This window comes from Chrysemys picta, chromosome 4 (genome assembly GCF_011386835.1).
Source record: "Chrysemys picta bellii isolate R12L10 chromosome 4, ASM1138683v2, whole genome shotgun sequence".
In the NCBI taxonomy this organism is placed as follows: Eukaryota; Metazoa; Chordata; order Testudines; family Emydidae; genus Chrysemys; species Chrysemys picta.
The window spans coordinates 99,725,557-99,869,735 of NC_088794.1; the positions used below are offsets into that span (position 1 = coordinate 99,725,557).

Genomic DNA, 144,179 nt, shown 5'->3' on the forward strand with positions numbered 1-144,179 from the left:
TCGTTACCTAATATGATTTCTCTTTTCGCCATCTAGAGAGACATCCTTTTAAGGCTAGTCATGACATTGGCTGTAGAAGTAGATGTTCTTTGGTATCAGCATTTGGGCAGGGTTTGGCTAACTTAAATGGTTTCAATGGACTCCTCTTGGCTCACCTTGTTTACCTGCATCATTGTCAAAGATTTTGATGCATAGATAACTAATCCTAATGAAGATGTATTTATAGGACTTGTGTTTCTTGGGGTTTGTTAATTTAATTTTTGGGTGTATTTTTAGCAATTTTTGACTTTTGTGTTGATTTAAAAAAAAATTTTTTTTTTCAGGGTTTCTTTGTATATACTGTAATGAGTAATACATAAGAACGGCCATACTGGGTCAGACCAAAGGTTCATCTAGCCCAGTATCCTGTCTTCTGACAGTGGTCAATGCCAGGTGCCCCAGAGGGAATGAACAGGTAATCATTAAGTGATCCATTCCCTGTCACTCATTCCCAGCTTCTGGTAAACAGAGGATAGGGACACCATCCCTACCCATCCTGGCTAATAGCCATTGATGGATCTATCCTTCATGAATTTATCTAGTTCTTTTTTGAACCCTATTATAGTCTTGGCCTTCACAACATGCTCTGGCAGAGTTCCACAGGTTGACTGTGTGTTATGTGAAGAAATACTTCCTTTTGTTTGTTTTAATCCTGCTGCCTATTAATTTCATTTGGTGACTCCTAGTTCTTGTGTTATGAGGAGTAAATAAACTTCCTTATTTACTTTCTCCACACCAGTCATGATTTTATAGACCTCAATCATATCCCCCCTTAGTCATTTTTTCTCCAAGCTGAAAAGTCCCAGTCTTATTAATCTCTCTTCATACGGAATGCGGTCCATACCCCTAATCATTTTTGTTGCCCTTTTCTGAACTTTTCCCCATTCCAATATATTTTCTGAGTGGGAGTGACCACATCTGCACGCAGTATTCAATATGTGGGTGTATTATGGATTTATATAGAGGCAATGTGATATTTTCTCTTATTATCTATCCCTTTCCTAATGCCCAACATTCTGTTCGCTTTTTTGACTGCCGCTGCACATTGAGTGGACATTTTCAGAGAATTATCCACAATGACTCCAAGATCTATTTTACACATTCATTACGGTAGCATATCTTTATAATATTCTCTGGTGCATTTTGTCATAGTACTATTTTAAATAGCACTACGGCAAATATACTAGAGGAACCATAGTGTGCACAAGCAAGGTCTACACAGACCAATTAATTCACACTTTAGAAATCAGGCTCAGACTACTGCGTCTGCATTACTGCTCCATGTAGACAAGCTCTTAGATACAAATATTGTAACTATTTCTAGTGTTTATCGGTTAAAACCAAAAATCAGATGCCCCATGTATTTATCATGATAAGCGAAGAATAAAGGATTTTTTTCCAGCTCTAAGTGCACTACTTTTAATTAAATCTGCATGTTTTCCCTCAAAGTCATGCTATATCCTGAAATAGCTCTCTGTGTGAGATTGTCAAGTCAGATAGGTTTAGTATGGATTTTCCCAAGGTATGTGTTTAAACCTTTACTTCTATTAACAAAAATTTTTTTTAAGGGGGTCAAACTCAGCAGTAGCTTTTACTTAAGATTTGTCTGTTTTCATGCTGTGCTGGTTTTCGTAAGTTTTGAAAGCGAGTTACCTACATATGGATAGGGCTCACACTGGATATCCACACATCAAATGCGGAAACAAATTTTTAATCTAGAAACCTGCAATCCATTTTTGTGGATTGGATGTGGATACAAATTTTGTATCCGCTCAGGGCTCTACATGTGGATTTTGCTTCCGCATCCCTGTTGACATTTCGGTTCACCTTTCCTTGCTCTCTAGGCATTTCAGTTGGTATTTACATTGCTGTCTGTTTTTTTGTCATTGCCAAACACAAGAAAATCCACCATGGCCTTCCAGATCCCTAAGAATGGGCATGATGCATATGTGAAATAGTTCCTGTACATTGTTTATTTGAAACTGATATCTTACTTAAAATATATGTTCCCAATAATTCATTGGGCTGATATGATTCTTTAAGGAATGGAGTTTGGCAACAGCTACTGTTCGCAACTTTCACTGACAGACAGCAAACCGCTGAGATGGATGACGATTTCAGCTACTTTGGAAATTTGGAAACATTCCCTGCTCACACCATTAAGTTCTTAGATCAAGGCATAAAGATTAAAGCTACCAGTCAGATTTTCAAGGTAGTGTTTCTATTTTCTTTGTACATAAATATAAACATAGTTCTTAGTCTTTCATACTACTCCAACTTCAAATTTGTTTTTTCCAGAGTGAATCTAATTTGTTTTGTTACACACACCTTTTATTTGATTTCAGGATTTTTTAAAATTTATTTTCAATACAACATATAGTAAGGTCTCTTGCTGACATGAATGTCTGTCTACACACTGTTAAAAGTACATCATACTCTGTACAGTAATTGCAAAGCAATTAAGACCAGCTGGAAAGTTTTGCACTCTTGTCCTCTCAGACTTCTAGCTGCAAGCTACAGAGTATGTTATGTGTTGCCTTCAGTTCTAGATTTAACCTTTTGATACCCCAGAACCTGAGTTTACTCATAACGCTAAAAGCAACCACATCTAGCCTTTTGTTTTGTTCTTTTAGAAGGGCAGGATGTGCAAAGGTATTTGTTATCTATGAGTTTACAGTGGGAATGGTAGAGATGGATTTCTTGAGGCAGACAGTAGGCACCACCTACATTTTTAATTCTTATAGACCCTGATGGAACACTACGTCAAATGTCCTTTGGTTCTTATGCATTTCAACTTGGAATTTCCCCCAGGGTACTCTTCCCCCAACCCCAAGGTTGTAGAAAACCACAAACTTACTAGTCTCTCTGTTAGTTTGCCTACTTCCCTTTTATGGCAACATCTACCTTTTCCATCTATTAGCTGCCCCAGGAAGTCAGCTATGCTCAGTCCTTTTGACCATAACTAGACCAACTATCCTCAGGTATTTGTTAGATGAGTGGCTGTATTCACACACGGGAATAATTTGAAGAAGCATGCAGCAAAGCCCCTCTAGAGATTACTTTATCATGTGTAACAAATGTGAAAGCATTTGCAAGAGCTAGAGGCACATGGAATTCAATTTAGAACAGTCTGTACTAAATTCTGACAACTGACCTTTCAAATCATATCCAACGTTGATGCTTTCTATAGGTCCATCTTCCACTGAATTTCTTCTTTGTTGAACAGATTTTTGTCCTTCATATACTTGCTAATTTAATTTTTTTCTATCCTATTCAATTTTTCCTTCTGTAGCGAGCGTTCATTGTTCTAATATGTTTGTGAAAAATCTAAAAAGTAAAATCCAAACATAAGGTTTTAATGAAAGTGGTTAATTGTCTTGACTGGTTCAACAGAAGTTCAAACAAACAAACCTGATATAAACAGCAAACCTAAAACCAGTCAGCTCCATAGTATGACTGCAGGTACGATTCATGTTGTACTATTTATGTACACGGAGTAATCTGGAACAGGCAAGTATTTGATTAAGGCATAATAGTAACACCTTTAAAACTGATAGAGTAAAGAATGCAAGAGCTTCAAAGTAATACTTTGGTAACTTTTCAAGTGTATTAGAGATTTGATTACACTTTAATTAGTAAATATTAATGCTATATGTATTCTCCTCTCCAGCAACAATACTTAACTTCTTATGTACTGTTTGTTCTGAACAGCCCCAAAAGACAATAGAAAAAACATGTCAGCAGTTTAATTTCATGATAGTTTTAATCAGGTAATTGCAGAAAAACATTGAAACTGTTGTATGATATTATCTGATGTCAACTTACAAGTGTATGATGTAACAAAACAGTTACAAACTTATATATGCATATTTACATTATATACTCAAAAGTAACAAGCTATATTCTTATACATAGAAGAAATACATCTATGACATGAGTTAAACTAAATCATACATCATTTAATAGAAAGAAATAGCTGTTAAGATTTTAATGGAAATAATATACAAGTGAGGCACTTTTTGAGGTCGTTAGGTGGAAAGCAAATGGCACTACGCAAAAGAAGAGGCAGTCTTCACAAATGAAAATCTATGTACAGATTATACTGTAGCTTCAAATACAACTGTTTCTCCACTAGGTAATGCTTTAGAAATCTCAAAACTAACAACAACGTTTGCAATTTAAGAAGCTTTAAGAAAAAAATGCTTACGTTTATCAGTGCACCAAAGCATATGGAAGTTTTAACCACTTGGCTGCTGACTAACAGTACCATAAGGCTTTCTCCCCCCCTCTGGTAACCCTTATCTTGATATTTTATTTCTTTAATGAATACGTATGCATCACGGTACTGTCCACATACAGTGGTGTAAATTCTGTGAAAATGTAAACTCCAATTTAAAAATTGTGCATTATTTACATGGGGGTTTTCAACATTATCCTCTAAGTACACATGGAAAGATCATCCAAAAGAGAACAAATCAGAAATGGGAGTGCTACATTTCAACATGCAAAAATCTATGCATTCTTTGAAATAGTTTATCCAGAGCATAACTCATGCACTAAGCATCCCTTACTTTGCTCTGGACACTTGTGAATTTTATGCAACCATTTACTGTGCTGTTCTACAAACAATTACTTATCAGAGGTTTCTCAGTATTTTGTTTTAATCTTGCTTAGAAGATTATAGGCACCCTACCTCACAACTGTTGGACTGATGGTGTGCTTGTTTAAAAAAAGTTACCCAAAGAATTAAATTCCTCTATCTACGTAAGTGTTTGTACCACCATCTTGTAACTAGTAAAAATCCCAAACAAAGGCAAAAAAAACCCGACCCAGTTATTCTTGGATGTCCACTGGTAGAACACTTTTTTCAGTAATGATTTTAGCCATTATCTTGATTTTAGTGACACAATTTTATATTTTAGGCCCGTCTCATATAATCTATGGTCCACTTTGCAAATTTGTACTCTAGCAAACACTATTTTATTTTTAAAGTCAGCTGTAATGGAAACTTTTAAAAGGCATAAGATCTCAGGAATCAGAGTAAGGGTTCTTATTCCCACTTCCAGTTTAGGATAGTTTTTACTAAATTCATACCTCAAACAATGTACTGTTGTATTTAGCTGGCAATTTGTACGGGAATATAGCTACAATACATGATTGGGCTATGTAATCACGCTTGCCTTTAGTTTTTCCAGTAGGTGGTGCCAAAGTGCTACAGTTGACCTCTTTCCCCAGGAGACTAAATGCTTTCTTTTCATAACTGTAGAGTTCACCATGCCAGGAAAGTGAATCTTCTATGGCGGTTTCTTAAAACTTAGGTCTCCCATATGGCAGCACAGAGCTCTGTTACAAAGTCACATGACTAAAATTTGACTTCCGACTTTTCAGAAAAAAAAATTGTATTAAGTTTCCCTCTTCCCTTTCAAAAACTTGAGAAAAGATTTCAGAAGGAAAGGTAAATGTCACTTAACAGTGCCACAGACAAGGGGTGGGATGCAAGGGACAGTCTCTGAATGGTTTTGCAAAGTGTCTATTTTTGGATACTCAGAAAGTGCCTCCAAAAGTGAATAAGAACCCAAACAGTACAGAGAGGCATACATCTCTGTGCTCTACTACTTCCAACCCATGTGTCAGTGTAATTCTTTTAATTAGTCTTAAATTGGGTGAACTGCTAGAAAGACCCATGGTGAAAAAAGATGATAATGGCATTAAGGTTTGTTTTTTTTTTAAATGGATTGAATTTTTTAAAAGAGTAAAGGAAAGGATGGGGACAAAATTTTAGCAGCAAAGTGGTTAAATGCAAATTGAAAATATTACTGCACACATTCAGTAAAATTATTAAAGCATATATGTTGCATATAAAATACAGTACAGGACCAGGAGTTGCACTATGTTGAATAGTGCTCAGAGGAAATTGTTAAACTCATTTTTTCCTGAAGTATATACACAATACAATTCTACAGTATTTTCCTATACAGCCAGCAAGTTCTTTTCTTAGGTTGTTCATACCTCGCTCAATCTTGTTAAAAACCTAGCACTTACAAATATTATTTTTTATTCACAAGGAAAACATTCCCATTTCACTAATGAATAGTTTAAGTAACAGTCTATTCTAGGCAACCAAGTTTATCTGAAAACACGTAAAGCATGAAAATCATCCAGAGTAGCAGCTTTCAAATATATAAACAGTAAAAACGATACTTAAGACTGCTGCTACAGTGTCATATTCTTGGATTTAGTTTATCCAATCAATTTTTAGTACAAAACTAGAAGCTCTTTCATAACTTCTACAGTTATCAATATATTTGTCTTCTTTTCAATGTGAAATAATACTTCAAGATGCTCTATGTACACAATGCTGTCAATTTGAGCTGTCATATAAATATAAATGTTTTCTTTAAAAAAGTATTTTACAGACAGATAGTGTTATATACATTTGTTCAGAATTTGATTCCTGGACTACAGAAGAGAACTAACAAAAGCTTTAATATATGTAAGAAAGAAAAGGTACATACACCCACACTGGGAAAAATGCATAGAAAATTAAGGTTATTTAAAAAAAAAAAATCAACTATGCAACTTTTTATAGGAAAGGTGTACAAAGGACATTCCCCTTCCCACTCCAACCCTATTGGGATATCTTCCTAAATGAATGAAGGCCTTTACTTCTGTTAGAATTTTAACATGACATTAATTAAACATTATGAGTGAATGTATTTTGTTATGCCATGTAATAAGAGTCATAACAACTTGTTTAAAAATTCTCTAACAGTTAACCTGTTAGAATACTTGACCAACTGTTCTGTAAATTAAACATTTAGTAATATAATACCATGGCCAATTTTATATACCTTTTGTGTGTGTGCACACAGACACAGACAGACAGACACACACACACTCACTCTCAAAAAAAGTTTACTCCAATTTTTCAGGGGCTGTAAGTTGTTAATTTATTTTTAAACACAGAATAATTTTATTCTTGCCGGTTTAAATAAAAAGATGCTACAATTCAAAATAATGAAAACAATTTCAATTTTTGTTAATTATTAATCTTTCAGTTTAATCGTCGTACATGATAAACAGTTGAACATATAATCTTAGTTTAACAGAAGGATAAATGGAGAACACTGATGACATACCATTACAACTGCCTTATTGGACCTTTTGCTTTGCTGAACATTTGTAAATGCGATAAAATATTTTTTGGAAGACACCCCAAAAGAAAACAACTTGCTGGTTGAGTAACAGAAAACAACTTCTTTTGCTATAATTGTTGAAACCAAAGTAATTTATATAGAAAAATAAATGTGTTCTTATTAGAACATTTTAGACACTTACATCTGTGCTTAACAAAAAAATATTGGTCACTCAAGACTATAATAATTAATATTTTAAAGGTTTTTAGAGATTACCAGAATGCATGGATACAACTCAATACAAACTGTAGCTGACGGGAAATAGGACTGAAAATACCAATTTGTCCATCTGGAATAGAAATGCTACTAAATAAACTAATTAAATATTTAAAATACTATTATGGAATGTGATTGTAGATATGATTCATACCTACTATATAACTGGAAGGGGGAAGGAAAGTTTAATATGTAATAATTCGTACCTTACACATTTAGTTAAATATAAACATTTGTTATTTATATATAAAGTTGCTTCCAAAAATCTATTAATAAGTGATTTAGTTGCACTTAAATCAGTTTCATTTCTCATTTGCCAAGTATTAACTTTTCTTAGTCTTAAATCAACTGTCATTAGTGCACTTTTAATTTCCTCTCAAATAATTTGTAATTCTTTTAAGAGCCCCATCACCTAAACCATGAATGTACAAAATGGCAAAAGTTAATCCCTTTTAGTATAACTGTAGTTTATATACTCATTTTATAGCCAATAATAAGAAAAGGCTTCCTTTTCCAAACTCCTTCGTAACTTGCAACGAAACACCATGCACTGAAAGGAAATAGTTAAGCATGGCTACTAGCATTTGTAAAATGCTAAGGTCTGACAAGTCTTGCTGCTTCTTCCACATCAGGCTTCTCTTACACGAGAAGATTTCCTTCTGCTTGCCAAAGGCTTCCACAAATCCAAGATAGATGCTTCCTGGAAACAAAGATTTTCAGCTCTATTTGGCACTAGACTGTTCATCCAGCAGCTTTATGCTTTCCTCCACAGCACCCACACACCTCACCACAGTGATGGCATGCTCTCAAGGGGAGGTAGCAGCACATACATGGGGCAATGAATGACAAAGCTATCAGGGCTAACCATCGTAAGCAGAACTTGTCATCACTAGTGTCACATGAGCAGGGGTCAGAGAAATCTCCTTCAGAGTCTGACATGCAGTGATATAGCATGCTCTCTGCACAAAGCATGCAACTAACTTGGTATATGCATCTTTTAATAGGATCTGGAGCATCCTGACATTTCCCCCTGCCATTCTCTTCATGATTAAATCTCTCCTGGCAGTATATACAGCGAGAACGCTCACCATCCTCTTTCCTTCTTTTTGACTTTTTAAATTTTAACGAGGAAGGCTGTGTTTTAAATACCACAGAACTCTTCGGGTCTTTTAGTGAATTCAGCTTAGTCCCATCCACACATGGATATAGATAGTCCGATTTTTTATTGTCGGACTTAGAAAACTGTATATTGGAGTCCGCCTCATCCCTCTCCAGATCATTTTTCCACATGTCAGGATGTCTGTAGTCTGCATAACGACGTATTAAAATATCACGAGGATTTATTCTAACAATTTCCTCTTCATCCTGAAAGCTGACGTGTCTGATTGATTTCAATGGGACCTGAAATGGTAAATGGAAGCATCTTGTTAAATTACGTACAGGGACACAGTTAAGTTAGTACTTCAGTTACCATACAAATCAGGTCTCAGAACTTTTCCCCATTGCCAGGAGATAGTGCTTTCAGTTTATATATGATCTAGCACAATCTGCATAACAGACTTTTACAAGGGGTAAACTCAACTTACCTTGTGAAGCAGATGATCAAATAACATACAGGTTGCAATACAAAAGCCACCACCATCCATTCTTGAATAATTTCAAAATACTTTCTAATGGAGTTGTCTTTGCTTACTGAAGCAGTACTTCAGAAGAAATGCATTAATGCTTATGGTGGGAGCTCACAGCCAGTTACCACAAAAAGGGTTTAGAACACAGCTGGCATCTAATGGAAATTTTGCTAAACCAAGATTGACATAACTTTTTCATAGTTCTATAAAGATTGGCTGGTGATGAGAGCCATCTTTCACTATTAATGAAAATAAGTTTGCTATAAAGTTTTCGCTTATGAGCAACGATTAAAAGCAAACAATCCTTTCCCATCGCTGCCAACAGCAAACAAGTCCCTCAGTTATAGGGGAGGTTAACCTCTGCCGAAATACTTGAGATTCATGAAGATTTAGTTGGCTCCATGGAATAAAGTTCAGAACCAGCCAACCTTGCAAATGGTAAACACACTAATATTGTAGAGCAAGATAGAGAGGGGAATCTTTGAAAAGCTGCGGAGCACAGTCCTCAATAAAAATATAGCAACAGAAATCTAAGGTACTGTAGTGGTGCTGGGTCTTTAATGGCAAGCATATATACCTGACTTCAGCTCAGAATGGAGGGTGGGATAGCAACGAATGCTGGGAAAGGCAGCACTATATAAAATTGTATAGTTCTGTCTGCAGTGCCTCATGGGAGCAGTTTGTGCTTTATGCTTTCCACAATGGCTCTAAGAAACACTAGACATGAGGAAAAACCTGGAGTGGGGCTCTCCATTAAGGCAGCTAGGGCAGCAGAAAGGACAAGCTGTGGGAAGGACCTGTTAAGAGGCTTAGAGACAAGCAGAAAAGAAGGCAAGGGGACTTTGGGGAGGATTATGTTGTTCAAGGTCTGAAGGTATTATACAGAAGGACCTCCATGGAAGAGTGAAGTAAATGAAGGGAAAGGCCTGTGGCAACACAGTAATGGTGTAGGCTTGAGGCCTGGCATTGGCACCTGCTGTTCAGGTGCGTCAAACTGGGGATTCCTCTACAGCAACATAGACTTCAGAGGAGGTGCAAGAAATCCCACAGTAGACATATGTGATAACTGCTCCCCAGGGAGCATGAAGTTTTATATTCTTTATGAAGTCTTTTAGCATCTACTATAATAGTTCTATTCTTGTTAGCCCTACAAAATATCCAATCTTTCTTTGAATCTTGCTAAATTCCTGACTTCTACAACATCCTGTGCAGGGTGGATTGATTTAAATGAAAGCAATTTAAATCACTGATGGTAATCATGATTAAATCAGGAAGCAGGAAACCTTCATTTAAATAATTGATTTTAATCTTGCTCTGCATTTGCACTTTAGGCATTTTCCTAAAGAAAAGCTGAATCTCATTTGTTTGTAACCATGCTGAACTGCAACTAAATAAAGCCTTTACATTAAATTTGGTCCTTTTTGCTAACCAGAAAGATACAGTATGTCTATACACATTTCTTTAAACAATTATATAGATTAACATATATTTTTTCAGATTCTTAATTTTTATATTTTAAAAAATGGATGCCTTTTTGTAAAATGGATATATGATCCATTTTTTATTTACTAGATTAGTTTATTTGTGATTTGTGTTAAGCTCTATTTGGATGGAAATTAGAATTCAATGGGCAAAACCAGCTTTTTTTATTAGTTCAATTAAACGACCTTAAATCAGACATGCCAAACCCACGGAAAAAAACTGCAGAAATTGGGCTTGGTTTTGGCTTAATTGGTGTGAGAGTTGCTTGTTGGCTAGTTTTTGGCTAGTAGCTTGTTTGGTTTGTAGATTCTTTTTTTTTTTTTTGATTGGCTCCCGGCGGGGAGGGGGGGGGCGCGACAGGGGGACGACAAGCAAGGGAGAAAGTCGGGTGCACAGCAGACCCACCACAGCCCCAGACTGCACGCCGGGGGGATCTAGTCACATAGAGTGTTGGGGTTCTTAGGGACTGGCTTGTTTTGAAATGGGATTAGCTTGATTTTTGGCTTATTGTGAAAGTTAGGGTGCTTATTTACCACGTGAAAGTTGGCAACTATGCTTAAGTGTGCTGGAGACTTTCCAGGACTTTCCATGATCTCCGTGACTTCTGCAGTGGCTGGTGCTGGCTCAGGGACTGCCAGGCAGCCCCTGGGCCAGCAGCAGCAGTTTGGGTGTGTAGGAGGGGGTTCAGGGCTAGGGGGTTGGGGTGAGGGGTGGAGCTTACCTCGCGGTGGGGGGCTCCCCCCCAGCATGTCTCTGTAGCTCCTAGGCGGAGGGGCCAGGGGGCTCCACGCATTGCCCGCAGGCCCCGCCCATGCAGCTCCCATTGGCTGTGGTTCCCAGCCAATGGGAGCTGTGGTGCCGGCGCTTGTGGCAGGAGCAGAGCGTGGAGCCCTCCTACCCTTCTCCTCCCAAGGAGTTGCAGGGACACACAGAGTCAGGTAGGGAGCCTGCCAGCCCCGCCAACCCTCCCCCTCAGCACCAGCAGGGGTCCTGGGCCATGCGCCACTGCCAGCCCCTCCCTCCCAGCACCAGCAGGGGTCCCAGGCCACCCACCCAGAACATCTGTGGTCCCCCTGGACCATCCCCCTTCAGAGCATCTGCAGCCCCCTACCCAAGTTTTAGTTAGGGGTATATAGTAAAAGTCATGGACAGGTCACAGGCCATGAATTTTTGTTTATTGCCCGTGACCGGTCCATGACGTTTACTAAAAATACCTCTGACTCAAATGTAGCCTTATTTATAACTAACTGATTTATTAAACAAAAGGACATATCTGTAGTTAGTGAACTGAACCGACTGCTTCTGGTCACTATGAACTTCAGATTTTAAAACTAGTAGATCTCATCCTCTCACATCTAGTTTTTATTGCAACACTGGAAGAGGAAAACAAGCTTCCTTGCTTTTTCAAATTCCAATTGGTTTCTTAACAGTCCGAAAGAAATAGTTATAGAACTGAAATAGTTCAATAAACTGAAATGAAGAAAATATTCTCTCTGCCCTTGCAGAAAAGCCTACTGCTGTCAAAAGCTGGTTTAGCACTTCAATAAACTAGTTCCAGGTGCTTAACCAGTAACTTTCACCCATTCGGTGGTTTGAAAAAGTATTTCCTTTTATCAGTTTTGAGTCTGCTACCTTTCAGTTTCGTTGGATGCCCCTTGTGTTTGTATATTAGACATGGAGAACAGGAGTTCCTCATCTAATTTCTCAATACCATTCATTACTGATGTATACTTTTATCATGTCCCCTCTTATTTGTTTGATCTCTAAAGTAAACAATCCCAATATTTACAGTCTATGTGAGAATTTTTCCATGCCCCATATAATCTTGTTGCTAGTTTCTGAACTCCCTCTAATTCTGCAATATCCTTTCTGAAACTGGGGTGACCAATACCGAACACAATATTGCAGAGGTCACCTCATCTCAGAAAGGATACTGAAAGAAACTGGGACTGTTTACCATAAAGAAAAGACAAATAAGACAATAAAAGCATACACAATAATGAATGGAACTGAATAAGCAGCTAGAGAACTTCTATTTGCCCTATCTTGTAATACAAGGAGTAGGGAACATTAAATGAAACTCCATTGAAAGGAAATACTAAGGAGCTTACAATCAAAGTATAAGAGGAGACAACAGCTGGATGCAGACAAGCAATAGCGAGGCAATTATGTTCAGTATAAATTAGCAGCAGTCACAGCACATCACATGCATAGCCTTTATTGAGTGCTTTATTGATATCAAAACACAGGTGAGTTTTAAGGAGAGATATGAAGGAGGATAGCATAGAGGTTCTGCACGTACATATTGCAGAAATTTCCCATAAAATAAGAGGCAGCTGAGAAAAAGCATAAGTCTCGGTTCATCCATAAAATGGGAATACTAATACTTAACTTCCTCACGGGATGCTGCAAGGATGAATTCACTTAGGTTAAGCGAGGAACTCTGGTACTATGCTGGGGGGTTATAGAAGAACCCAGACCAAGAGAATGGAAACTCTTCAACTTTCAAGTCAGTTTTTTTCTCACTCTGCTCTCAGGTGCATGATTTGTGAACCTTCTAACAGAAAAGGCTGAGGGGGTTGAGCCCCCTAATTTAGCAGATCCACATGATACCATAGGTAGGGGCCATCTGTGAGGACACCATGGTCGCTGTACTATCATTTAGACCGTACAGAAGCTGTTCTACCAGAGATACCCAGCCCTTCGGACTGACATTCCCTGGAGCCTCTCAGAGTGTGGGTTTCCAAAATGCAGAGGAATTCAGTTGAGTTGCTCAGTGAGTTTAGGGGTGGAATATGTCATGAAGAATATTTGTTCCCTTGGCCCTAATCCATAGAAAATTTGAGGCTGGGCTTCCATTTGGTCTAGGAGAAAATGCATGAACAGAGGACTTATGGCAGGCAACCAATACTACTACTTTTTTCATGCTTCCTCTGGGCCTGAATTAAGGGGTTAGGGCTCCCTTCTGCTCATGGAAGCAGAGATATCCCTAAAGATTAGGGAAGTTTCTGAACAGAAGTCTGAACAGAAGTAGTTATGGTTTTAGCACTTGAAGTGGATAATCAGTTATTTTTTTAAATAGTTACTGCATATTTGTCATAAATCTGTTCATTCTTTCCTTAGAAGTCCTTCACTCACACAAAATGCAGAAAATGCATTCTAATTAAACAGAAATAAGTCCTTCCTTAAAAAACTGGTTAACTAATAATAACTAAGGACAAGATTAGGGTTAATAGTCCTGAAATTTGACCTTTTTTCCTTCCCCCTTTATGTTTGTAAAGCTCGTTATTTTTATTTATTCATTCATACACATGGATACTGTATCCACTTCTCCTTCCCCAAATCACCCCCCAATCTACCACCTGCTCAAATGGGGGGGGGGGGGGAAGAGCGCGCGCACACACACACACACACACACACACACACACACACACACACACAGAGAACATGAAAAAATGGGTGTTACCATACCAATTCTAATGAGACTAATCAATTAAGGTGGGCTATTAGCAGGAGGAAAAAAAAACGTTTGTAGTGATAATCAGGATGGCCCATTTCAAACAGTTGACAAGAAGGTGTGAGTAACAGTAGGGGAAAAATTAGCATGGGGAAATAGTTTTTACTTTGTGTAATGACCCATCCACTCCCAGTCTTTATTCAAGTCTAATTTAATGGTGTCCAGTTTGCAAATTAATTCCAGTTCTGCAGTTTCTCGTTGGAGTCTGTTTTTGAAGTTTTGTTGTTGAAGAATTCGACTTTTAGGTCTGTAATTGAGTGACCAGGGAGGTTGAAGTGTTCTCCGACTGGTTTTTGAATGTTATAATTCTTAATGTCTGATTTCTGTCCATTTATTCTTTTGCCTAGAGACTGTCCGTTTTGGCCAATGTACGTGGCAGAGGGACTCTGTCCACATATCTATTCAAGGGACTCCATCATAGGACCTAATCACATCAGCCACACCATCAGAGGCTCATTCACCTGCACATCTACCAATGTGATATCTGCCATCATGTGCCAGCAATGCCCCTCTGCCTCTGAGGTGCCACAAGTACTCCTCGTTCTCAGAACCTCATGAATCCTTTGCCTATTTCTCCAGATACGACTGTCTTTCAAATCAAAGAAGAATGTTTATTTTACTACTTCTGGGTAATTAGCACTAGCTGATACAAGTTTGTGAAAGGGGATCTTATCTTTCTTTGGAAGAATACCTAATGTATTAGAGGGCTCCCTCCTTATGCTTTTTCCAGAGGCAGAAGTATATTCTAATAAAATGCACTGAACTATTATTTGAACTTCCACATTTTCAGCATATGTTATGAACATACTCTCTAGAGTTTTCTTAGTAAAAAGTTCCCAAAAACTTCTTGGCATATAGTCCTCTATAATAAATTTGTTACCCAAGTCAATAAAAATGTCTACTACTTCTATGCTGTCTATCAAAAACCTTGATGCTTTGACACTTAAGAAGCAGCAAAATGCACACATCATATTGGAAGACTAAGGTCAGTATTTTCCTTAGTCTTAATATTGTATGTAACACTATCTTTTGGAAAGTGTATTTTAACATTTGAAGCAGTAAAGCACACATTTCCTGTGTCAGTGGCCTTTTCGTTTTGTAACTTTTAATACTATTAATGTACAATTTATATATTGTTTTCCTGTTGTACCAAACATTATATCCTGGTCTCTGACGATGCTATAAATGAAGTTTCTCTAATAATATTAATTAGAAAAATACTCTATGCAATACACCCCAAGTATACATTTATTTATAATTTCTAACCAACACAGTTTTTCCATACTTGCCAAAAATGTTGTTTTTCTGAGGACTAAGACCATGGCAAATCAAAAGTTTCAAAAAATAAATGGCTTATTAAAACACAGAAATATGTAATAAAGACTTGAAAAAAAAATTCAGAATGTGAAATAATGGCTTTTCACCTAATCTGGTTAACTCAAGGATGACTAAACAATTTTACAAAACTTAACTTTCAAAACATCCTTTGTGAGGTAAAAATCCTACCACATTTCAGAAAGTAATTCAGTGCAGTATCTAAATATAGGGGTTTATAATTCAAATGTCATCCCAGCCATACCTATGTAGTGTTGGATTAAATGACGAATATAGAATTACATGGTAAGTGAAACAAGAAATGTTTCTATGGTTGGAAGCAGGATTGGCAATTTCCTGGGAAAAAATTAGGTTAGGACAGGGCACTGGCAAATACCAGTTGAAACTGGGAAAAATAAAAATTATTAGAATATACTAATGAAAATTACTAAAAAAATATCTAGCAATTTAAATAGTTTTGCAGTATATATAATATTTTAAATTGAAATGAGTCATAACATGTATAACTTCCTTGAGAAAATACTGAAATATATACACATTCTGATGTTCAGTATCATATTAAATATATTAGTTTACACCTATTGCAGTTTTACTTTTTATTTGTACAATTTTAAATCAATCTCTGAATCTACTGCTTATGTAACCACAATGTGAATATGTAATTAAAATGAAGTGTAATGGGATGTGCATTAACAAAACAGTTTTTAAAATAGAAAATGCCTTGAACTGGAACTAACTAGTCTTTCCTGGGGTGGTAACAACTACAATTTCACATGGTAAAAATCACATCTGGTAAATACCATGCCATCCCCAGTTGGAAATCTCTTACCTGGTTGGGATGGCTGGGAAAGTAGGCTCTTCTAAAGTTCAATTCCTCAAACGTCGAGGGCCTTATATTTGGACTTTTATAAGGTTCGCTGGTTACTACGGTTTCATGTTGGAAACGGTGATCTTTTAATGAACTGGAAGTATCGTCTTGAATTGCCTAAAATAAAAAGAATTCAACTTTATTCTGTTCTTGATATAGATTTAACATTTACATAAAAATCTCTAGGAATATCAAACCATAAAATCTTCAAACTCTCCAATATATACATATATATTTTATAAGATACATGTTAGAAGGAAACATTCACAAGGTCTCAAATAACATTTTTTTTAAAATGGTTTCAGTATCGACAAAGTCAGTCTGCCCAACAGAATGAAATTCCCTGTCCAGAGAACGCATACAGCATAGGCAGCAGCAATACAAGCCTCTCTACCCCACCCATGAACTTCAAATCTGACATGGAAGAACCACTTCTAGGAGGGAGTGTTTAGTCCAGTCTCCAATACTATTTGTTCTAGAAATGTCCACAAAGGTGTTAATTATTGCTGATTTTGACAGTAGCTTATACTGTGTGTTTGCAAAATTGTATTGCTCTCACTACAAATTGTGTAGAAACAAAAACTCAGACATACTGCTGGAGGAAAAAGTTCTGAAAGTAATGATGCGTAAACAGAATTACTGTTTGGGTATCAAGTTTAGAAAGCAAGTTTGTTTAACAGATTGGCTTGCTATAAAGGAAAATAAATGAACAAAAAGTGAATTTCAAGATAGATACTGGAGCTGAGTGCCACATAGTCACAGCAAGCATACACAAAACTACTACTGACTATCCAATATTGAAACTAAGTTTACATGAAACAACTGGGCACAAGGTTAAGACCCTGTGGCAAATGTATATTAAGATATCTTTAGGATAAATCCCACTCATAGCTTCAGACTGTGGAACAGGAAGTGTGCTTTGGTTGAACAGTGGTCTGTTTGTGCAGACGATCAATCTACTGGACAGAATGGAGATAATCTTAAAGAATCTGAGGTGTTTAATGAGTTGGGATATATTGAGGACAGGATGTAGTGAATGAGAATGAGGCAGATCCCAGTTAGCTGCCCCTTCCCCCCCCAAACAACCACCCCATATGCCATATAAAGTTCTGTTAGCACTGACAGATATAATTAAAAGCTAGAATTGACTGGGTGATAAAATCTGATGTTACTGAAAAAGGTCAAACTTCAACTTTGAGTTAATGGTGGTCACTGTAATAAAACCAAACAAGCTAAAGATTTGTAGAGAGCCGAAATATTTGAATAAGCCAATTCAACACAAACTACTGCATAGGACCAGATGAGATAGTGATGTTTAGACTTCAAAATAGAAGAGTATTTTCCATTTTGGATGCAAACCAAGGGCTTTGGTATGTCCAAAAGATACAGCAAGTGCAAGACTCTTGACTTTTAACTTTCCTTTTGGTAAATTAAAAAAAGTTCTGAAAGTAATGATGGGGAAGGGATAGCTCAGTGGTTTGAGCATTGGCCTGCTAAACCCAGGGTTGTGAGTTCAATCCTTGAGGGGGCCACTTGGGGATCTGGGGCAAAATCAGTACTTGGTCCTGCTAGTGAAGGCAGGGGGCTGGACTCGATGACCTTTCAAGGTCCCTTCCAGTTTTAGGAGATGGGATATCTCCATTATTTATTTATTTATTTATAAATATATGTTTAAATAATTTCTTCTTTAAATTAGCTCTGCATCTGAAGTAGAGAAAAGCATCACATTCTGGATCTTTGAAGATCTGGATGAGATGGAAGGAGAGGTTACTTACCTTACAGTAACTTGAATTTGAGATGTTTTGCCCCTATGGGTGCTCCACTGTAGGATGCATGCATGCTTGTGCCCTCTCGACTGGAGAATACAAAGCAATGTCCATTGGCACTGTCACGGGGAACATCACTCACTGTCGGCCTGGCGCTGCCTCGTGGTACTCTGGGGATTATCTCGAGGCCGATGCCCGTCTGTGGTTTGCACACCGTCACTCTGTCTCTGCTATCGACTTGCTGCCCCTCTCGCAGCCTCAGGAACTACAACATCCTCTTTGTGGCTCAGCCCTCCGGCCGTGTCATTGTCTGTGTTCCCCCCTTCTGGGGGAGTGTAACTTCTCAATAGTCGGGCAGTCCCCTCACTCACTGCCTCGGTGCCACTTGCTTAGTGGCTGATAGGGGAACCCAGGCCTGCCCTCTTCTCTGGGTGCTAGCCCAGGGACCCTCAGTTCAGCAGTCTGGGCCTTCTCTCTCTGAGCTCACTGGTCTATCCCTGAGCTGCTTTCAACTACTGGTTCCCCTTCTCTTCCTGGGCCTACCAGTTTCCCAAAGCCTCCTCCCAGGGATTGACTGCCTTTTCCCAGCTGCCTCTTCTCCATTCAGCTCCTGGGCTTTATAGACCCCACAAATTCCTGGCCAGCTGAAGTTCTTTAATCAGCTGCCATATGGGTTAAGTGTACCATCTGGCCTGCATTAAACCCTGCAGGGTGAGTGTGGGGTAGTCATCCCACCACAGGCCCATATTTGCACAAAGTAGCATCTTGTGCCTCCAAACCAGGGGATATAAGGAGACAAGGACCCACTGCCACTCATTTCCTTCTCAGCTGTTGAGAGCCTCCACAGCTGAGGAGAAGGAGGAGGACAGGAGGCGGAGCATCCATAGGGACAAAACATTTCAAAGAACTCAAGTTACTATATGGTAGGTATCTTCTCTTTTGAGTATATGTCCCTATGGGTGCTCCACTGTATAAGAATCCCAAGCAGTAACTTAACAAGGAGGTAGGTGCTGATGAGGCACATTCAAGACCGTTCAGAAGATTGCATCATCAAAGGTAGTAGCATCCCTGAAAACAGGAATGATGGTGTAATGCTTGGCAAAGGTATGGATGGAAGACCAAGTCACAGTCCTACAAATTTCTGGTATGGAAACATCCTTCAATAGAGCTATATATGTGGACTGAGATCTAGTGGAACGTATTACCACTCTGTGAGAGTACTGCATCCCAGCAGATTCATAGCAGGTAAAAAGATGCATCCTGAAACCCACTTTGCCAGTCTGTGTGTGGGGAAATAGGTAATCCCTTCATTCTCTCAGAAAATGATAAGGAGAGGTCCAGAAGGTCTTAGTCCCATCACGGTAGAAGGCAATGGCCCTTCTGACATGTAGTGTATGTAGGCTGGTCTCATCTGTGGAGGTATGAGGTTTTGGGTAGAATACTGGGAGTCAAATCTTCTGATTAACGTGATATTCTGAAGAGACCTTTGGGAGGAAGTGAGAATGATGGCATAGTATCACCTTTTCTTCATAAAAGATGGTATATGGTGGGCCGACCTTAAGGGCACCAAGTTCTCCCATTTGTCTAGCTGAAGCAATGGCAATGAGGAATGAAGTCTTGAGGGAGAGAGAACAGGTAGCTACTGGTTCAAAGGTAGGTTTCCTTAGGACAATAGGAAACAAATCGAAGTCGCAACTGGGAGAAACAGTCTGTACAGGGGGAAACAAGAGGGTTAAGACCCTTGAGGAATCTAGCTGTAGTAGGGTGGGTAAAGACTGAAAAGTCTTTGATGGGTGAGTGGAAGGCTGTAATAGTGGCCAAATGTACTCTGACAGGTTTTCAAATCCAACAGGTAGACAGGAGTTTGGAGACCAGGCCCTCTAAGGCTTGGGAAGATTAAAGAAAACACCAGGAGTGGAGCACTTCCATTTTTGAAGGTAGTCTAGCTCCATAATAGAGAACCATCTAGGAACCATGTTGTCAGGTTCAAAAAGGAGGATTGGAGTCGATCAGGGCGCCGAGTCCTGCAACAGGAGATCCTTCCTGAGATGAAGTTGGTGAGATGTTGGCACAGAGAGGTGTAACAGGCTTGAGTACCATACTTATCTTGCTCAGGAAAGTGCTATGAAGATAACCTTCACTCTTTTCTGATGCAGTTTGGAGTCAGGTCTTGAGGATTAAAGGTAGAGGTGGATAACATATGGTAGGGGATGGCGTAATGTATCGTGAATGTGGGTACCGAAGACCATATCGCGGCCCTGTAGATGTCCTGGATAGGGACGTGCGCCAGGAAGGCAGCCGAAGACGCCTAAGCCCTAGTCAAATGAGCGTTTACTATCGGTGGAGGCATAGCCTGTGCCAACTCGTAAGAAGTACAGATGCAGGTAGTGATCCAATTCAAAATCCTCTGAGAAGACACCGGAAAGCCCTTCATCCCGTCAACTATCATGATAAAGAGCTGGGTTGATCTGCGGAAGGGCTTGGTGTGCTCCAGGTAGAACGCCAGGGTGCGCCTGACATCTACAGTGTGCAGCCGCTTCTCCTCATTTGTCATGAGAGGCTTTGGACAGAACACCGGGAGGAAGATATCTTGGTTGACATGGAAGTGCGACACCACAGTTGGCAGGAAAACCGCATGGGGCTGCAGTCAGACCTTGGAAGACGTGATTAGATTTCTCTCTTTTTCCCCCCATTTCTTTATGGCTTGTGGACTCCTCTGTGCTAACCCAAGATGCTTTTGTTTTGCTTCTAACCTTTAAGCTGGACCTCAAGAAAGCTGTCCTTGGTGCTTAATTCTTATAGTTGCTCTCTCGGTCTCTTTTTTTTAATCTAGCAACAGCCTGAGTTTTCAGATGTGTTTTCTTTTTTCTTTAAATACCTTTTTTAAGAACAGAATTGGATTTTTGTGTCCTAAGAGGTTTGTGCACATGTTTAATTAGCTGGTGGCAACAGCTTATTTCCTTTCTTTCTCAGCTCTTCCCCAGAAGGGGGGTGAAAGGGCTCAAGGGTACCCACAGGAAGGAATTCCCAAGTGCGCCTTCCTGGGTTCTCAAAGGGGTTTTGCACTTGGGTGGTGGCAACATCTACCCATCCAAGGTCAGAGAAAAGCTGTAACCTTAGGAGTTTAATACAAGAGTGCAGTGGCCAGTATTAATTTTTAGAATCCTTGTGGGCCCCCACCTTCTGCACTCCAAGTACCAGAGTGGGGAATTAGCCTTGACAGAGGCCAAGGAGACCATGGGGAACTTCAACTTCTTGAGGTACTTGTTGAGGCGCCGCAGGTCAGGGATGGGTCGTGGACCCCCCCCCCCTCCGGCTTTTGGGATAAAAAAATAGGACAAGTAAAACCCTTTCCCCCTCAAGTGCAGAGGGACTTCCTCCACAGCTTCCACCCGCAGTAGGCCTTGCACCTCCTGAGTGAGCAGATGCTTGTGAGAAGGGTCCCTGAAGAGGGACGGGGGTGAAGGGGGGGGGGAGAATAGAAAAAAACTGGAGAGTATATCCCCCCTGCTACTGTGCTGAGGACCCACTGGTCTGGTGTTATAGAGACCCAGACAAGGAGAAAGGGGGACAAACAGAAAGTAACAGGGGAGCAGGATCCAGGACACAGGCTGGAAGGGTGTCCTCAGGCGCATCCTCAAAATGCCTGCTTGTTACCTGGTTGGTTACGGGTGGAGCTCAGGTGAGCTGAGGGTGCCGGCTGATGGCCTTGCCAGCGCTTACAGCCCTTGCGGAAGGGCACTGACCGAGGTTTGCTTCCGAACCTGTGGAGCTGTTGCGGCTTAAACCGCTTCCTCGCCGGCCCCAGCATGTAAAGGCACAGGAAGTGCAAGGTAGTCCTAGAGTCTTTCAGGCCATGTAATTTACTGTCTGTTTGCTCCAAAAACAATGCCAAGACATCGAATGGGAGAACCTGGATGGATTGCTGAACCTCCATCAATAGGCCCGACAACTGCAACCAGGACGACCGCCTCATAGAGATGACCAAAGCCATGGTCTGGGTCGTAGAGTCTACTGCACCTGAGGCCGCTTGGAGGGCTTCCCTGGCCACAGCTCTGCCCTCATCGAGACTAGCCAGAAATTTTTTCCTGGGGTCCTCTGGCAACAAATCCATAAATTTGGCCATGGACTGCCAAATATTAAAACCATAACGGCCAAGTAAGGCCTGATGGTTGGCTCCTCTCAGTTAGAGGCTGGATGTAGAATACATTTTTCTAACAAAGAGATCGAGCCTCTTTGCCTCCTTGTTCTTAGGCGTCCAAACTGTTGGTCCTGCCTATCATGCTCATTGGCTGCCAACACAACCAATGAGCTTGGGGCAGGGTGGGTATAAAGATACTCATACCCTTTAGTGGGGACATAGTATTTTCTTTCTGCCCGCTTGGAGATGGGGGGCAGAAAGGAGGGTGTCTGCCACAGGGCCTTAGTAATTTTTACCACTGCCTCGTGCACTGGCAATGCCACCTTGGAAGTGGCTGCTGCACTTAGCACATCGAACAGGGAGTCTGAGGGCTCCGCCAGTTCCTCAGCTTCCAGCCCCAGGTTTGAGGCGACCCTCTTCAAAATTTCCTGGTGGGCCCTTGCATCATCCTGGGAAACCAAGTGAGAGGGCCTTGCTACTGCCTCATCATGCAAAGATGAAGAGGAGGCAGGTACAGATGGGTCTGTCAGCTCCGCCACTTCTGCTAAGGGAGCTTGGCCGAGGCTGGACGGCCTTGGGGAGCCTGCTCCGACTCCGCGTCCGAGTCAGGGGGTGGGCGAGAGACTGTCACTGACCATCTTTCAGATGCCCCTGAGACTGACCTATGCCTTGTGATGGGTGGGGAAAATCCCCACGGGTTCCATGCTGCCACTGGTGGCCCGCAGGGGAATGCCAATGGTGGGTGGCCTTGGCCTGCGAGCACGGTCTCCTCCTTGCTTTCCGAGCCCGAGGAGGGAGAAACTTGTCTGGGGGACCGGGATGGTACCGAGGCCACCTGTCTACCCCGATTCTGTCAGCCCTGGCTGTGGACTTCCATTGAGGACCTGTATGGGGATGATGGCTCTTGGTGCCAAGACCCCAATGACCGGTGTCAGCGTTCGGTGGATCGGTGATGGTAACCTGGCGATCGATGCATCAGTTAGAGAGTGGTGCCGCTCTGTAGATTGGGAAAGGGAGCAAGAAGACCGACGTGTCACGAGACTGTCAATGTGCTCACGGTGAACTGTACTGGTGGATCTGGCGACCAGGCTCCGGCGTCTCGACCCTCCAGAATGGTGCTGTGAGCTGTGAGAGCAGCTCGGGTGCTCCCGGCACCGGTGTTCTGGGCTTTGATCTGCACCAGATCGCTGGCAATTGACGCCTAAAACCCAAGGAACAGTGCCTAGAGTCCAGGGACCGATGCCGGGGACTCTGGCAGGCCAGCTGACCCGCATCCGGGGACTGGTGGCACTGTTCAGGCAAGTGCTGACAGGGCACCCACTGTGGTGAGGAGCAGTGCCACACTGATGGAGACCACTGGAAGGGTCCCAAGGCAGGTTTACCTCTTGAATGGGGAGCCTCACCGGCTGGCGTGGGTGGTACCGGGAGGGACAGTATGTCCTGAGGATACAGCAGCACCAGGTGCTGAGTGCCTCTGCCACTTCCTGGGATGGGGTTGGGTCTTGACAGCTCAGAGCCTGGCCACCATCCAGAGGGGAAGAGCTGCCCCATGCAGGTTTTTGCTCTCCTCTGGCTCTCTCCTTCCTTTTACGGGACATAGGAGAATGCCCCCTCCCGGCCTTAGTTTGCTTTTTAGCTGGTACAGGGATGAGGAATGGCGCCAGTTGGAGGTTGGTGCCGGCGGTGCGTTCCGCACTGAGGCTGCAGTACTTGGAGCAGAGTCTGATCTTGTTGGCTCTGAGGCCGGTGCAAGGGCCGACTCCATAAGGAGCGTTCGGAGATGAACATCCAGCTCCTTTTTAGTCTGTGGGCTGAAGCTCTTGCAAATGCAACACTTGTCGCTCATGTGGGTTTTTCCTAAACACTTCAGGCAGCTTTTATGGGGATCACTGACTGGCATGGTTTTTTTGCCACAGTCATAAGGTTTGAAGCCCAGGGACCAGGACATGCCCCGTCCCTAGGCTGAATCCCACATGGGACTAACTATTTCTAACTTAACACTAAGGGAACTATTAAACTATACAACTTTGAACAACTATATACAACAAATTCACTACTAGATATAGTACAGATGGGAAAGCTTGTGAAGCAAGGAGACGGTCCAGCACAGTCACTGGCAGCAAAAAGGAACTGAGGGGGGTGGAGCCGGTGGTGCCCCTTATACCAGCGCATACGCGGGCCACTCCAGAGGGAACCAGAGCCGGTCTCCTATGGATACCACTGAGGGAAAAACTTCTGGCACCAGTGCATGTGGTGAGCACACATACCTATAATGGAATGGATATGAGCAAGCACTGAAAGAAGAACGAGAAAGATATAAAATTAACATGGAACACATTCAATGGATTAAAAGCTGGCTAATTGCTAGGGCTCAAATGTAACCGTAAATGGGGAATCATGATTGCACAGGTGTGTTTCTAGTGGAGTCCTCTGGGGATTGGTTCTTGGCCCTATGCTATTTAGTATTTTTAAGTAATGACCTGGAAGAAAACATAAAATCATCACTGAAAGTTTGCAGATGACACAAAAATTGGGAGAGTGGTAAATAATGAAGAGGTCAGGTCACTAGTACAGAGAGCTCTGGATTGCTTGGTGAGCTGTACTCAAGCAAATATGTATTTGACCAAATGTAAATGTATACATGTATGTCAATGTACATATTTAGGAACAAAGAACGTAGGCCATACTCAGAGGATACGGGACTCTATCCTGGAAAGCAGTGACTCTGAAAAAGATTTTGGGATGGAGATGGATAATCAGCTGAACATGAGCTCCCAATGCAGTGCTATGGAATAAAGGGCTAATGCAATCTTTGGATGCATAAATGGGGGAATCTTGAGTAGGAAGGTTATTTTACCTCTATACTTGGTACTGGTGCAACCAGTTCTGGCATATTGTGTTTAGTTCTGATGTCCACAATTCAAGAAGAATTATAAACAGGAGAGCATTCACAGAAGAGCGAGACGAATGATTAAAGGATTAGAAAACATGCCTTATAGCAATAGATTCAAGGAGCTCAATCTATTTATCTTAACAAAGAGAAGGTTAAGAGTTGACTTGATTACACTTTAAGTATCTACATGGGAATATTTAATAATGGGACTTCAATCTAGAGGAGAAAGATATAACATGAGTCGATGACTAGAAGCTGAAGCTAGACAAATTCAGACTGGAAATAAGGCATAAATGTTTTATAGTGAGAGTAATTAACTCTCAGAACAATTTTCCAAGGGTAATGTTGGATTCTCCAATGAAAATTTTTAAATCAAGATTGGATGTTTTTCTAAAAGATATGCTGTAGGAATTATTGTGACGAAGTTCAATGGCCTGTGTTATACAGGAGGTAAGATTAGATGATCACAATGATCCCTTCTGGCTTTGGAATCTATGGACCCATGCTCCGGCACACACACACACAAAAAAAAGGTAAAAAACCCCTAAATGCTGGATTTAATGTGCAAATTTCTGAGCGCTAAATTGTCAAAGAAAGGTACCTAAGTTGTATCTACAAAATTTGCATATATTCAGCCATGTAACAGAAGTATGCATCTATTTGTGTATGCATTAGCATAGTTTGCAGGCATATCTTAGAGTAAGTCTACATTGCAGTTGGAAGTACACCTCTACCCCGATAGAATGCTGTTCTCGGGAGCCAAAAAAATCTTACCGCGTTATAGGTGAAACCGCATTATATTGAACTTGCTTTGATCTGCCGGCGTGCACAGCCCCGCCCCCCGGAGCACTGCTTTACCGCGTTATATCTGAATTCGTGTTATATCGGGTCGCGTTATATTGGGGTAGAGGTGTATAAAATTTCCTGCTCAGGTAAAATGTACACATGCTAGCTTTGAGCTAAAGTGCTAAAAAATAGTGACATACAAACAGTTGCTATAGTATGTTTTGTGTGGAGTTCCTTCCTATCATCTGTCCATATTTGCTTGAGCCCAGCTTACCAGGCGATACAGATCTTTCTGAATTAGTGACCTGACCTCTTCATTATTTACCCACTCTCCCCAATTCAGGGCAGGGTGGAGATGAGAAGAAAGAAATGTACTAGAAATTCATAAGGTAATAACTGAGGAAGGAAAACTGTAGAAAGGTTGACATTTTGCCTAATGACACGGACAGTGTGTCCTTTTAATTATCTTCACAGTTTTTTTCCTATTCAAAATATCAGAAATGATTAGATTTAAACAAAGCCGCTTACTTTATATGGGTGCAAAATAGTTAAATGAACCAATAAACTTTTTTAGTGAACTCATAATTCAGAAATATCCAAAGCAATTTTATTAAATTTGAAAAAAGCTTCACTTTGGACAGAGGATATATATGCCAAGTTTTAGTCCAATGTGAATTTTTATGGCATAGTTATGAACATTTAAGAAACAGCATTTATAATGGAAATGCTGACACAACTTGAAGAAGAGGTCCTAGAAACAAACTCCAGTTATACTGAAAACATTCTTTAAATAAGAACCAAGCATGTAAAATCTTCCTTAAGAACGAAATTTGTTACATTAAATATAATAAATATATATATTACACAAACACACATGCACACATCCTCCTCTTCTACTGTCCACAGCAATTACACACCGCCCACATTCAATATCCTTTTACCAGTCTGCAAAGTTCAGCACAAGCATAGGTTATAGTCAGTATTATCTGTAAAGTAATCTACGCCAGTTTTTAATGCACAACGGAAATCTGGTTTACTCCCAGCTGCTGGTATAATAATTACTGTCCTATGGTTGCTATGAGATACTAACATTTTTTTCCCCAAGACTACTAAAACATTTCTGTGCTCACAGGCAAAAGGATGCTGGGAAAAGCAATAAAATGAATCCAGCTGTAGCTCTCCAGCGGAATTCAAAGCCAGATGACAGCTGTAGAGAAAATGAAAACCAGAAAGAGCTTCTCTCTTCTTCAAAGCTTCTCTCCTCACTTTTCCCTTCTCCCAGTTTGCCAGAGCTAAGCCTTGGAGAGAATTCAGCATTGTTTTGCAAACATTGTTAAAGATGTTCTGTTTTCAGTATTTTGAATGATTATTCAGAAGGAAGGATAAAAGACCACATTTCCCTTACTTGTACTTTGCTTCCATGAGGCCTGAAATTTTGCTGCTTGATTCTAACCAACAGGTGAAGGTTTTAAGTAATTTTTTTTTTATTTGAGTAAGTGAAACAGATCTCAATAAATTTAAAGTAAGCACCTTCTGTTTTGGTTTATCTTAAAGTGATGGAGCAATTTTCAGATTTCGCAGTAAAGCCTTCACTACAAACAATCACATGCATTTTTTGGCCTAGATTCTGAAAGTGTTGTCCAGATTAGTTTGAATATTTTTAAACAGTTTAAGAAAAATAAATAAGACATATGACATATATTGCTTCTCCTAAGTCTGCTTTGCCTAATCACAATGGAACATGATTTTTGGTGTCAAATCTGGTATACAAATTCATAAACCATAACAGGAAGTGGTCTACCTTTGAAAAAGTAAATAGGGAGAGATTAAATAGCTAATAATTTGTATTAATCAGAAAAAAATAGTAATTCCGCTTCCTTGTTTAGTATGCACTATCCCGCACACAGAATTGCTATATTAAATTTCAATAAGGAATACAGATGACTGTCACATTTACTGCTTGGAGTTAAACCTAATTAATATGCTATTTGCACCGCATACAAATAATTAGTGTAGGAATTTCTTGACCCCGTAATACATGAAACAAATGAAATTACAAACATCACAGTATCTCTGCTGAATTAGATTGCAGTTACTTGCATGAGGCCATAATGCTATAAATTATTTTGGTAAGATGAAGCCTAAACTTACTTCATTTGAACACAAAAACCTGGACACTCATTAAACATTACCTTTACAAAAAGGAGAGCATGACCAACTCACATCCTATCTGCTGCAGTAAGACCATTTTAGACAATGTGTGAATCACAGGCCTTTTTGCCACTTCGGCTAAAAACCTGAAGCACTTAATCCTGATAACAACAATCAAGCACTTCCTTGGAGTCAAAGAATATGACAAGTTTTCTTTTTTTAGCCATCAAGTTTAAATTTTCATAGAATCATAGAATATCAGAGTTGGAAGGGACCTCAAGAGGTCATCTAGTCCAACCCCCTGCTCAAAGCAGGACCAATTCCCAGCTAAATCATCCCAGCCAGGGCTTTGTCAAGCCGGGCCTTAAAAACCTCCAAGGAAGGAGACTCCACCACCTCCCTAGGTAACGCATTCCAGTGTTTCACCACCCTCCTAGTGAAATAGTTTTTCCTGATATCCAACCTGGACTTCCCCCACCGCAACTTGAGACCATTGCTCCTTGTTCTGTCATCTGCCACCACTGAGAACAACCGAGCTCCATCCTCTTTGGAACCCCCCTTCAGGTAGTTGAAGGCTGCTATCAAATCCCCCCTCATTCTTCTCTTCTGGAGACTAAACAATCCCAGTTCTCTCAGCCTCTCCTCATAAGTCATATGCTCCAGACCCCTAATCATTTTTGTTGCCCTCCGCTAGACTCTTTCCAATTTTTCCACATCCTTCTTGTAGTGTGGGGCCCAAAACTGGACACAGTCTTCCAGATGAGGCCTCACCAATGTCGAATAAAGGGGAACGATCACGTTCCTCGATCTGCTGGCAATGCCCCTACTTATACAGCCCAAAATGCCGTTAGCCTTCTTGGCAACAAGAGCACACTGTTGACTCATATCCAGCTTCTCGTCCACTGTGACCCCTAGGTCCTTTTCAGCAGAACTGCTACCTAGCCATTCGGTCCCTAGTCTGTAGCAGTGCATGGGATTCTTCCGTCCTAAGTGCAGGACTCTGCACTTGTCCTTGTTGAACCTCATCAGGTTTTTTTCTGCCCAATCCTCTAATTTGTCTAGGTCCCTCTGTATCCGATCCCTACCCTCTAGTGTATCTACCACGCCTCCTAGTTTAGTGTCATCTGCAAACTTGCTGAGAGTGCAGTCCACACCATCCTCCAGATCATTAATAAAGATATTAAACAAAACCGGCCCCAGGACCGACCCTTGGGGCACTCCACTTGAAACCGGCTGCCAACTAGACATGGAGCCATTGATCACTACCCGTTGAGCCCGACGATCTAGCCAGCTTTCTATCCACCTTACAGTCCATTCATCCAGCCCATACTTCTTTAACTTGCTGGCAAGAATACTGTGGGAGACAGTATCAAAAGCTTTGCTAAAGTCAAGAAATAACACATCCACTGCTTTCCCCTCATCCACAGAGCCAGTTATCTCATCATAGAAGGCAATTAGGTTAGTCAGGCACGACTTCCCCTTCGTGAATCCATGCTGGCTGTTCCTGATCACTTTCCTTTCCTCTAAATGTTTCATAATTGATTCCTTGAGGACCTGCTCCATAATTTTTCCAGGGACTGAGGTGAGGCTGACTGGCCTGTAGTTCCCCGGATCCTCCTTCTTCCCTTTTTTAAAGATGGGCACTACATTAGCCTTTTTCCAGTCATCTGGGACCTCCCCCGATCGCCATGAGTTTTCAAAAATAATGGCTAATGGCTCTGCAATCTCACCCGCCAACTCCTTTAGCACCCTCGGATGCAGCGCATCCGGCCCCATGGACTTGTGCACGTCCAGTTTTTCTAAATAGTCCCGAACCACTTCTTTCTCCACAGAGGGCTGGTCACCTTCTGCCCATGCTGTACTGCCCAGTGCAGCAATCTGGGAGCTGACCTTGTGCGTGAAGACAGAGGCAAAAAAATCATTGAGTACATTAGCTTTTTCCACATCCTCGGTCACTAGGTTGCCTCCCTCATTCAGTAAGGGGCCCACACTTTCCTTGATTTTCTTCTTGTTGCTAACATACCTGAAGAAACCCTTCTTGTTACTCTTAACATCTCTTGCTAACTGCAACTCCAAGTGTGATTTGGCCTTCCTGATTTCACTCCTGCACGCCTGAGCAATATTTTTATACTCCTCCCTGGTCATTTGTCCAATCTTCCACTTCTTATAAGCCTCTTTTTTGCGTTTAAGATCAGCAAGGATTTCACTGTTTAGCCAAGCTGGTCACCTGCCATATTTACTATTCTTTCTACACATCGGGATGGTTTGTTCCTGCAACCTCAATAAGGATTCTTTAAAATACAGCCAGCTCTCCTGGACCCCTTTGCCCTTTTTCCTCTGTCTTTGCCTGCAGCAGGAAACTCAAGGAAGAACTTCCTGTCTTAGTACATCAAAACTGTAGTGAAACAGTGCTAGTGGCCTGTCAATCACACCAATATACCTGAACAACAAAATCTGTCAGGCATTGTAACATATTTGATGCATCTTGCAAGTCTCAAAATCAAAATTTAAAATAAGCATATCAATTTGAAAGAAATAGGCAAGTATTCCAACAATACAGTATGCTTAGACTTCACTATCAGATGAAAACAGATTAAAAGATATTGATTAGTTCTTCACTTTTGGTTTATGATTCTTAACTTCTTCATTTAAAAATAAAAAAAATCATCTCTGTATCTATAAATTTATATTTAGTTGAGGAAAACAACTATGGCCAGCCACTTAAAACTGCAGGTACACCAAATGCAAAAACATGCACTTCAGCTGAGCCCACATGTCCTATATTTAAACAAGAAAATCCGATAAATGCATGCCTCATTGCTTAGCTTCCCACTCATGAGAAATAAATGGGTCTCTGTGCACCCACTGTACTCAGTTAAAAATTTGTCCTTTAGAGTCTCTATACATGTGTATGCGGAGATTTTATAAATATATATACACACACACACACACACACACACACACACACACACACACACAAAGTCATTTATGATTGCACCAACCTTTTTATATAAAAATTTATATTTGGAATTAATGTAGTAACTAGTTAATAAATTGTACTTAAAATGTTAAGTTGAACCTACTGTAAGAAAATTGTTTTTGAAAAATAAATAATGTCAGCTAACCACTTATGGTGGTGAACTGGTATTTTATGGTGCTAAACAACAAAAATATGTACACTGAGTGCTAGCAGTGAAAGTCTTCAGATAGAACACACAAGTGATTTAATAAATGGTAGTGTTAGTCTCACTAATCAATAAATATAGCTGTACCACTATTTCACTTAATAGCAGTTTGGGAAAAACTGAAGTGCCGATTTTTTCTTTAAAGTATGTTTAGGATTTCAATAATATTCTTTGCAGTTGAAAAGTAAATATTAAATTATATAGTTTGAAGGTCAAATTAAAATGATATCAATTGAAAAAACCTGTTAGATTTGGTTGTCAGCTGGGAATTTTCTTAAGTTTCTTCAGGATTCTTCATTTACACAATCTACCTTCTCCCTCATTAATTCTAGATCGAAAGAATTATCTAGAATTATATATCTATCCTTCAGCTTTTGTATTGGAAGGTATGAACTCATTTTTATTTTTTAAACTATTTAATTATTCATGTTCTGTAACCTGCCTTGCCTTTATTAAAATGTTGTGTGGCCAAACTTGCAGTCTTTATACTAATAATATTCCTATGGATTTCAGTAGCAGCAGAACTTATGCTCTAACATACATTTCTTTCATTTAAACCAAAAAGCCATCTGAACATAAAGTTACAGACCCTTAAAAAAAAAAAAAAAAAAAAAAGTTATAAAGCAAGAAGTTCAGTGATCACCAAACTTAGCTCCCACACATTAAAGGGATTTTATAACAGTGTAATGTTATTATATACATATCTTTTAATAGGTCTACACTAGTAGAAGTACAAATGAGTCCAGAGATGTTATGTAGATTTTGAATTTCTAGGGTTTTGATAGTTTTAAATAACTAGTTATTTTATAATAAAATGTATTATATGCTAAATACTGTATTGTAAATATTGTACAGTAACTCCTCACTTAAAGTCGTCCGGGTTAATGTTGTTTCGTTGCTGATCAATTAGAGAACATGCTTGTTTAAAGTTGTGTAATGCTCCCTTATAACATCATTTGGCAGCCACCTGCTCTGTCCACTGCTAGCAGGAAGAGCAGCCTGTTGGAGGTAGCTGGTAGGGGCTTGAAACCAGGGTGGACCGACAGCCCCCCATCAGCTCCCCTAAGTTCCCTGTGTGGCAGCCACCCAGCAGGCTGTCAATTGCCGGCAGTTCAGCTGTCCCTCCCCCCACTGCCATGTGCTGCTCCTGCCCTCTGCTTTGGAGCTGCTCCCGGGAGCCTCCTGCTTGCTGTGCAGGGCAGGGAGAGAGGGAGGCTAATGTCAGGGTGTCTCCCTCCCCCCACTTTCCCCATCTCCATGGGGGGAAGGGGGAGAACGACACGACAGGGCTCAGGAAGGAGGGAGCTTCCTGGGAGCAGCTGCTGTCAACTTGTTGATCTACTTAACAAGGCAGTGTACTTAGAGTGGGGTCAGCATACTTAAAGGGGCAATGTGCATCTCTCTCACACAGGGTGTGTCTCTCTGTCTGCCATGCTGTCTCCCCTCCCTCCATTCGTGCTGCCCTTGTAGAGTGTGAGGCTACATTAACAACAATGGGTTAACCCCTAAGGGCTCAGCCAAAAGCTAGTTCATCATTTAGCAGTAAGGCATTCCCTCTGACTTCACCACCTCAACCAAGCTTCACAATCATCATCGCTGTGTACAGTATTAAATTGTTTAAAACGTACAGTGTGTGTGTGTGTGTGTGTGTGTGTGTGTGTGTGTGTGTGTGTGTGTGTGTGTGAAAAAATAAATAAAATATAGTCTTTTGTCCGGTGAAAAAAATTTCCCTGGAATCTAATTCCACCCGTCCCCCAATTTACATTAATTCTTATGGGGAAATTGGATTCACTTAACATCGTTTAGCTTAAATAATTACAATGTTAAGCAAGGAGTTACTGTATTGTAAATACTGTAAAAAGTATTACATGCTAAATATTACAATATTCTTACTGCACATGTACACAATCTTTTTGTGGGATCTGTGTAGTATATGATGATTTGAGAAAACTTCAAAACCGTGTTAAAAAGGTGGATTAACAGTTAAGAACCTACTACAAACATCAGCAAAATATCTTTGAAATCTCAGTGAATTTGTCTAGCATCCCAACTAACAAACAATAATATGAACTGCAGAATTCTGCTTTATAGTAAAAAACAGTTGCAAGTAGCGGGGCTACTTTGCTGATGTGAATTTCAGGACACTACTTTTTGTAGCAATATCTTTATACATTTGAATACAAGTCCGCCCTCTTGTATTTTAACTACAGATTGCGAGGATGAGCTCTATTGGACATATAAAATTCTGGCTTAAAACAAGTGGATTATGCCTCAAAGATTAAAATAAATATTTTAGCATTTTCATCTCTGAGCAAAGAACAGTTCAGATTAGGTCAAATTTGGGGCTTATCTTTTAGATGTATCTGCCAATATTTTAAACACTCTCCTGCTCCTCTCTCTCCCCTCCACCCTCATTTTTTTTTTTAAACTAAAGGCTTATTGTGCACATATACTGAGTCATTAAAATTTAAGCATATATCAAAGAAAGTACTACCTAATAATTGGAAGAGATGTCTGGATTAGAACAGTGGAATGGGGATGAAGCCTTTTAAGATTTAGTGCAATAAAACTGGATGAGCCCTGTCTCTCCAGATATTTAGCACAGGAACTTTTGTCAAGGAAGTGATTATAGACCTCTTCATATAGCAAACCCCCTAGAGTCCAGAGCTGGAGTACTTGCCTTGATGGAAGAGAGGTTAGGCTCTCAAACAAGGGGGGGGGGGGGAATGTAGTCTAGAGGGTTAGGGTTGAAGAGTAAGCAAGTTATGTGGTACAATCAATGAAATAATCTAGTGATGCTGCTGTTATGCTAATCCTGCAATGAAGTAACATAAAAGAGCACCAAGCCCTACAGAAGCATCGCTGTACTGAATCTGGTTGAAATGTGTTATTTAACTATAGTCAGACTAGTAGATCTTAGCGTGTGACAGATTCCCCAACCCTTCCAGCCCATAGAACACATATGGCTAAACAGAAAGTTCAAAATTCAGTCAGAATTTGCCCTGTGCTGCAGCTTCAGCAAGGAACTCCTCATACTTCAAAGGGCAGAGCTACCTGTTAGCAGTCAAGAAGCAATAGGGCACAGCTGATGCATTTTGTTCTGCTCCATGTGTGACATTAGTGCCAATTATTTAATCTAATTTGCCCTTAATCATAAACACACTTCTGATCAACCCAATCTGCTCTGAATAGTGGTGGTGGTGGTAGAACACAGAGCTGAACAAAACTTGGCAGTTGTGGCTTGGGTAGGTGGGTCATCAAGGGTATCTAGAAGCATAGCTGGGTGGGGTGCTGCCATGATTTCTACAAATAATGGTACTGGAAGTCAGGGAGCTCATAAGCGAGCTTGGTGCAGCTGACTGTGGGAAGAAGGAGAGCACGCACGCACCTGAGACTAGTATCGGGCCCCTCACCTTGTGGTAGTGTGCTTCCTCCTCAAGTGCTCCTTCCTTACTGGGATGCAGCAAGGGGAACTGCAATAGAGGGGGTGCCTGGCTGCCTGTTCAGAGACAGAGTGGCCAAAACAGAACCTACAAATAAATGCTTGCAGCCTTCCCATAGCATAACCAAACATACGAGATTCAGCCTGACCTGCAGGAATGTGAGACAGGGTGCCAAATGCAATACTGCATGGAACTTGGCAGTTCTGAAAGGGACTGCTAGTGAAATACCCAGAATGGGGATTATTTTTACGATGACCAACTTCATACTTCCTTAACCTCACCAATAAATGGTATCTAACTCCACCACTACCGCACACACTTCAACAACAGTGAACCACAGTCCTGGTCTACCCCATGTGAGGCTGTAAGTGTGCTCTGATTATGCCCCTTCCTACCATCAATGCACTCTCTACTCTAAGGAAGTAGGAAAGGATGGTGTAGAACTGCCTATGCCAGCCTAGGATTCCTCCATACTGAGGGAATCCTGAGCTACCCAGTTAATACATCTTTTCAGAACCTTATCCCTGGTGGCTAGAGCAGTTGCTCCAAATATTTGAATATTAGAGGGGAAAATTAAGGCTTATTAATTGATTGTAGAAGTTTTGCTTTCACTAGCAGTGTAAAATCCTTGTCTGAAAATATAAGTAAAGGTACCCAATAAACATGTCTTTTTCTGTCTCATCTACTGCGTGAATTTCTTCATTACCAAAATATCCCTTACTTTACTATGCCATGCAGATAGAATGGGAGAACTTATTTTGATATTTGTTTTGCCACCAAGAGACAGATAAGAAATATGACTACAATAGGGATTGCTAATCATGATGGCACTTCACACTGTGTATTCTGGACTGTCTGGGATACTGTACTCAGATGAATTTTATCTATAAATTCAGACTAATTGTAAACTCAGACTAATTGCTATGAATAGGGGTAACAACCATCTTTTGTGAAGGAAAACTGAGTCCCCACTCTCCCTATAATACAAGTAATTCTATCATTATAAACTTGTCTAAATTATGTTAGTTTAAAATATATAAAATATTAATGTGATTTTCCCCAACAATATTATTGTTCCTTCTATCTATAATTAATAACAGTGTCCCCAGACTGTGAGGTGTGCCCCCTCGGGGGTGTGGGGGTGTGCAGAGGAACATTTTGGGGTGGGGACATGTGTCAGGGACAAGGCCAGCCACCATGGGGGGCAGGAAGGGAGCACCACACAGCCCCACTCCACCCTCAGCCCCACTCCACCCCCAACAGCAGTTCTCTTCTGCCCCCAGCTGCAGCTCCACTCTCTGTCCTCAGGCCAGCTCCTCCTCCTTCCCAGTTCTGTCCCCAGCTCCATCTTCAGCCCAAGCTCCTCTGCTGAGCCAACTCTGCTGTAACAGACTGGGTGGTGTGGGTGAGCGGAAACAGATTCCATTACTGGTAAGGGGGGTGGGTGTGACAAGAAAAGTTTGGACACCACTACTTTAAGGAATATCCATCTTTAAATCCCTGTTTTATTTTGTGATAAAATCAGATTGCTCTTGCCTATCCACTTCCACTACAATCCTTTCGATACACTGGAATTATATTAGACCCTTACCAGTAGTTTTTTTCTTAACCAGGACCTCACATTATGCAGGTAGTCTGCTAATCTTATCTTTGTCATTTTGTGCATCTTATGTTCTAGCTCAGTATATTGGTAAAAAGGCAATGCACCAGAATTTAATATCTAAAGACAAAAATCTTTCCTTCAAAAAGTTGCTTCAGAATACCATCAGTTGTCTGAATGACTCTGAAGTCTTTAAGGAGAACCGCATATACAAAAAAAAAAAAAAATTTTATTTAAATGGGACATCTGAAAAGGCGAAAAAGTAACCAAAGATTTTCTTTGTATTTGTTACAATAAGTAGTTGGGACTTACATGCTTATAAATGAAGAAAAGCACCTATGCTTTATACAGAGGTGACGTGGGTTTTTAATTGTATAACTTGGTAGTTATTACTACATATCAATTTCAGAGTACTCAATGGTGTCTGAATAAGGGAGCTTGTTAAACTCTAATCTCGTCGTTGTCTATAGAAATTGCTCAAGAACCGTTCAAATAAAAACTAATCCTGTAATGTTGCTAGGGTCAATAAAACCTTTAAAAGATGTGTAGGGACAGCTTTAATTATGGCACCAGCTTTATTTAAAATTATCTGAGTTTTCCAATATGACTAACCTGTTTGGACTGGACTTTTCTCACTGTTTCCTCTAAGACTCTCTTAGGTTGTGTTGCAGACCCTCCAAAACAAACAAACAACAACAAAAAAAAAACACAACCCACAAACCAAACAAAAAACCCATAACCCTAATTGTGCCCAGTGCCAGCAGAGTATACAATACCACGACATCCAGGTCAGCAAATAAAACTGTATATTTTTGAAAGACCCTGGCTCCTCTGCTTTTCTTTAAATGTTATCAGAGGATCAGACTTTGTTTCAACAGGACATATGTTCCCCTGGAACAGACAACAAACTTAAAAATTGGACTTTTAAAATGGCAAACCATCTCCTTGTTTAATATGTATTACAAAGATATGAGATGGGCTGGATTATAAATTACTTTCCAAAATAATGAACCTAGGAAACTCACTTTAATTAAACTTTAACTACTATAAGTACTAGGAAGAAGCGGCAAAATAAAATTACAAAAGTCAATCAACTGTCATTTGCTCTAAATTATGTGATTGGTATAAAGCTAAAACACTTACTTGAAAGCCATCTTCAGCCACTTCAGCATCACTGTGCAATGGTGGACAACCTGTGGAAAAATGAAAAGGGAAAAAATAAACAACATTCGTTTTACTTCCTTCACTATATATGGCTTCAATCATTCCATCTGAACTTCCAATAACCACCTAGGATATAAAAACTGAACTAAATACATAGACCTTTAAATAAGTAGATACACTGCTTCATCATTTATGGTTACAAGCCTATCATACAGGTTCCTAATACTTCTGCTGCTCCTGTCAGCATGGTCTTCTAACTAGCTTGCAGTTCTGCTTTGCTATGTTCTTACCATGGACTATTTCTAGTCACCTACTTATTTGCTTTTCTCTCCTGTCTTGTAAAAGCTCCCCCCCACCCCCAGAAATCTCTACCATGAATCAGAATTAAGAAAGCACTCTTTTTTGGATTAAATATTTTACAGATTTTTCAAGCATTAATATATTTTGTGCTACTCCCTCATACTAGAATCTTGCAACTCCCAGAATTATGTCTTAAGCTGCATCAATTGGTAAAAAGGCAATATGTTGCACATATCTAAAGACAAAAATATTTCCTTCAAAAAGTTACTTTGGAATACCATCAATAAGTGCACACACACAATACACAAAGATAAACATTAAAGGGAAAAAACAGTGTGTGCTCAAATGTTCACTGATTAGTCTTGCATTTTTCCCCTCAGTGCTCAACTCATGACAAGTCTTTTTAATAGAACAAAACGATTAGCATTCTGCCTTTTACTTGCATTGCTTCACGCACATAAAAAAAAAAATCTCAGAAGGATATCTACATAGAATATTAAACTCTCCATTGTTTGACCTTCCCTTTTATACGTCTGAAAGGGACATTCCCTCCCTTTTCCATTGGCAATTTTTTTTTGCCTCCTCCCCATTTATTGTGTTTCTACCTCAAAACAGTCTTTGTTTTACTGTCCTTATGCATCAGTTTCTATGATACAAGCACAGCTCTGGGCCTTTGTGTTAATTAGGCCACGTCTACACTACCCGCCGGATCGGCGCGTAGTAGTCGATCTAACGGGAATCGATTTATCGCGTCTTGTCTAGACGCGATAAATCGATCCCCGAATCGACACCCGTACTCCACCTCGGCAGGAGAGTAAGCGGAGTTGATGGGGGAGCCGCGGTGGTTGACTTGCCGCCATGAGGACGGCCAGGTAAGTCGAACTAAGATACTTTGACTTCAGCTATGCGAATAGCGTAGTTAAAGTTGCGTACCTTAGATCGATACCCCCCTGCCCCCAGTGTAGACCAGCCCTTAGACCAGAGCTTAAGATTTTTCATGAGACATTTTCCCACAGATCCTACTTAAAAATCATGCATGAAGTTACTTTGACAGCGTCATTTTAAAAAATTACTATGAACTAAGCATCTCAGCAAAGAAAGTAATCTTAAAGGTGTCTGACCATTCAGCTACATGGTTCACATGCTAAGAACATATAATTTGACATTTCCCTAGAGATACTAGTGTGGATCCATTGATATATACAAAACAGTATCAACAAATGGGAAAGATGGACTTGTAGTTAAAGCATAGGACTGGGAATTTATGGATATGGTCAAGTCAGTTCCATCGCAGGCCTCTGGCATGATCTGGGTAAGTCACTAAACCTCTCTATGCCTCGTTTTCTCATTTGTAAAATGGAGATAATGCTTCTTCATTACACAGGCATGTTTTGAGAATTAGTTCATTAGCAAAATATTAGGACCTTAGATGGAAAGCGCTAGAGAAATTCAAAGTATTATTAAACTCTCCAACCATTACAATCATAGTATATTGTGGAACAACGCAAATTTTTAAGTACTTAACAGCATTACATCAAAATACTTTTTATGGTGTCATTTCACAAGGTTAATACAGATTCGTTTAAAAAAAACAACCCCCCCCCCCCAAAAAAACAAAAAACAAAAAACAAAAAAAAATAAACCCCAAACCAAGACATACCTTGAGAGATATCTTCTACAGCTCTACGGATGCCTCTGTCAAATGCTCGTGCATCAGCAGGACTCTGAAATGTGAGGCCAAACTTCTTGTCATCAATCTTCCAGTGGTGAAAAGTTGGAGTAACTTTGTTGTAAATGAGGTCCTTCTTTAACGTACATTCCAAAACCACCTTCCAGAAATTAAGAGGAAAAAAATTGTAATTCTCTGAAAATATCACAAATTTGTAAAGAAAGGGTATTCAGTATACATCTTTGGAATTTTACTTGAAAAATGACTTCTTAAATACAGTTAACAAGTCCTTGTTTAATTTCTTCCCAGTACAAGCAAGCACTTTCAATTAAGGCCAGGTCTACATTAGAAACTTTTGCCAATATAGAAATGTCATTGAGGAATGAGATTTTTCTTTAGTGACATTTTTATACCAGCAAGAGCCCTGGTGTTGGCATTATTTTCCAGCATGAAAATGCTTTTGCCAGTATAGCTTATTTTGCTTGCCAAACCAGTATAAGCTATACCAGCAAAAGCACTTTTTTTATTATTAAACAAAATCTTCCTATCACTCTGCCATTTTTCTGTTTAAAAGTTATCACACAGTAAGCTTCAGTTATATTACATTTGTTGCTAAAAAATGTCAATAGTGAACAACCTGTAACAAGGGCCTTATTATCTCATGTTTTCGCAGCACTGTTTAAATTTAAAGCACTTCATGATAAGTTGTTACATACTATTTTTTTCCTTTAACCCTGTCATATAGTCTTTTCAGAATGCTAACTTCAGCATTTGTTTTGTACAACATAGTTACAAACACACATAATATAAAATCTCTTATAGTAAATGAAAAATAATTATTTTGAACACAGTATTTGATTAAAGAGAAGACTCGATCAATGTTTTCTGCATATCATTTTTACCCACTAATTATAAGTACCTCTTGAAAGCAAAATTCTGTTTCCTTATACCACTAAGGTTCCATCACCACAAAAGCATATTTGCCACTGGATTGCACTATTTATATTTTTTTAAATATAGGTCATTTGCAATTTCTGGGGAAACCAACATAGAAAATAATTTGCAAAGATTACTGTTAAGAAAAAGAGGGTCATTCTGGGCCATCAACATGCTGTGTAAGAAATATTAGGTTCTTAAGCCAACCACTGGCATTTTTCTGATGACGAAGTCCTATATTTAAAACAGCTCTGAAGTAGATAACATTAGTTGTTAGATTACCTATATTAGCCTTCCTTCTCCTCCCAATCCAGGACTGTTCCCCAGATTTTTTTTTTTTTAAATGCTTTGTCTAGTCCATTTTGAAGCATGTGATGTGATGGAACTTCCTTTGCTTCTCTTGGAAAACCATTACACAGTTAAGGTGAATTTAGGACTATTTATCTTCCTATTTGGCTTTTGTATTCTTTATTCATCCCACTTTTCAGACTTCAATTGTCTTCTATCGTCAATAATTACTCCTCTCTATGCAACATTAATTTTAATTTAGATCTTTTACTCTTTCCTTACATATGAATCTCTTCAGATTCATAATTATTTTTGTTGCTCGTCTCAACTCCCTCCAAATGGTTGATACTGAGGTACTCTATTCTTGGTATAACTGCCTGCAAAGAGAGAAATTATGGCTTCTGGCTACCTGCCTTTACATGTGCATCAAAAAACCCCAAACCAGAGTGGGATATGGTAGCAAAAAAAAACATTGCCTATTTTTAATTTGCAGTCCACTATCACCCTATGTCTCTTTTGGTACTAGTGCTTTGTAAGTTTCTTCCTCCAGCTCAATGTTTTCATTTTGGATTGTTCCTCTTCTTCCCCAACATTAATATTTCTTCTTCATTTTTAATAATATATCACCAGGTCCATTTGTATTATTTTTGTATCTTATGTTGTTCAAAATGCCTCCTTATCTGGAACCAAAATTATGTTATTTACACTCGAATCCACAACGAAAGATGTGAAGTACAGGAACACTGATTCCGGCAGTTACCTGACTGGACATCTGCTCCCAGCTGTGTTAATCTAAACACCAGGAGATAAAATTAAATGAAGGATGGGAGAAAAATCAGTGCTTTAATTTTGTTGCTAACATGTGAGGGAAGTCTATTTTGAGACAAACGTCCTTTACAGTAGCATTAACCACCTTGTGCTGAAAACTAGCATTTCTGGATGGCAAGAATGCTTATACAAGATACATTAGCACTGAGTCAACCTCCAGGCTGGCTATAAATTATAATGCTATTCACAAATCCAGACTGTCACTTGATCAAAAGAAAGGGGTTTTGGTGGTCCCCCACCCCTTTTGTTAAACTGTTTTATGGAATATCTGTTTTCTATAGTACTCAATATATTTCTCTATGTGAAATACATACAGATCCCTAACCCAGTTTAGACACTAGGATAAAGTTTAAGTTGCAAACCCATAGCCAAATATCCAAATTACTCCTGATACCCTATGTAAACTCAAAGGCCCTGTTTTCCCCTCTGCAGCATAGAACAGAAGAATCTCTCACTTGCTCTTAATGTTCCCCCAAAGAAGCAGAATTTCAAGAATGCCTCCCTCATTTTCTTAAGCCCACAGATAACTCTCTCTGCTAAAGACAAGTCGTTGGGGATTTTCAGGAATTCCACCTCCATGAAGAGCTTAGAGATCTTTAGATGAACAGAGTTATACAAACTTGTTAGGAATTATGTTTATATGGACCCATGGAGAATCTGCTTTTTTCAGCACGTGTCCCTGAAGCACCAGCAGATTTCTGGTTCGAATGAAGCAACATTACTCCATTTCTACAGTGTCTGGTCTTGCCCATCCAGAATTTGAGTTGTCTTTCAGCATTAAGTTATGCTAGTTTTGCCAACACTCTGCAATTTCCCTCATCCCTCTTGTTGGGTGGTATGAAGGCCAATGGCAATACATGCAAGTGGTACAGGTAGATAACCTTGATCTCTGGCAGATTTCGTGGCTGGAATAAATGAAGTAGATACAATCTGGTCCCACATCTAAAACAGTACTTAAGACTGTCACCCAAGATTTGAAATTTTCTTTAAAAAGCCCCCAATTCAATATAATGGCATGATATAATTTTCCAAAATAGGTAGAATAAAAGATTTCATCCTGGAGAAGGGAATTGTAGAGAAAAGCTCTTTCAGTAATGGATAGCATGCTATTTCTCTGCATTCAAGAGCCAAGCTTCCTTCTACTTCCTTACAAATATCTTGGATTCTTCCATTCTTAAAAAGTGCTTACCAACCGCTCATCTGTCTTAATGCAACAACCATCCTGGAGAGACGTACGCTATTGTGCCACATCCAACAGGATATCTATTTAGGTCCCTGCATATTCTGTGGTTGAAGAATTTTCCCTGATCCATACAATGCTGCTAAATCATGCTGTAGAATCTAAAAATTTTCCTTAAAATAGCTATTACCCATGTTTCTGAAGATAACTCGGGAAACATGAACCAAGTTTATATCAATGCAATTTTGTCTTCCGAAGCCTGCAGATATCCTGAAACATAGTGCTGAGCTGTGAACTGGCCTGCTCATAGTAAATGATTAATTCAAACCTAAATAAGACAATCTAAATATCAATACTTATTTTTCTACTGTGCTTTCCCCACAATCCTGAATTGCCATTCTGATGCTTTCCAGGGGCACTCAGGGTTATGAGGCAGTTCACTATCACCCATCCATAGTGTAAGAACTGTGTCTGCAGTGGGTCAGTTCCCTGACTCCATCAAGAAGCCCCTGGGTCACACTTCCAGATGTCATGCGGCTAACAAAGGTTCCAGCTTCCCTACTGCCTACTCCTAACCCTGTGTTATGCATGTCAATTTAAAAAAACAAAAAACAAAAATCTGTGGTATACTAAAATATGAAGATGTGGGCATAGTCCAAAAACTGGGTTTAACAGGGTCTACTGTTCTTATTATTCATTTTGATACTGAATAAAAACCCTCCACTTGAATACTCAGTTGAAGCTGATGCAGAATTCTCAGTTTTATATACCATAATCCAAGGACCTCACTCACAGAAGTTAGGTCCCATTTTCCATATCAAACACATAATTTTGCATCTATTTGGTATAATGAATTTTTTTAAAAAAGATTATTAATTTGAATTTTCTGTGCAACTTTTTTGTTTTAAAAGGATGATTTATTAACCTACCATCCCAAAAATTAAATATTTATACTTTCAGATAAGATATACATAATTGTTTCCATGATTCTGGCCAGAAAAATGTCATTTTACTACCATCAGCTATTGTTACCAGCCTCTAACTCTGCATCACATAATACTTATTATTTTTTCCTAGTGGAATATGTGTATATATATTCAAGAGACAACATGCAAGTGTACACGTGTAAGTGTGCTGTGAACAGAAATTATTGCTTGCTAAATTATCATGCATCCCAACTAGCTTAGATTTTCAACCTGAATTAACATTTCATTGGTTTGAATGCCATAATCTCATAACAGTTACAGCAGAGAACCTACAGACTTCATGAGAACACTCAACGGACAAAACACTAAAAGGTTACCGAAATAAAGCTATTATACTTTATAAAAAATACAAACAGAATATTACTTCTGTGTAGTGCAAGTCAGAACCATTTTATATCAGGAGCATATACAGTCTCAAAGTAACAAGGTTTAGACCCTAGAAGCAGAATATTAGCAGAGATCAATAAATTCTTAAGTACAGTAACAAAGTGATGTGGTTTTCCTTTCTATCATTATAAAAAGCAACATTCATTTTGTGTGTCTTTGTTAACTGCCATTCTCAAAACTTTGCTTAAATTGGTAAAGGTGTTTAAAGCAATTTTTGACCTGGGTAAGCAAGTCTACACTGAAATACAAGTTACAAATTCACACTTTCAAACAGTTAAATTTATTTTACACAAGATACCTGTACCACTACACAAATTTTTTTCAGTAAGCATAAGATGACATTTTATTTGGCGTACACCTCCTTTTTGATAATATGCCTCAGAACTGGAAGCTTACTTATACAGAGATATACCTATCTCCTAGAACTGGAAGGGACCCTGAAAGGTTATTGAGTCCAGCCCCCTGCCTTCACTAGCAGGACTGATTTTGCCCCAGATCCCTAAGTGGCTCCCTCAGGGATTGAACTCACAACCTTGTATTTAGCCACCCAAAGGTCAAACCACTGGGCTATCCCTCCCCCCTGATTTTGCTTTGAACACCTTTGCCAATTTAAGCGAAGTTTTGAAAATGGTAATTAACAAAGACACAATTAGCTTATATCGGGAAGCTAATTAAGCAAGTTACACAATCTAATTGGCTTCCAGTTGTGCTTCTAACAAATTATATCATTATATGTAAGTAGATACTGTTCCATAATATATCACAAAGGGTTCAACCCTGCAAACACATATGCATGTAATTTTACTTGTATGGAGTAGACCCACTGAAATCAACAGGATAAACGAAGCCCTCTATCTATTTTCAAAAATCACTAAAATGTGGGAAAGAAAGAAAGAAAAGCAGAGAGGTTTTACTTTTTTGGGAAACTGTGTAGGCACATGTAAGAGAATAAATGGTGACCCACTATGCTATTACAGCAATCTACCTACAATCATGGGGTATAATTATATGCAACAGAAAAATACTTAGGTTTGCAGGAGTGAGGTCACCTTGGTCAAATGTGGCTATAACCAATGCCAGGACACCTTCTGCTGTGTTGCACCAGTAACTTCCGCAATTGGCAGGGCATTCTTCATAGGATCATGCAACTACAGTCTTGTTTAAAATGTGCATTAGACCTTGCTACAACCAGTTAATAATTTCTAAGGACTAGAGAGTCAGACACACTTATTCATGCTGAGCACCTTAGTTCTTGAGTAGACCAACTGATTTCAAGATACTTCCAATTCATGGGGACTTCTTTGGGTGGGGTGTATAAAATGCATTGTCTATAAGAAAGGCTTATGGTTTGAAGACTGAAGCCACCTATGGGAGTCTCCCAGAGAGGATATGGGAAGGAGAAATCCTGTCCCTGTCTCTGTCCTTCTGTTTAGAGGACTACGGTCTTCTGCAGATTGAGATTATAAGGAGGAAGATGACAGGGCGCTAAATCCTCTTCTTGGGGCACATGAAATGGGAGGACCCCTTTTGGAATCCATACTTTGTTTCAACCTCCTTCAACTCTGCAGAAAATGCAAAAAAGTTGCTCTAGAAGAAAGTCCAGATAGAAGGAAAGTGTTTCCATTTGCTTCTCACATAGATTGTGTTGGAGGAGGAGAGAGATGTTTTTGTGGAGGAGTGGAGGGAAACAGCAACTTCTGAAGCAAGCCTCCTTCTCTGGGCTCACGAGAAGGAGAGCTAAGGTTTGAAAATTTTCTAGATAAAACAGAAAAATTAAACCCTTGAGGGAAGGCACCCCCTCATGACTCCGCATTTTGGGCATAGCTTTCTCTTGTCCTGTGGAGACAAACATTCCTATGGTGCCACTCTGTTTTGCTTCCCCTTTGGAACAGCCTTCCAGACAGGGTTAAGAAAGGGCTGACTCCTTGCCTGCAGATTTTTATTTGTGAGAAAAGTCCTACTGGGGGGTAAGGTCACAAAGGAAGATTCTATTGTTCCACACAAGAAAAAAATATAGCCTAAGAGTTTAGGCAGACTGTGGAGGGGCTTAAAGCAAGGCACACAGACTGTGCCCAAAGTGGGAGATTTAAGCCATTTGGTCCCCTATCATACGGTACTGACGCCTACTCTGGGTGCTCAGAGTAGCGCTCCCCCTACGGTCATTTTGGAAGTCAGAAATCTACTCTGTGTTTGGTGGTGAAGCTATGAACATCAGTTCAGGCATCTTAGAGCAAGACTTGCTCTGGTTCTTCATAGGCAAATTAGCCACAACCACTCAAGGGGCAGAAGGGCTTGCTGAAGGCAACATCTTGTCTGAGACAATGTATGCTTTATTTTGCAATGGGGAGGGGACTGAGACAAACCCCAGGGGGAAACCTGGAGAGGGGACCCAGTTCCTGACCACACAAGACACAAACCTCTGAGTCCATCCAGATCCTGAGGGGTGAAGACAAGTTACCACAGGCTTGTGACTTGCTCTTAAGAGTTTACCTGCCACGTGATAGTGAGCAGAGTATACTAGGGACTGAATTTATGGAGACAGAATAGGGGGCACCCTGGTTCCTGGGAAGGACTCCTCTAGAAGCACAGCTACCATTAGTTTAGAAATTCATTTTGCTGCTTTAGCTGATTTGGCTCTGCAGCTGGTGCACCGAATCTGCCTTCTGACAGCTGCAGAAGCAGAATAAAAATTGGCTGGGCCTTCAGGGGTTGGGCTACTTCCCTTCTTATCAGTCAGGATAGATAAATATCCATGATTTCTATGTTTATGGTTCTAGTTCTTCACCTTCTTCCCATTTTATTCTCTTAAATTGGGAAGTTTCTTTTTTTTTTTTTTTTTTACTGGTTTATTTAGTTTCTTGGTACCAGATTTTTAGAATTTAGATAGTTTTTTTACCTTCACATTTAAAGAGCCCATGTGTTTCCGGAGCCGTGGGTACTGAGGTGGCCGCACTGGGGAACTCCTCCAGCTAACCAATGACTCACAGCCCTTTTTATGAGCCTTTACAGGGAGAGTCTGCTCTATCCCCTTTCAAGTTAAAGACTCCGGGGATGATCCAGGGTCAGCACCAGAGTCTCCTGGAGACGTAAGTACCTTCTCAATAAGGAGGAGTTTTAACTTCAGCTCCCAGTTCCTGAGAGATGGCTGTTTTAGCTGTGGAAGGTGAAGCACTTCTGTGAGGCTCTCCCAGGCACCAGACACAGTGTGAGTGTCTGGTCATTACAGGAATCGACTCCTTGCAGGAGAGCTGCCTCTGGAGCAGGGAGAGCCAGGAGTGCCCCTGGGCAGGGGGCCATCATCCTCTAGCAGTGGGGAATGCAGAAAAAGGTCTACTTTACTCTTCTTCTTCCCCCCCCCCCCCTTTTTTTTTCTTCTTTAAACCAAAAAAAAAAAAAAAAAAACCCGTAAGAGTCCACTAAATGCCTGGGGGTAGAGGGGGTGGGGATGCTCTCAGACAGTGCAGGAAACTAAGGTTCTTTTTCTCTCTCTCTTTCTTCTTAATTTTTCCTTTAATCCCAAAGGAGTATATAAAAAAGGAAACACTATTAAGGAAAACAAAAGAAACAAAAACTACTTACTTATGTTAATGGATCAGATAAGGAAGGAATGACTGCTCGCTCTGTTGGAGGCCAAAGGCGGTTGAGTGCTAGATAGCTTAGAGGCAGACCAGAAGGGAGGGAGAGCACATGCGCGGGCTCAACGCAGGGCTACCCAGAGGATTCAGGGGGCCCAGGGCAAAGCAATTTTGGGGGCCCCTTCCATAAAAGAAAATTGCAATACTATAGACTACTATATTCTTGTAGGGGGGCCCTAGGACTGGGGCAAATTGCCCCACTTGCACCCCCCTCTGGGCGGCCCTGGCTCAACGGGACACTGCTAGTAAAAACCTCCGATTAGAGGCGCAGGGGCGTACATCCAACTAGCGTGGAGCACCCATAGGGACACTACTCAAAGAAGACGAAACAGTTCTATGTATTTTAGCATGCAAACTTACGGTTTAGCTGCTTTTGAATTTAATTAGCATTCTGGCACAAGTATGCCTGTTAATATCTTTCCAACTTCTAGTCAGAAGAGACTGAAAAACAGGATGGAGTCTCCTAGACTGCAGGATTTATATACTTAGGTATAGTGCGCCTCCTTTATACAAATGCATCCCTGCATCTCTCAAATTAATCAAAAAATGTTTTTTCCCCAGAAAATGTGTAACCTATTCCATCTGTCACTTCTGATGGGTGAACCAAATTAAGCCAGCCTCCTCTTTTCATTTTTATACTGGGTTCCACTACAAGGAAGAACTGGAGAAATGTGCAAGCCATAACAGAAAAGCACCATAATTAAACAAAAAGCCAAACTAGTTATTACGCATTCTCATTTAACAAGTAAGATTTACAGAATTCTAAAACCTTGAAGCTTTATGCTAATATATATTTAATGACATTAATATCGAGATAGCCTGTGCAAAGATAGACATGTGTCTAACAGAGAAGCAGTCCTGACTATGTTAAATGGAGCGTAATTGTTCCAAATAGACTGGCTGGAGCCAGATCTAGGAAGGTGATTATACAGGGAGTCCTCAGACTTATGATGCCAGACTTACAGGGGACACCACTTACCACGCATTTCAATTCACTGCCCGTTTCACCCTCACAACGCTTGATTTACATACAGTTCGCTTGAAATCACTTCCTGGTTGCATTATACTGGTATAGAGCTGGAAGGGGTCGCTTCTGATTGGCTTCGAGGCAGCAGGTAGCTTGTTGCCGGGTAGGGTTGCTGCTTGTTTTTGATTGGCTGAGCCTGGGGCTGGGAGCCAATCACAAAGCTTGAACAGTGATTGGCTGAGGCTCAGCATGTGTTCTGTTCTCCCTGGTTTTCTGAGCCTGTGTTGCGGGCATTCGGAGCAGCGTATATGAGTTTATATGTTTATTTGAATGCTGTTTACAAAATACAGTGTTCAGTAAATACATTAATGTTGCAACATTAGTCATCTATAATTCATTCAGTACAAAAATCTGGGTTATTGTGGTGAAAAGCCTTGGTTCAGGAACCAATCCCCCCTCATACCATTGATTCCTATGGGAAAAGCGGTTTTGACTTACAACGCAATTCCGAGGAACGAATTGTGTCGTAAGTCCGAGGACTCCCTGTAATAAAGGAGGAAGTGTGTAATTATGTCAAGGGTATTTTGTGAGACAACTTTACATTCCAACAGAGATCTACACAAGCTGGGTAAAGTTGTCCAATAGCGAGCCTCCTTTTCCTCTCCTAAATTAAATCAATATCTTTGTTACCACCACTTTGACTTCCTTCCTAAACTACTATCATGGCGTTCGTCAATAACATGCAACATTTTAAACATTTTATTTAGAGAGACTGCACTAAGTTTCTTAAATTGACCCATCACATGTAATTCTGAAGTCTCTACATAGGATCCAGCTAAAGTTTGTTCATCACTAATCTTAACTTCTAGAGTAACTAAAGAATCTTCAAAGTTAAGAATTCAGTGTCAGAATAATCAATAATTGCTTGCTAAATGCTCTCAATTTAGTGAGGTTATTTTAAGAGAAGCTTTTATGTATACAATTTAATTGGTTAATCCACACTCACATATAATTCTAATAACATTTATTTAGATTGTTAGGGTTTAACAAAAAAAAACAAAAACAAAACAAAAAAATATCCAGGCGCAATTCAGACTGATCAGATATTTATGCTGTTAAGAAATGAGTTTCTTTTCAAGTTAATAGCAAGACTTCCTACAGACAAGGCAAACACTCTCGAGCCTGCTTTAAATCAGAAGATAAAAATTGAAAATATAAAGACAATTTTATGGGAGTAAAACAGAAAAAAATTCTAATTTAGGAAGACTGTATATACTCATGAAGGTAAAAAAAAAAAAACCCACACATTTCTGAAAATTCTACTTTCCACAGACCAAGAATTCATATGGGTGGGATGGGAATGATATTGGAAAGGAAGCCATAGTTACTTGTGTCCCAATCCTGCAAAGACTTACACAAATGTTTAAAAACTTTAAGCACAAATAGTCCCACTGAATCTTATATGATTACTCATATGCTTAAGTCTTTGCAGAGTTATAGCTAAAATAGTCTTTCCCAGAAATCATAGAGACAGACTAAATACATAATATTATTTATTTATTTATTTGCTGTATCCAAAGATTATTTAAAAACAAATCAAAATTTAATTAAGAGGCCCACTTTAAAATTAAAGACTAAATATCATATTGAAGAGATTCAGGTTTGAAGACCTCAACTGCAAGAACACAAAGTGAAACTTTCTTGGAGACACTAATATCATTCAGTGACCATATAAAGTACATTTTGAACTGTATAAAACAATGCTTCTGGAAATTTAAAATTAATTTGCTTTGTGATAAGAACTGCCATCTTGTGTCCTATGCAGCCATTATCATAATTATAGTTACATGTAACTATTTCTCAAAATCAGAAGTTGATAAGGATATTCTAATCTATATTTAAAAAAAAGATTTTGTGAAGGATCCTACAATCCCAATGTCACTTGTTCCACTTTGTGTCACAGTGGTCTCTACAGGCTCTATTGTGGAGGAAGATGGAGACTTTCTCCATTCCTTTGACTTTAACTGTTGTGGTATCCAACTTTCTTGCCTTAAGGACACAGTTCTGTTTCCTTCCAGAGCACTAGCAAACAACTTGATAGGGATAACACAAATCTCAACTCTGTTCAGATTTAAAAAACAAACAAACAAAAAAAACCCCACACACTTGTCCATTTGCAGAAAAGAGAAGAGAATGGGCCAAGACTTACATGCTTGAACACAGAATCTACAATAAGATCCTTCAAACTAGCAACTACACAAATTTTACCAGTGTAGGAAGGATGTTAATCTAACAGCTCTTAGCATCATCCATTTGTTCCTTGACTCTAAGGGTATGTCCACACTGCAAGTAAGCCTGTCCTCGAGCCCAGGCTGAAGCCTACCCCCCGCATCTACACTGTAATTACACTAACCCAGGACCCTGTAGGGTTGGAGAGTCCAAGCTCAACTTAAGCCACTACCCAGGGTCTGAGCCATGTTGCTTTACAGTATTGAGGCAGCCCCGCCTGACTTGGATACTGGGAGTCAGCTGGAAGTATCCCACAATTCTATGGGGATACTTCCTTAGTCCTTTCTATCCCAACCTATTGAAAACAGAAGCCACCACCACCACCACCACCACCGCCCCTTTGCAAAGAGCAGCAGCTCAAGTCAGCATTAACTCATTCTCTTCTGATCACTGATCTGCAAGAACACTATCAAAGAGCCTCATGGGTTTGCAAAGGAGAGTGAACTGATCACGACTTTTGCTAAACGAGCTGCTTCCTGGTAATTCGTAGGGAGGGCAGTCAAGTTTCCCAGTCCCAGGGCTAGAGTGGTCACATTTCCAGGGGCACTAGGGACTCTGGGATATGATTACTTTGACTTGGGTCTGTGCATTGCAACATGGACACCAGAGCACTAGGTTCAAGCACGCATTAGAAAAAAGTTTTAACATAGGGTTAAAATACAACTGAGATGCTCAAGCCCAGAGTCACCTAACAAGGGTCAGCTGACTTAAGCCCCACTAACCCTGGGCTTACATTGCAGTGTAGACATGCCTTAAAAGGCTGTCTTACAGCTTGCTATAGTCCGTCTGATGAAATATCATTGTCTGAGGATCTCCCCACCTACCCTAGCTACTAGCTGGATATGGGGTCATTTCTTTTATCCTAACAGTTATCCTAAATCACCTGAGGTATCAGATCTTTCCTGTTGAGTCACTACATTAGCTTTTGATTACAGCAGCTTTCCTTTGAAGTCAGAGACAATACAAATGTACAGCTTCCTTTTACTCTCTTACCAAACATCTATCCCCATAATTAGCTACACAGCAACTCCTTTTCCAAGCTGTATTGGTATCTGTATTTTACAAGAGTTTCTCACATTGTTTGCTCAGACTGCACTGGAAACAAACTTCTTGCCTGCATTCTAGTTATCTTCCTCACTCTACTGGTATTCATTTAAAGAGGCACCTTCCCTAGAACTTAAGTAACATCTAAGTACAGGTGTACGTCAGTGGTACAGAAAAAAAGTAGTATTAAAATTGGGGATGACACACACACACACACACACACACACACACACACACACACACACACACTGTTCTGAACGTGTATGAGATTCCAGAAAACTAGATAATGGGTCTGCCCTCCAGGACCAGAGCGTGCTCATGCCAAATGCAAAACCTCACTATCTTCTCAGTGAACTAGATACCAAATAGATCACATGAGGCAGGAACCAAAAAAATTTGGTCCAAAACCCCCCAAACAACAACAAAAAACCCCAACTAATTTAATTTCCAATCCCCTCACCTCACATCAGCTTAGTAAGTCTGCCCATTTGCTACTTTTGCAATGGGCGTAACAAGTTCTAAAGGTAGTTTGACGTTTGAGTAAATAATACATTTGCACTTTATTTTCAGTTTGGATACAGGAGTAATTAACCACTGAAACAGATTTCCAAGGGATGTGGTGAATTCTCTGTAATTTGGTGTACTGAACTCAGTATTAGATGGCTTTCTAAAACACATGCTTTGGTCCAACCACATGATGTTGGGTATGTTACAGGAAATGACCTGTGTTATGCAGGAAGTTCAATTATATGATCATAATGATACCATCTAGTCTAAAAATCTGTGATCATACAACATGAAACTCCAGAAAAAAAAAAAAAAAAACAACAACAACAACAAAATCCAAAGCAGTACTGGGTGAATATTTTCTTTTTATATCCTTCCCCCCTAAATTCCCAAACAGGAACTAAAAGACCTCTTTGTGCTCTAGAACCAGAATAATGAGAAAGAAGGTCAGAGAGGATGTGTCTTGGGATTCCATGAGGAATCGCCCCATCTTAGAAAGCATAGCTGCTGGTCACAGTACCAGCAAAGGAAGAGAAAAGTTTCAGACCTCCTATGCGAGGAACAAGTTTTGAGATGTCAGGACTTTGGAGGAGAAGCTGTCTCAAATGGTAGCCTCTCTGGCTCATGAAACTGGGAGCAGGGGATAGAAAGGACTGTTCAAACAGAGACTATGAAGGCTATGGCTGCTTGCAAAGCAGGAGAAAAGGATTCAAAGATCATTTTAGCAAGCTCTTCATTATCTGGTCTGCAAACAACTCTTCGGGGATGCTCCCTGCTCCAGTCACTTCAATGGAAATTTTTTGTGTTGAGAGAAGTACTGATTGAGATAAGGAAAAGAGTAGTCATTCCTGCAGTCTGAAGATAATTTAACTGACGTGTCCACATGAATATAGTATGGCTGGATTAACTTTGAAAATGGATTTTCCCTTCTGAGTGGATCATTGATTTCACAATCTTTATCAGAGAATCTAAGATTTGGAACAACTGCTCAGATCTTCCTACACATTCTTAAGAGCTTCTTTAGATGAGAGAGGCAATGGGTTGAAGGCTCTTTATTTGTTCCTAGTGAGTGAATAAAATTCACCAAGTTTGTCAACTTCAATACTGGTACCTTTTCCTTTATGCTGAACTAGTCCAAGGATGATGGAGAAAGTTTGCCCTCGTCCACTGATGACGTGGGTGATCTATCAGCTCTTCCGAAGTCAAAGCTCACCAAGAAACTCCTTTTAATGGCTTTTCCCTTTCTGGTCACACATCACCCCCTTTTATCCAATCAAAAGAGCGTGTTGCAGAGAGTGATCTGGCTGACAGCCTAAGCATGTCAGAGGTTGCACTGTGCAGGGGGAAAAAGAGACAGTGCTACTGTGATGGAATTTAGCACCTTATTAGAATCTTAGAGTTTATGGAGGTCTGGTGAGAGGCTGGTTAGGGCTAGAAAAAAGGTTTGTGAGAAAAATCTAAACAACATGGGATCACTAATACCCTCAGTTTCTGAGCCTGCCAAGTGCTGGACAATGGGAGGAGGAAGAGGGTCCAAGGCTTTCAACAGGGTTTGGGAACCAACCACCACTTGCCATGGAGATGGTGACAGCATCATAGGACCTCCTTTCTAACTGCTGAGATAAAGGCAGAAAATTCATCAGTACTGATGGAGGAGCAGGTATTCACATGTGAGAATTAGCAACACAGATCTAAAAAGCAATTCTATCTTTTATCCTAAAAGGAAACTGCACACTTCATACACGTAAGAGATGAAACTCTTTTAAAGAATTCATAGCCCTGCAGTTTGAACTGCAGGGGTGTGAAATGCAATGTTCGCTAGTATACTGCGCTGTAACTCCCCTGTGTGGTTTTCAAGCAATGCAATGTTTTCTAGTATTTATTTTATCAGAGTCCAGACAGGTTATTTTCAAGCAATAACTACAGAAACTGCCTTACTCTAGGTGGAAAATTTGACCCAGAATAAAATGTTTATAGTTCAAGATGGAATTCCTTCTGGAATTTTTTTTCTTTCCTTTTTTCTTTTTTTAAACAAACTTCAAGAATGTTGCATGCTTGTACTTTTCTGCACTTTGCTGACTTCACTGATTTTGCCAATGCACAAACAGAAAAGAGAGGTTAGTTTGAAGCTCTCTTAGAAAGACAGAGGGGAGAAAAACTAATTGTTTGCCAAAAAGTGTATTTTTGAACTTCTGAAAGGGCAACACTTAATTTTAAAGACACAGGAAGAAAATTTAAAGAGTCAAAAAATAAAATACGGTACTTGCTCTTATAGGCATATGAATATTTAAACAGTGTAAAATCACGCAACAAAGAGTGGAAACAACTATGGCTAAGAAGTTTAATTATTCTGTAGACCGGGGTCGCCTACGCAGTGCCCGCGGGGGCCATGGCGCCCGTCGGGGCATCCATGTGCGCCCGCCTACTGGCCGCTGGAAAAGCAACTGATGAAATGCTGCCAAGAAGCGGCAACATCAAGAAGCACTACCGCCAAAATTCGGCAGCATTTCGGCGGTGATGCCACTTGATGCTGCTGCTTCACAGGGGCATTTCGGTGGCGACGCCTTTTGACCGTTGCAGCTTCACGGCGGCTGCTTGTCTGGCGGCCACGGTCCTTGGCGGGTAGTCGTCCGGTGCCCTCCCCACGGAAAAGGTGTAGACCAACAACATGTAGGTGTTACTTTTAGGTTCTATCAAGTTATACATATGTTGTATTCATAATGTAATTGGTTACCGTTTTATCCCTGAGTCGTTCTCCGTGGATAAGAAAATCAGCACAGCTGTTCTCTTCTTGATGAATGACTTTGAAGACCGTAACGCAGCTTAGTCCACCCCCTCCAAGTGGTAACCATCCACCACTTGAGTCATCCCGGGTCATCACCACAGCTCGCACTCTTGCATAACTATTACTGAAAGAGATGCAACATGAACAAATTAGTTTTTCCATAGACACAAAATGGCTGAGCACCCAATCTTATTTGAAATACCACGACCACATTAATAAAAATAAATGTCTGTTAAGTGCTTTCTGTTTTCCCAACAGTCAACCGAAAAGAGAGCAGACGCTACAACCTGGAAATCTGCCCAATATTAAACTAACTTTTAACATGCTTTTATTTTAAATCTAACTTAAAAAAATTGTTTTGTAAGCCTCTCCTTTTCCTTGGGCACTTTTGATATAATTTCTTGTTGTGGTAAATATCTGGTGATCAGAGAAATCTTACCAACCAACATTAGCCTTCAGTAAAGATACAAATGGATTTAGAAACCATATATTTAATGGTCTAACTATATCTAGGAAGCATCGGCTTCTGACTGAAGATTAATTATGAAGTGAGTCAGGTTTCCACTATCAGTTGTACAGAAAAGTAAACAAATGAGAAGGGCTTGATCCTGCTCCCACTGAAATCAGATTAGGAGCAGGCCCTAAGCTAAGAAACCTGTTTTTTCCCCCGTTTGCTTTACAACTATATGTTTTCACCAGTTCCATAAGTTATATTCTTTAAGCAATAAATACATAAATACATAAATAAAATAAATAATAAAAGAAGCATATATACTACAGGGTCCTATGAATAAAGAAAATCTTAACTGACGACAATAGATATTTCTGCTGATTGAACTATGTAATTTTTACGAACACCTACAATTACTTCTTGTACCGAAGTGGCATTTTTAAGAGAGTACTAGACTTATTTTAGGACCATTTGCTCCCAACATCATCTTTTCTGTTTGATACATGATGGAATTTACTTGCATTTTACATAGCTCTTTTGAAATACTGTAAAGCAGAGAAATCTAAAAATTGGTTTATTTAAAAAAAAGTGTGCTATATTATTTCTTCAAAAGTCTCTGCCAACTCGTTTTGGTTTTTTGTTTTTAAAAAATGGAAATGCTAGTTTGTGACTTCCAATTTGCAACTTGTTGTGTTTAAAAAAATTAAAGAGAGCACATGGTTAACCCAGGAACTTGTGTGATCGTGCCCTCTGCACAATCATTTATGCACTTTAGAAAAAGCAATCCACTATTTTACAAGAAATGAGGACCATATGTTTGGCTTACACTGGGTTTCAGAAATCAAGTTTGCAAAGTTACGCCACCTGAGTGATGTTATATGAACTATAAGAATTGAACTAGAAATTTACAAAAAGATATCTATACAAGAGTACTATTTATAATCAAATGCATCTTTTTGGGATGTGGGAGAATGTTTTATTTCACAAATGGTTACATTTTAACACATTAGGAATTTCTGATATTCCATGCTGATCTTTTCAAAACCTTTTAACACACCAGAAGTCCTTGTTGGGCTTTCTTGGTTTAACTTGTAATTCAAATAAATAAAATAAGCATTATGATGTAAACATCTAATGATCAAATACATAAAGTTGTGCAAATGGGGCTGTACAAACTGGAAAATGAAAAAAAAGTACACAAGAACATTTTAGCCTATGGGTGACAAATGAAATATAAGTTGTTCACCGAACCTATGTCTTTCATCGCTAAAAACTGTAGCTAAAGTAAACATTTGCTGTGGTCTGTGTAATGACACCAATGGGAGCCATTTTAGTACCATTATCAATTAGCAGCCTCTCCTTCACCAGGGACATCCCAAAACGCATGAAGGAAGTACTGCCATGCACTCACTCATTCTTATATTCCCAGAAGCAGCCAGATAACCAAGTATGAGTCTCAAACTTAATTTTTCACAGTGCAGTATTACTGCAAGTCTAATAATTGGTCTCAGATCTATATTAAGAGAATTTCAGTTGTAAAGACAAGATCTTAAAGTGTCTGCTTATACATTTAAAATCCATTTGCTTCAGACTTTTCTTGGTCACTGCTCCCTTGACAGCATATAAGCTGCTCCTTCTGAAGGAAATCAAGGATATTAGGGCTTCCCTGTGAATAAGGGAAAAAACAGTGTGCAATGCCACAATCTTGTCTGACAAAATATTACATTTCTGCTCTCTTCCACCAGGCCAACTTCAAATTTAATGTAAGGAAACTGAAGTTCACAAACCAGCAGAATACAGTACCTAGAGAGGTTTCAGAACTAAAGTTCAGTACTTCTCTTTGTATGTTAACAGAAGTATTGCTACTTCCACAGGCTTCTGTACTTTTACTATATCCCCAAATACAATTTACAGAAATATAGAACTTCCTTTTGTCCAAGAGCTCTCCAAGTTACAGTAACACCATCTTCACATTTAACCTTATGCTTAATTGTACCATCTAATCAAGTATATTGAACTATGACAACATTCAAACCATAGACATTTTCATCAACTACTGTGAAATCCATTTATACAACTGATAAAGGCCAATTAGTGCAAGATTCCAAAATAAAAAGTCCCAACACAAATAAAGATGGTACACTACATTAACAACCCCTTCATACTAAAATGATGAAAACTTCTCATCCAAACATCAAAGGATGAAAAACTAGGGCTGTCAAATGATTAAAAAAAATTGTGATAAAAAAAAATCGCACTGTTAAACAATAATTTAAATTCATTATAAATATTTTTGGATATTTTTCTACATTTTCAAATATATTTATTTCAATTACAACACAGACTACAAAGTGTAAAGTATTCACTTTATTTTTATTACAAATATTTGCACTGTAATAAAGATAAACAAAAGAAATAGTAATTTTTTTTCAGTTTACCTCATACAAGTACTGTAATGCAATCTCTTTATTGTGAAAGTGCATTATGTGGGGAAAGGGGGGGGGGGCGGAAATTAGAGGTAGGACCCCGTAAATGGAAACAAACTTGTCTGTCTTAGCGATTGGCTGAACAAGAAGTAGGACTGAGTGGACTTGTAGGCACTAAAGTTTTACATGTTTTATTTCTGAGTACAGTTAAGTAACAAAAACAAATCTATATTTTTAAGTTGCACTGCAACAACCAAAAGGTTAATTTTTCAGTATCTTTTGCGAATACAGCAGAGATCGCTCTAACTTTTATGCCATTGGAGCTATTAGTCCCTAAAATCTCTAACACTTCACATGTTGATGTGCCCTAGAACTCAATCTACACTTGGGAATTTTAGGAACAAATTCCTACTGGGTGCTACCACTGGCTTCTGTAGACAAGATTCCAAGATCTTTCAGAATTACCACCACTGAGTCAATTAAACCTGTGACATAACATTTTTAAACAACTGTCAAAGGTTTAATTGGCATAGTGGCAAACAGAACTGGAAGTCTCTACTTAGTCTCACAAGAGCTATCACAAAAACAGCTGAAAAGGGGTAGCAGCCTTACAAAGTCTTTTCTAAAACTCCCTAGTGTGACCCTAAAGTCAAAGATCAGTTTACATCAATTATGAACATAAAAATTACACCTACAAGGACTGGATGCCCTAGGTAAGAAGAGAAGAATGCAGTTATCTGAAAGAACACCGAGCTACAGTTTGTGAATGAAATAGAAAAGGTTATCCGACAGTATAACTATACTCCCCTTGGCACTAGATTAAAAGCTACTAGTTTCCACAGAGTATCGGATCTGTAACCTATCTGCTGTACACCCATTAAACTGAAAACAAAATTTGTTTTAATAAGGCACATCAGACATTTATAAAATGTCTTGAGTTCTAACTGGATAAAAGGTCTATGAGGTCTGATGGCAAAGCAGCATCCTTCATTAGCAGTATAAGATACTTCTGAAATTACGTTTGAAACAAAAGATAGCAGGGAATAACTAGCATGTCAAACGTAACTATTAATGGGCAACAACAATGCAGATATAAACCCTGAAATCCCAGCCTGATCAAACCTTATAAAAAATGGTTCCTTACCTTTCGTAACTTGTTATTCGAGATGTGTTGCTTATGTCCATTCCAAGTAGGTGTGCGCACCACATGCATGATCATGGGAAGGTTTTTCCCTAGCGGTACCCGTCGGGTCAGCTGTCGAGCCCCCTGCAGTGGCGCCTTCATGGCTGGGTACATATGTCCCTGCCAACCCATCACCTCTTCAGTTCCTTCTTGCCAGATACTCCGACATAGGGGAGGCAGATGGGTCTTAGAACAGAGATGAGCAACACATGTCAAAACAACAGTTACGAAAGATAGGGAACCATTTTTCTTTGAGTGATTGCTCATGTCAATTCCAAGTAGGTGACTCCCAAGCAATCCCCCGGAGGAGGGGTCGGAGTTCACCGAGTTGCAGACTGTAGCACAGCTCTACCAAATGCAGCATTGTCTCTAGCCCGCTGCATGATGGTGTAGTGTGACATAAAGGTATGAAGAGACAACCATGTCGCCTCCCTGAAGACATCCTGAATGGGGACCTGTGCCAGAAATGCTGCAGATGAAGCTTGCATTCTCATGGAGTGCACCATCAATGTTGGGGCTGGTATCTTTGCAAGGTCGTAGCACGTGTTGATACAGGCCGTAATCCAAAAAGAGATTTGTTGGGATGAGACCGGCAGTCCTTTCATTTTCTCAGCAATGGCAATGAAGAGTTGTGTCGACTTCTTGAATGGCTTTGTCCACTCAATATAAAAAGCCAGCGCCCGTCTAACATTTAGGGAATGGAGCCTGCATTCTTGGTCATTAGTATGTGGCTTCGGGAAGAATGCTGGTAAAAAGATGTCCTGATTTGCGTGAAATGGTGAAACAACCTTAGGGACAAAGGCCAGGTGTGGCCGCAATTGTACCTTGTCTTTATAAAACACTGTATAAGGAGGCTCAGACATTAAAGCTTTGGCCTGGTCCCCACTAACCCCCCACTTCGGACTAAGGTACGCAAATTCAGCTACGTTAATAACGTAGCTGAATTCGAAGTACCTTAGTCCGAACTTACCGCGGGTCCAGACGCGGCAGGGAGGCTCCCCCGTCGATGCCGCGTACTCCTCTCGCCAAGCTGGAGTACCGGCGTCGACGGCGAGCACTTCCAGGATCGATCCAGGATCGATTGATCGTGTCTAAGCCAGACGCGATCAATCGATCCCAGAACATCGATTGCCTGCCGCCGGACCCTCCGGTAAGTGTAGACGTACCCTTTGAGCTCAGACATTCTTCTGGCTGACATTATAGCCACAAAAACCACCACTTTACAAGAGAGATAAAGCAGAGAACATATTGCTAGAGGTTCGAAAGGAGAACTCATGAGCCTTAAGAGGACCAGGTTAAGGTCCCAGGGGGCACCAGTTGCCACACCTAGGGGTACAGTCTGTCTAGCCCCTTAAGGAAGCATCCAAACATAGCAAATACCAACTGCCCCGCTGCATGTGGGTGGAAAGCGGAAATAGCTGCTAGGTGCACCTGGATTGATGAGACTGCCAGCTCATGCTGCTTTAAGTAGAGTAAGTAGTCCAGTGTAAAAGGGATTGAGGACTGCAGCGGAGGGGTGCCCTTCTGTGCAGACCAAATAGAGAACCTTTTCCACTTGACTACATAAGTGGCTTTCAACTGCCAAGGAGAACTTCCCCAATCAAATCAGAGCACTGGTGCTCTAGTGGGTTTAGCCATGGATTTTTCACGCGGTGAGGTGGCGAGACTGCAGGTTGGGTTGCTGAAGGTGGCCGTGGGTCCTGTGTGATGAAATCTGGAATCAGGGGCAATGTCATGGGCATGTCCACCGAGAGGTTCAACAGCATGGAGAACCAATGTTGGCGGTGCCACGCTGACACTATGAGAATCAGCAAAGCCTTGTCCTGCCGGACCTTGAGGAGGACCTTGTGGATAAGAGGGAATGGCAGGCATGCACGCACGCATACAGCAGGCGCCCCATCCATGAAAGGATAAAGGCATACGTGATTGAGCCGGGGCTATGATTCAGGAAAGAGCAGACCTGCTGGCACTTCCTATTGCTTCGTGTCGTGAGATCCCTACCTCAGGAAGATGCTGCTGACGACGCCCAGTCGGAGAGGTTTGGAAAAAGGTACGCCCACACAGACTGACTGTGAATCGAGCCACCACCGGAGGGACTCAAGAGCCCGAGGAGAAAGCATGAGCACCAGACTGTCCTGATGGTCCAGATTTGGGCTGTAGGCTTGGACCAGCCACACCTGGAGGGGATGGAGGCTGCAGCCTTGCGTGTTGCATATGGCAGTGTGCACTTACGCTCGAGTAATTTTAGGCAGTTTCTAGCAATCGTGGTGGGGATCCAGTGGAGACCTTTTATGATGGTCTCCATGGCTAGAAAACGAGACTCTGACAGGAATGCCCTGGCCCTGGGTGGAGTCCAGGAGAGCCCCAATGAATTCTATTGTTTGAGTGGGACCCAGAGTCGACTTTGCCACATTGAGGATGAGACATGAGGAACGTTGTCCGTACCAGGCTCACAAGTTCCTCCACCTGGGTTTGGGACCAGCCCTTGATGAGCTAGTCGTCTAGATATGGGAAGACTTGCACCCGACACTTTTGAAGGAAGGCCGCCGCGACCGCCATGCACTTGGTGAACACCCAAGGCACCGTTGATAAGCCCAAGGAGAGGACCATGAATTGATAATGTGTGCCACTGACCACAAATAGTAGAAATTGTCTGTGGGAAGGGATTATGGAGGTGTGGAAGCCCTTCAAGTCGAGGGTGCGTACCAGTACCTGGATTCAGAGAGGTAATGATGGAGGCCAGGGAGACCATGAGGAACTTCAGTTTTTTCGTGAATTTGTTGAGGTTTCACGGGTCTAAAATGGGTCTGAGCCCGTGTTTGGCCTTGGGGATTAAGAAGTAGCGGGAGTAGAATCCCCTGCCCCTAAACTCCAGAGGAACCTCCTTTACACCCCCAGCTGTAGGAGCGTTTGCACCTCCTGCACTAACAGTTGCTTGGAAGAAGTGTCCCTGAAGAGGTACAGGGAGGGTGAGTGGGAGGGCAGGAGGGAACAGAATTGGAGAGAATACTGCAATTCTTCAGTGCTCAGGACCCAAATGATTTGAGGTTATTTGAGCCCAGGCATGGGACAGACAGTTCACAAGGGAGGGGAAAGATCCGGGTATTGAACTGGTGCTCCGTCTTGGGGCAAACCTTCAAAAGTTTGGCTCTAAGTCCAAGGTCTGCTTAGCCGAGCCCTTCCCTTGGCCGGAGGAGGACTGAGATAAGCACCTCCTTCTGCCCCACTTCCTACTGTAGTCCTGTTTAGGAGGGGCAGGGTAGAATTGTTGGGCAGTCTGGGGCTCAAATGCCTTTCTTTGTGGGGCTGGTGTGTGCAGTCCCAAAGACTTGAGGGTCACCTGCGAGTCCTTAAGGTTATGCAGCCTTGAGTCTGTCTGTTCAGCAAAGAAGCTGGAGCAGTCGAAGTGCAGGTCCTGAATTGTGTTCTGGACCTCATGCAGGAGCCCTGAGGCCAAGAGCTGCATCTCATAGCTATGGCCGTGCCCATAGTGTGGGTGGCCAAGTCAGCTCAGTCCAGGGCGGCCTGAAGAGAGATCCTGGCAACCACTTTTCCCTCCTCCAGAACCGCTCCAAACTCCGAGCGGCAGTCAGCTGGGAGTAATTCCTGGAATTCGGCCAGAGAGCTCCAGGAATTATAAGCATAGCGGCTCAGGACCGCTTGCTGATTCGCTATGTGAAGCTGGACCCCCTGGTGGAGTAGACTTTCCGACTGAAGAGGTCCAGCTTCTTAGTGTCCTTGGATTTGGGGGTAGGCCCCGGTTGCCCCAGCGCTCTTTGTGGTTTGCTGCCTCCACCACCAGGGTCCCCAGAGGTGCTCATACCCCTTAGAAGGCACAAAGTATTCACATTCTGCACCCTTGGCTATCAGCGGAACAGAGGTGGGTGTGTGCCACAGAGCCTTGGTGGTATTCTGTATGGTTTTGATGAGGGGCAGAGCCACCCTAGAGGGCCCTTCAGGGGCCAGTATATCCACCATGGGATCCGTATCCTCAGAGACCTACTCTGCATGCAAGTTCAGGTTCTGGGCCACCCTCCTGAGCAGGTCTTGATGGGTCCCGATGTCCATAGCGGGAAGAGTGGTGGAGGTGCCCGCTACCACTTCATCTAGGGAGGACGAGGAGGATGTCCTCGGAGGCACGGTGTCCTCTTGCCCCTCCGGCCATTGGGGATCCCCTTGAGAGGTGCAGGAAATGACACTAGCACCCAGTGCCACAGCTGCTTCAGTGCGGACGTCCTTATCAGCCTGGGCTTGTGCATCCCTACCCCAGGGAGGCTCCTGGGCTACAGACATGGCCGATGGAGGGATTAGTGCCTCCGACACGGACCTGGAACCCAGACCCTGGACTTGGCCATAGGCCGATGGTGTCCAGAAGGGCCACTGTGTCGGTCCCTGCCACTGCGGTGGCCAGGACATTACAAGCACTGGCTGCCCTTCATCTTGCCTAGGGCAGTGACGAGAGCGGTGCCGGCTCTGCCTGGAAGCATAGGAGTCCGCCTCCGACTCCGAGGAGAAGTCTGAATCTGACCAGGGCGGTGCAGATCTTTTTTTCTTGTGAAGCACCAGCGACTGTGAGCAGTGCCTCGCACTACAGCTGGTCCTCGGTGCCAGGGAATGGCAGTGTCATGGCCCTTTAGATGAGTCCTTCCTTGGTGCTGAGTCCAGCGCGCTGCACACTGAAGCACCTGGCACTGGTTTGGAAGCTGCCTGGGGCGGTTGGGGTTGAAGAGCTGACTCCATTAGAAGACGCTTTAAGCAAAAGTCCCACTCCTTAGTTATGGGCTTAAAACCCTTGCAGATTTTACACCTGTCAGACTGGTGTCCCTCTCCGAGACACTTTAGATAGGAATCGGGTGGGTCTCCCTTTGGCGTGGGCTTCAGGCAGGACCTGCACGGCTTGAAGTCCTGAGACCGAGGCATGCCCCAGTCCCCAGGACGGGAACAAAGCAGTGTGTCTGTGTGGGGTAACCCCCAACTAAAACTTAACTATAACTTTCAAACTATTTACAGAAAGAAAGGGAGAGTCCACTAGGGAATCTCTTGCTAATGCAAGAGAAAGCTGCTCCAACCATCACCACTGGCGGTAAGAAGGAACTAAAAAGGCGGTGGGTTGGCAGGGACCTATATACACGGCCATGAAGGCGCCACTCCAGGGGGCTCCACAGCTGACCTGATGGGTACCACTAGGGAAAAATCTTCCGACGATCGTGCATGCGGCGCGCACAAACCTACTTGGAATTGTCATGAGCAATCACTCGAAGAAGAATTTCAGTTAACATATACAGCTAGAACTCTCACCCTAGATAATAGACATTTTAAAAAAATGTTTGGTTTCGGATATTATGTAAATAGTTATATTATAGTAATGCCCCAAATCGGGGTTGTTGTCCTAATGTAATGGATGCTGTACAAAAACATAGAAAAGATGCATCCCTGCCCTGAAGAGCTGTTACGTTTTTTCGGTTTAGCAGCTGATAATTTTCAAATAGTTAAACTACTATTACACTTTTTCCTTGAATGTGTGAAACAGATATCTATACCATGTGAACTCTTTCAGATAATAGATGCATCCTTACAGAACTGTAAGGTCAGCACGTCTTTTTTTTTTTTTTTAATTATTACTTTGTACATTTGTTTACAATCACTAGATCTGCGGTCCTACATACTTGTGATACTAAGCCACTGGAATGCATTACTAAACATTAACGGAGTTCTCCCTTCTTCCATCAGCATTGCAAAAGTTTAAGAGCCTACTTCCATGCAATTTCACAGAAAGAAAAACACACCACCTTTCAGTTTCTACAGTATTCCACTTTTGAAACTACCAGTACCAATATTCCATTCTCACATTCAGCATCGCTATCCTTTTATTTAGCCTCAAATTGGAAATGTAACTCAAAGAAATAGTGATCACATCTGAAATTACACTGTGAACCTATGGGTAGAGCAACTACCCTGTGCATATTATTATAACTCATGAAAAATATTTTTCAGCATTTTAAAACTATAAAGTCACCTCCAAAAATTGGATCCACAATTGGAATTACTAACTTTAATGCATGTGACACTGGCTACCATCTAGGATTTTGTTTATTTTTTTAAAATATGTAAATACTTCCCCCTAATTTGTTTCAATATTACTAAACTTTCTATTTGGAAGTATGTAACTAAAATGTCTTAACAAAATTAATTTTTTGTATATATAGCTAACATAGTACAAGATGAATTCCCATAAATCCATGGTCAATATATTATGGCAAAGATAGTTGTTACATTGGCTAAGCAGTCAATTTGTCAGGGAAAAAAAATCAATTTGTGCAATGGAGTGTCTAACAGATTGATGCATTTTCACTATGTTGGAAGAGGAGAGAAAAGAGATTTTTATATTATAAAAGTCTATGTGCCAACTACAGGACACTATACAAAAAAAAAAACAACTCTGCCATGCTCTAGGTTGGCAGGTCAGAGTGAGCTCTTCCTGGATCCACACTCCCTACCTCAGGTTGGTGCTTTGTAAGCCTGTTTTAAGGTGTTTTTTTTTGGGGGGGGGGGGGGGAGAGAGGGCAATATAAAATGCTTGTGTTTGCTCTTTGGGAGAGACCTCAAGAGCTATTCTTCTGACACTTCGAGTACCTGATATCAAAACAGGAGAGCACTTTATGATTGCAAACAGACAGGGCAGAGGAGACTTTATGTATATAGAATTAGAAACAAGATAAAAATGTGTGGATTACATAAAGGGTATTGTACTAACACCAAAATAAAGTCAGACAAATCTACTGTTTAAGTTAGGTGAATATCTGTACTTGTAACAGGGTGCTAGTCCTTCGAGCACATGTGTGGAATGGGATGTTTGCTTTAGGTATGTAGCCCTTTGAAAATGGAGTTTTGGGAGTGGCAGCCTCCAGGTGGAGGACATGACTAAGTCCTAATGGAGATGCCACTTTTATCAGCAAATAGACTTTGTCAGGGTAGCTGCATCTTCCCAAAGCCTTTTGCTGGCCTAGCTATGTTAGTTACTGATGTGATTCCTATTTTCCCCCTTCCCCAAGACACATTCCTAACTGACAAAGCTATGCTGGCAAAATTTTTAAGTGTAAACACAGCCTGAGAAGAGTCCTGTGACCACAGGATGAAAGCAAGACCGCTGCTATAGAAGAGGCAGCCTACTCTCAAGTAAGGGAGAAACCAGAGTCTTGGCAAGACCTGGGGAAGTGGGGCTCCGGACAGCAACCAGGCCTGGGAAATGGAGTCCACGAGCCAGACCAGATCCAAGAATTCTTAGAAGGGAGTACAGAAAGAAACCCGAGAAAGGGTTAGGATAAAGGGCCTAAGAGGAAGGCCAGGTGATAAGAACAGGAAATACCTCCAAATGTTGCAGATGGACAAGGCTGAAGTGGAGGACTGCTTCATTATTTAGGGTCTTGAGGCTGGAGAGCCCCACACCTTGGGGCAGAAAGGACTCAGCCTGGAGGGAAGGACTAATTGTGAAACTGCTGACCAGTGAAGGAACTGTTTTCATCTTGCAAAACCAGGAGAACTGTTTGTTGTGTTGTACCTTAATAAATCAGACACCAGGAAAGGAGATTTTACTCCAAAATGCATTGTGTAAGAGTTCTGAGGCATGAATGACTACTTATTCTATTCCCAGACAGTGTAACATACTTATCACGTTTTCTTGAATTTTATTAATAATGATTCCTTGAAAGCAAACTGAGCAAGATCACTAGACCTAGGTTTTCCTTATTTAAAAATTATGTAGATTTGATACTCTGAGTATAAAAATGCTTTAGTGCTCTTCAGCTCCCAACCTCCCACTTGACATATTAGAAGCCCTTACAGGATGCCCTACAACAAAACACCGTTAGGTGCATGATAAATGGAGAATTGGTAAGAAACTGATCTGAATTCAAGAGATTATTATAGACAGCAACTAGGCATTTAAAAAATATGAAAAATATTTTGACAGTGTCCTTTTAGTAAAAACTATTTCTTATTCAGTGTGTGTGTGTGTGTGTGTGTGTGTGTGTGTGTGTGTGTGTGTGTGTGTGTGTGTGTGTGTGTGTGTGTGAGAGAGAAGATGGTTTTAGCAGTTATTACTTTTCCCCCCCACAAGGCGTGTTTAAAATGGTAACCATTTAGAAGCTTCAATCACTAGAACATACTCAGAAGCCACCTCCAGCAAGAGAGTAAAAAAAACCAACCAAACAAATAAAATAAAAGCTAAAACTCATCATTTAGGACACAGTAGTACACCTCTACCTCTATATAACGTTGTCCTCAGGAGCCAAAAAAATCTTACCGTGTTATAGGTGAAACTGTGTTATATTGAACTTGCTTTGTTCCACCGGAGTGCGCAGCCCCGCCTCCCCTCCCCCCGGAGCACTGCTTTACTGCGTTATATCCGAATTTGTGTTATATCGGGTCATGTTATCTCGAGGTAGAGGTGTAACTACAAGGGCAAATGTACTAAAAGCCAAGTATTTATGTTTGAAGCAGAGTCTTTTTCTGTTCATTATACTTCTAATGTCCTCTGAGAATTTGTTCACCCTGCTGTGCCCAATTCAAAGCCTTCCTAAAACCCACTTCCTGTTATAAAGCCTAGAAGTAGAGGAGAATGTATTCCCAACTCACAATTTTATTGGCACTCTAGCACCTTTTGGGTGTTGTTGTTTTTTTTTTAAACCTGTCTCCTGAAAAGACGAAAGGCTGCCAACTCACAAGTTTTCCATTCTTCAAACTAGTCACCATCTCCAATTGGGGCTGAAGCCAGCACAATGGCTACCATTTCTCTACAGTCTATCTGCATGCGGAAGTGATGCTATCCTTAATAAAACTGACTGCCACCTCCCACTGTTTTCAATGAGATTGAAGCCATGCCCACAGGCAAAATGGACTTCCACTCTGGTTCAAAGGGCTAGACAGGACACAGGATCTTTGAGGAGCAGCAGAGATACTGTGAAGGTGGATATGGAGAGTGAGGGCGAGCAGGCAACTGTAGGGAACTGAAGGTGGATTTAGTGATTGCAGGGGGTGGCAGGAGAGAAATGAGGGGAGTGCTGTCCAGTCTCAAGCAACGTGTGAGCAGAGAAGGGGTAGAGGGTGTCAGGGAAGTGTTACTTTTTGAAAAAGACTAAACCAATCCCATATTGTTTTTATTGTGACATTATCACTTATATGAATGAATAAGTTCTTTATATGTATATGGAATTCATCAATAAAAAGGTAATGAGTTTTATTTGAGAGTGTAAACCAGGGGTTCTCAACTGGGGGTCGGCACCTCTGAGGGGATCGCAAGGTTCTTACATGGGTGGTCACGAGCTGTCAGCCTCCATCCCAAACCCTATTTTGCCTCCAGCATTTATAATGGTGTTAAATATATAAAAAAAGCATTTTTAATTGATGGGGGCGTTACATTCAGAGGCTTGCAATGTGAAAGGGGTCACCAGTAAACATGGGCGGCTCTAGCTTTTTTGCCGCCCCAAGCACGGCAGGCAGGCTGCCTTCGGCGGCATGCCTGCGGGAGGTCCCCGGTCCTGCAGATTCGGCGGCATGCCTGCGGGAGGTCCAACGGTCCCGTGGCTTCGGCATACCCGCCGTTGAATTGCCACCGAATCCACAGGACCAGCAGACCTCCCGCAGGCAAGCCACTGAAGGCTGCCTGACTGCTGCCCTCGCAGGGACCGGCAGGGCGCCCCCCATGGCTTGCAGCCCCAGGCACGTGCTCGGAGTGCTGGTGCCTGGAGCAGCCGCTGCCAATAAAAAAGTTTGAGAATCACTAGTGTAAACCATCATGCATTAATTAGGTTGGCAGTTCTCAAACTATTTACCATCCAGCCCTTTTTTTAAGGAAAGGAAATAAACTAGAAGGGGAGAAAGTCAAGACAATGTTAGGAAATGGATAGCAGTTCTCCTATCTGAGGTGTGAGGAGAGGGTAAGAAGTTTCCATCTGAGTAGCCAGGGAGAGGCATGCATTTGTGTGTGCGTTAAAGGTTGACTTTTCAACCTAAAATTATCACACACATTGGCAGAGGACCATAGAGGAAAGTTAAAAAGTCAAAAGACACTTAAAAACTATGATTTTATGTTTTTTTAAATCTCATTATTTTGGGGTCCAATCTCATCAGTTTTGAGGAGTCTGTCCACCTCATGATGTCTGATGTCCTAAGGTTGGTAGGACTGTCTACCAAGAAATAAGAACCTGTAACAAGAAAACTGAACCATCAGGATGTATATTACAACTAAAAACTATACTAAAAGGAATATTAAGGTTGCAAAATTAAACACTCAAAGTTAGAAAATGCCAGAATTAAGGTTGGTCACACAACCTTATTTCAGCTCCCCTGTTTGGATACAGTTTTAATCACATACCATTTCCCCCCACAGAACCCTTGTCTCATTCAGTTACTGAATATTTATTTTTATCCTCCACATTCAATGTGTTGCTCCAGTCCTGATTTAACACTCAACACCCAAACCTAGCACTGAATACAAAGTTATTCATTTTTTTCTGGGATGTTTCTGTGGTACTCTCACTAGCAGTTAACTTATCCTTACAACACCCCTGTGAGATTAGGTGGTACTATCATCCCCATTTAAAACAGTTGGAGAATTGAGGCTCAAAGATTAAGGCCACAATTCTCAAAACTCTCCACTAATTTTGGATGTGTAACTTGGAATCTAGGGCCTGATTTTTCAGAGTACTTAGCATACTTTATATGTTCAAAACAGAGCTCCCATTTACTTAGTTGCAGGCTTTGGGTGTAATTTACTAATTAAAAAAACAAAAGTGAGAAACAGAAATTCTATCATGTTGAACATGGGCACACAAGATTTTTTTTCCCTAACCTCATTCTTGAAAAACAGCTGAGTGGTTGTAGCTGAAACTTAGAAAGAGTAAAATAAAATAAAAAAGCCTGAGGCAGACACTCTATATGGGACAATTCAGCTCAAACAAGTAAAGTTTGCCAAAGCTATAAGCAACCGAGAGAACAGGATCTTATAATGGAAAGTGTTGGAAAACCATAAATATAGCAGGTGATACCAGTTGTGTCTGTAAAACTATTGGTTACTGAACAAAAAAAAAGCTAAAATGCCAAAAACCTTATTGCCATCTTTGCCCCTTACACCATTTACCTGTCTGCCTGATCCTTACTTGCTGTGCCACATCAAGTCAAAACTGTACACTTTTAGGAGCAGAGACCATATTGCCACTGGTGAGGTGCCTCCACCAGAATGCTTGGAAAAAGACAAGAAAACCAAAAGAAAGTTTTACAAGACCTTTTAAATAAAAACAGCACTAGAACAGTTTGATATTTTGTCTAGCAGCAGGATGAAGTCTGAAAACACCAACATTTACAAGGAAGACAGGCTTTGTAACTTTTTCAGCCAATTCACCAACCTGAGGACAAGTACAGGTATGTATCCTAAGGCAGACTTAACTGAATCTTAGATGACCTGACACTTTAGTAAGTTGGCACCTCCAGGGTATGTGAGTGCAGTAAGACCACACACAGAGTAAGGTACTAGTCATCTTGGTTAAGGATGGCAGAAAAATCACCCTCAGTGTGCACACTGAGGTGTGGACATGTTTGGAACAAAATGACTTGTTGATTAATTCTTGACAAATCAAATAAGACTGGGCTACCTAAAATAACTAAGTAGACCATAGTAACATTTTATGTGGAAGTATGGCTGCTAAGAATTCATGCCACCCTCCACTCATTAAAGTTTTCAAACAAAGTACCTTTGTGCCGTCTCCTATGCTGCCCCTCATGCTTGAAACTCTGTAAACATCCAGAAAGCTACTTCATTATCATCCTTCACATTCCTAACTTTGCTGTGATGCCTTAAAATCCATACCCCCACCACCACCGCACACTTGGCAATGGTGAGCGGTCTCTGATGTGCTTAGACCACTACCTATCTTGCCAACCAGTACTGTCTTACTGTTTCCTTGTACTCCTCTCTGTCTGTAGACATTGTCTCTTGTCTTTTACTTAGATGTAAGCTCTTTGGAGCAGGGAACTTCCTTTTGTTCTGTCTTTGTGCAGCAGCTAGCACAATGGGGTTCCCAGCACTATGGAAACACTACTAACAACAACATGCCAGATCCACTTCCTCACATGGGTTGTGAAGCTCTAAAGCCGGCAATACCACAGAGGCAGGTTGCAGCTAGGATGCACAAGTGGTCTCTGCATCCCAGTGCCTCCAACTCTGTGGCAGCTCCTTCCACAATAAGTGTCTGGCATATTTAGTTAGACCAACTGCAGAATCACCGACAAACTCCACCACACTTTCTCCCCAAGGAAAAATGGCAGTCCAGCCCTCAATCCTTCAATTTACACCTAAATTCAATAAGCTTACTCTTAACTCAAACAGTTCCATATGAAGTAGAGAATCACAGAATTAAGGTAGTTAGAGCCTACCTTTCGTTTAAACCTACCTTTCCACTTATATCTGTTTACAAAGTCCATATAATTCTTTGTTTCCCTTCCCACATGGGTTGGGTGGGAAATGCAGGCAGAAACACATCAAATCAAGTAGTCCTGAGCAAATACATAACTAAATAAAACAGAGAAAAGAATTTTCATTTAAAAAAAAAAAATCAGTGTCAATCTCTAAATGGGCTATGAACTTTGTGTATAAGTTGTATTATGGATTATAAAAAGTATGCTGAACAAAAATGTACTATCAGGTGCCTTAAAACCCTGTATTATTACAGTGAAGTTTGTGTCAATATTTGCATTATAAAGATTGACTTCTAAAAAGAGTTAAGTTGGGTATATAAATTTGCTCCTAAAATGAAACTCAGTAATTAAGAGTTTTAGCGAAAGCTATTTAAAACTCTCTCTCGCTATATATATATATATATCCCCATCATTTTAGATATTTGTATTAGTAACTAGTAAATGTTAGTTCTGTCAAATGATTAAAAATAATCACAATTAATCACGAGATTAAAAATAATCACGATTAATCACAGTTTTAATCTCAGTGTTAAACAATAACCGAATACCATTTCTTTAAATATTTTGGGGTGTTTTCTACCTTTTCAAATATACTGATATCGGTTACTACACAGAATACCAAGTGTACAGTGCTCATTTTACATTATTTTTATTACAAATATTTGCATTGTAAAGAAAGATAAAAGAAACAGTATTTTTCAATTCACTTCATATAGATACTGTAGTGCTATTTCTTTATCGTAAAAGTGCATTACAGGGTGGGGAATTACAGGTAGGACCCCATAAATGTAAACAAACTTGTTTGTCTTCACGATTGGCTGAAGAAGTAGGACTGATGGGACTTGTAGGCTCTAAAGTTTTACATTTTTTATTTTTGAGTGCAGTTATGCAACAAACAGATATACATTTGTAAGTTTCACTTTCATGATAAAGAGATTGCACTACGATACTTGCATGAGATTAATTGAAATTACAGTGCAAATATTTGTAATTAAAATAATATAATAAAGTGAGCACTGTACTTTGTATTCTGTGTTGTAATTAAAATCAATATATTTGAAAATGTAGAAAAGGATCCAAAAATATTTATAATAAATTTAAATTGGTATTCTATTATTGTTTAACAGTGCGATTAAAATGGCAATTAATCATGATTAATTTGTTTTGAGTTAATTGCAATTAATTGACAGCCCTAGTAAATTTATTAGTTTCAAAACAAAGAAATGACTTTGTCCCTTAAATGTGGGCTACTAGCTTGCAATCTTTCATTACATTTTCTTTTCAAACAGCAAAAATATTTAAAGGGACAGTATGCAAGTTAGATTCAAATTTTGATCTAGCTTAAAAAACCCTATGAAATCTAAATACCAATTTTAAATCCACCACTCAGTGAATAAAGAGAAGCTACACAATAATTAGCATGCAAGGCCTCCTATACTGATTTGCATTAGCTGTTCAGCTATTTTCACAACTGCATACCTTTCAGTAGAGAGACTATAATGAGGCATACAGACTAACAAAAGGAAATTGCACAGGCTTCTATTTAAGCAGTCCTTAAAAGAAGAGAGGAACTGTACGATGCAGGGTTGTTTTAATGGTTTTGCAGTCGGTCACTGGTAAGAATCCAGATAAAATCAGTAGGGACCAGAAATGATTTTTAAGTAGCCTATGTGCAACTTCATGATTCATATTTCTACAATCCCAGTCATAATTAGCACTGTTCTTGGCAGTCTCAAATGCCAGTGATTGAAAGGAAATGGTGACAACTATGCTCTGAATACTCCCTCTAATTCAGAGAGTTGAGGAACACTGGCAGGATATTGTAAGGAGAGCCTTTGACAGCTACCACTTAATTTTAACTCCTGTGTGGCTAGGCAACTTTGTTTCCAACTACTGCCAAGCTATTATCTTTCACAAGGACCAAGTTATGGAAGTTAGGTAAGGGTTTCAAGTGGGTGTGCATAAATGAAGAAAACCCACAACAAAACAGTAAACATATCTTAATTCAAACGAATTAACTGTAATGGAACATTATTTGCTGCTGGTCCATGTAGTCCAGCAGCAGCCAAACATCAGAAAAAGTTGAGAACTTCCTCATCAGTTGTGCAAAAGCGCAAAATTAATAGTGCAGTATTATTTTTGGGGAGATATTTTCTTCTTGAACAAAGATAACATCCATGAAGCTGAGTATATTATTCTGAACTTGCATGCATACAATATTAGTTGGCATAATCATCCACCCTGTTTAAAAAAAAAAAAAAAAAAGCAACTGCAAGGGGGATCCACCGTGTATACATTTTTACATATCCTTATTTTGACAACAGCAAAGTGTTACAAACAGAGATCATGAGATGGTTTGTTATGCCTATATCTTTTTGCTTCCTCTTTGGACTTGAAAGAAAGAAAGAAAGAAAGAAAGAAAGAAAGAAAGATTACACTTATTAAAAACAAAGGTTGGGTGAAATTAGCTGACAGAAATTCTGAAGAGGGATTCAAAAGGAAGCAGGTTGAGGCTATATGGCATACAGGGTCAAACAGTCTGCTCCAGGAAGTGGGCTCAGCATGAGAGAATGCAAACTCCACATTAGGTAGCTGTTTTGCTTAGTTGGTGATGTATCCAAGTTAGCAAGTACCATCTAATATAGGTGGTGAAACCTCACCTACAGTTTAAGAAGAATGGGACTTTTGCACTGTTAGCAGAAGTAGGGAGTTTCTTGCTGCAATTCGATTTAAGTTACACAGTTTTATAAGACAATATAAAAACTAGCAAATTCTAAGATATGTTTAACTAGTTTTCTATTAGTCAATTTACTTCTTAAACAGGATGGATAAAATCAATTATTTTTAAAAAAGTCAACAAGTCTATTTGATCTAAAATGAAATTTTAGTTAAATAAAAACCACTTATTTTTTATTAAAAAAAATCATTTGAAATTATGGCAACCTATGTTAAATCCAAAATTATAATCTATTAAAATAAAAAAAAATATTAAATAGTACCTATTTGCTGCCAAGTTTTAAAGAAAAGTCAAATCACTGAGCTGGTGGAAGTCATTGGCTAAGGACCTGGAAACAAGTTTAGCACTTCAACAAACTAGCTTTTGACAGCAGCTTCTGCAGGGGCTGAGAGGATATTTTCTTCTTTTCTGTTTATTCAACTTGTTCCAGTTTATTCAACTAGTTCAATTTAGTGACTAGTTCATTGGTTTTTTGTTTGTTTGTTTTTTTCAAACACCACACACAATTGGAAGCTGAAAAGGCAGAAAAACTTGTCTTCATCTTCCAATCTAAGAATAAAAACTAGGGGTGACAGGATGAGAAAGACTAGTTCTAAAATTCTGAAGGACATGGTGACCAGAAACAAGCACTTCAATTCACTACCTACAGAGAATACTTCCTTTGTTTAGTAAATCCAATCATATTTTCCATTTAAAACTATGTTTTGATCATTTCTTCTTATGTATCTATGCATTTAAGGTAGTTTAAAAAATAATAATTAACCACCTGGTTTTGTGCATTAATTGAATGTGAATTTCCATCCAAATATAGCTTGACAAAAATCACAAGTAAAAAATTAATCCTCATCTTCTCAATAAGAAATGCATCCGTTCACCATCTTCTAACATAACAAAAAACATGCAAAAATTAAAAATCTGAATGTTAAGCTATAAATAAATACATACATTGTTTAAATAAATATGTATAGATATAAGGCATTCTCCTGGTTAGCAAAAAGAAATGTAGTGTAAAGTGTATATTTATTAAGTGTAAAGGCTACATTTAGTTACAAATCAACATGTTTTAATGGTTACCAACCAATGAAAATGACGCTTGCTGTAGGAAAACAGCTAAAAAGCACAAGTGCAAAACAAGATTGAAACGGTTTACTTAAATCATGGTTAAATCAATCCAAGCTATTACATTTCTACTTATCATACATAATATTTACAAAATAAGGGACCTTATTCAAGCAGTGGAAGTGGATATACATTAGTCTCCCTCTTCATGACCACATAATTCTGTCTTCCCACATCTATGTAGCTGCCATAACCTAGAGAAATTGCCTCTCACGTGATTTTTGATACTGTCTTAAAAAAAAAAAATCTCCAACAGAGTTTTAGAAGCAGAGACCTTGCCTACAGAAAGATAGACACACTATCCAGTTTGTCATTCTGCATATTTAATTCCTAACTGCAGCTGTAGATGGTATAGACCAAGGAATAAAAATCCAAACAGGGCATAGCAGCAGCATGTTTACTCTTGCCTCTTTTCCCCCTCCAGGATCAGAGATACTTTCTCTAACCATGAGCCACAGATTGCAAGTGTGGGACTAATATTAACCTCCTGTAGATCATCTTTGATATTAGGTGAACAATCACTCTTCTGTGTTACTAAAAATGCCAACAGAATCCAGCTAGGATTTCTTTGATTGTAATGCCTGAATAATCCCACTCATTGAGGAAAGTGGAAGTTATAAAAAACTGGTGTACTATCAGAAGCAATGCTACCACCATCATCAGGATTTTATTAAGAGTGCTCGGAGCTGAGACCAGAACAAATGTCAAGTGTGTACTACTCCAAGTGGAGTGTTTTAAAGATGACCATTCAATACCTCTAGTAACATTCACATAAGCATCTTGTAAATTTACAGGCATAAAATTCCTCATACCGATTTAAGAAGCTAGGATAGATATTTACAACTTCATTTTTAAGTTCTGGCTGTGGACAAAGGGTCACCTATTTTGGGTCCAAGACAAGCCATCTTTCTCCCGTCTTTTTTCAACCATGAAAGTAACAATGTATTTGCCAAGTAAGAACGGCTGTACTAGAAATATAATTCTTATATCGAGGAGATAATACTGCTTTTGAGTACAGTGGAGGAAACATCAAAGTCACCATTCTTCAAAGGGAAGGAAGAAGAGCTATGAAATATTCCCTAGACACAAAACTCATCTATATAATTCAGGGAGCATGGGGTGAGGTCCCAGAGGATTGAAGAAGGGCAAACATAGTACCTACTTTTAAAAAGGGGAACAAATTGGACTCAGTGAATTATAGACCAATCAGCCTAACTTTGATACCTCGAAAGATACTGGAACAAATTATTAAACAATCAATTTGTAAGCATCTAGAGATCATTAGGTTATCAGGAACAGCCATCATGGATTTGTCAAGAGTAAGTCATACCAAACCAACCTAATTTCCTTGTTTGACAGAGTTACTGGTTTAGTGGATACGGGGGAAGTAAACCGAATCTTGATTTTAGTAAGCTTTGATACAGTCCCACATGATATTCTCATAAATAAATTAGGGAAATTTGGTTTCAATTAAGTTACTACAAGGTGGATGTACAGCTTGTTGAAAGGCCATACTCAGATTATCATACTCAAAGAATATCAATGGTTCACTGTCAAATTGGGAGGCGTATCTAGTGGGGTTCTGCAGAGGTCTGACCTGGGTCTGGTACTATTCAATACTTTCATTAGCGATTTGAATAATGGAGTAGCAAGTATTCTTATAAAATTTGTGGATGACAAAAAGCCTGGGGCAGGGCGGGGGGATTGCAAGCACTTTGGAGGACAGGATTAGATTCCAAATGACTTGACAAATCGAAGAATTATCTGAAGTCAACAAGATGAAATTCAGTAAAAACAAATGCCAGGTACTTCACTTAGGAAGAAAAAAAAATTCAGATGCACAACTACAAAGTGAGGAATAAATGGTTAGGTGGCAGTACTGTTGAAAAAGATCTGGGAATTACAGCAGATCATAAACTGAGTCAGTAATGTGAATTGCAGTTGCAAAAAAGGCTAATATTCTGAGGTGTATTAATAGGAGTATCATAAGACAGACATGGGAGGTATTTGTCCTGCTTTACTTGGCACTGGTGAGGCCTCAGCTGGAGTACTGTGTCCAATTCTGGGTGCCACATGTTAAGAAAGATGTGAATAAACCAGAGACAGTCCATAAAAGGTTTAGAAAACCGGATTTCTGAGGAAAAGTTCAACTAATGGGACATGCTTAGTCTTGAGAAAAGAAAAGTGAGGGGGGACTTGATAATAGGCACCAAATATGTTAAGGGCTGTTACAAAGAGGACAAGGATCAATTGTTCTCCACGTCCACTGAAGGTAGGATAAGGCGCACCGAGGAATGTTCAAGGGGAAACAGCAGGGCCTGGACCAGCCCACACAAGTGGAGGGGAGAGAGCACCACCCAGCCCCACTCTGCTCTGGCCACACCCCAAGCCTCGACCCCTGTCCACAGCTCCGTTCCTGGCCCTGCTTCCACCCCCAGCCCCGTCCATGTTTCCCCCTTGCCCAGGAGCCGCAGCCCCGCTTCCGACCTTGGCTCTGGGTGGGGCATGACTCTGAAAAGTTTGGGGACCAATGGTCTAGGTTTACTTGGCCCTGCCACAGTGCAGGTGGCTGGACTCAACCTCTCAAAGTCCCTTTCTGCCCTACATTTCTATAAGAAGATTCCAAGATTGTCACGGTGTGTCAACCTGAAGCTTACAATGTCTGCTGAGTCAATGCAAAGTGACGGAAACAGCTACAACCCTGGTTGAGAGATCTTTTTGTTTAGAGTATCAGCAGGTTCAACTTCACTGGGATTCACAGTCTGTTATCCATTTTTCAAGCTCTCAGCCATTTTGACTTTATGAATTTCACACGAGTGGTGTACAGCTATAGCAGGGCATGTATTTATGCCATACCAAGAGTCTTAAACCATTGTGATACCAGAGGTAACTCAACCAATCACCACACTTACTTTACAGCTAATATCAGGAAGACTGCACAGATGGTTGATTATTTGGCCCAACAGCCACCACCCCTTTGGGATGGCATGGGCTTTCAACTGATAATACAAACACAATTCTCATCCATTCCTCCCAATACTATAAAAGCCTCCCTTTTCTGACAAAATGTTTGAAAAGACAGCAAGTGAACAGAGAAAAAATCCTTTCCTGACATTTTGGGATGTTGGAGTTATAATCCAGTTTATGGAAAAAGTCGTTCATCCTTATTTTGTCTGTATTTTAATGTACATATTCTGCCTACAAAGCTTGGTGGCCAACATGGCCTCCACTCTGGGACATTTAAACTAAGCATTGTGTGAAAAGTATTAATGAGTCCTCAGTATAAAAAGGCAACCTTTAAATAAATAGGGCTTAGGTCCTCCTTAACTTCTTTATGATGAAAGGTTTTTATCAACAGAAGAAGTTCCCCACATCTCATCCTCAACTGTTTGTTACATTAGAAATTCAGATCTGGTCTATCCTGGGAGACTAACATGACTCAAGAATAAGTGGAATTAGGATTATCACAAAAGACTGAAAACTCAATAATTGAGAGAGTAAGAGATTCTTATACCAAGGTGTAATGATTTAAATCAAAAGGATTTAAGTCACTCATTGTAATCCTGATTTAAATCAGCAAACAGGAAACCTTCATTTAAATAACCGGTTTTAATTTTGTTCTGCTTTTGTACTGTAATTATTTTTCCTAAATAAAAGATAATTCTCACTGGTTGTTAATCATTGAAATATGTTGATTTGCAACTAAATATAGCCTTTACATTAAATCTGGTACTTCTTTTTGCTAACCAGGAGGATACTGTGTATCTACCTACATTTATTTAACACATTTATTCAAATTATTTTTTACTTTATTGTTAGAACATGGACTGCTTCCTTCAGCACTGAAAACTAGCAGAACTCATCCTCACATATAATAATTTGATTCATAAATTATAAGAGGAAAATAAGCTTTCCTGCTTTCTCAATTCCTGGTTGGTTTCTTAACTTTGAAACAAACTAGTCATTAAACTGAATGAGTTGAATAAGCTGACATGTAGAAATTCTCACTGCAACTGCAGAAGGGACTACTACTGGTCAATGGCTGGTTTAGCACATCAACAAAACTGTGGTTTAAATGCTCAACCAGTGACTTCCACCAGTTCTGTGGTATGGCTTTGTTTAAAACTCTAGCAGCAAACATGTTGCCTAAATATTTTTTATTAATTCAAATTTTAATAGATTATAGTAAATTTAGGCCTTAGAATATGTTGTCATAATTTTAAATAGATTTATTTAAAAAAAGAATCCTATTTTAAATAAAAACAATCCGTTTTTTAATTTATGTTCATCCACTTAGTTTAACACCTATACCTATGGCCTTGTCTTCACTAGTAAAAATAAGGTGTATTTAAAAAAAACAACAAGCAACAAAAAAACCTTGGGGCAGCTAACGTGCATGAGCTCTCCCGAGCAAGAAACAAATGAAGACAGGGCACTTTATAGTTTTACACAAGGTAAGCTCTATGAGGTCAGCCCCAGGCAGAAATATAATGCTGGCCTCGCCTAGTTTACCTTGCAGTAAAACTTAAGTGCCTTGTTTTCACTGTGTTTCTTGCTTGGGATAGGTCATGCATGATAGCTGCCCCGAGGTAGCTTTTTTTTTTTTTTTAATTTATTACCAGTGATGACAAAGCGCAAGAGAGTCTGTACTCCATCCACTACAGGTAAGTTCATCATTCCTGCACAACAGCGCTCACAATAAACATCTTTCAGACCACCAACACTAAGCTGCCAACAAACCCAGGGAAGACCAAATTTCATTCCTGAATATTTTTAAGATTAAAATAAGCAGGAAAATAAAACGTAACTTTTCAGGACTTTTTTTAATATAACCACCACCACGAAAGGGCACAATACTAGTTTTAAAAAATCCTTTAAGAGCAGATTCCAGAATATTTCCAGGCAAGATCTTCTGAAGGACGGTGACATGCTTTGTCTGGAAAAATCCCCTATGCCAAAACAAAAGAAAACCAAAAGCCCAACTAAATGGACAGTATGCTAAGACTAGGTTTATACTGTACTGGTACTTTTGTTGGTAACAAACTTTTGTCAGTCACGGGTGTGAAAAAAAACACACCCTGACCAAGGTAAGTTTCACTGACAAAAGCACCGGTGTGGACAGTGCTATGTCAGTGGGAGATGCTCTCCCGTTGACATAGCTACTGCTGCTCAATGGGGGTGGTTAAATTATGGCAAATGGGAGAGAGCGGCTTCATGGGAGACCTTACAGTGATGCAGCTGCAGCGGTACAGTTGTGCCGCTGTAAAATCTGTAGTGTAGCCATAGTCTAATTCTCTCCCCTGAAAAGGCACAGGCAAAGTCCATCAGGCCAAGCGATAAGCGCTAGTGATATTGGTGATCAGTGATGTTCCTGAGGACCTACAGCAAACTAAAGACATTAATCTGAAAGCCTCTGTCACCTAAAGAATCTGGGGTAGCCACTTGAAGGGAGATGAAAGAGAAAGAAAACAAAACACTACCGCATCTTTACCTGCAGGAGCAGTAGCTTGAGAACTTGAGCACATCGGAAGGAGAACCTGGGTGCCCTTGCTTAATATACACACAAGCTGGTGGGAAACGTGTCTTATTTGTGTGCGACAGAAAACAGATAGCAAACATCTAAGCTTTACTGTGTAGTTCTGCTATTTTTCATATATTAACAGTTTGTTTTCTTCAGTAGCTAATCTTTAGCTGCATTTGAAGATGTGCTGATGACTTGAAACACATTTTGGGTTTAAACACCACAGAAGAAAAAAAGTGGATAGTCTGGGACTATGGAGTGGGAAAAGAATGAGAACCACTAGTGTAAGAAATCTGTAGTCAGACAAAAGAAGAGATGCAAAACAATCCGACCTATTAGATATTTTCTGCAGAATGGAATCCATGACCCCATCATCTTCTACAGTCCTTGAATTCAGAAGTTCTTCCTGTGCCAGGGGAGAAATAAGGATCTGAAACATCAAGAGCCTCAAGTCTTCTCCATTTAGAAGCCTGGCTTCTTAGGGCTGGTCTACACTGGGGGGGGGGGGGGGAGGAAATCGATCTAAGATACGCAACTTCAGCTACGCTATTCACGTAGCTGAAGTTGAAGTATCTGAGTTTGACTTACCTGGCCATCCTCACGGCGGCAAGTCGACTGCCGCAGCTCCCCCGTCGACTCCGCTTACGCCTCCTGCCGAGGTGGAGTACAGGTGTCGATTCGGGGATCGATTTATCGCATCTAGATGAGAAGTGATAAATCTATCCCCGATAGCTCGATTACTACCCGCCGATCCGGCGGGTAGTGTAGATGTGGCCTTAGATGTGAAATCAACTGCAGAATAGAGTGCTACCATAAATTGCACGTAGTTTCTTCATCCCAGGATTATATTAATTTTTTCCTAATATTCTTTGCTAGAGTTAATTAGATAAATTAGAGTCCAGTTGGTGAAGCGTATATGACTGTTACACAAAAGAAGTTTCACTTTTGTGTGACTCTAAAATACACAAGGAGGAAGCAAAATTGGTTCTAGAAGAGGAAGATGAGAAGGGGAGAAAATCTGGTAGCAGAAAATACAGACATTCTGGCCATTGTGAGAAGGTAACTCTGGTAACAACTGCTTTGCAGGGAAACTGTTGATTCCAAACAAATCAACTGAAAAATGTATCTCAGACATTTAAATATTAGCAAATCTAGTCTGTATAGCTTTCATCTTCAGTGATAATCATTACTTTGACTGCTTGCAAATATTGTACAATATTTCTATTTACATTTTCAAAGTTAAATAATGAAGTTATGCAACACTGCACAGCATACTTAGACACTGATGAAGTACACTGGGTCAAAACTTTGGTCCAGTTATTTAATGTATATGTTATGGTAACACTCAGATATTCTAATTAGTTTTGAAGCTCCATTGTACTAGGAACTGTACAAACGCATAACCACAAGTGTTTATAAACATGCATTTTGTAGATTAATCCTGTTAGTAGTTTATCTAGTGCAACAGATGCTCCCAAAGAGATGAATCCCTAATGTTCCACTCTAAGCTAATGCTAAACTCCTTATGAATTCACCAGGAACAGGACTGGACCTGTGGTTATTTTAGTAATAAACAAATTACTACCATTATAAACACTACTAAGCTTCTGAAGTTTCATTTCTCATTCAATATGGAGATGTGGAAAAACAATACCACATGATATTCATGTTAATATGTTAGTGGCTACCAAAAATAGATAGATTATTAAAACCACATTTTTTTTTACATGCTATATTTTTGTTGTTAAAATACTGACGTTTCAGAGTTTGCTATCCTGCAACTATTTAGGGGAGTGAAAACAGTAGCAAAGTTCTCTCTACACTATCGAGGCCTAAACACAATTTTATCCAGCTATAAGACCCAAAATCCATCACTTTACACTCTCGGCTTTCTGCAACAGAGGTAAATATTCAATCTGGTTCTACCTGTTTTATATTCAGAACTTCCACCAGCCACTATTTTCAAACAAGTTAACACATACCAGGTGAATGTGCTTTGTCTAAAGAGACCCGCAGGTTGATGCATGTTGAAGCATTTTTCTGTCACTTACATTAAAAGAAATCAAGAACTAAAAAATTAAAATAAAATAGCAGGTTGGCTTCTCAAGAATAGCCTCAAAGAGGTGTAAGTGATGATAAAAACTTTCCAGCATAAAAAAGTATCCACTGTAAAGGGTACTGAAACCAGTCATTCTTTAAACAGCCATCTTCATTAAACTATACTTCTATTCTATGTACTTACACTTACATTAAGCCCGTTAATTCATCTTGTACTATAATATGAAAACTGTATATAATTTTAAATGCAACTACTATGGTCCTGAGGACCCTATATAGTCCTCTCTATACATTTTACTAATTTGTTAGTGATTGTGATTCTTTATATTTGCTCCAACTATGGTCTGTGTTTATCTGCATTTATTTGCTCTTTTTGGCAACCTTTTTTCCCCTTAAAAAAAAATCTATTTTAAATATAAAGACATATACAGGAACACTACAAGAGTTCCTGGAATTGATTCCATTATTTAAGTGGGGATCCCTGATTTATCTGGAACACAGAAAAATGCTGGGATCTGAAAGAAGAGCTCTGTAGAGTTCAAAAGCTTGTTTTTTCCACCAACAGAAGCTGGCCCAATAAAAGATATTACCTCATCCACCTGGTCTCTCTCAGGAATCTGAAATTGTAAGTTTTAATGTTGGGCTCTGATATACTATCTTTTGAGGATAAGTAGGTTCAATATTCCTGAAATGCAGGCATTTCAATATGAACAATCTAAACATTTCACAGAGACATGTAGAGTGACACTATTAAGGAGTCATGTGGTAGAAATTCCTCTGCCTAGTGCAATCAATATCAACTTGGGCCATACGCCAGCAAACACCGAAGTACCTGCATAGCTTTATTCACATATGAAGTCTGGTCATATATGTGAATTTCCAGACATGTATCAGTATCCTCTATGTTTGGCATACTGTCCTGTAACTTAGTATTACACATAATGATTTGCAGTTCATATTTTACTGACTAAATTTTGTATTTCAGATACATTGATAAGCATTAAGTTGGATAAAACTCAAACTAGCAGGTCTATTTATTCTAATAGCAGCAAAAAACGCTCTACTTACACAATGGACAGATTTCAATATGGTATTACAATATTGATGTGCAAAGCTGGAGTAAGGGCTTTTCTACATGGTGCTACAATAGAAGCACACCAGAGAGGGGTGATTTCATGCTGTGCTCAAACTACCCCATCTAGACCCTGCTGGTGCACTCTAGAAGGTTCCTCCACAGAACTACATTAACGTGAACTAGGCATGTCTTAGAGCAGTGATCTCCAACCTTTTTAAGCACAAGATCACTTTTTGAATTTAAGTGCAACCCAGGATCTACCTTAAAGAAAATGTAGAAATAACTGTAATCACACAAACCCAAACACCTCTGCCCCGCCCCTTCTGAGGCTCCGCCACACTCACTCCATCCGCCTCCCTTCGTCACTCGCTCTCCTCCACACTCCCTCACTTTCACCAGGCTGGGACAGGAGGTTGGGATGTAGGAGTGGGTGCAGGCTCTGGGCTGGGGACAAGAGGTTCGGAGTGTGTGAGGGGCATGGGACATGGGTTGGCATGCCGGAAAGGGTTTAGAGTGTGGGTGCTGGGAGGAGGTGCAGGGGGGCTCAGGGCTGGGGCCAGGGTGCGGATGGGCTTCAGGCACTGCTTATCTCAGGCAGCTCCCGGGTGGCAGCTCAGCAGAGCCAAAGCAGACTCTCTGCCTGCCCTGACCCCATGCTGCTCCCAGAAGTGGTCGGCATGTCCGGCAGCTGCTCCTGGTAGCGGGGGGGGGGGTGGGGTGGTGTGCAGGCGGCTCCACGCGTTGCCCCCATCCACAGGCACCACCCCTTTACGCTAGTAGTGTACATGAACTTCAGTTGTCCATCTGTCATGGTCCTTCAATCTGACAGAGGAAAAAGAAGCACATTCTGAAAAGACCCAAATGCGGTAGAAAACGTAGATGCCTATGTTTGCGTTTCTATTAGAAACGTGAGCCAGAATTCGTCATATAGAGCACTGAACTTACAAAAATCTGGCAGTGAACAAAGCAGCAGCATATAGAACTACTCGATCAAATTTGCAGTATGGAATTACAGAACTCTACTTCTAAATCCAGCGAATGGCTTTATAAGATGGAATCTGTTTTACACAAGTTGTCTATCCGAAGAGGGTAACTCTGACTTTAATTTGAGGGGTTTTTTCCTTCCAATCTGTAGCTGGAACTACACTACACTACAACTGTGCTATTAAAGGTAAACAATACCCAAAAAAAGAAATGCTGGAGGAGAAAGAGAGGGATAAAATAGTAAAGCACCCTCCAACCCCACACCCGCAGCAGACAGGAGACTGAGGTAGGTAGAGCAGTAAACACATACCCCTTCAGAGGAAGTGGGGTGTGGAGTACAGCACAGTAGACTCAGGAGGGGAAAAGGCGAGAGATTCTCCTCACTTCCAAAGCTGATGAGGGAGAAAGGTCTGAGTTTTAGACACCTCATAGCTAATAGCTGAGATGAAAGAATCCCCAAACAAGGCTCAGAGACAGCATCTGGGTAAGCATGCCCTCTTCCTTAGCAGAGAGGGTGGGAATAAATTTATCACAAGGGCATAGCCCCATGACTTATAAAGTCAAAGCAGTGTTTTGCGCTAGGATTTTGCTCTAGGATCAAATGCACTGGAATAGGATTATGTTAGTTTCCTTTCCTTGACAGTTTAACTAGAAACGTTAAGAGGAGCTTATTTCCAGTCTCTCTCAAACTAGATCATCTTGCTGTACAATTCTGTTGCAGAGACTATATTCAGTTTTTAATAGCAGGGCAAATTTGCAACATCACAGTTAAAACACTTATTGCTTAGATTTTAATTAAAATTGTTTAAGTGAATGTGAATTTAAGTGAATGTATTTCAAACAAAAAAAACCCCAAAACCATAAAAAAGCAGGGGACCCTGTGCTCATAACCCCACAAGATTATACTTTTTTTTTTGTTTTTTACAGGTTTCTTGCCCTAGACCATTTTCTGTGAATAAGGGTAATCAAACCTCATTTTGTTATATGACAAAACAATAACTGAATTAATTACCTTGCCCTGTTTTCTGCACTCCATTACTTTCCCCTGTAATTATAAGCACATTATAATAATACTTTTATAATAGTAATCAATTATAGTAAGGAAGTGGGCCCGTTAAGAAAGAAAAGCTTGTGAACTAAAACTAGCTCCAGCACCTGCACATTCCCCTCTGGAAAAGCACACAGACATTTACTGATTCCATCATATTAAAAATTATGTATGTAACTACGCATAAACCATAAATGCAACATAATTCACTCAGATTCATAAAAATCTGCTATTAAATCATTATGCACTACCTTCTTATTACCAGTTGTATGCTATGTAAACTGACTTGCCATTTGTGACCCACATGTAATACTGTCCCATCACTTCACGAGTGTCTCAGTAGTCCAATAAACTGTATTCAGAGACCCACAAAAATGTCAATACATGAGCATGTGGCATCCATTTTAACTTCACAAAATCTTTAAAAGCAGCTACAGCGACTTGCTTTTCTGTTGACAGTAAAGGCATATCAGAGCTTTAAATCTGGAAAGACATTTCAGAACAGGAAAGATTACTTACTGGAATTTAATTGGTTATAACTCTGATCTGCACATTCGGATTCATCATGGACCAAATCCTTATTCCCTCCCCACGATTAGGAAGTTAATAAAATTCTTACTGTTGACTCAGAGAAAAAAATTCTATGGAAAAGCAAAGGGAAAAACTTAACTCTAGTATTTTTAAATGATATTTATGAAGTCCTAGAGAATCTGATTGCTAAGTGATTAAAAATGAATTCAGCATTTTTCTAATGATGAAACCTCCAAACATATTCTTAAGATTTCACCACATACCAATGTTATAAGCAAGCTAGTAGCAGTGGTCAATTATATCTCTCTCCTTGATGAGTATTCACTGTCTCCCCCACCCCCTTGCAAGGTTTAAGCAAATTATTTACACACACAATTGCTATGACTGAATAATTTTAATTGTTAAGTGACATCAGGGAAAGGGGTTTTTTTTTTGCTGCTGAAAACACTGTACTTTAGCACAGATGAAAATGTCATCTGGGGGGTTTTGTTTTAATGTTATGAGGAGAACATTTGATTTTGCTTGATTTGATACCTAGCTACAACAACAAAAGCATAATTTTCTTTTACTTTTTTGCATCGTTTTATGGAAAACAAAATGTTAAACACCCCCGCACCTCAAGCTTTACAGGTTCCAATGTAGCTGTGAAGGGACTGGAATGGTGGAAACTGTTCCTCATTTGGGCATCAAATTTAAGACAAAGTAATTCAAGGGTCCTACTAGTCTGCACATTTCCACACACACACTTACACTTTAGTCTTGCTGATCAAGTTAGGATAACCTTTCTAACTTTAAACCATTGTTAAGCAGAAATTTCAAACAAAAGTATAAAAATCTTCCATTAGGATATAAACTGCAATTCCTCCTTAAAACCAGGTTTTATAATCCTAATATTAACTAAACCTTATCATGCAAGCACCATTATTTGTTAAGGGCCTTTCTCATATGGGTTATGTGTCAAATAGATTTAACTCCAGAAATGTAACATGGTCTTATAATTATTATGACTAAATTACAAGTTTTAAAGTAGACAGACATCAGAGTAAGGAGACCAGGCAATCATGGATTCAGGTTATGTACATTCTCACATACTCAGTAAAAGGGAAATTAATAGATTTTTCTCTATCAGGAGAAAATAACTGACTTCATTTCTGTTTTAACAACTGACACCGGTTGACTAATCAAGTCGTATCTTTGTTTCATATGATGACAGCTACTAACAGTTACTAACCCATCCTCTGTAACAGATGCAAAATAAAACACTTAGCAGCTGTGAGGTGAACAGAAAAGCTGCTCTATTTAGGCTAGGTCTACACTACACGCCTGAATCGGCGGGTAGAAATCGACCTCTCGGGGATCGATTTATCGCGTCCCGTTGGGACGCGACAATCGATCCCCGAATCGACGCTCTTACTCCACCAGCGGAGGTGGGAGTAAGCGCCGTCGACAGAAAGCCGCAGAAGTCGATTTTGCCGCCGTCCTCACAGCGGGGTAAGTCAGCTGCGATATGTCGAATTCAGCTACGCTATTCACGTAGCTGAATTTGCGTATCTTAAATCGACTCCCCCCTGTAGTGTAGATGTACCCTTAGTAGCCAAGATCTGCACTACAGGCCTTCCTCTAACACTGAAACTCATTTTCTACTGCAGGATGATGAAAAGACACAGCACAGTACAAAACCACACATTTAGCATTTAAAGATGCCCAAGGAAATACTTTACAGAAACAATAAATTCTTATGAGGAGAGGAAAAAAAGAGGCGCTATAGGAATTAAAACACGTCACAGGTAAATTAGAGACGAGAGCTGAAAAAGCTGACAATCCTTTTAACAGAAAGAAGCCCTTAAGACTTAGAATAAGCTTCCTTAAAAAAAATCTTCCCCGCATGTACCTGCATTTACCATTAAGTATTTTATTAAATGTAATAAACCCAGTAAGGCACACTTTGTATCACATTAATGCATACAATAGAACCCTTAGTTCATAAAATAACTGGAGACTGAGTTCATAAAAATCAAAAAGTTAATAAAATTGACCTGAAAATTACAGTAGATATGGTGCACAAATTGCAGTGTGGACCTTACAATAATGAAGAAATTAAATTTTACTGTCTGGCCCATTTTTTGTTTTCCCAGGCTGACTGACAATAGGGTTTTTCCTAGCTTGTGATAATGCACTAGGATAACAGCTTTACAAGTTTCAGAGTGGTAGCCGTGTTGGTCTGTATCAGCAAAAAGAACGAGGAGTACTTGTGGCACCTTAGACAGGGTTACCATACGTCCGGATTTCCCCAGACATGTCCGGCTTTTTGGTACTCAAATCCCCGTCCGGGGGGAATTTCCAAAAAGCCGAACATGTCCGGGGAAATAGGGAGGCAGCATAAGCCAGGGTCCGCCTGGCCCCAGCACAACCCGCAGGGTCCGCAGCGCAGCCCAGCCACCTGGCTACATTGTAGCAAGCTCGGGCAGGGGAAGGGAGGGGCGCAGCCACAGAAGGCGGCGAAGGGGGCGCTGCTGCCCTCGGATGCCAGGCAGACCGCGCGCCCCAGCAGAGCCCGCAGGACCACGGGAGGCCGGACCCAGCCAGCGGCTCAGGCTTCCCTCATGGGCGGGGACTCCCCAGCCACTGGGAAACCCTTCCTGCGGCCCCATCACCCCGCACAGCAGGAAGGAGCCTGCGGGACAGAGAGTGCGGCGTGTGCCGGGGCTGCAGGGACCTGCGCTGCCCCGGTCGCCACTGAGCGTCTGAAGCCCCTGCCAGGCAGAGGCTACCGGGTGAGCAGGGCAGGCGGGGGGGTGAAGAGGCTGCAGAGCGAGGAGGAGCAGGGCAGGCAGGGGCATAGAGGCTGCAGGGGTACGGGGGCGCAGGGACAGGGCAGACGTGGGGCACAGAGGCTGCAGGGGCGGGGGAGTGCAGGGGCTGCAGGGCAAGTGGGGAGCAGGGGGCACAGAGGCTGCAGGGGCGGGGGGGTGCAGGGGCTGCAGGGCGAGGAGGAGCAGGGCAGGCAGGGGCATAGAGGCTGGAGGGGCAGGGGGCGCAGGGCAGGCGGAGGGGTGCAGGGCGAGTGGGGAGCAGGAGGCACAGAGGCTGCAGGGGCGAGGGGGGGTGCAGGGCAAGTGGGGAGCAGGGAAGCACTTAGCAACCCCCAACCAAGATCAGAGTGGCAGGGAGGAGGGGGAACGCAGGGTGCTCAGAGGAGGGGGCAGAGTTGGGGCATGGACTTTGGGGAGGGGGTTGGACTGGGGGCGGGGAAGGGGTGGGGTTGGGGCAGGGCCGGGGGTGGGGCCCCGTGGAGTGTCCTCTTTTTTAAATGTTTGAATATGGTAATCCTACCTTAGAGACTAACAAATTTATTTGGGCATAAGCTTTAGTGGGCTAAAACCTACTTCGTTGGATGCATGCAGTGGAAAATACAGTAGGAAGAGAGATTTTATACACACACACACACACACACACACACACACACACACACAGAAAAAAATGGGTGTTGCCATACCAACTATAATGAGAGTAATCAATTAAGGTGAGCTACTACCAGCAGGAGGGAAAATACAAGAGGGTTTTTTTTTTTTTTTTGTGTGATAATCAGGATGGCCCATTTCCAAAAGTTGACAAGAAAGTGTGAGTAACAGTAGGGGAAAAAATTAGCATGGGGAAATAGTTTTACTTTGTGTAATGACCCATCCACTCCCAGTCTTTATTCAAGCCTAATTTAATGGTGTCCAGTTTGCAAATTAATTCCAATTCAGCAGTTTCTCGTTGGAGTCCGTTTTTGAAGTTTTTTTGTTGGAGTATTGTGACTTTTAGGTCTGTAATTGAGTGACCAGGGAGGTTGAAGTGTTCTCCAACTGGTTTTTGAATGTTATAATTCTTGACGTCTGATTTGTGTCCATCTATTCTTTTGTGTAGAGACTATCTGGTTTGGCCAATGTACATGGCAGAGGGGCATTGCTGGCATATATCACGTTGGTAGATGTGCAGGTGAACGAGCCTCTGATGGTGTGGCTGATGTGATTAGGTCCTATGATGGTGTCCCTTGAATAGATATGTGAACAGAGTTGGCAATGGGCTTTGTTGCAAGGATAGGTTCCTGGGTTAGTGTTTTTGTTGTGTGGTTGCTGGTGAGTATTTGCTTCAGATTGGAGGGCTGTCTGTAAATGAGGACTGGCCTGTCTCCCAAGATCTGTGAGAGAGAGGGAACGTCCTTCAGGATAGGTTGTAGATTCTTGATGATGCGCTGGAGAGGTTTTAGTTGGGGGCTGAAGATGACGGCTAGTGGCGTTCTATTACTTTCTTTGTTGGGTCTGTCTTGGAGTAGGTGACTTCTGGGTACTCTTCTGGCTCTGTCAATCTGTTTCTTCATTTCAGCAGATGGGTATTGTAGTTTTAAGAATGCTTGATAGAGATCTTGTAGGTGTTTGTCTCTGTCTGAGGGATTGGAGCAAATGTGGTTGGCTGTAGACAATGGATCGTGTGATGTGGTCTGGATGAAAGCTGGAGGCATGCAGGTAAGTACAACGGTCAGTAGGTTTCCGGTATAGGATGGTGTTTATGGGACCATCACTTATTAGCACTGTAGTGTCCAGGAAGTGGATCTCTTATGTGGACTGGTCCAGGCTGAGGTTGATGGTGGGATGGAAATTGTTGAAATCATGGTGGAATTCCTCAAGGGCTTCTTTTCCATGGGTCCAGATGATGAAGGTGTCATCAATATAGCGCAAGTAGAGTAGGGGCATTAGGGGACGAGAGCTGAGGAAGCGTTGTTCTAAGTCAGCCATAAAAACGTTGGTATACTGTGGGGCCATGCTGGTACCCATAGCAATGCCGCTGACTTGAAGGTATACATTGTCTCCAAATGTGAAATAGTTGTGGGTGAGGACAAAGTCACGAAGTTCAGCCACCAGATTTGCAGTGACATTATCGGGGATACTGTTCCTGACGGCTTGTGTGGAATGTTGGTGTAGAGGGCTTCTACATCCATAGTGGCCAGGATGGTGTTTTCTGGGGAAAGTGACCAACGTACAGAGTGTCTAGAATAAGAGTGTCCACACAGAGAGTTAATCTTGAATAGCTACAGCACTTGAAATAAGGTAGCACTTTAGCTGATTCTGGAACAACTGCTCCATGTACACAAGCCCCTGTTCAAGATATTAATTAGCAAATGAAAATGTAATGATTTTCACCTTACTTCATAGCAACTAATGTGGGTGCAGTCTATCTTTGTTGCATTAGAAGGCAGACATATTAACATCAAAAACTAGAGACTGATAACTGTACACTTAAAACTCCAAGAACTTAGTAAGGGGCAAGGTACATTTTAAAACAAAGGGAGGTGTATTTTTTGCATTAAAGACAAACATACCCATAAAATACTTCCACAAGCATCTCCCTTCACATCAATGCTCTGTGCTGCTTGCCTATAATACAAAATATACCTCTACCCCGATATAACGCTGTCCTCGGGAGCCACAATATCTTACCGCGTTATAGGTGAAACCGCGTTATATTGAACTTGCTTTGATCCGCCGGAGCGCGCAGAGCCCCCCCCCCCGGGAGCGCTGCTTTACCGCGTTATATCCGAATTCGTGTTATATCGGGTCGCGTTATATCGGGGTAGAGATGTATATATAGAGCAACACTGTTCCAACTTTTTTGGATATGGTTTTCAAACAGAAAAGTATCACTGCATAGAATACTGAAGTGTCTATATCAAATGGTAGAGCATGATTTCCCAATCTCTAAAATGTTTCTGCCACTTCTAGTTAGTAAGTGGCTTTTATTGTTTTGTAGTCTCAATTTTCAGTGCCCCAGGCAAGCACTTAACTGATTTGTGAAAAACCTCCAATACCTAACATGGGCTTGTTAACATGCAGAATTTTTTCCCTACTGCCATAGCAACACTGCATGAAATGTGTGTGTGTGGGGGGGAGGGGGACAGGCAGGCTCTACAAGAGTATGTTTAAAGTTTATGATAACATAGTATTGATCTCTTAGCTGTTTTAAACTAGAGAAGTTCGGGATACATACAGAAAGGATGATAACATACTGGAAACCTTATCAGGATTAAGTTTCAACATTTGTTACTTGCCTACTAAAAAATTAAGTTTCCTGAAGGGTGGCACAGGTTAAGGGGAATTAAGTCGACAGGACTTATTTTCTAGTTATTTTGTATGCATTAAGGGCCTGATTTTTAGAAGCGTTGAGTATCTGCAGCTCCCACCAGCTTCTTCTGACCTCCTGGGTGCTCACCATCTCTTAAAAATCATTTCAATATGCTTTCACTGATATCAGCAAAAAACAGAGGAAGGCCAAAGGTTTCAAGTGTGTCCATTAGTTTTTAAGATCTCCTTTAAAACATCTATTTATTAGTTTTAGAGCTGGTGAGCACCCAGAAATCTCATTTACTTCAGCTAAGGTGGTTTGTACGTCTAGAAAATAAAAAAAGGGAGGCCTGGAACTAGTTTTGTAGAGAACCCAATAAATGAAGCACCAAATTAGTGGATAAAGTAAAAGATGCTGGCCCTAACCCTTACCTGTAAAGTGTGCTTCTGTCAGGTGTGCACTACCAATTAGGCAGAAAGACAAAGCTCAAATGTTTGTGTGATTCTCCTCATCACACTAATGTTTTAGGAAGACTAAAAAGAATATGACTAAAGCATATTTAAGAGTAAAAATTTTCCCACAATGAAAGAGAAAGGAATGGGTGAATAAGAGATCGGGGGGAAGAGGTGAGCTTCCAAACTGATATGTAATAACTCAGCTTCCTGGTAAGCATTAAAATATCCTTTTACGCGCAGAAAAAGTACCGTCAAGCCGAAGAGTTTTAAGAAGCAGTTCACAACAATCCTAGCTAGAAATATTACAGGGTATTGTACAGACTTGCCCAGGAGTAACACCACCTATATCTGAAAACTGCAGTAAACAAAAGAGCCTTTGATTAGTATATGAGGAAAAGAATCAGAGTAAAATTCTGTCTAAATTACATACAAAAAACCATTAGGACAAGGTCAATGTTTCAAAGAACATTACTCAGAAGTTTGATAGTGTCAGAATTAAGGCTAGAAACCCTATTTCTGCCCTTTGACCATAAACATGATAGTCTAATTATATGATCACATGCTATTTGTTCTACTCTTGCCTCATTCTGTCTGCAGGATGAACAGTGAATGAGGCAGAGGGCTGCAAGAAGAGGAAGGATGTTTCCTTGTGTTTAAGGCATTGTACGTGAGGGTTCTATTCCAGACTCTGCAACCCTGTCAGAAGTCTTCCCCTTATGCGCTTGCCCTAAGGTTAAATAAGCAAATGCTGGCATTTTCAAACTTTTAAGTGCTTGACTTTGCAATATTAATGTTATTTGGGCATATCTGTGTATGCCATTTGCAAGTGTTTTTAAAGACTCAACTGAAAATACAAAAATGCCATCATGAGGAATCACAGTAACTGCCCATATGGGCTGGAGCCCAGGACCTTTAATAAAAGCCACAGCACAGACCTAACACTTGAACTACATGAGTACCTTGTAACAGAAGTAGGCAGTTATCCTCTGGAGGCCAGAAGGGGATTTAAGACACACTTTTAAGGCAATGGCAAAGTATTTGATAGAGGAATGAAGGGAATTGGGAATTTTGGATTCTATTTCTTCTGGAAAAGTGGGGAAAGACAGCATTGCCAAACAAATAGCTTCACCACATTCATTCTCAAAGGCAGTATAATTAAGAATCGAATAAATCCTACTGGAGACCTGGGACCAGATTCTAATCCCTGCTACTACCCCTTTATAACATTCCAGATGTACAAGGAGCTGTAAGGGGAGAAGAGAAGCCCATAGAAAGAGTCCCCCGGCATAGAGCTGGCAAACATACTGCTATGCTGCCCCTCCATCATGGCCCCAGCATAGTAGTTTACTGGGAGCAGGAGTGGAAGCACCAGAGCATGGAGCACTTCAGTAATTCTGGACTGCAGCCACACCCTCAGGCAGCCACATAAAGATGCCATAAATTAGAGCAACCTGAGTGCTCCCATTCCCCACTGCCCTTTTTATCCCCTACCTTCCTGAATGTCAATGGCATGGCAGAAGCCACTCCTGCTGCCATTCAGGACCTGCCCCTTCACCAAAATAGGGCTGTGCTGTTCCCTGTGTATCATGCTGTGAGCTACATCTTATTGATTCTCTTTTAGCCTTTTAAAAACAGGACACGTCCGTTTTAAAAAACTATTATTTTAACAAACTTATTTAGCTATGTTACTAACAATAATATAAATTAAGAAGATCATTTTACAAATCCAATTTACTCTTCACTGTGCTTCTTGTTTACTCTCTGCATTAGTCTCAGCTCCTGGGGGGAAAAAAGAATCAAATCAATTTCATTTCTGTTCATAATCAATCTCAGCTTCAGTGATGGGATGTCACACATTACAGGTGAATGTTTATTTGTTTAAAATTGTTCTTTATGGAGTTATTTTAAAATGGGCAGGAAAGCATTTCTACAGGTTTTAGAGAAGCTTGTGCTTACAAAAATTAAGTATGGGAACAAATGCAAGTTAACAATATTCCTTTCATTGTTTTAAATAGAGAAATATTTAGATTTTCAAAATACGCATATACTAAATAGGAATTTGGGGTGGAACCTTGTAAAGGGTGGGGAACACATCATCTGTTTTTACTTTTATGCATTTATTCTTATGCTTGAAAGCCTCCATCTCCTTTCTTTAACTACAATAAATTATATTTCAAATTCTGGTACTGTTCTTCTGTGACATACATTGGGATCATATTATTTGGTCATTTACATTGCTCACTCAACTAAAATCTGTGCTTGTCAGAGGGGAAGAACCTAACTACTTACATTTCTGTGGCATCATATCACTAATCACTTTATTCAAATGCTATGTTGTCAGAAGCAATACATTCTTCCAGAAGAGGCACTAAAATTACAACACATGGACTTTTTCCATTTCAAGTTAACACAAAGATCATAAGATAAAACAATATAGTTGTAATGTCTACTTGTGTTAAACTCTAATGATATTTTAAAATAAATCTTCAAAAGCAAGTACATCCGAGATAATCATCTGTGGCACAAAAAGAGTTCTGTCAGTGCTAGGAAGCAGGATATAGTTAAGACATCTGTGGTTTTTGGTCTATCTGCCTGTAAAGGAATTAGGTCCCAAACTACTGAGTTTAAGTGCAGCTTTTTCAAGCTTGCTATACACTTATTTAATCTATTTTTAATGAATCTGTGGTGGCACTATGAACCAGTGGAATAGAAGCTTTTAATGTTCATGTGTTCTTTTCTATTTCCGCACGACTGACAGAATCTATAAATACAATTATCATGATTTATTACTTTGGGAATTACTTATTTTTTTTCCTTCTCCCACGTTACTTGGACTGAGTTGGGATTTTATTCAGGATGACAATTATATGCAGGAAACCACTCACTACTAAAGGTGCTTTTCATAGTGAACTGCAGTATTTAGAACACTTAAGTGCATGTTCCCCCCTTCAAGAACATTCTTGAAGAAACTGATATTAATTCTTGTCTACCTTAAGGGAGGCCAACAGTAGAAATAAAATAGTATCCAAGCCACCATTTTTTATAGCTTATAAACTGAAATAATGGACCAACAATATGAGATCTGCGGGTAATAGTGGATCACAAGCTAAATATGAGTTAACAGTGTAACACTGTTGCAAAAAAACCAAACATCATTTTGGGATATAGTAGCAGGAGTGTTTTAAGACAGACAAGAAGAAATTCTTCCGCTCCATTCTGCGCTGACGAGGACTCAGCTGGAGTATTATGCCCAATTCTGGGCGCCACATTTCAGGAAAAATGTGGACAAATTGGAGAAAGCCCAGAGAAGAGCAACAAAAATGATTAAAGGTCTAGAAAACATGACCTATGAGGGAAGATTGAAAAAATTTGGTTTGTTTAGTCTGGAGAAGAGAAGATTCAGAGGGAACATAACAGTTTTCAAGTACATAAAAGGTTGTTACAAGAAGGAGGGAGAAATGTTTTTCTCCTTTAACCTTAGAACAAGAAGCAATGGGATTAAATTGCAGCAAGGGCTATTTAGGTTGGACATCAGGAAAACCTTCCTGTCAGGGTAGTTAAGCATTGGAATAAATTGACTAGGGAGGTTATGGAATCACCATTATTAGAGATTTTTTAAGAGCAGGTTAGACAAACACCTGACAGGGATGACCTAGAATCTAGATAATACTTAGTCCCCTGCACTCAAGGTAGGACTGAGCTAGATGACCTCTTGAGGTCCCTTACAGTCTTATGATTATGAGAATGGTAGGTAAGGCTTAGATGAATTCAAGACCAAAAAATGTTGTCTTGGTCTCTACATTGATAAAATGTGTTTAAAGCCCTCCCTAGATCTAAAGGCTGGTCTTTATTACAGATCCTTCTTGATAAAGACATACAGCATATTCATGTTCCCAGTGGCATATATCAACAAAAGCCACTGGGAGATATGGACCAGCAATTTTTAATCACCAACTGCTTCTTCTTAAGCTAATGTCTTGAGTCAAAAACTTGTTCTCTTCTTATCCAATATTGGATAAATGAAAAGGAGAACCAAGGTGATCCATATTTTGCTATGCTACTCTTATGCAGCACAGCTCTTTTATAAATAAGCTATTCCACCTATTACTCTCAGTTGCTTGATAAGTAAGCTTTTCTAGTATGCTGTGCTAAAGATTTCTTTCTTTCCTCAGGAAAGAGATCTGGGCATCACTGTAAACATATCAATGAAGACTTCTGCTTCGTGTGAGACTGTGGTCAAAAAAGTGAACAAAATGTTAAGCAGCATGAAGAATGGGATTGTGATAAATACTAAAATTAAAATGCTTTTTCTACATCAGTGGTGGGGTCTCATCTGCAATACTGGGTATATTACTCATCATCCCATTTTAAATAGGATACAACAGAACTAGAGTGGGTTTCAATAAAGAGCAACATGAGTCAAGGATATGGAAACTCTTCATATGAAGCAAGGATGAAATGTTGGGACTGTTTACCTTAGAAAAGGAGATGATTAAGAGAGGACAAGATAAAAGTATGTAAAATAAAGAAAGGCATAAAGAAAGTGAATCAGGAACTTCTGTTCTCCCTGTCTCATAACACAAGAACAAGGGAACATTCAATGAAATTAATAGGTGGGAAATTCAAATGCAATTCAAGGAATTACCAAGGAATTCATTGCCATGGGAAGTTGAGGCCAAGAACTAACAAGATTCAAGAAGGGATGTTAATATCAAGAATTTATCATAATTGAAGATAAAAATTGTGTGGAAGGGATATCGTGCTTCATGGCTTAAATCAATTTAGAATTATGATGAGATCTAATATAGGGGCAGAATAGTCCAGAAGTACCTAGTGTGGGATTCTTACACCTACCCCTAAAGCACCTGGTACTGGCCACTGTCCGAGAGACAGTAATAGAATAGATGGACCTTAGGTCCAATACAATATGGTAGTGCCTGTGTTCTGTCCAAATTCCCTGAAACATACTTAACCCAGGGGGAATCTGCAGAGTATATTTAAGCCAGCACAAAATTCCATACCACTTTATGTGATGTTTTTATGTCACTTACATTAAAACTCTATACATATTGTAATTTCTTTCTAATTTTTTTTGTATGAATTAAATACTGTCCCTTGTCTTTAAAAGACAAGAACACTTCTCTGCAGGGCAGATTCATTTAAATCAAAGCAACACAATCACCAATGTAATCCTGATTTAAATCAGCAAGTAGGAAACCTATATTTAAATAAATAATTTCAATCTTGTTTTGCAATTGCACTTTTAGTTATTTCCCCAAAGAATGGTTGATTTTCATTGGTTGGGAACCATTAAAATATACTTATTTGTAACTAAACAACCTTTATGCTAAATCTGCCCCCCCCTTTTTTTTTTTGCACTAACCAGGAGGATAAAGGTATACAAGTGTAATGTCAGTAATTATATATTTTAACTTAATTTATCCAGAGTCTCAATTTTTACATTTTTATGTTAGAAAATGGTGAATGACGCATTTCTTATTTACTAGATGATTAATATTTTACTTCTGATTTGTGTTAAGTTCTATTTGAATGGAAATACAGATTAAATTACAAATGCACAAAACCAGCATATTTTTATTAAATGAAACTACTTTAAATGTGCTGATACATAAGAAAAAAGGTTTATCAAACAATGTTATATATAATGCTGATTTATTAAACAAAGGAAGGATTACTTGTAGTTAGTGAGTTGAACTGACTGTTTCTGGTCACAATGCCGTTCAAGGCTGTAGAACTAGTAGACCTCATCCTATTAGAAATATCCCCTTCAAGTCAACCCAATCCTACTGCTTGTTCAGCCAATCACAAATACAAACAAGTTTGTTTACATTTATGGGAGATAATACTGCCCACTTCTTATTTACGTCACCTGAAAGTGAGAACAGGCATTGGCATGGCACTTTTGTGGCCGCACTGTATTACATACTAGATATGCTACACATTTGTATGTCCCTTCATGCTTCAGCCACCATTCCAGAGGACATGTTTCCATGCTGATGCCACTCGTTAAAAAAATAATGCATTAAATTTGTGACTGAACTCCTTGGAGGAGAATTGTATGTCTCCTGCTCTGTGGTTTTACCCACATTCTGCCATATATTTCGTGTTATGGCAGTCTCGGATGACGTCCCAGCACGTTATTCGATTTAAGAACACTTTCACTGCAGATCTGACAAAATGCAAAGAAGGTACCAATAAGAGATTGCTAAAGATAACTACAGCACTCAACTCAAGATTTAACAATCTGATGTGCCTTCCAAAATCTGAGAGGGACGAGGTGTGGAACATGCTGTCAGAATCTTAAAAGAGCAACACTCAGATGCAGAAATTAAAGAAATCAAACTACCAAAAAAGGAAATCAACCTTTTGTTGGTGGCATCTGACCCAGTTGATGAAAGTGAACATGCGTCAGTCCCCACTGCTTTGGACTGTTATCAGGCAGAACTAGTTATCAGCATGGAAGCATGTCCTCTGGAACGGTGGCTGAAGCAGACAGTTACTGCTTACTATTATTTTTGGTACTTAGCTTAAAATAGATTATAATAAATTTAGGCCTTAACATAGGTTAAATATCCAATTTTAAAATAGATTTATTTTTAAAAATAGCCTGTTAAATTTTAAAAAATCATTTAAAAAAAATCTATTAATTTTTAATCCACCCTTATATTCTCTTCCCTTTTTGCCTTCCATTTCAACATTGTGCTGTATTATGTTTTCATCATTTCCAGCATTAACTTTTCACACTCCTATCTCTGAATTCTGTTAATCCATTTATGCTGACACTGGCTCTCCCTAATAAATTCTCTCTCCGTGTCCAAGTCCAGATTATCACAATAAACTAGGCAGAGAAGCTCCCCATCCTGCCTTTATAAGCAGGAAAATTAGAACAGTATCATATGTTGATCCATAGTGAAATTAGGATTTTAAAATTTACTTGATATTCTTTCAGACTTAAAATTAAATTGTAAACCTTAAATGTTTAAACTCAGAGTTCACTTTGTTAATTAAACTGATGCATCTCCACGCACTTATACATATAAATTTCAGTAGTGCTACAGAGATGCATGGACACAGACAGTAATTATATGCAGAACAGACAAACAGCATATACACAAATATCTGTCATAATGAAGAACTAACCTGCATATACCTTTATAGATATGCAGAAAATGACTAAAGGACAAATTAAAGAAGACCTGCAAAATGAGGCTTCAGTCCTGCAGACATAAATCATACACCTAACCTTTACTCATTAATAGTCCCCTCTGCACGTGATCAGGGCCAAAATTAATAAATGTCATTAATTTCCAAAATACATACTGAATGTCCCTACTATTCATTTCAACTGTTGGATGTAACACAATCACCTTTAAAAACAAAAACAAACAAACAACTTTCTTTCTCCAAATAATGCCACTGACTCCAGTTCTACTTGTTTCAGAGTAGCAACCGTGTCAGTCTGTATCCGCAAAAAGAACAGGAGTACTTGTGGCACCTTAGAGACTAACAAATTTATTAGAGCATAAGCATAAACTTATGCTCTAATAAATTTGTTAGTCTCTAAGATGCCACAAGTACTCCTGTTCTTTTTCCAGTTCTACTGTGACATCCCAGAGATACCACAACAATCAAGGAATGCTGGTAAAGCTGACCCATAAGTGTTTTTTCTTGACTTCTCAAATTATTATGTAACCTGAAAGTTCATTTGCCTTCAGAGTAATAGCTGGGACATAAGGCCAAGTAAAAAGTATGAGAATGTCAATAAAATTGGAATGGATTCTCCAGAACTCCAAAACAAAATTATGCCCCAGAAAGAAACAATTTATAAAATGGCAGTGACAATCTAATTAGTGAATTCAGAAGGGACACTAGCAATTTACATTTTTAAAATCTCTCTCAGTTTATATACATCTTACTTGTACTACAAACAAACAGATTATTAAAAGTGACAGAATTTTAGAAATCTATTTTTTTCTATGTTTGTCCAAGTTGCAAAGGTGCATCATACAGAAAGAAAGAAAGAAAGAAAACAGACCAGTTAGTTTCATTTCCAGGGTCAAGGTCTCATATTAACCTAATCATTCAATATTTTGACTGGAAATACAAGGGGATACTTAAAAATATTAATTCTATTGCAATTTTATTTTAAAGTTCTAGGAAACCATTTACATTTGTTTTAGATTTTGTATAACCTAATTTTATTTTTACAGCTAGTCTAGTTTTGGGGGATGCATCTGACCCAACGTTTTTCCCTCCACACTGAGTCTTCCGTGTGTACGTCTTGCAATTGGATAGCTCAGATCTGCCATGACGTGACAGATTGATATACCTCTCTGATAACACTGTCCGTTCATTGTCAAACTATGGACAGCAACATACCTCCGTCATAAAAATATATATATATATATATTTAACAGGGGAAATCTATGACTTGATAGTTAAAGGAAATGAGAAGGTTATATGAACACAAGATCACCTTTCATCCATAAGAATCTCAGAAGAATTTACAAATCAGAGCCTAAATGTACAAGCCTACAATATGCACAAATGACCCCCAAAATTGAGTTCAGAAAAAACAGTAAAGAGGGCTTGCAGAATCAGGCACCACTTCTCTCACTAAAGGGCAACCTACAACTAACATAAGCAACAATAGGATATAGTGAGAAAAAACTGCTAGTAGGATGTCACTTACTTTTGGACTAATGGGTCCTAAAACAGCATTGTATTACAAAATGAGTTTGATAATTTCATCCAAGTTTAGTGATTTTTTAATGTGGACAAATAATGCCACTTAATTTTAACTCTCATATGCAGTGTTGTTGTAGACGTGTTGGTCTCAGGATATTCCAGAGACATGGTGGGTGAAGTTGGCCCAATAAAAGATACCTCAACCACCTTCTCTCTCCATTTAGTAGTAAATTTATTCTGTTCAATGGAGGCCCGGTGATGGAATTATTGGGGTACTTCTGGTCAAGAATGGAGGTATATACAGGAGAGAGTAAAACTTTGCAAGGTGCCTGTTCACGTTATGTATAGCTCAAACCAGCATTATTAGCTCATGTCCAAGAGCATCAAGAAAAATCTTCACTCTTCCACTATATCAAAATGACAAAAACAATTCAACCTTCTTTTTATTGTCCATCAGCCAAGTCAAACTGCCATGAAAACAGTCCCAGCCAGGCCCAGCATGGCACAGCGCACACAAAAATCTACTTGCTCACCCTTTACCACAAAGATGAAAATTAAAACAAAAACTACACAAAAAAACTAAAACTATTTGCCCAACTACAAAAATACCTATCCATAATAAGCAGAATTTTCTATGGCTGCCTTCTACATATTCATTTAAAAATACAAGAAGCAGTGACACCTGATATAGCTTTTAACTTTCACGCCCTTTTATTTCACGGACCCCATTTACAGTAAGATACAATATATTCTTAGATGAGATCAAGCTCTAAACAAAAACACATAGCTCAATCCTTTAGTCCTTCTGCATGAATGGGAGTTTTGCAAGCACAAAGACTATTGACCAAGCTTCAACCATAGTTCTCAGTTACTTAGGCCTGAGCTATACTAGCGGGGGGGTTCGAACTAAGATACGCAACTTGAAGTCGAAGTATCTTAGCTCGACTTACCTAGCCATCCCCACGGTGGCGAGTCGACTGCCGCGGCTCCCCTGCTTATTCCGCTTATTCCTCCTGCGGACGTGGATTACAGGCGTTGATTCGGAGATCGATTTATTGTGTCCACATGAGATGCGATAAATCGATCCCCGATACATCGAACACTACCTGCCGATCTGGCAAGTAGTACAGACATACCCTTACATTGCAACAAAATGTCTTTCCAAGTACCCGTATTTGCCTTTACTTGAAGAGAAATTTGTAGATGAATACATTAAGGTAATAATGTTGTTCTCTCCTCTGTTGCTATGTGAAAGACGCACACAAACAGGTTAAATAGTAAAACTAAGTGCTGTCAAACCACAAATTAAACAAAATGAAAAAGTTAGAGGTTGTTTTAAATTTTTCAGTTATAGTAATCTTGAGTGTTACCTACAACCATAGTAGGTAAAAAAGCTGTTCACACAGAAAAATGATCTTTAAGTTGACAGTGCCTTGTAAGTTTTTACATTAACATATAGAAAAAATAAAAGTGGACACAAACTGAAATACCCCTCATTTCTGATAAAGTGTTGAAGTCACTCAAACATCATTCTGCTGGTCTGTTAACAACAAAACTCCCCCAATCCCTCTAAAAAGCATCTGTCATATATTTGTTAAATATATTGTTTGGATAATTTATCAACACTGTACATAAGCATTTTAACACAGCAACCCACTCAGTACTTCTAACAAGGGGTTCAGGTAACCAGATTCAATTTGTTTTGTGGCTGGGTAACTAGAATCCAACAACTAAGTGCCCTTGAATATTGTTTTTAATTGGGATGCTCAAAATTTTTTAAACAGACTAATTAAAAATATAATTTCTCATACAGCATCCTCTACATTGGTTCAAATTTTTTTTTTTTAAAAAGTGTTCTGCTCCTTTGATATTTAAAAAAGGTCTTTTCAGCGAGAGAGAGAGAGAAAAAAAGGCTGTCTAAATAGGAAAGTGACGATACAGAAGTGCTGTAAAATTCACAAAAATAGAAAAATATTTCCTTTTCATTGACTTTTCAATTTTAGCCATCTGAGGCATTTGTTAACAGAAGATACAGCATTATCTGAGATGTTATTTTCAAGCCAATATCATCTCATTAAGGTTAGACTTATTAGAAACACTAGCATCTGATATTCCTTGATATGGAAATAAATAGTAGTGTTATACCGATATCATAAAAAGTAATCTGAATTGTTTATTGCTATGGGAATTGGCAAAATGGTTAATATTTTGTCTTGAAAGCAATGCAACAAAATGCACTGGTGAATTTGTTTTTTCAGTATTTTGTTTCTGATTCACTATTCCTAAAGATGAAATTACTCTATCTTCTTAACACTCCTTTCCTTAATACATTTTGAAATTTAATAAAAGAAAGTGATTTCTGGATTAATGTCTCTCTTTGAATGCAATCTTTATTTTAAAAACAAAAACAAAAAAAGAAGAAAACCAGCAACAAAATGTACAGGTTTCTCCAGGCTCGCTAACTATAAGCAGTCTCTCGCCCATTGCACTCTGACATAAACCTCTTAGTCTCTCCTCTGTCTATGCAGATCTAATCTGCAAGTCTGTTTAGCACAGACAGTGTACTGCACAGTGAATGGACAGCCAGGTATTTTATGAATGGAGTAGATCACGTGCTCCCAGCACCTCCCCGAGCTGATATTTCCCACATAACTCTGTCAACAAGCAACTTTAAAAAAAAATACAAGTAGACATGGAAATCCTAACGTTCAAACTTCCTACAATAACCAGTCCGTTGACGTGCAGGAAAAGGCCTATACAATTTGCATGGCAGGTCTTGTTGAATGTCAACGGTGACGGTGGTTTAATTTTTTTTTTTTATGAATGGAGATTGTGGTATGCAAATTAGAACGATTCACAAAAAAGAAAACATGGCGACTGCTTCTGCCTCGTTACTGAAGCAATTCACCTTCTAAACCATCTCAGTGTAATGCTTCGTGCTTTACAGACTGGAGCTCAGGATTTCTCAAAACTCTTGTTATCCAACTTTGAAAATGTAGTCAATGTTTTAAAAAGAAAACTGCTTTTCCTTAACGAGATATAGCTTAAGGAATGAAGGTTTTATTTAGAGGAATGCATGCAAATGACAATCTGCCTCCCGCTGCCAATGACATTTTTGTCATATAGATTAACTCGCTATTTAAAATATATTTTTTTAAAAGCACACGACGGTTATTTTCCATCACCAAGAGTTGTCTCTGCACTATGACGAGCCACATCACTCGTAAAACAAATTACAGCAAATGACTAAATTGCAAGTCATTATTCTGGAAAGGATTACACAGCCTGTAGCAGTCAGAGCCAACAGTAAGCCTTACGCAAAATGTTTCTGATAAAGACTGAGATCAACGTACCGCAAAACACTTTGCATTTCTGTTTTTGAACGCCATAAGACACATTTACTAGTAGAATATTATTTCTTCCCCTCCATCCAAAATGTAAGTATCACGGACTAAATTCAGAAGGACAAATATATAAAAACCACATGAGGCCGAATTATTTCATCCAAGCTAGGTACATTAAAAATTTAAGAGACTTGCTTTCCCCTTAAAAAAGAAGTCCCAACAGATCATTTAAAAACAAAAAAAGCCTTAGGGAAAAGTTTAAACTTTATTTACATTAACTGACTCATCCAATTAAAATTCAGGAGCAGTTTCCTACAGGATGAAGCTCCCACACACTAGTTTCCATGTGGAACATCTATGAGATAAGATCTGATCCCAGGCGGCATGTGGAGGAGTGGGGTGCACTGTTGGTATCTGTTTGGACATTAAACCCCACCGTTCCCCAACTTCAACACATGCCGCCGCCACTACCTGGCCACTTTTCTGTCATGCTGTAATTGCACGGCACTTTCATAGAGACTGGCTCCCCATCTTTATGAAATAAGCTCCTAAAACACAAGACGAGACCCTCAGGGTTTCTATACATGTACGCGCAATATAAACAGACACACGGGGACAGATCCAAAAAGCTAGAGCAATGCAGCGTTGAAATGCCAAAATGTAAAGGCCGGGGAGCCAGGAAAGAGAGGAATCCGAAGAAGAGGAATAATATTTGCTTACTCGTTGTTAGAAGTCGCCGTCTCTTCGCTCATTTTTTCCTCACCGTGATCCGACAGCGAGATGGAGCAGCAGCAGCACCGACGCAGCCAGGGCGCAGCAGGAACTCACCAGAAACCTCACCATTGTTAACCCCCAGATCTGCCTCCCCAACGAGAATCACTATCAAGGCTGCAGGGGCAAGTCTTTTATCCGAGAGCCGCAGGGACTTTGCTGTCCGGCGCTGGAGCGCAGCCCCCTGCCTCAGCGAGGGTGGGAGCCGCAGCCCCTCTGGTCTTTAATGGGAACAGGCTGGCGCTGGTGGAAGAGGAAGGCTCCCAGCTGCAGTGAACTCCGCGCCGCCGTCCTCCTGCTGCAGCTCATCTCCCGATGCAGCTACCTTCAGTGCCCTCCTCCTCCTCGCCGAGCGGGCTCTCCCCTCGCAGCGCGCCCCTGGGCAGCAGGGACGGGAGCAGCCGCGGCACAAATTCCTCCGAACAGCAGCGGCTGCGATCCGAGAGGGGAGGAAGGGGCGGGGGGCAAATCACCCACCCCTCCCGCAGCGAGCAACAGCCCCGAGCAGGGAAGAAGCCGGGCGGGCTGGGGGTGGAGCGGGGAGGCGCTGTGAGGCAGCTGGGGGGGGATGGGGCGGCGGGATGCGTCACGGCTGTTTGTGTGAGGAGAGGGGGAATGGGGGCAAGGAGCCAGCAGGCGTCCCGCGGAGGGGCGGAAGGCAGAAGCCCCCAGCCGGAGCCGGCGATAAGTTCAGCAGCCGCGCTCCGTCCCCAGCAGCAGCAACTCCATTAGCCGCAGCCCCGCGCTCTCCTCCCACCTCCTCCTCGCAGGAAAACTGGGCGGAAGCGTTGACTTCAGGCTCCTTCCGCCGCCACAGCTTGATTCCAAATAACCAGGGGAGAGAAGGGGGCGGCAGAGAAAATAATCCCCTCGGGCGCCCCCACGCCAGCAGCTGGAGAGGCCTGCAGCGCCTCCCTTCTCAGTGCCTCCAGGGCAAGCTAGTTTCCTGAAAGTAGTTCCTTCCCTTCCACTCACTTCCCAAGGAGTTCTCGGTGTCACACACACACTCGCAGAGACGCGGAGGGATCTATAAAGCACTGCAAGCGACCCCTTCTCCCTCCTCTGTGTGCGTGTGTGCGAGAGAGCGAGAGCCTGTGGCTGTATGTATGTGAGGGAGAACTGAAGAGAGTTAGCAAGAGAGCTGGAGCTGCTGCCTGCCTGCACGGTCTGGGAGGGTGAGGGCCCAGAGAGGCTGCAGGGCTGTAAGGCAACCCGTGCACAGTGCAGGCAACTCGCTTCCCGTCCTGCAAAGTTGGATCGGCCGGTGCTGTTCCCTTCCTATAAGGGCTGGAGACGTTGGCAGACAGGGAGGCTGCCCTGGTGCAGCACAAAGCGTGTACATGGCACACATTCATCTGTTACTCTGCTCATAAAGTGGGCTCTGCTGCCACACTGCAAGGGGGCGGACCGGGTTAATGCATGCAGCGCTAGTGCTGAGGTTGCATTGCTGCACCACAAAACATTGCACGGTATTCACCGAGTGCTGCTGGGCTAAACTGCAATTGCTTCTATTCACGAAGGAGGGAATGGTTAATCTACAAGGAGCTTGCTCCCACGGAAGGCAATGGGATTTTTGCCATTGAGTTCAGTGGGAACAGGATGCTGCTCCGGTTACATGCCAATAGCTGCTGCAGAATATGCTCATTGCATGCATTAATCTTCTTGCCAATGCAAGGAATCAATATACTTTCTGTAAGCCTGAGCCAATACTTTTCTGTCCATTCAATCCATTTTTTAATGCATGGATTTGTTTCTGACATGCTTGAAAAGGGTTAGCTAATAAGCACGAGGTGTAAGATTGCAGACATGGAGGAATGCGAGAAGGGATAGTGTTTGCTGTCAGAGGTTGTTGAAGCGTGGCCTGACACACTTCAAACAAATGCCTCTCCTTCTACAGTACACGTAGGAGGCCCGTGACTACCATTTATCATTACTATCAGAGTTCGCATAGACACATGCAAAGTGTTTTTAGTTAATCGAATATTTCCTCTTTAAACTCTCCTATAGGGTTGGCAGGCTTCTTTACCAATGTGGATGCACCTCTGGGATATCAGCAACAACATCACCAATGTCTCTTTGTTTTGTCCTTTCTTGCGTCTGATGAAGTGGGCATTCACCCACGAAAGCTTATGCTCCAGTACTTTTGTTAATCTTAAAGGTGCCTCAGGACCCTCTGTTGCTTTTTAGTAGATTATGTTTTCAGTGTGTCCTCCTCTATGTAATTCTTTATTGATGCTGCTTTTAGGAACAACAATAGACTGGAAAATCTAGAAACATGGTTACATTTTTAAGAATGTGCTATGCTTGCCTTTAATCCATCCAGTTTAAATCCTTGTGGATGTACTATCCATAAAATGCACATTACTCACTGTACCGTTTCAGTTTTGAAAAGAGCCCCCTTTATAAATAGTTTCTTTATTGTGTAAATCTGGAATCAGTTTATCTGTGTAGTTTATATTATGACAGAAGAGAAACAATATTAAAAGGCATATGCAGTGATGTTGTAGCTGTGTTGGTTCCAGGATATTAGAGAGAGAAGGTGGGCGAGGTATAATATCTTGTTGGTGAGAGAGAGAGAGAGAGAGACAAGCTTTTGCACTTATACAGAGCTAGGAAGAAGAGCTCTGTGTGAGCTTGAAAGCTTATCTCTCTGACCAACAGAAGTTAGTTCAGTAAAAGATATTACATCACCCACCTTGCCTCTCATGAAAAATATATGAAACACAGACTTGGCCTCCTCTCTAAAACAAACACACAATAAAATGGAAGTACTTGTAACTGTTCCAGGATAGGTATGCAGCAGGAAGAGGGTTTAAAAAACCCATCCCTAAGCCTTTTCAGCTTATATAGTAAACATGTTACTGTAGAAGAGCTTCTTTGCCAGATTTAATTGAAAATTAGAGATACAGTGAAACTTGCACTAAAGATTATCTCCCTCTTTTATGGGGCCACTTATAATTATACCACATGTTTCCAGTATAATTTTGTTTCACTTCTATTGGCCAAACAGTTTCTTACTGGCCACCTTGGGTAGTTGCTTAGGACAGGTTTACCTTTCTCAGTAGACGTGGTGCCTTTTGCGTTCAAGTTTCAGCAATTGCTCCCAGGAATGTTTTTGTGAGGAACTGTCCTTTATTCAATGGGTGAAGCAGTCCACGAAGATGCTACAATGAGAGGTATATTATATTTATTTGTATTACCATAGCACCTAAAAGCCCTAGTCATGGACCAGGACTCGATTGTGCTAGGAGCTGTACAAACATACAGCAACAATGATGATCTCTGCCCCAAGAGCTTACACTTTTTTTAGTTTGTTTTTCCTTCTGTCAATGAATTTCAATAGAACCATTTTTATCTAACACAGCATGATGTATTGATGCAAGAAGGTCCTTCTTTTATACATAATTTAAATTCCTTATAATATTCCTACTGATAGCAATTTGTGTGTGTATAAAAAGAGTTCTAACTTAAATATAATGGAACAATTACAGTAAACTACTATCACCCATTCTCTAATAATGGCCTTTAACACATATCTCAAACATGCAGCAATAATATTTTTCTCTTTGTATATACTGTAATGAATAATCTCTTTATAATGTTTTACTTTTATGTAGTGTTGTTTCGAACATTAAGGCAAAGTAGGGAACCTTTAGTGCACACCAGCAGAGCCTACACGGGCCAATTAATGTGCAACATGATAGCGTGCTTTGGAAATCACATTCCCATAGTCTGCATTACTGCTCTGTGCAGACAAACCCTTACATACTAGTAACCATTTCCAGTGTTTACTGGATAAACACTTAGTTTCTTTTCTTGGGGTTGTTATATCAGTGTTTATCAGTTAAAACCGAAAACCAGAAGCCCTAAATATAATCTAGAAGAATAAAATTGTTATTTGTATCACAGCATCTATGTGAAAGAAGGAAAATATTTTTACTCTGAGCCATAGACACGGGATTATTCTAGTTATCTAAGTGAGAGTGTTTTTCAGTTTACTTTCTGTTTTGAGACTGGCAGATAATGTGATTTCCTGTTAATTTAGTCCTTGTTTTATACTGGTTTCAAAGTTTAAATGGCTAAGATCCTGTAAGTTAATAGTTTACAAAGATAAGTTGATTAATATGTTCCAGTAGAAGAAATGCTCAGGAATCAGTTCACTTTGTAAGTTGATGATATAGCTCTGTTTAGATCCAAATGCAGCAGAGACAGAGGCTCATGAAGTAGAAGAGAATGTTTGGAGAGATTTTTTTAAACGGGTTTTCAAATATGTTGTTTCACTGTGGTAGTTCATGAGATGAAACATTTTGCAGAATATCATGAAGACACAAAGGATTTCAAATAATTGCAACATACTAATCTTCATATCCCGGAATAGTGGTGTGGAACCTGTAGCCTTTTAAACAGAGGCATTCAAGGATGTGTCGTAAGAAGAAAATGTGAGCTGCACCTTGCATCTTTTTATCTAAGTGTTATAATCAGTACTGTCAGTACATGGAAGAGGTAGGGGATTCCAGGTCCTCCAATGCCTCCCACCATATCTTCAACCAGCTATACCAGCTCTACTCCCGGGAACATTCCTATGCTGGAGAATCTGTAGCAGGAGAAATGTGAGTGGTTTCTGCTCCCTTAGGCAGTGTCTGGGAGAGGCAAAGAGAGCAGAACAAGGCAGGGAATCTGCCTCTATGTGTTGATTGTGGCACCTTTACTTTTTAAAAATAATATTTTAGGCCCATGGGGTAAAAAGGTTGGACATCACTGTCCTAAAATATTTGCAAGGCCTAAATGATCTGGAAAAAGAGGTAAACAGTGAGGTGGCAAAATTTGCAGATGATATAAAATTACTCAAGATAGATAAGTCCAAAGCAGACTGCAAAGCATTACAAAGGGATCTCATAAAACTGAGTGTCCAGGCAACAAAATGGCAGAGGAAATTCAATGTTGATAAATGCAAAGTAATACACATTGGAAAACGTAATCCCAACTATGCATACAAAAAGATTAGAGACAGATTAGCTGATACCACTCAAAAAAGAGATCTTGGAGTCATTGTGGATATTCCTCTGAAAACATTCGCTCAGTGGGCGGCAGCAGTCAAAAAAGCTAACAGAATGTTAGGAACCACTAGGAAAGAGATAGATAATAGGACAAAAATATAATAATGCCACTATATAAATCCCTGGTATGTCCACACCTTGAATATTGCATGCAGTTCTAGTTGCCTCATCTCAAGAAAGATATATTAGAAATGGGAAAGGTACAAAGAAGGGCAACAAAAATGATTAAGGGTGTGGAAAAGCTTCCATATGAGGAGAGATTAAAAAGACTGAGATGATTCAGCTTAGAAAAGAGACGACTAAAGGTGGATAAGATAGAGTTCTATAAAATCATTAATGGTGTGGAGAAAGTGAATAAAGAAGTGTTATTTACTCCTTCACATAACACAAGAACCAGGAGTCACCCAATGAAATTAATAGGCAGCAGGTTTAAAACAAACAAAAGGAAGTACTTCTTCACACAACGCATAGTCAACTGTGGAACTCCTTGCCAGGGGATGTTGTGAAGGCCAAAACTATAACTGGGTTCAAAAAAGAATTAGATAAGTTCATGGAGGATAGGTCCATCAGTGGGTATTAGCCAGGATGATCAGGGTGCAACCCCATGCTCTGGGTGTCCCTAGCCTCTGTCTGCCAGATGCTAGGAGTGGATGACGGGATGGATCACTCGATGACTGCCTCTTCTGGTCATTCTATCTGAAGCACCTGGCATTGGCCACTTTTGGAAGACAGGATAGTGGATTAGATAGACCATTGGTCAGACTCAGTATGGCCATTCTTATGTACTGTTTGGAGCATAAACTAGTGATGCTGAGTCAGGTATTCTCTTAGTGTGAATTATTTATTTACAAAATGTACACAAGTCCTGTTTCCCTGAACAGCGGTAGTAACAGCCTGCACACAGGCAACCCCCTTTTGCAGATACATCAGATAAGGCACCACTGCTCTGTCACAAGAGGCTGCCTTGAGCCTCTACCATTCTCCAGGATTCACACAAAACACAAACAGATCCAACTGCTTAAATACACTCTGCACTTTACACCTGGGAAACCCTTCCATCTGCAGGGTCTGAAAAAGATGAATCCTAACTTGCAAACCATTATAATCTTGTACCATAACAATATATATGTCTAATATATACCCCCACTTTATTACCGATGTAAGGATGGATCCTCAACTGTGGCCAAGATACATTTGGTGCAGCTGGGGGATATGGGGCAGGCCAAAGGCAGCTTCGTGGCTGGGCTCATGCTGGCCACAACTGCTGAAATGTATGCCTGGCTGCCAATGGCTCAAGGTGCCATTGTGGCATCCAAGGACTGTCACAATGCAAGCGTGCTCTGGCCTCAGCTCTTTTCATGGGAATCCGACCTATGCCAAGGATTAATAATGGGGGTGGCATAGAGCCATTGATAGAGTTACCATACGTCCGGGTTTCCCTGGACATGTCCGGCTTTTGGGTCTTTAAATAGCCATCCAGGGGGAATTTGTAAAAAGCTAAAAATGTCTGGGATTTCCCTCCGGATGGCTATTTAAAGACCCAAAAGCAGCTGACAGGGCAGCCGCGCTGGATTGAGCCACTCACTTGGGGCCTCGCTGGCAGCAAAAACTCCCCCCCCCCCCCCCGCTTCCCCCCGCCCCGCAGCTTCAGCACGCCGGCAGCACTGCACGGGGCCTAGGCATAGGCCCCACTCCCAGCTTCGCCCCTTCCCCGCCCCCATTCCAACCCCTTCCCCAAATCCCAGGCCCCGCCTCCTCCCCCGGGCACGTCGCTTTTCCCTTCCACCCCCCTCCCTCCCAGCCTTTTGCACGGCAAGCCTGGGAGGGAGGGGGGAGAAGCGGAGCGCTCAGGGGAAGTTGCAGAGCGGAGGTGAGCTGGGGCAGGGGGGGGCGCGGGGAGAGCTGTCTGCAGCAGGTAACGGGGGGGGGGGGCGCAGGGGAACCGCTCCCCGCCCCAGCTCACTTCCACTTCGCCTCTGCCTGCTGCCTTGAGCTCACAGCCGCGCCGCTCCGTTTCTTGCCCCCTCCCTCCCAGGCTTGCCGCGCGGACAGCTGATTCGAGGCAAGCCTGGGGGGCGGGGGCGGAGAAGCGGGGCGACTGCACGTTCAGGGGAGCAGGCGGAGCCGGAGCAGGGGGGTTGGCTGGGGTGGGGGTTCTGGGGCGGCCTGTCAGGGTGCAGGGGTGTGGAGAGGGATTGGGGCAGTCAGGGGACAGGCAGCGGTTGGATAGGCATGGGAGTCCCAGGGATCTGGCGGGGGCGGGGGTGTGGATAGGAGTCAGAACAGTCAGGGGACCGGTAGGGAGTGGGGTCCTAGGGGGGCAGTTAGGGTGGGGGGGTCTCAGGAGGGGGCAGTCGGGGACAAAGATAAGGGAGGCTTAGATAGTGGGTGGGGTCCCGGGGGGTGGTTAGGGGTAGGGGTTCTGGGAGGGGGGCGATCAGGGGACAAGGAGCGGGGGGGTTGGATGGGTTGGGGGTTCTGTGGGGGGCAATCAGGGGGCGGGAAGTGGGAGTGGCTAGGGGGTGGGGCTACCCCCCCCTCCAGAGTGTCCTCTTTTTTGAAAGTTGGTAACCCTAGCCATTGATAAAATAAAGAAAATGTATTTCATTAGGAAGTCATAGAACATACAAGAATTAATAGAATCATGCAAAGTATCATCAAGTTTTCTGCAATTCTTTCCTTTTACATTCACAATTTTAATGTAAACTGACCTATCTAAAACTGGCCTGCCCTGACCTGAACCTGTCTTTGGCATTCTCAACTGCTCAAATATTTGAACTGAAAGTATTCAATTAACAATAAATTATTGTGGTGTGGCAGCAATCCGGTACATCTTGCAAAGGTTACTTACTTGGCAGGAGGGGAAAAACTTAAACCAGGAATAAATTTGATTCAATATACATATTTAGCACCTCTTAAAATGGCTTACACTTTTGCTTGCGAATATCTATAAAGAAATAGCTGAAGATAGGAATTTCTATTTATTCATATTGGTTGGTACACCTCTTACATTTATGATTGGGGAATTATATAAAGAGTGGGAATTAGGAGGGTTTGGGTGCATAACTACTTATCAGCATGGGATTCACATTAAAAATGCCATCCCAAGTATTCATTCCAGGATTGTTTAATTGTGGGAATTAAATCAACAACTCTGAGTTTAGGTTTTAACTCTAAAATAATAATTTGGAAGTGTTCCCCCACAAATCACAATAAATTATGATCACATCCAGATATTAGTGGTAGATTAATTAACACAAAACTAAAGTAACATGGATGTTAAAATTTTCCTGAGTTATAGCATTTTGAGGGAAACTGTTAAAAGTAATTGTCTTTTTGGGGGAAAGGGGAGGTATTGTTTCCTATTTTCTACAGTCACAATCCTAGTGCTAGTTAAACGCTGGGTGGTCATTACACATATCCTACTAATAAGGATTTAGCTGAATTGAGCTGATTAAATCTATATTAGTACTTCAGCAAAGTCAGATCTTGTTAACTTCTAAACAAGATTCCAGATACATACAGAAGATACAGAAAGCTGCCTTCCTCATCAGATACTTTTATATTGAAAATAGACTTTTTCTATCAAATTACAAGAACAGATTACAACCAAATCTCTGTAAATTCTTGCATGATCTAGGTGGATGTGACTCAAACAATCTGAATTTCAGAAGTTATTCCAGTGATTTGATGTGTATTTAAAATAATTTATACCACAGAGAAAAACAAATACTAGCACTAGCTTCTCTCTGTAGGCGATATGGAAGCCCAAGGTGGGGGATGGGTTGCCAGGTTTTAGTTTGTTTGGTCCTTGCAGTAGCGGTCAAAGGGAGGCAAGACAGGAAGACATTCTGTGTTAAGGCATAAACCTGAGTCGAGATGTTTAATCTCAATTTTGTTTGTTTTGCTGGTAATTATTCCTTAGAGGACACGGTAAACAAGGAAGTTTCTACCATTTGGAGAGAATTTCATATCAATTTGTGGATAAAGTTACATGGGTTTGGAATGAACTGTCTGTTTCTGAGCAGGCATCGGACAAACACTAATTCCCATCTTGAGCTCTGGCCTGTGGTCCTGAAGTACTGGAGTTGTTGGATATATTAGTTATGCAGTCTGTCCTGTCTGGAAAAGGCCAGTGAGGAAGAAATGGTAAAGTCTTGAAACACTTCGAGGGTGGTATGTTGCCAGTTTCACTTAAGAAAGTTATGTACAGTCTCTGCACAAGACAAAAGCATTTCTGGATTCTGACATTCTAACAAACTATTGCTGGTATGTAATATTGCATTTTTGGTTAATATCACTGAAAACTCTATGATGAGCCAATTCTCACAGTAACTTGCTGCCTCAGATTTGCTTGACCCTTGTCAGTTGGGATTCTGAGCATGGTACAGCATGGACATTGAATTGGTTTGCTTAATAGACCATCAAATTGGTTTGCTTAGTAGACATTGAATAATGAGCACATCCATGACCAGATTTAGGGGCAGGCAACCGCCTGGGATGCTGAACTTGAGTTGCTGATTTTGTTGTTAGCAACAAAAGGGAAAAAAGAATGTTTTCGTATGTGTATTCATTCTTCACTAATCTCCTAGAATTTTCTGGACCTTTGTAGAATCTTGTGGAACTTTCCAGACTTTCTGTAAATACAGATTTATAGATCCTAGCATGCAAATTTATTGTTTTATATGATAAGGATAAATCATGCAAATTGTGTATTGAAGTAATGAAATGGGCTATAAATGCAATTTAAAAAAAGGTATTCAAACATTTAACAAATGGGGGTGGGGGCCCGAAGACGTGCCTCGCCTGGGGCACCATTGGGTCTAGGGCCAGCCCTGAGCACGTGTACATGTTGGTATTAATAGATCAATCAACTGCCTTTACTGCTGGTCATGTGGCACAATTGACTTGCCTATGAACCACAGTGGGAGCATCTGGAGGTTTACTCTAAAGTATCTCCATTCCTTTCTTGCTGAGAGTATTCAGAGAAAGCTTTTGAGCTACTGTTCATTCTCTTTGAGGTGCTCTTGTGTGGGGTTCCACACTATTCAATCTGTCTCTCTTTTTTTCAGTGTGTAGATGAGGCTGACGGGAGAGTTAATGAGGAGACTTGTCTTCAGTATGCTGCTGAAACTCAATACTATCCTGCTGTTTCCTCCATCTAAACCACTGCAGCTGAGCATCTTATTCAGAGTCTGGGGCAGGAATGAGAGCTAGCTGAAAGGTTCAATTGGGATAAGCCAGAAGTGATGCTGTTTGTCTGGAAGAAGCAACAAGAAGATATGGTGAAGAGTATATTTGTCCCTTTGATTGAGGATGTGTATCTGCCATTTTCAGTCAAGTAGTAGTCTAGGGGGAAGGGATAGCTCAGTGGTTTGAGCATTGGCCTGCTAAACTCAGGGTTGTGAATGCAATCCTTGAGGGGGCCACTTAGGGATCTGGGGCAAAAATCAGTACTTGGTCCTGCTAGTGAAGGCAGGGGGCTGGACTCGATGACCTTTCAGGGTCCCTTCCAGCTCTATGAGATAGGTATACTAGTTCCCGGGCTACTTTTAGATGATAAGGTAGCAGCAGTGACCAAGATGGCTTTTGTTCATCTATGTTGTGACCATTTCGTTCAGATGGAGACACCACCACACCTTTGTCATTTTGAGATAAGAGTAATAGATTATAAAGCCATAAATCACTACTGTGATCATCCCCGCTGACCTCCTGCCTAACACAGGACTTTCCTGAATTAATTCCTGTTTGAACTAGACCATATCTTTTAGAAAAACATTCAGTCTTGGTTTAAAAATTGCCAGTCATGGAGAATTGCATTGTAAGTTGTTCCAATGATTAATTACCCTTACTGTTTAAAAATTGTGCCTTATTTCCCATCTGAATTTGTCTAGCTTCAATTTTCAGCCATTGGATCTCATTTTACCTTTGTCTGATTGATTAAAGAGCCTATTATCAAATTTTTTATTCCACATCTAAATACTTATAGACTGTGATCAAGTCACCCTTAATCTTCCTGTAAGCATCTGACTCTCTCGCCGACTCTCCTCTTGTGGCTGGGAGTGGCATAATGACTCTCCTCTTGCTTTGGTTCCCCCTACCAACAGCCGCTCTGTTCTTGTGGTGGTCTATCTCTTCCTGTGACTTGGTCCTTTGGTGGGCCAGGTCATTTTTACTCTTGCTCCATCCCGAGAAACCAGAGTCTAACAATGCCACTGGTCTGACAGTTTCATATCACAGATTCAGCTTAATTTCAGACTTCTGGGTACATGAGCCCATGGTTCCAGGGTCTTCATACCCCCACCATCTATGGGCCCTCTAACCTGGGATGCAGCCCTGGGATACAGTATGAAGCAGATAAGGTCTGTTCATTCAGACCCTCTGCTGTAGCCTTGGTCTGCTTCCTTCCATGGCCTGCAGCTAGGCTTTTCTCTCAATCACTTGTCCGACTGATGCTTTTGCAGCACCCAAAACCAAGGGAATCCAACCTAGCTGAGGAACCAAAAGAAACAAAAAGGTTCTGGCATCCGACCTACCTACCTCAAAGGGGATCTGACACTTGGGAGTCTCTAGGTAGGCTCCAGCCCCAGTTGATCCTTCCAGGCAGCTTCAAAGCAGTCTCTAATTAGGATTTGACCCCAGCCAGACCTTCCTTCACAGGGCTAGCTCTAAAGGTCTACTCTCCCAGTCAACCATCACTGATCTGGGCTTTTCTTTTATCTCCTCTCTCCAGGCTCGACACTTACTGCAAGTGTAGCAGGGTGAGGCTGATTGTGCCACAGATTATTCTTAACCTCTTCAGGCCCAGTGGGGGGTTGGTACACCCCATCACACTTCTCTTTGATAAACTCAACATATTGAGTTCCATGAGTTTATCATTATAAGGTATGTTTTCTAATCCTTTAATTATTTATATGACACTTCCCTGAACCCTCTCTAATTTATCAAAATCCTTCCTGAATTGCAGACTCCAGAAATGGACAGAGTATTCTAGTAGCAGTGTCACTAGTGCCAAACAAAAAGGTATACCTTGCTACTCCTACTTGATATTCCCCTGTTTATATATCCAATAATCACATTACCCCTTTTGGCCAGCGCATTACACTGAGAGCTCATGTTCAATTGATTATCCACCATGATTCCCTAGTCTTAATCAGAGTCACTGCTTCCTAAGATAGAGTCGTCTAGTATGGCCTACATTCTTTGTTCCTGTATGTATGACTTTACATTTGACAGTTTTGAAATCCATATTGTTTGCTTATGCCCAGTTTACAAAGTGATCCAGACCGCTTGATATCAGTGACCTGTCCCCATCATTATTTACCAAATCTCCAAGCTTTGTGTCATCTGCAACCTTCATCATCAGTGATTTTATGTTTTACTTCAAGTTATTGATAAAAATGCTAAATGGCATAGGTCCAAGAATTGATCCATTCAGGACCCCACACCAACTTGATGATGATTCCCTGTTTACAGTTACATTTTGAGATCTATCAATTAGCCATTTTTTAATGTTTAATTATGCCATGTTTATTTTGTATCATTTTATTTTTTAAATCAAATTATCATGCCATACCAAATCAAATGCTTTGCAGTAGTCTATTACATCAACACTGTTATCTTTATCAATCCTGTAATCTCATAAAAAACTATATCAAGTTAATTTTACAGGATATTTTCCATAAACCCAAGGGATTAATTGTATTATCCTCTTTTAATTCTTTATTAATTGAGTCCTCTGACAGCTGTTCCAATATTTTTCCTGGGATCAGTGTTAAGTTGACAGGCCTATAATTATTCAGGTAATCTCAATTACCCTGTTTTAAACATTGGCACATCATTAGCTTTCTTCAAGTCTTCTGGAATTTCCTGAGTGTACCAATAGTTATTGAAAATCAACATTAATGGTTCAGCAAGTTCCTCAGACAACTCTTTGAAAACTCTTGGATACAAGTTATTCAGACTTGCTGATTTTAAAAATATCTGATTTATTAGGTGCTATTTAACAACCTCCTGAATTTACTGTTAGAATGGAAAGTATTTCATCATCATCATCATGATATGACTACATCATCCGAAATACAGAACATAAATATTATTGATCACTTCTGCTTTTTCTGCATTATTATTGACAACTCTACTATTTCCAAAAGTCTCGGGATCCACCTATCTGAGATACTGCCTCTCTCCCTGGATGATACCGCTGCAACTAAAATCAGCACAGTACTCAAGCTGGAGCCCCTCAATTTAAAAATTGAAAGAGGGTCTGCTAATAGGATATTTTCCATGATGAACCCTTGACTTTAAACTTATTTCCCCATTATTTCAAAATAGGCCAAATCTTTTGATTCATAGATTCCAAGGTCAGAAAGGACCATTGAGAACATCTAGTCTGACCTCCTTTTCAACACAGGCCATAGAACTTCCTCAAAAATATTCCTAGAGCATATAATTTAGGAAAAAATTCCAATCAGGATTTAAAAATTACCGTCAATAGAGAATCTACCACAACCCTTAGTAAATTGTTCCAATGATTATTTTCCCTCATTGTAAAACATTTATGCCTTACTTCCAGTCGGAAATTGCCTTTGATCTTTCAGATTAGCCCATCCTTTCTCCCAGGCTTCGCGGAAGGGAGAGTATAGTGAAGGATAGAATTTTCTGGGAAATAGGAATGTTTCTTTTAGTTCCTCCCCTCACCTCCTGCAATTGGGGGATTAAGCTATACAGGTGAATTTATTATTAAGGATGTTACTTCAATATTTCTCAGGTATTCTCTCCTAAATCCTAGGATAGCTGCTCTTTTTGTTTCAATCACAGCAAATTAGGATATATATATATATATATATATATATATATATATATATATATATATATATATATATATATATATATATATATATATATATATATATATATATATCTTTGGAAGCTTTCCCTCTGTTTGCCATTATATATATATATATATATATATATATATATAATGGCAAACAGAGGGAAAGCTTCCAAATATATATATTTGCCTATATATATAATGGCAAACAGAGGGAAAGCTTCCAAAGATCTACAGTCAAAACTTCAACCCTGTCCTTTGAAGCATAATAAACAAACACAAATAATCCAAACACAGTAAAAGCCATTGAAATCTGATAATTTTTAAAAGAGTTACATTAAGAGGCCTATGCTCAATGTAGACTACACAGGGATCTGTCTCTGTCTCTGTCTCCCTTATTCTAGGCTGAATATAGTCTCTTCTTGGTTTTATTTATCCTTATCCTTTATCAGTCCTGAGAAGCAGGCCTCTAAATCTTCAAAAGGAAAAGCAATAATGTCCTAAATATATTCAAAAACTACAGCCTTGCCTGCAGGCCAGCAACATGGAACAGATAAAACAATTCACCACAGTCTGCTCCAATATACATAAAAAAGGAACTACAGACATATTTTTGTTTCATCTGCAAAAGCCTGTGTTGTTTAGGGGAAGTTGTGGTCTAGTGCATGGAACACAAGACTAAAAGTCAGCAGTTCTGACTTCTAGTCCCAACTTTGCTACTCTAATGTTGTTTGATCTTTGACCAGTTATTTAAAATCTGTGCCTCAGTTCCCTCATCTGTAAAACGGGGATGATAATGCATGCCACCCTTTATAAGGTGCTTCAGAGATTGCAATTATGTACCACTTTTTATCCTTCAAAGTATTATTATTTTTCTCAACCTCTGTGGTTCCAATACAGGGAAGAAGCAAAGAAAAGTGAACAAGCAAAGTCTAGATTGGGGTAGGCAACCTATGGCACGGCACGCAAACTGATTTTCAGTGGCACTCACACTGCCGGATCCTGGCCACTGGTCTGGGGGCTCTGTATTTTAATTTAATTTTAAATGAAGCTTCTTAAACATTTTAAAAACCTTATTTACTTTACATACAACAATAGTTTAGTTATATATTATACACTTATAGAAAGAGACCTTCTAAAAACGTTAACATGTATTACTGGCACGCGAAACCTTAAATTAGAGTGAATAAATGAAGACTCGGCACACCATTTCTGAAAGGTTGCCGACCCCTGGTCTAGATGTAATTTTGTGCACTTAGCTTGAGTGACAGTTGCAAGTATTGTTGACTGAGGCCATGTCTACACTACCACTTGTTAGCAGAATTTATGTCACTCAGGGGTGTGAAAAAAGCACATTCCTGAGAGACATATGTTTCACTGGCATAAGTGGCAGTGTGCACAGCGGCATGTCGGCGGGAGAGCTTCTCCCTCCAACATAGCTACCACCACTTGTTGGGGGTGGTTAATATGTCAACAAGAGATCTGCAGCTGCCTCAGTACAACTGTAGACATAGCCTTAGAAAAGGCCACGAGTATATCACCGAGAAGCTGATGAGAGAAATTGCCAAAGCAAACACGTACAACAGTACACAGGGATCATCCAGTTACTTCCACAGAGCATGTCTGTTTACTAAAAAGGAGATAGTAATCAGCAATGGAGATTCTTGCATACATTTTCCTCTTCTGGACCGAGAGCAGTGATTGTTCTTGCCTCTTTTCAGTTATAGGAAGACGTGATGATGATAACATTTTGTTCTAAAAGAGCCCTGTTTCATCCATAGATTTCAAAGTACTGTACAAAAGTGGATGAGCATTATTGTTGCCATTTTACAGCTGGTAACTGAGGCCCACAGTGGTGGAGGGCTCAATTGTACCTCTAGAGCACAGTACTATGTTGAGGTTGGTGCAGAACCGCATTGTATTAATGTTGCTCCCAGTGTGCAGGGGAAGCATATCCACTGGCATATTGTTCAGGGGGAAAGAACATTGTAACCAACCCCATGACAATATGCCATTGCAAGTGTAGTAGTATGCCAGCTCTTATGTATCTTGTAGTGTTCTCATGTACCATATGTTCAGAGATAAGTGCTGTAGGCACCCAAGCTCTAGGCTCTTCAGGATCTAGCCCTCAGTTGGTTCCCAAGGCTCACACACTTAAGAAGAAAGAGGACTTCATTATCACAACTACCTGAAATGGCACAAACACTCAATGGACAACTTCTTCAACACTGATAAACTAAGAGAGATAAACACAGCACATAGCAGTTCCCAGTCTAGGGTTTCCTGGCTGGTTTTTAACTGGCCTGGCTGGGTTTTTTTACTGCCTTGACGGCAAAAGATGCAATGTCCAGAGGGGGTGGGGGTGGTTTGGCCTCTCCCTGCTCCTCCATCCTGAGGTGAAGCAGGAGGAAATGCTCAGCAAAGACTTCCCATGGGTCTATCCCTTTAAGAGCCAGGTCTCCCTTGGAGGGTTCAGCTGCCTTCCCCTCCTTCGCAGCATGCTCCAAGAGCATCTGGATCCTCTAGCTGCTGTCTTGTTAAGAGGAAGGAGGCAGGTGGATTTGTTGTCGTGGGTCTACCTTCCCCACTGGCTGCTTGTGGATTTGACAGTGGTCTGGTGCCTCCTTCCTCTCCGGCCAGACGGGGCCTAGAGTGCAGCTAGTGGCAGGGAAGGTAAGACGAAAAGAGGCCTTGAACTGCCCCCAGTCCTGCACTTGCAAGCTGCACCACTACTTGGATGAGGGGGGGATGTGGGTGGAGAATCAGACTGCTGGTGGTGGTTCGGTGCCTAGGGTTGCTAATTTTGGTTGTATGTATTCCTGGAGGTTTCATCACGTGACATAATCTTTAACTAAAGGTTAATCTTCAGTTCATGGAGACTCCAGGACAACTGAAGAGTTGGCAACCCTATGCCTGAGAGAGGAAAAGAAAGGTCAGGCTGGTGTGTGTGGGAGAAGGGGCAGTGGCTGTTTTTTCTGTGCCTTGGAAGTGGCAACCCTATGCAGTCCCCAAAGGCAGACCAGTAGAGTGCCAATAAGATAACAGTGTCACTGTAACTTCTCCATATTGTCATCCTGCTTTCAGGCCACAGCTGTGTATCATCTGTTGCAGATACTGCTAGACTCCTCCCAACAACAAGGTGTATGTCTGTTCAGCTCTGAGACCCTCCAGCCCCAGCTCCCAGACTGCCTGGTCTCCTTCCCTTAGGAGCCACCTTCCAGTGGCTGCCCCCAGCTCAGTCACCAGCTCTGAGTCATGTCTCTTCTGATCTCTGGATATTACTTATCTTTCCTGTGCTGAAGGGATTGTGGACGCCTCTCTGGGCTGGGTGCTGAAAGAGAGGGTAACAATGCCCAGTAAGGAGCCAGCATGTGTATTACAATGGTGGCCCTGTGCAGTCTTCTTTGTTGGTCAGGCCAGAAGAGAGTAGAGCTGCGGCTCCAACTCTCCTACAGAGAGAGAAATCCCTGCATTTAGCTAACATGGGGATTTCAGTTGTACATATTATACCTTATATGGGCTGCTCAAAGTGCTGGGGAGAGGCTCTTTGTACCTTTTCCCATTGTGAAAGGACCATGGACAATGTGGGCTTAAGTAACTTGTCTTAGGTCACTTACTGAGTCAGAGGCAGAACTGCTAACATCCAGCCTTTTTTCACTCTGCTAGACTGCACAGGGATGAATTAACCTTTCCGTGATCTGTCACAATATGTCATTTACATCTGACATCGCAAAATCATGACACACACAAAAAATGCTGTGCAATGGAGACTCCTTTTGAATATTGGGTCCAGTTCTGTGGATCTGTCTTTACTTTGCCTTTGAATGTATTTCAGTTTAGTTTAATATATTTATTATTTATCTGGAGTAGACAGTTAACAAGTTAGGTGACAACATTTGCAGATGAAACAAAATTATGTAGGTTAGTCAAGACCAGAAAAAACTGTGAGGATCTCCACAGGGAAATAAACAAAGGGAGGTGAATGGACATCATGATGGCAAATTAAATTGGGTGTTTTTTTGTAATGGGGTGACAAACTGGGTGTTGACAAATAGAAGGTAATGCACATTGGAAGGAGTAATTTGAACTACTTCTACACATTGCTAAGTTCTAAATTAATTGTTACCACTCAGGAAAAATAAAAAGTAAAGAAAATGTTAGGATGTATAAGGAAAGTGATAAAAAATATTATAATGCCATTATATAAATCAATATAATGCCTTTATCTTGGATACTATGTTCAGTTCTAGTCAACCCATTACAAAAAAACTATATCAGAAATAGATGGGATCCAACAATAGTCCCCTCGATTAGAAGCATGAACAGATTCCTCTTTGAGGAGAACTACTGTTTAATTTAGAGAGGAGATAAATAAAAGGGAGCACAATAGAGATATATAAAATAATGAAGGTCAGACTTGCCCTCCTATTTACCTGTTCTTATAGTACAAAAACAAAGAGCCATCCACTGCAATTAAAAGGAAACAGTATAAAATTAATAAAAGGAAAGAGTGGACCAGATTCTTTTGAGAGCAATTAGGAAACGTGTTACGACATTCTGATTCTGTGCCCCCATTTCCTATGCATTTTAGAGCAACCCAATGGCTGTTCGGACATTTGCCAGCTGGCATTTTTCTCAGGGGACCATCTGCCAGCTAAGGCTAACCAGAGCAGAGTGTCCTCCACTGCTCCTCCTCCCCACTCACAACATATCCATCCCTGCTCCTGACATGCCCTCTGTGCTTGGAGCTGGTGGGAAGGTGATATAGGACCCAGCTATGCCAGCTCTACACCCACTGAGAATGCCCAGCTAGGGAGTTATAGCAATTCTCTGATCCCTTTGCAGTGCCTGAGAGGCACAAAGGCAGCGATGCAGTTATTGTTTTATGTAATGTATAACTAGGGTGACCAGATGTCCTGTTTTTATAGGGACAGTCCCATTTCTGGGGACTTTTTCTTATATAGGCACCTATTACCCTCCACCCCCGTCCCGTTTTTTCACAGTTGCTATCTGGTCACCCTATGTATAACCCAAGGAACTAACTACCTCAGGATATCAATCGGACCAACAGCTTTGGTTGGATTAACAAAGATTTGACCAGTACATTAGCAGAATCACAGAGGGACTCTGTGATGCTAGATTGCCATGATAGCTTTCAGATGGGATATAAAACCAAGGTCCTATTAATATTCATTAAAAATCTCATGGCAGTTTTCACACAGGCAGGGTATGGATAATCACATCAACAGTTACATAAATTAGGATAAACATTGCTAGGAGATATGAATCCTCATGCTTCAAGGCATAAGACACCCACGAACTGCCTCGGTTTAGGAAGAACCCTCTCCATTACATAATTGTTCAGTATGGGGGTTTCTTTCACCTTCCTCTGAAGCATCTGGTACTTGTCACCCTTAGAAATGGATCCTATAGACTAGATGGATAGCTAATCTGAACCAGTATGGCAATTCCTATGTAATCTAATCCTTTTTGATAATCATGTCACAATTTCCACTGGTGTAACTGTTCAGTTATTTTAAAATGTATGCCATATTTTTCCATAAAAGTCAATTTTTCAGCTTTTTGATGTATGACGATGTTGTGAAGGAAATTTGTATAGATGTGTGCAAATGAGTGGGGTTGCATGCATATGTGTGATTGTGGGTGACTGCTTTAACTTTATAGAGATACTGTTCATGAAATAGCAATGCATCACTAGCAGAGAAAGTGGGAGGACTATTACATAAGTTAGAGCTATCCAAGGATATCTTTAACTCACTCTCAAGTGATTTGTGTATTTCTCCCTTCTTTGAAGAGAACGGAGAACAGGTGTGACTAGTTCTTTTGGGCCAAATTATATATCCTCCCTACAGCATTTAGTCAGTGTTCTCGTCCCTGATTGTTCCCAGAGATATACCATAAAAATGCTACCAAAATGCTTGTTAATAATTTGAGAGAATTTAAGCAAGTGACCTGCATTACAGGACTCTATCACTTATCTGAAGGGAAATTATAGTAATTTTATATTTACATAGTGTCTTTAATCTCAAAGCACTTTTCATACTATACATGGGAACCTCTCTACCTGCCACTCCAAGTAGCAACTTCTGGGATGGAGATGGCTATTGTTCAAGGCAAGGCACTGGAGCACATACTTTTATATAAGCATGTGCTTAAATCCCATTAAAGTCATTGGGAATTCAGCACATGCTTAAAATCTAATTAAGCATGTGCTTAAGTGTTTTATTGCATAAAAAGGGATTACTCACTTGCTTAAAGTTAAGCACATTTAAGTGTTTTGCTGAAGCAGAGGCTTATAGGGTACAGCAATTTTACAAAACTTTTAATACAGGATGCTAGAAATATCATATCCTATTGAAACTTAAATGACTTTAAATAAAAATTAAACTCACCAGTTAGGTGTTACATGTGTGTTACGGAGAAACAGTATTTAATGGAGCAACTACTTTTTAAAATCTCAGATTAATCTGAAGCTCTCCAAAAAATGGACTTTGTAGAACGCTCTCCAAGCAGTTCCCTCCATAGCTGGGATTTCCAAATGTATCAGTTCTTTGTCTTTTTCTGGTGCTCAGATTGCAACTGTCACTGAGTCACACAGCTTGCTTTAGGCCCACAGCCAATTTGATTACAACAACAACTTGTGAAACATAAAAAGGTAGTCTTTAGATCCACATCGAGCACTTTGCTAGGGAGCTGAACTTCGCTGAACAAGCCCCAGCATGGCCACCTAATAAATCTGGACTCATCTTACACCAGGCTCACAGATTTAACACAAAAGAAAATTGGGAATTCATTGTGAAATCATCTTCCCCAGTCCATTAAGAACTGTCACAAACTAATGGGATCTTGAAGTAGTCTGCGCTGCTTCCACTGTTATAGCAATATATGTTAGTGCTCTTATGGCAGAAGTTCCAAATGGTATAAACATCACAACAAATGCATCAGGTCTTTTTGATGTATTTTCAAGTAACCTTTGTTTGTTAATGAAATTACTATCTACCAGCTTTTCAGTAATATCTGTCTTCTTCAGGGCTTACGCAATCAAATTTGTTCACTTCTTTATACAATAGCACCTCAAGAGATCTCCTTTATCCAGGGGATAGTAAAGATATCAGTTAGGAAAAGAATGACCATGTGATCTGTTTCCTGGACTACGGTAGGAGCTATTATCAGTGTTTATATGGTAAAACCTTTTGTCAGCATTTTTTAACTTGATTATAAAAGTTTGCTCCATGCTTCCCAAAACATACCAAGGTTCACACAAGACAAGAACAACTTAATATTTTTTTAAAAAGTTCAGTTCACATTACATAAAAACATAAGAATGGCCATACTGGGTCAGACCAAAGGTCCATCCAGCCCAGTATCCTGTTTACCGACAGAGACCAATGCCAGGTGTCCCAGAGGGAGTGAACCTAACAGGTAATGATCAAGTGATCTCTCTGTTGCCATCCATCTCCACCCTCTGACAAACAGAGGCTAGGGAAACCATTCCTTACCCATCCTGGCTAATAGTCATTAATGGACTTAACCTCCATGGATTTATCTAGTTCTCTTTTAAACCCTGTTATAGTCCTAGCCTTCACAACCTCCTCAGGCAAGGAGTTCCAGAGGTTGACTGTGAGCTGTGTGAAGAACTTCCTTTTATTTGTTTTAAACCTGCTGCCCATCAATTTCATTTGGTGGCCCCTAGTTCTTATATTATGGGAACAAGTAAATGACTTTTCCTTATTCACTTTCTCCACACCACTCATGATTTTATATACCTCTATCATATATGATTTTATATACCCCCTTAGTCTCCTCTTTTCCAAGCTGAAAAATCCTAGCCTCTTTAATCTCTCCTCATATGGGACCCGTTCCAAACCCCTAAACCACATTGCTGCAACCTGCTTGCTTTAGTTACATGAATTCCAAAGGGGGCATTGAGGGTTGCAGTTTTAAAAACTTTTTGCACCCCAGTAGCAGATAACTAAATTGTTTGTCAGTTAAGTTGGAAGTCTCTTACAAAGTAAGATAGCACAAGACTATAATTTGGCCCACAGCTGCACAGGGAAATAAAGGAGCATAAGGGCTCCTCCAACTTTCATGCATGGCTTACCCAGATTGCCCCTCTGAACACAGGGGGTGAAGAGCAGATGCCCTGGGGCCACCACTCCCAACCCTATGCAGACGGGAAAATGGGTGAAAAGTGGGTAGAACTTTGGCTTAACCTCCCATCCTCTTCCTGGCCACTGCTGGCCAATACTGCTAAACTAGCATGGGGGAGAAGAAATGTGCTTCTATTAAAGAGATGATGACAATTGGAAAAGGAATTGTGATTCTCTGAGTTCCTTCCCTAAGGCAGTGCAGTTTCACACTGCCACTTACACAGGGCTAGACATAAAGACTCAGGGCTTGTCTTCACTACTGGGGACATTGACGCTGCTGCAATTGATACAGCAGGTGTTGATTTAGCAGGTCTAGTATAGACTCGCTAAATCGATGGCAGAGCACTCTCTGGTTGACTCCAGTACTCCACCTCTCCAAGAAGAGTAAGGTAAGTCTTAACACTTAAGACGGTGTCTTCACTGCGCTGCATCGATGGGAGACACTCTCCCGTCGATGCAGCGCAGTGAAGACACCGTCTTAAGTCAACCTAAGTGATGTTGACTCCAGCTACATTATTCACGTAGCTGGAATAGTGTAACTTAGGTCGACTTACCCTGGTAGTGAAAACAAGCCCTTAGTCTTGCCCATATTTGGTTCTTTCACATCTCTTAGCTCTCTGGGTCAATTCATTGTATCTTGTCCATAAACGTCTCAATAAAATTATATGACAAGCAAATAAGTGTTGCAAGTTGGTATGTGGCCCAGAATCCTTGTGTGTAATTTTTAAAATGTAAAAATCCAAGATATTCAGGTTTAAAATGAATTTTTGTAGAGGTGTAAGGAAGAGGCATTGGGTGGCTCATGTTTGGCAATCAGAAATCAGAACCTTTCAGTTCTAGGATTTGAATCCAGATTGCTAACATTTGCAGGCAATTCACTGGCCAATGTGAAATGAGTTTGATGGTCTCTGTCAAGTTCTTGGTGGACATCAGTCCTGTAGATTAAGGCCAAGGAAGTGAAGTTTAAATTTAGGTATAAACTAGTGTTTAGGATTCAGATTTGAGACCACATTAGGTTTTGAGTTCAGATTAGATGGAACTCAAATAATCTATAACTGAAAGTAGAAAATAAGTCCTTTCCATTATGGATACAACATCTGAGTCAAAGCTGTAGGGAGGTTAGGGATTCAGATCCAGGGATTAAAATCCATACCCCTTTAAATCTGAAGAGAGTAGTTTTCAAGGTGCTGTCTTTGGTTCATATCTAGTCTCCACATCACAAAGTCACCATTACAACTATCATTAATTGGCACATTTCATGGCAGGCTCAGCAGACAAGCTAGATTGTGAATGCTAAACTAACCCCTACTAGCTGTGTCCTCCCATTATTTATATATTACAGGACAGGGACCATCTACTACTCTGTGGTTGTACAGTGCCTAGCACAATGGGGCCCCATTCTTGATTGTCTTTTGGCACTACCATAATAAACATGATTAACAATAATAAGTTAGGGTTGACATATATTTGTGGGGAGGTGTGGAAAAACTGCTTTGCCGTCAATGGATCAGTGGCAATAAAAGTTATATATTTCTTATCCTCCTCACTGTTTAAAAAACAAACAAACAAACAATATCATTGGAGACAACAAAGGAAGTGAATTTAATTGCACTAAGAACTATGGTAAAGTAATGTAAATGGTCAGACAGAATTCACAAATGTGAAAAATTCAGATTCAGGTATTTCACACTGTTCTTAAATCACACCATCATATGATGTATAAGTCTTTGGTTATATCTATACTATGAGCCAGGATGGTGATTCCCAGCTTGCGTAATCTTACGCTAGCTCTCATCTGAGGTAGCACACAAAAAATAGTAGTGTAGCCATGGCAACACGGATAATAGCAGCAGTACCATGGGATAGCAGCCCTGAGTTGGTTCATGCAGGTTTGTACTCAGGGAGGTTAGCATGGTGCCATAGCTGCCTGTGCTACTGTGGTGATGCTACTATTTTTAGCATGTGAGCTCAGATGAGAGTTAGCATAAGTACGTTTACACGTGCTGAGAATCACACTCCTAGCTCATAGTGTAGACTTAGCTTTAGATCTCTGCATTATCTGAGGAAAGCAAGGGAATTTACCTTGTTAGCTTGAGTTTGAAGGTTTAACAAAAATGTTTTAACACAGCTGAACTGTTCAGGTGTAAGTTGTCTTTATCGGGGAGGGAGAGAGAGAATTTCTTCTTTTCAGCCAAATCTAATTTTCACTGTGGCAATTCACCCAAACAGCCTATTTCCATTTAGGAAATATGTGGCAGTCAAGAAGCATACTGCTCCTCTTGTGATCTGGGATACTGACAGAGTATTTCCAGTTATTCATTCTAAATAGGAAATTTATACAAGTACAACATAGAACACGTGGTTGGAAATGTGCTCTGTGTTTTTGGTAGAATTCTTCCATTACTAAAGTCACTACTCTCTTAAATGTCTGCAAAGTGCCATTGTTTTTTATACTGTGCATCTCTCTCACCCACCCCCCTCCCATTATTTCTGAAACCTGAGGCATTTATACTAATAGACCTCGACAGTTATACCTAATGTGAAAATATTATATATTTCCAAAATTAGTATACATATTAGGTTATCCTATTATTAATTATAATTATATTATAATCAAACCTAGAGGCCTCAATTAGATCTGGCCCCACCACTGTACATACACATGGGAGGCGATAGTCCCTAACCTAAAGAAGGTAAGCTCAAAATAGACAAGATGTACAAAGGGTGGGAAAAAGTAAATGGTTACTGATGGGGAAATGAGGCACAGAGAAATTAAGTGACTTGCCCAAGATCGTTGAGAGAGTCGGTGGCAGAGACAGGAATTTAACCCAGAGCCTGTAACTTGTATTTGCCTTGACTAGCTACAACACAAGGACCACCTAAAGCAGCAGGAGATAGTACTGCATTAGCATTGGCCAAGTGTTTTGGAAAATTAAAGTAGTTTAACAAAAATTAGTGCCTGATCATGCTCTCAATGAAGCAAACAGCAAAGCTCTCATGGAAATAGGACAGCCCCTGTCCTTGTTTTGCATGTAGGTCATATAGATTCAGTATCTGATACTGAAAACAGAGGTGTTTATTAGTGAAAAAGTGACAGTCTTTGTCGACAGTAAAGATAAAGAAATATGCTGTAAAAGGATACTTTTGAACAGACCTCCACAATCGTGGAATCTACCCCAGAGATAAAGGAAAGGAAGAGAAAGAGAAAAGCTTTGAAATGCTTAACCATAGCAATTGCATCATTCTTCTTCAAGATCATTTTGTTAAGACACATTTACTACATGGAGGGGGACATGTCACGCAATGAGCTATTAAAGACCCTGTTCTGAGGGGACCTGCATGCAGATTTAGACTAAAAAGGTTCGACTCCAAATGGATTCATCCATTCCTTGGGTCACTGGGAAGTCTCTGAAACAATCAGGTACATTGTCTATCAATCTGTTTCCATACTGAGTATCACAATTTGATTCAAATGGTGAAGGCAAAGCAGAAAAATGATATAAATGGGGAAAACCACAAACCTAATCTTTGAACTCAAAGCTTTAGAACCGTTTTTTAAGTGGGAACTAGAAGGCATGTAGATAAGAAATACAAGGCATACACCAAGGGTCAGTCCCAGTAGCCAATTAGTGACTTCCATAGGAATCTTTAGTCAGTTCAGCATTTAATTTTATGTACCTCCTAAGTATCCAAAGGGTTGATAGGAATGATGTCTTGTTTCTTTATCCATTTGACAAAAGATAAAATAAACTTGCTCTGACATGAGACCCTGACTCCTTGCAAAGGTACACAGGGCCACCCACTGCAAAGTATATTTATAGGGGACTCCTGTATCTCCACTTTATTTTTCAATGGAAGACTCAAGGTATCTTCCACTTGCCAACATTTTCCCATAAACTTCTACTGTTTTTTAATGGATGGCACTGTATGCCATAGTACTGAACTAATGTCTCATATTCTTTGGGAGCCTTTGAAATGAAAGCTGCTGTATAAATGTAGTAATAGTAGTAGTAGCAGCAGTAATCAGAGTGTAACATGGGTGGCCTCCTCTAGAAGATCACCATTTGCAGTGAATTGCAGGGTTGACCTATTTGTATTCAAGAGGTCATGTTTTAATTTTTGACAATATGAGTCAGATTTGGGCATCAAGATTAATGTTGACACTTTAATGAAATAGCTAGTTGTTTTGACTTGCTTCTCTTGACTTGCTCCAAGTTACCCAACAACATGCTGTAGAAATAGGCTCACCTAAATCCTTCATACCTAAATGCAGAATTATGGAGTCCATTAAGAAGTTTAAATGACCTGTTTGGAAAGGCAGAAATCCAGTAAAGCTTCTAATTTTTCCACGATGACTGATGGATTTGGAGCACTCTTAAGGGGTGGCTGCATAATACTAAGTGTTTAGCGTGTGCCAACCTTGCCACCTTACATGAACCCTGTAATTACCTTTATTCAAACACCATCTTCAATAATCATCTGAGCAGTGCACTTACAACTACAGTAGTTTTCAAAGATTTCAGACTTCAAAACAGGAAAAGAGGGAATTTTTCTCCAGGAGTGGGGAGGAATCAAGCAAAACATGTTCATTTCACGTATTCATCTGTTTTACGTCACTTGATGTACTGAAGCTGGCAAAGAAGAATCATGCTGTGGGGTGTTTTACTATGAGGTGGTGCTAGGGAATCAAGGACACTCTTCTAAAATGTCTGAAAACATCCAGTAATGGAATAAAAGTGGGACAAAAACATGGTGGGCAAAGTACGAAAAGCTGTCATATTGATTTGGTGATAAAGCTTTTATTTAATATAGTAACTCCTCACTTAAAGTCGTCCTGGTTAATGTTGTTTTGTTGTTACGTTGCTGATCAATTAGGGAACATGCTCATTTAAAGTTGTGTAATACTCTCTTCTAACGTTGTTTGGCAGTCGCCTGCTTTGTCTACTGCAGGAAGAGCAGCCCGTTGCAGCTAGCTGGTGGGGGCTTGGAACCAGGGTGGACCTGCAGCCCCCCTATCAGCTCCCCATATCAGCTCCCTGCTCCCCTAAGTTCCCTGTGCAGCAGCTGCACAGCAGGCTAGCAATTGCAGCTGTCCCTCCCCCCACTGCCATGTGCTGCTCCTGCCCTCTGCCTTGTAGCTGCTCCCCGAGACTCAGGGCCGGCTCCAGGGTTTTCGCCGCCCCAAGCAGCCAAAACAAACAAACAAACAAAAAAACCCCCCACGATCGCGATCAGCGTCGGAAAGTCCTTCACTCCCAGGTGGAGTGAGGGACTGTCCGCGGAATTGCCACCGAATACCTGGACGTGCCACCCCTCTCCGGAGCGGCCGCCCCAAGCACCTGCTTGAGAAGCTGGTGCCTGGAGCCGGCCCTGCCGAGACTCCTGCTTGCTGTGCAGGGGGGAGGGAAGAAAGAGGGGGGCTAATGTCAGGGCGTCCCCCTCCCCCCTGCTCCTCGCTTACCCCATCTTCCATAGAGTAGGGGGGACACACCAGGGCTCAGGACGGAGGGAGCTTGCAGCAGCTGCAGTAAGCTGATCTAATTAACAAAGCATTGTACTTAAAGGGGAAATACACATATATCCCTCCATTCCTGCTGCCTTGTAGAGTGAGAGAGTTAACCCTTGAGGGCTCATCCAATTGCTAGTTCATCATTTAGCAGTAAGGGAAATATCCCACCCTCTGACTCCTCCACCTCAACCAAGCTTCACAATCATCATCACTGTGTACCAGTATTAATTTGTTTGTTTAAAACGTATACTATGTCTATATATACACACACACAGTATACATTTTAAACAATATAATATAGTCTTTTGTCTGGTGAAAAAAAATTCCCTGGAACCTAACCCCCTCATTTACATTAATTCTTATGGAGAAATTGGATTAACTTAACATCATTTCACTTAAAGTCACATTTTTCAGAAACATAACAACGTTAAGTGAGGAGTTACTGTACTTGTGTGCTTCCAAAGATTGGATTTTGCATCTTGTGTTTTGCTGTGTAGGACTCAGACACAGTATCTAACAATATACTCTTGTCGTTTTTCAGTACGTCTGTGGTTTATGTGGTCTACATTGACAGCATCAACTAACGGAGTTACAGTCAGTGATTGTGCATGTCTTAGAAACATATGATTCCTTTATGTGTTTTCAAGCACTATGTCATATCCTCCAAAATCCTATCCTCCACCTTAGTACTTAGTTAACAAATGCAGCTCATATCACTACCAAGTATGCATATTGTTGCTGTGCTTTTTAGGTTTTATATTCAGAGAGTATATTCTGTTTTTATAAGACCTGTAAAGGATTTTGGGCCAGATTTACACCTAGTTTAAGTGGATACAACTTCATTGATTTCAGTGGAGGTACATTGGCATTCACCAGGCCTGAATTTATATCAGATGTAAAGAAAGCATCTTCCTGTAGATTAAAGCAACTAGTCTTCACAACATTCCCTCATCCTAGCAGTGCAAAGGGCATTTCCAGGGGGAAATGACTGGGGCTTCTATGTAGCCAGATCATCTCCAGCTGCTGGAACATCTCATTGGGCCCAGAGACAGCTGAATATACGTTTGAGTAGCCTGGAACCTGTTCTGATTTACACTAGGGAATCCGCTCCAGGATTGGGGAATTGTAAAGTTAGTGTACAGCTACCTTTACCTGTCCCCAGTCAGTGTTGTGCCGAGTTCTGCTTGGATGGATGGCAGGATCTGGCTTTTCATCTTAATCTTTATTTTCAAGACTGTTTTTCCACTCCTCCTATACTAGCAATAATGTTTTCCCATTAGTAATATATTCACAATCAATATCTTTCAGGGCTGGTGAGCACCTGGGATTTGCTTTGGTAATATCCCAACCTGGCAGCCACTTACTGCCTCATATTTTACTCATGACCACACTTATTGCTTAAATAAATGTCAGTTAATGTATGGTGATAATAGACATTGAGTGAACACATACTAAGATCTCTGGCCCCATCATTCTTAATCCTCTGGGCATAGATCTCTTGTGGTTCAACTGCCTCAGTGTAGTCCCCATCACCTCACTTTCAAATCCCCCACAGAAGGTTTTCCATCAGCCTTGCCATCTGCATGTGGGGAAGGGAGCATAGGGTGAAGTTCAATGGGAGAAGTACATTTTATCACCTCAAATTCCACAGGGAATCTTGAAACAAGATGATAACAGCAAAAGGCAAATCAGTTCATAATTCCTTCTGTGAGAAAAGCTACTGCAGATGACAAAGGACAGATCTGTCAGAATTGCTGCAGTAAAATTACATACGTTTGTGACCAAAATGTTCTCATGGGAGCTGCAGAAATGTTAGTATATGCTACTCTCAAATTACTTACAGAATTGCTGGAATAGTCACATTGTTATTTTTAAACACCATTCTGAGGAAGTTCCCTTTCCTTTCTGTGCCATGTGGGCATAAATGTTTTAACCCTCCACATCACAAAACCTGTGCTCTTTGCATGCTGCCTTCTGCTGATCAGGAATCTCCACTCCACGATTCTGGGTAAATCATGCAGTGGTTCCTGTCACCATCCTCGTGACTGAAGTGGTGCTAACATCTCAATTCTCTTTTGATAATCATCAGCCGGAAGGAACTTTATTTGGTATCAAGCTGAAAGCCTGTGAGTCAATATCTGTCAGCTAGCCTGAGGGAAAAACAGCTCTGAGCCAAGGTGTTGTTATTCTACGTGTAATACTATGGCTTTTTGAAATGGGCACAATGAAAGGGTGAATGAGTAATTTTTCCTACTGTGATTTTTCACTTAAATGACAATTCTCAAACACTACATAGGAACTCTCCAAAATGTGATCAGCTTTTCAAGTGGAACCCATTTATAGGTTATCCAGTCTGCAGAAAATGTACTAGGGAGAGAGACAAGCAAACAAGACATGCACCCTCCTATCCATGTCTGTGTCCACTTAAGAGCTGCTTTCCTAGATTTAAAAATTCTCCACAAACTGCCTCTACCCTCTCTCTGCTTTCACTTTCTGTTCTGCTGCTCATTCATTCTGCTTCTCCAGTCTAAGCTCTTTCTCTCTCTTATATTGCCCCACTCCTGTTCTTTTGGGAGTCACTCTTCCATTTGTGCTGCCTTATCTCTAAATCTCATCTTTCTTCTCTTGGAACAATTGACTCCCTTTAGCACTGTAAATCTTGCCTGAAAACTAGAATCTAGTCAAAAACTGGAAAAATATGTCCATAAAAAATGTTACAGAATTTATTTCCCATTTCTTGTCCAAATTTTGACATTTTCTCAACAACTCTGCTGAAAACCTTCAATTCCACTTGTCAGAGAGTCTAAAGTATATGAAGGATGCCATATAAAACCATCACATATTTACTGCAAAACATATGAACAAATGAGTCCTAATGATCTTGAAGAGGGATTATTTGTTCACACAGAATCCAAATATACAACCCTTATTCATATAGGAGAGCATGTATACCAGTTGTCTCACTGATATCAATGGGACTACTTGCATGAGTAAGCCTTCTCCAAAGCGACTGAATGCTGCACAGTCGCACAGAGGATATTCCCACAAATCATCGATGTTTTTATACTATACCCATCATGTTATCCAAATATAGCCATCATCAGATTTTTGAGACAGGAAACAACTCTACCCAATATGTACTGTATGGCTTACTGGAAAAGGTTTACAGCTTGAGCTCCCTGAGTCTCCCTTCATCAACTCCTTAGGACAGGAACCACATTTTTGTTTTTTGTTCTGTGTTTGTACAACGCCTAGCACATGGGGTCCTGGTCCATGACTAGGGCACCTAGGAGCTACAGTTATATAAATAAATATTACTAATAAACTCAAGTGAGAAAACAGTATGGGACCACACTTGCCAATTTCTGGACACCACTAGTAGGTGTATAACATTTATACAGGCATTCCTTTATTTACAATCCCTGTATTATTTTGACAGAAAAGTGCCAAAATACAAAAGGCTACTAAAAAAACAACAACCAAGTTGCAGAGAAGAAAATGCCTGGGGATACCAGTGCTCTGTTCCGTGAGGAACTGCTAGCAGTAAAATACACTGATAAAAAGTAACAATGTGTCCTCACTCTTCCTTCTCCTTGAGGAGCACCCAGTTGTAGATGCCATATGAGATTAGAACACACAAAAACAAACCTACATGTGCAACTAATTATATCAAAGACAAGGGAGGGGTGAATAGAACAGATCAAATGCTGAAACCATATGATGCCACAAGGAAAAGCGTGGCTTGGTTAAAAAAATGTAGGCCATATGGTCTAATTAGTGATGTACAATGCCTTTGTTGTCTACCAAATATAGAAAGCTGTAACTGGAAGTATATTGTCCTTTCTGGACTTTCAGATGTTTGTGCGCTCCAGCTTCCTATTCCTGCTAGTTGTTGCAAAGGTGGTAACTATAGCACGTCCCAATGAGCACTATTTCATTTTTCAGAGTAGCAGCCGTGTTAGTCTGTATCCTCAGAGGATACGGCTGCTACTCTGAAACCTGTCATTATGCAAGGCACTGCATTTAGCCGTATGGAGTGGAAATCCATCAACTTCATGAAAAAACTCGTACAGATACAGACAGACATCATCTTCCTTTCCAAATGCAAGCAGATGGACATCATACCAAAAGGACTAAAGGTAAAAAATCCATTACAATCTACATATCACACAGACTATGCTGAGAGACTGTGTCACACACTCTCAAAGAAACTGCGAAACCACCTGATCAGCATCCTATACAGCAAACAGGGAAAGATTAAGAATGAGCTCTCAAAACTGGATACTCTCATAAGAAACCAACCTTCCACACAAACTTCCTCATGGATAGACTTTACAAAAACTACCTCTATTACAGCAGCAGGTCCAGTTTCTTCATCCCCCCCCCGAAGAGAATCTCTTGTGCCCCCTCCCCAGGGAGTAGGGGGATGAGTCTCCCAGTTTGTGCACCACTGCTATAGGGAACAATCCTATATTTCCAGAAAGATTGACCTAATTATTTTATATTTTACCTCCTGACTAATTTTTGAGATTCTGTAATCTGTGCAGACACTGAAATCCTCAATTTTTGTAGGCTCAGAAAATAGAGGGGGCCAGATCCTGAGCTATAGCAGAAGTAGGGGGCAGGGGAGGTGCAAAAATAGCTTAAAGTTAAACCATAGTCAGGGATCAGCATGGCACAGGGGCCTAAAAACCCCTTTCTTCCAATTCTTCTCCTGTCCACACCCTTTCTGGAGCAGTGTCAAACTAGCATGATCCTATGGGGGTTGCACTGGTGGTGTGGCATGAAACAGCTGCACCACTCTTGAAACTCTTACCCATAATATACGTGCACCAGGTTCTCTCACTGTTCTGGTATTTTAATGTATCTACATGGGATGCTGTTCTTCACCACTCTGAAAAATAAATTTTTTTCACATTATACTTGGTGCTTGAATAAGGGTGAGGCATACATATTTAATATTGTTGCGGGCATTTTTGGAAAGCTCTGTAGGTGGTGATTCCTGCTGGGTTCAGGATCCTAGTCTGCTCTATGAAACTTCAATTTTTTTCTGGGCAGTCACAATTGCCAATTTTAAAATAAAAACATCTCAGCTAATTGGATCTTTCCCCTCTCAAAATATACAGTTTCAATGCCATTATAGTGACTTCCACTTAAATCAAATTAAAATTTCAGAATCAAGTAATTGGCATACAACAACAAACAAACATACACACTTAACACTTCCACTGATTACTGTGATCGTTTTTCATTGAATTACTCCGTGTGAATATAAAGGAATCATTGACGCTGGAAAGATGTCATGTGATTGCTAAGGAAAGTCAAAATTGAGAACAAGACCTCCGCCCACCCACCCCAACCTCCAAAACCTGAAATATGGAAGTTTAAGGAGGTGTATTAGTCAGACCTTGCAAGATATAGCTTAGGTGGGCTGATGCCTGGCTGCCCTGTGGTGGTATAATTTTCTACCCAGAAAGGGCTTGGGACTGCACAATTGATGTGAGCTATGTTTGTAACTTAAATGAGATCAAGACTGGACCCAAAATGAACTGTGAGCACAAATCTGAGCAGGTGCACCTCTAACAACTTGATTTTTGCCACAATCAGGTCATTAGCATTTGCTAGATTTATGCCTGCAAAAAAGTGACCATCCTTCTTTTATTCCTCTAAGAACTGCCCTGTGTAATGCTAGATGTCATATGCACCTTGGTGGTCATAGGCATAAACAAGATTAACTGCTTATTTCAATCAAATAAGAATTTGACTGGACTTGATCAACACAAGGTGCTATACTGTACTATAAAACCATAGGATTGGAAGGGACCTCGAGACATCATCTAGTCCAGTAACCTGCACTCATGACAGGACTGAGTATTATCTCTAGACCATAGAGTAGTTCAATCCCTCGTCAATTTTCAGTTTGTAAATCAAAACTATTTAACAAGCACAAAAACACCCAAAATGTATGCCAGCAAAGGTGTACATTCTAAAGACACATATAACTTCAAAACAGCGAAGCTTATTTAAAAAAATCATTGCCCTAAAGAATGTGGTCCCAAATTTATACTGAGTTCAAGTGCACAGGGCAATTTATAGCCACATGCAAACCCACTGAAAATCTAGATTTATAATGGAAGTTCTGAGAGAAGGTCTGATTCTCTGCTGCCTTAAATTTTGTGCCAACTGGGTGTAAAATACTTCCATTCTGCTCTAAATTCTGGCATTTAACACTCACTTGGCAGAGGTGTAAATGACTACACAAGATGTGAGGCAGCAGGCAATCAGCCCCACACTTAATTTACGCAGCATGTTGGGCTCCACTATAATACAGTGACTATAAATTAGAGGTGTCATCATTTTGTGTTCATCAGTCATTTTGTGTCAATTCATCCTCAGTAGAATATGATCTGGTTCGATATAAAAATATCACCAGTATCTGTACAAATAGATTGTGTAAATAAGGAACATCTTAAGTGAACAGGACTCTTGATAATTTCCTCAATATTCATACTGCTATCTAAAGGATTTGAACATGTTATGACATCAAGCCTGCGAGGTTTACTTCCCTGTTACATAAATTGGAAGCCCCTGATTATTCTATAAATCAAGACGTTCAAAACATTGTGTAGACTACTAAAGATCTGTAAAGGGAATACATTTTTACATTCTTGGAGGAGACCTTTATATTAAAGTTTTCTTAATGACTCTCTAATATCTTAAGGTGAATTTTGCATTTTGTTTAGAGATAAATTGGCTTCTGTATCATATTATTATGATTATTTGTTATTTGAATTACCCTAATGACTAGTACCCCAGTCATGGACCAGAAACCCTATATGGCCTATAGTGTTGCCAAGCCTCCAGGATTGTCCTGGAGTCGCCAGGAATTAAAGATTAATTTTTAATTAAAGATAATGTCATATGATGAAACCTCCAGGAATTCATCCAACCAAAGTTGGCAGCCCTATTAGTGTTCTGCCTCTCCCCACACCAACTGACTTTTCCCTTTTAGAGCCCCCCTTTAATTATTAAAATAACTTCCATGGAAATATTGTTACATAAGGAGTGCATCTGTTCCAGCTGTTTATTCCTCACCTCAAGTTTGCTCAGTTCACTGTTTGTGACGTCATCATCTCCTCAGGGATATCACAAATGGAAACTTAGAACTTCAGATGAAGAATAAGCATTAGAAACAAATGAGCTCCTAAATCAAAAAGCCAATCCTGAGCGTAGGTCCAGCTATAACAAAACCATGTAAATTGTGTCTGTAACTTTGGTTACCTTCTGTATATATTCTATTCTTGACAGAGGGGATGAGCTCTGATTTCAGTTGAGGGTCCTGCACACAGAAAACACAAAACTAGTAGCCGCACAAAAGTCAATCAGATATATTAATCTGAGGTAGGAAAAGTGGAGTTGCTAAGGTGTTAGGATTTTGAGCTTATGTTGCTGCTCTTGGAGCTTTATCTTAAGAGAGTGTGTCAGAGGAGTCCACTTATGTTTACTGAAGGAACAAGGGGCCTGTTTAAGGCCCTGAAACTTCTGCTTTCTAGCAGAGATCATTCAAACTGGTTGTAGCTCTGAAGTAGGGAGATGCTATAAAGGTAGGCACCCATTTGCAGCTAGTGTATCTGAACATTAGGCATGTTTATCAATCTTCCACTTGATGTATTTTGTGAATATATTTCATGACAATGAAGGTAATGAAATGAATGAGTTATTATTATGGAAGTACTTGATGTGAAACTCTGCATACAAAGGGCTAAATGCAGAGAACCCTACCTTCAGGACCCCACAGGGACTAGCTACAATATCATAGAATCAAAGAATCATAGAATATCAGGGTTGGAAGGGACCTCAAGAGGTCATCTAGTCCAACCCCCTGCTCAAAGCAGGACCAATTCCCAACTAAATCATCCCAGCCAGGGCTTTGTCAAGCCGGGCCTTAAAAACCTCCAGGGAAGGAGACTCCACCACCTCCCTAGGTAACGCATTCCAGTGCTTCACCACCCTCCTAGTGAAATAGTGTTTCCTAATATCCAACCTGGACCGCCCCCACTGCAACTTGAGACCATTGCTCCTTGTTCTGTCATCTGCCACCACTGAGAACAGTCGAGCTCCATCCTCTTTGGAACCCCCCTTCAGGTAGTTGAAGGCTGCTATCAAATCCCCCCTCATTCTTCTCTTCTGGAGACTAAATAATCGCAGTTCCGTCAGCCTCTCCTCATAAGTCATGTGCTCCAGACCCCTAATCATTTTTGTTGCCCTCCGTTGGACTCTTTCCAATTTTTCCACATCCTTCTTGTAGTGTGGGGCCCAAAACTGGACACAGTATTCCAGATGAGGCCTCACCAATGTCGAATAAAGGGGAACGATCACGTTCCTCGATCTGCTGGCAATGTCCCTACTTATACAGCCCAAAATGCCGTTAGCCTTCTTGGCAACAAGAGCACACTGTTGACTCATATCCAGCTTCTCGTCCACTGTGACCCCTAGGTCCTTTTCTGCAGAACTGCTACCTAGGCATTCGGTCCCTAGTCTGTAGCAGTGCATGGGATTCTTCCGTCCTAAGTGCAGGACTCTGCACTTGTCCTTGTTGAACCTCATCAGGTTTTTTTTGGCCCAATCCTCTAATTTGTCTAGGTCCCTCTGTATCTGATCCCTACCCTCTAGTGTATCTACCACGCCTCCTAGTTTAGTGGCATCTGCAAACTTGCTGAGAGTGCAGTCCACACCATCCTCCAGATCATTAATAAAGATATTAAACAAAACTGGCCCCAGGACCGACCCTTGGGGCACTCCGCTTGAAACCGGCTGCCAACTAGACATGGAATCATTGATCACTACCCGTTGAGCCCGACGATCTAGCCAGCTTTCTATCCACCTTACAGTCCATTCATCCAGCCCATACTTCTTTAACTTGGCGGCAAGAATACTGTGGGAGACCGTATCAAAAGCTTTGCTAAAGTCAAGGAATAACACATCCACTGCTTTTCCCTCATCCACAGAGCCAGTTATCTCATCATAGAAGGCAATTAGGTTAGTCAGGCACGACTTCCCCTTCGTGAATCCATGCTGACTGTTCCTGATCACTTTCCTCTCCTGTAAATGTTTCATAATTGATTCCTTGAGGACCTGCTCCATGATTTTTCCAGGGACTGAGGTGAGGCTGACTGGCCTGTAGTTCCCCGGATCCTCCTTCTTCCCTTTTTTAAAGATGGGCACTACATTAGCCTTTTTCCAGTCATCTGGGACCTCCCCCGATCGCCATGAGTTTTCAAAAATAATGGCTAATGGCTCTGCAATCTCACCCGCCAACTCCTTTAGCACCCTCGGATGCAGCGCATCTGGCCCCATGGACTTGTGCACGTCCAGTTTTTCTAAATAGTCCCGAACCACTTCTTTCTCCACAGAGGGCTGGTCACCTTCTCCCCATATTGTGCTGCCCAGTGCAGCAATCTGGGAGCTGACCTTGTTCGTGAAGGCAGAGGCAAAAAAATCACTGAGTACATTAGCTTTTTCCACATCCTCGGTCACTAGGTTGCCTCCCTCATTCAGTAAGGGGACCACACTTTCCTTGATTTTCTTCTTGTTGCTAACATACCTGAAGAAACCCTTCTTGTTACTCTTAACATCTCTTGCTAACTGCAACTCCAAGTGTGATTTGGCCTTCCTGATTTCACTCCTGCATGCCTGAGCAATATTTTTATACTCCTCCCTGGTCATTTGTCCAATCTTCCACTTCTTGTAAGCTTCTTTTTTGCGTTTAAGATCAGCAAGGATTTCACTGTTTAGCCAAGCTGGTCGCCTGCCATATTTACTATTATTTCTACACACCGGAATGGTTTGTTCCTGCAACCGCAATAAGGATTCTTTAAAATCCTATCACCACAATTAAGGAGACCATACATTCTCGTGACCTACATTTCTAGACCTGGTGGTGTGTTAGCTGAGGTTTGTGTAAGCAGAGTTCCCAAAGGCCTCAGTCAGGATGGTGGCCCCATTGTGCCAGACACTGCTGAAGCACAAAGGAAGAAGGGTCTCTGTCCAAAGAATTTACAGTGTTATTAGGAAGAAATAGTGAGGGTAACAAGTGATAAGAAGGAAGTGAGGAGGGAGGAGTAGGGTAATGATAATAAGATGTATTATGTGCACAACTTGATAGCACCAAATTATCTGATGGTCCCCACCCCATTTTATAATGATATAAAGAGATAAAAACAGCTATTTTCAATTGCCACTCACCAAAGCAACACTGCAGAAGTGGGTCTCAAGGAGGGATATGCCAGAGGAAAAGGAGGAACTGAATCTTTATTTCTGGTGATTATGTGGGAGAAGGAAAGAACACTGTTTTACCTTCACATCCCTGGGGTAGTTTGCAGTGCTGCCATTTAGGAAAAACAACAACATCCT

At 40.6% G+C, this 144,179-nt stretch overlaps 1 protein-coding gene and 1 long non-coding RNA gene across 7 annotated transcripts; both read right to left on the minus strand.

Moving 5' to 3' along the window:
• Positions 1-3,783: 3,783 nt before the first annotated feature.
• SPRED1 (sprouty related EVH1 domain containing 1) lies at positions 3,784-107,556 on the minus strand. 6 transcript variants are annotated; one of them, XM_065593231.1, is made up of 9 exons: positions 106,146-107,520; positions 75,246-75,360; positions 71,718-71,836; positions 70,409-70,510; positions 55,161-55,335; positions 39,371-39,539; positions 37,390-37,439; positions 16,243-16,398; positions 3,784-8,852 (listed from the first exon to the last, which is right to left on the minus strand). In XM_065593231.1, the coding sequence occupies exons 5-9, from the start codon at positions 55,302-55,304 to the stop codon at positions 8,193-8,195; spliced, it is 1,179 nt and encodes a 392-aa protein (XP_065449303.1). In that variant the 5' UTR covers positions 55,305-55,335; positions 70,409-70,510; positions 71,718-71,836; positions 75,246-75,360; positions 106,146-107,520; the 3' UTR covers positions 3,784-8,192. The 6 variants fall into 6 exon arrangements, with proteins under 6 accessions (XP_065449303.1, XP_065449302.1, XP_065449304.1 ...); XM_065593230.1 differs by lacking the exon at positions 75,246-75,360 and having other exon boundaries at positions 106,146-107,556; XM_065593232.1 differs by lacking the exon at positions 70,409-70,510 and having other exon boundaries at positions 106,146-107,340.
• On the minus strand, positions 80,201-100,882 carry LOC135983149 (uncharacterized). Its single transcript, XR_010600659.1, has 3 exons — positions 85,547-100,882; positions 81,708-85,074; positions 80,201-81,525 (listed from the first exon to the last, which is right to left on the minus strand). It is a non-coding gene; the product is annotated as an uncharacterized LOC135983149 (long non-coding RNA).
• Positions 107,557-144,179: the final 36,623 nt, after the last annotated feature.

Excerpts from the sequence above, each read along its gene's own strand:
- SPRED1 (XM_065593226.1), bottom strand. The coding sequence starts at position 66,684 with ATGAAGCAGTCCTCCACTTCAGCCTTGTCCATCTGCAACATTTGGAG. Across the intron at positions 55,336-66,637 it reads TCCATCTGCAACATTTGGAG|TAATAGTTATGCAAGAGTGC; the intron begins GTATTTCCTGTT and ends CATCTCTTTCAG. Across the intron at positions 8,853-16,242 it reads TTCCCAGCCATCCCAACCAG|GTCCCATTGAAATCAATCAG; the intron begins GTAAGAGATTTC and ends TTACCATTTCAG.